At 39.8% G+C, this 138,918-nt stretch overlaps 1 protein-coding gene and 1 long non-coding RNA gene across 12 annotated transcripts; one reads left to right on the top strand and one right to left on the bottom strand.

The window, feature by feature from the left end:
* Positions 1-26,613: 26,613 nt before the first annotated feature.
* Positions 26,614-58,448, bottom strand: ZNF658 (zinc finger protein 658). Of its 11 annotated transcripts, none has more exons than XM_057498480.1 (6): positions 58,317-58,393; positions 56,050-56,107; positions 51,643-51,738; positions 50,268-50,394; positions 49,894-49,989; positions 26,614-42,821 (listed from the first exon to the last, which is right to left on the bottom strand). In XM_057498480.1, exons 4-6 carry the CDS (start codon positions 50,299-50,301, stop codon positions 39,910-39,912), a joined length of 3,042 nt encoding a protein of 1,013 aa, XP_057354463.1. In that variant the 5' UTR covers positions 50,302-50,394; positions 51,643-51,738; positions 56,050-56,107; positions 58,317-58,393; the 3' UTR covers positions 26,614-39,909. The 11 variants fall into 11 exon arrangements, 9 of the variants coding, with proteins under 9 accessions (XP_057354463.1, XP_057354466.1, XP_036760330.1 ...); XM_057498483.1 differs by having other exon boundaries at positions 51,643-51,688; positions 56,050-56,073; positions 58,317-58,381; XR_008996467.1 differs by lacking the exon at positions 51,643-51,738 and having other exon boundaries at positions 26,615-34,698; positions 35,491-42,821; positions 56,050-56,076; positions 58,317-58,404.
* Positions 58,449-58,585: 137 nt separating this feature from the next.
* On the top strand, positions 58,586-102,759 carry LOC130682967 (uncharacterized). The gene is made up of 4 exons (XR_008996468.1): positions 58,586-58,717; positions 60,613-60,736; positions 70,094-70,520; positions 102,676-102,759. It is a non-coding gene; the product is annotated as an uncharacterized LOC130682967 (long non-coding RNA).
* Positions 102,760-138,918: the final 36,159 nt, after the last annotated feature.

Genomic DNA, 138,918 nt, shown 5'->3' with positions numbered 1-138,918 from the left:
TCTGGAGATTCTTTTCTTCTCTCCCTTCTTGTTCCTCCTCCTCGATTCTTCATATGTTGGGTGTTTTGTGCTGTGCTCTTTCTAGGAGTGCTCCCATCTAGAGCAGTCCCTGTAAGATGTTCTGTAGAGGTGGTTTGTGGAAAGCAAATTCCCGCAGCTTTTGTTTGTCTGGGAATTGTTTAATCCCACCGTCATATTTGAATGATAGTCGTGCTGGATACAGTATCCTTGGTTCAAGGCCCTTCTGTTTCACTGTATTAAATATATCATGCCATTCTCTTCTGGCCTGTAGGGTTTCTGTTGAGAAATCTGATGCTAGCCTGATGGGTTTCCCTTTATAGGTGACCTTTTTCTCTCTAGCTGCCTTTAAAACTCTTTCCTTGTCCTTGTTCTTTGCCATTTTAATTATTATGTGTCTTGGTGTTGTCCTCCTTGGATCCTTTCTGTTGGGGGTTCTGTGTATTTCCATGGTCTGTTCGATTATTTCCTCCCCCAGTGTGGGGAAGTTTTCAGCAATTATTTCTTCCAAGATACTTTCCATCCCTTTTCCTCTCTCTTCTTCTTCTGGTACCCCTATAATACGGATATTGTTCCTTTTGGATTGGTCACACAGTTCTCTTAATATTGTTTCATTCCTGTAGATCCTTTGATCTCTCTCTATGTCAGCTTCTATGCGTTCCTGTTCTCTGGTTTCAATTCCATCAATGGCCTCTTGCATCCTATCCATTCTGCTTATAAACCCTTCCAGAGTTTGTTTCATTTCTGTAATCTCCTTTCTGGCATCTGTGATCTCCCTCCGGACTTCATCCCATATCTCTTGCGTATTTCTCTGCATCTCTGTCAGCATGTTTATGATTCTTATTTTGAATTCTTTGTCAGGAAGGCTGGTTAGGTCTGTCTGCTTCTCTGGTGTTGTCTCTGTGATCTTTGTCTGCCTATAGTTTTGCCTTTTCATGGTGATAGGAATAGTTTGCAGAGCTGGGACGAGTGACGGCTGGAAGAACTTCCTTTCTTGTTGGTTTGTGGCCCTCCTCTCCAGGGAGAACAGCGACCTCTAGTGGCTTTTGCTTCGTAGCTGCACACAGACAGGGCTTCTGCTTCCTGCCCTGACGGTATGGAGTTTCTCTCCGCTGTTGCTGTGGGCGTGGCCTGGCTCGGGCTGATGCTCCAAAGTGTTTGAGTCACGTTGGAGGGGGAGCAGCAGGGAGGATATTTTTCTCCATAAGGGGCCTCCTTGCTCCCTGCAGCCCAGGGGATTAGGGTGGCCAGAGATCCAGGATTCCCTACGTCTGGATTAAGTGTCCCGCCCTGCCCCTTTAAGCCTTCCAAAAAGCACCCGCCAAAACAAAACAGTGACCACACACACAAAAAATTAAAAATTAAAAAAATTAAAAAAAAAATCGCTGCTCGTTTTTCTTTATTCTCCGGCGCCAGCCTCAGGCATCTGCTCACCAGTCTTGCTGCCCTGTTTCCCTAGTATTGGGTTCCCTATCCCTTTAAGACTTCCAAAAAGTGCTCGCCAAAATAAAACAGAGAAAAAAAAATGGCCGCTCGCTTTTCTTATGTCCTCCTGTGCCAGGCCTCTGGTACCCTCTCACCGTTCTTGCTGCCCTGTTTCCCTAGAATCCAGGGCTCCATGCATGCACTGTGTCTGCGTTCTGGTCCGAATGGCGGGGGCTGGGTGTTCAACAGTCCTGGGCTCCATCTCCCTCCCACTCTGCCTATTCTTCTCCCGCCGGGAGCTGGGGGGAGGGGCGCTCGCGTCCAGCTGGGCCGGGGCTTGTATCTTACCCCCTTTACGAGGCACTGGTTTCTCGCAGGTGTGGATGTGGTCTGGATATTGTCTTGTGTTCTCTGGTCTTTATTCTAGGAAGAGTTGTCTTTGTTATATTTTCATAGATATATGTGGTTTTGGGAGGAGATTTCTGCTGCTCCACTCACGCCGCCATCTTGGCTCCACACCCTGCCTAACATTTTAAATGTTAAACATCTTGAATTTCTTATATAGTGCTAATTGTTTGACAGCTCACCTGATATCAACAGGTAACAGTACATACTGCATAGCAAGGGCATTAGACCCATTCACGTATCTCAAACTTAAGCACGTGTTACTCAAGTTATGACATCTTTATAACTAAGCATTTTACTTGTTAAATTGTAGTATAATGTTTTCCTAAAGCACAAACACCCATACTTCAATCAGTTATTGCATCAAAAAGTTAAACTTAGTACAATACTGTAGGTAGTATAATACAGAAGCTTTCCTTAACAGGAATTCTAACTAGCTTGACAGAATTTACAGGGTTTAAACATAAAAATTAAATAAGTGGGGCCCAACTCTCTTAAGCACCGCTACAACAGGTCTTACACATCACATAAAGGTTATACTCGGAGGGTGCTCTTCTCTCACCAGGGCATTTGAAAGAAAAAGCAGGCCTTTCCTTACGTGCAGTGAGCGCAGAGGCCGTGTCCCTCTAAATGCACGTGGCACACGGCCTAGACACCATCATTCCGATGTTTTCTTTGGTGAGTGGGGAAAGTGGGCTCTTTCAGGGAAGAAATCAGTGTTGGCTTTCCTCTTGATAGATGAACATACTTCATTTTTTAAAAGGATCATTTTCTCATAAGTGCTTGAATAAAGTACCTTGGTAGCTCAATTGCCCCACATCATAAACCCACAGGGAAGCTTCAGTTCACCAGCCCAACTTCTAGCATTTGATCACTTGTTCATCAGCTCCAGAGCCTGCCCTATTTGGAAGATGGTGACTACCAAAGGCTGTACTTCCCCCAGTACCCACAGAGTCTCAGTCCTTCTTCTGCACTGGAATCCAGGCTAAGGTCTTGACTTTGTAATATTTTCTCCACAATGTCATCTGCATCAACTCTGGTGTCATCAACTAGCTTAAGCTGAAATTCTACAAAATCTTGTTTCACTGGGCATCTGTTGAGTGTTTCTGAAGCTGCATCTTCTCTACCAACTGTGTCAAGATTTGGTTCAGCTATTATTTGCTCAATTTTGTCAAATGGCTCTATAGTACTTTCATGCAGCAAGCTGATCTCTGCCTTCAGGCCTCTCTGCTCTTTATATAGATTCGCTAATAGCTCACTGCCCACACATGTGCAAGCCTAAGCCTGTGAGCACTGCACGTGTGCAGTGGGCAAGCCGACCAGGGTCAGGGGAGGATCCTGGCCATGGAGCTTCAATTTCCTTACAGTCCCAATATATGGGCAGGCACTCATGGAAGGATGCTATAAGCAGGCTCAAGCACCACAACACCTGCTGCAGTGAAGCCTGCACATGAGGTTGGTGAAGTGGACCAGACCTGAAGGGAACTGCGTTTGAACTTGTGAGTCACCCTCACAGCATCACATTCCTCACCTCTGTGGGTCTCAATGGTTTCTGAAATCTCTTCCAGTTCTAAAACCCTGTTATCTGTGCACTTTATTTCCCTGCTAATATTGCATTCTGTTGACACTGATCATTGACAGCTAATGAAAAAAACCAAAAAGTTGGCCTTCAGAGATCACTTTTTAAAAAATTTTCCTCCTTCTCAGGAGCAGTTAGACAAAGAAAACAAATTGAAACCCTTTACCTCTGCCTTTCTCTGAGCAAGTGTCTCTGATACAGAATATTAGCACCAAGTTTGTCTCTTCAGTCTAAGTGTAGGTAAAACTGCAATATTTCCAAAATCTCTTGCCTGGTCTTGTGCATCTTCATATCAATAGGGGTTTCCAAGAGTGGAGAGTAGTAGTCCATTTCTATATCAATAGGTGATTACAAGGGTAGGGGGAGCGAGGGTATAACTGGACAGAAGTTTGGTGGGGTCCCTTTATGCAGCTGGGTGGTGAGAGACACTGGCAAGCAGAAGTGGATGACTGCTTGTAAGCAATAAACAGGTTTCTCCCACTTTATTTCTCCCTTTGACTGGTTTTGTTTTCAAAGGTAATTTGTCTCAGGCCAGGAGAAAGATCCCCCCCTCCCCACCCCATAGTTTCACTAAGTTACTTGATGAATTAACCCCTTGGGAGCACATTTCTTTCAGGCAAACCAAGGTCCATTAGTGCAGCAGAGTAATGCACTATTTTCAGACCAAGGTACAGCTGGAGAACTCAGCCACCCAGCAGTGTGGGTGATACTGGCATGCCAGGGACACAGTGGAAAGGAGGGAAGAAGGGAAGGCTGGGGAGAGAAGAGGACAGGTGGTGGGAGAAGTAAGTACAAGAGGAAAATTTAAGGACAAGCAAAATTTCAGGCATTCAAGAATATTTATTGGGTAGTTTTATGCACCCAGTACTGTGGTAGAGTCTGGAGAAAAGCAGAACAAGATAGACATGGACTTTGTTTCCAGGCAGTTTATAGTCTACTTAAGAAATGAGCAAGAAACAAATGATCACTTAACCACACTTGTAAGAAATGTTTAAAAAAAAAAAGTGTGCAATGCACCAAATAAGCAAAAGTTAGGAGATCAGGGTTCTCAAGTCCAGCTGAAATAGTTGATGACATAGAAACACATTCCCAGGTTCTACCAGGGAGTTTGGGGAGCTTTGACCAGCTGTTGGGAGACTGGTGTGAAAATTGTGGCTGGCTTCAGTGGTTAGCAACTAAGTCAAGGACGTCAGGGCATGTGTAGTCAAGTGCCACTCATCTCTGGGATAATCGGGGTGGAAACAGCTGGCTGGGAGTTAAGTTCACTAGTTCCTGATGACTGCAGTTGGATGTGTCCTCTGAGCTCAGCCCTGTTTCTGCCCATGGGAGACACCAGTCCTGTTGATGCCGAGGTTCTTCTTTGTGGAGTCGAAGAATGAATTTAGCAAACACTCAAGGTAGGAGAGCCAGGGAGAGACTTTTATTTGTAGATAAAATGGGAGGACAGAGCTCCTGGCTTATACTAGGAGGGGACAAGAGAGCCCAGGGTGGTGCATTCTCTAGGGGATTTGGATTTATAGGATTGAGAGACAAAGGGCTAGGGATGCACACTTGCTAAGTGGTCACAAAATCTTTATCTTTGCAGAGAGATTAAGACAATAAATTTACTGTTCTGATTTCCTCCCAGGATAGCAGCTTCCTGGTCTGGGAGCATATCAATCTGCCTGCCTCGCTCCCAAGATGGGCTAAGTTATTGTTTGTTAAAGAGTATGTTAAGAAACTTACTTTTTAACTTATTGGGTTTTAAAATGCAATCTTATCTTTAAGATGGAATCCTTCCTGTTTTTACTACTTGTTTATGACTGGGCTTGCTTGCTAAATCAATTGCCCAGGTTGCATATGATTTGATTAGGGCTGGAGGAGGAAAAGCAGCACCTGGGTAAAGTAAGAAATAAGTTGGGCTCCCCAGAAGGCCAAAGCAAATCCCACAGTGGCTTGATTCAATTGACACAATGAAGATATGGGCTATGCTGAGGCATTTTCTTATCTGGGGGAAATTCAAACATTCCAGGCCAAGTTACTCCTGGCTTTTTAGTTTTGACTAATTTCACTGAAGAATGCCTATACTCCTAGTTTGATATTTTTACCCTAGAGAATTAATGTGACTCTGACTTTGCTTAATGTTTAACACAGAGTTTTGGTAGGGGTTTCTCTGCACATTGTTATGTTGTTCTGAATGTGATTACCTTGCTTTTTTTTATTTCCCCGGAGGTCCTCACCCTACTCTGTCTAAACCCACGGTCCCTTTCTCACTGTGAAGCAGTCTGATGGCCCTGTTCCCACCCACACTCCACACACTACAGCCATACAGGCTGCTGAGAGCTGTTGGCACTACCATTTCCATCCCTTCCAGGCATTCATCCCACAATATTCATGGAGGCCAGCTCTGTGCCCGGGCTCGTGCCAGTCTGTGAAGTTACTAAAGTGCTGCAGAAGGCAAGAAGCTTACCATCCCATTGGGAGGGGCTCAGACTTTCTTGGCTCACAGCTCCCTTGGTGTTTCTGTGGTTCATTCAAAGCACCCTCAGCCAAAAGAAATTCCTGCCAGCTCCCTTTATTGGAGGTTAGGTCCAAACAATTTAGCAAGTCTTTATGTCTGGACAACTAAGTAGCTGTTTGAAGATATGCCTATAAATTAAAAGTACTACTTTTATTTCATTCTAGGGTGTGCATGCCTGTTGGGCACTATACAACCTCTCAAACTTTGGAAACAGATTGGACACCACCATCCTCATTTACTCCACAGACTATGTGGTTCTAGCTTTTTTTTTTTTTTTTTTTTTTTTTTTTTAATGAAGGGTAGTTGACAACAGCATTGCATTACATTAGTTTCAGGTGTACAACACAGCGACTCAACATTTATATACATGATATTTCTAGGTACCAGGTATCACCATACCAAGTTGTTACAATATTTTGACTATATTCCTTATGCTATACATTACATCCCGGTTACTTATTTATTTTACAATTGGAAGTGTGTTTATATATATATATATTGTGAGGGCATCTCTCATATTTATTGATCAAATAGTTGTTAACCACAACAAATCTCTGTATAGGGGGGTCAATACTCAATGCACAATCATTAATCCACCCCAAGCCCAATTTTCGTCAGTCTCCAATCTTCTGATGCATAACGAACAAATTCTTACGTAGTGAATAAGTTACATGGTGAACAGTGCAAGGGCAGTCATCACAGAAGCTTTCGGTTTTGTTAATGCATTATGAACTATACACAGTCAGTTCAAATATGAATATTCATTTGATTTTTAAACCTGATTTATATGTGGATACCACATTTCTCTATTATTATTATTTTTAATAAAATGCTGAAGTGGTAGGTAGATACGAGATAAAGGTAGAAAACAGAGTTTAGTGTTGTAAGAGAGCAAATGTAGACGATCAGGTGTGTGCCTGTAGACTATGTGTTAATCCAAGCTAGACGAGGGCAATAAACATCCATGTATGCAGAAGATTTCTCTCAGAACATGAGGGGGGAGGTTCTAAGCCTCACCTCTGCTGCTCCCCATTTTCTCACCAGATGGCCCCCTGCGACTGTGCCTGTCTTAGGTTGTTCCTCCCTTGAGGAATCTTACCCGTCTCTGGCTAACCAGTCATCTTCCGGGGCCATACAGGGAAATGTTAAGTTGGTAAGTGAGAGAGAAGCCTTATCGTTTGAAAAGGTTAGCTTTTTACTTCTTTGCATATTTATGCCCTGTGGCTTCTATGCCCAGCATTTGTCTTGAGGTGTCTTTACCACTTGGAAGAATTATGATACTCGGTAAATTCGACATGTGGCACGAGTTCTATTTAAAGGTTGTGATTAGGTAGGAAGAAGAAAAGCTACAGAAGTAGCAGGCAGAAGAAAACCTGGGAAGATTGATTATTTCTTTGACATATCTTCTTGTAGAGTAACTTCAGCATGGATAGGTTTTAAACGACTAATTAAATTGTGCACACACATTAACATAATAGGAATATAGTTACCTAACCAAAGCATACCTGTAATTACCAGCCATCTCCAGTGAAACCAAGAAAACCAGTTAGGCACCTTAGGCATTTGTGAAAACTTATCTATGATATGGTGGATATTGTCTGACTGAACTTAAACAGTCTGAGAGAATTCAGATAAAGTAGAACAACCCATTCCTGGGGACTGTTCATATCCCATATGTTCTTTTAACGATAAATAGTCTGTGGTTGTAAGATTTTGGAGTGCTACAATTTGCACTTCTCCTAATTCTTGGTTGAGTTCCAACAGTATAGATCCAGTCCAATTTTTGTTTTACTGCATGCACAGGCCAGCTTAGATATCTCCTTCTTCTTTCCCATGGCAAGTCCAGGAACTGGTGGGATGAGTGCATCTACACCTGTGACAGTGTGTGGATCGTTGTTGAAGTTTTTTTTTTTTTTTTTTCTGATCATCTTCTGTCATGAGTCTTCCCAAGAGTGCTGATGTTGGAAGTTCTTTTTCATATCGTATCTTAGTTCATTTTCAGGGTAGCCAAATTAGGCTTTGATCCTCTGTATAAACACAAACAGACCCTTGGCCTACACTTTTATATGTCCTTTATATTATTGTGTAGAACTCATTAGAGGTCACCACATAGGAACTGCATTTTTTTTTAATCATTAATCTACACTTACATGATGAATACTTTGTTTACTAGGCTCTCCCCTATACCAGATCCCCCCTATATACTCCTTTACAGTCACTGTCCATCAGCGTAGCAACCTGTTGTAGAATAACTACTTGTCTTCTCTGTGTTGTACATCCCTCCCCTTTCTCCCACCCCGCTATGGATGCTAATCTTAATACCCCCCTACTTCTGCCCCCCTTATCCCTCCCTACCCACCCATCCTCCCCAGTCCCTTTCCCTTTGGTACCTGTTAGTCCATTCTTGAGTTCTGTGATTCTGCTGCTGTTTTGTTCCTTCAGTTTTTCCTTTGTTCTTATATTCCACAGATGAGTGAAATCATTTGGTATTTCTCTTTCTCCGCTTGGCTTGTTTCACTGAGCAAAATACCCTCCAGCTCCATCCATGTTGCTGCAAATGGTTGGATTTGCCCTTTTCTTATGGCTGAGTAGTATTCCATTGTGTATATGTACCACATCTTCTTTATCCATTCATCTATCGATGGACATTTAGGTTGCTTCCAATTCTTGGCTATTGTAAATAGTGCTGCGATAAACATAGGGGTGCATTGGTCTTTCTCAAACTTGATTGCTGCATTCTTAGGGTAAATTCCTAGGAGTGCAATTCCTGGGTCAAATGGTAAGTCTGTTTTGAGCATTTTGATGTACCTCCATACTGCTTTCCACAATGGTTGAACAAGTTTACATTCCCACCAGCAGTGTAGGAGGGTTCCCCTTTCTCCACAGCCTCGCCAACATTTGTTGTTGTTTGTCTTTTGGATGGCAGCCATCCTTACTGGTGTGAGGTGATACCTCATTGTAGTTTTAATTTGCATTTCTCTGATAATTAGCGATGTGGAGCATCTTTTCATGTGTCTGTTGGCCATCTGAATTTCTTTTTTGGAGAACCGTCTGTTCAGTTCCTTTGCCCATTTTTTAATTGGGTTATTTGTTTTTTGTTTGTTGAGGCATGTGAGCTCTTTATATATTCTGGACGTCAAGCCTTTATCGGATGTGTCATTTTCAAAGATATTCTCCCATACTGTAGGGTTCCTTTTTGTTCTATTGATGGTGTCTTTTGCTGTACAGAAGCTTTTCAGCTTAATATAGTCCCACTTGTTAATTTTTGCTGTTGTTTTCCTTGCCCGGGGAGATATGTTCAAGAAGAGGTCACTCATGTTTATGTCTAAGAGGTTTGTGCCTATGTTTTCTTCCAAGAGTTTAATGGTTTCATGACTTACATTCAGGTCTTTGATCCATTTTGAGTTTACTTTTGTATATGGTGTTAGACGATGGTCCAGTTTCATTCTCCTACATGTAGCTGTCCAGTTTTGCCAGCACCATCTGTTGAAGAGACTGTCATTTCGCCATTGTATGTCCATGGCTCCTTTATCAAATATTAATTGACCATATATTGTCTGAGTTAATGTCTGGATTGTCTAGTCTGTTCCATTGGTCTGTGGCTCTGTTCTTGTGCCAGTACCAAATTGTCTTGATTACTATGGCTTTATAATAGAGCTTGAAGTTGGGGAGTGAGATCCCCCCTACTTTATTCTTCTTTCTCAGGATTGCTTTGGCTATTCGGGGTCTTTGGTGGTTCCATATGAATTTTTGAATTATTTGTTCCAGTTTATTGAAGAATGTTGCTGGTAGTTTCATAGGAATTGCATCAAATCTGCATATTGCTTTGGGCAACATGGCCATTTTGACGATATTAATTCTTCCTAGCCATGAGCATGGGATGCGTTTCCATCTGTTAGTGTCCCCTTTAATTTCTTTTAAGAGTGACTTGTAGTTTTCAGAATATAAGTCTTTCACTTCTTTGGTTAGGTTTATTCCTAGGTATTTTATTTTTTTTTGATGCAATTGTGAATGGAGTTGTTTTCCTGATTTCTCTTTCTGTTGGTTCATTGTTGGTATATAGGAAAGCCACAGATTTCTGTGTGTTGATTTGTATCCTGCAACTTTGCTGTATTCTGATATCAGTTCTAGTAGTTCTGGGGTGGAGTCTTTAGGGTTTTTTATGTACAGTATCATGTCATCTGCAAATAGTGACAGTTTGACTTCTTCTTTGCCAATCTGGATTCCTTGTATTTTTTTGTTTTGTCTGATTGCCGTGGCTAGGACCTCCAGTACTATGTTAAATAACAGTGGAGAGAGTGGGCATCCCTGTCTAGTTCCCGATCTCAGCGGAAATGCTTTCAGCTTCTCGCTATTCAATATAATGTTGGCTGTGGGTTTTTCATAGATGGCCTTTATTATGTTGAGGTACTTGCCCTCTATTCCCATTTTGCTGAGAGTTTTTATCATGAATGGATGTTGAACTTTGTCAAATGCTTTTTCAGCATCTATGGAGATGATCATGTGGTTTTTGTCTTTCTTTTTGTTGATGTGGTGGATGATATTGATGGACTTTCGAATGTTGTGCCATCCTTGCATCCCTGGGATGAATCCCACTTGGTCATGGTGTACGATGGTTTTGATGTATTTTTGAATTTGGTTTGCTAAAATTTTGTTGAATATTTTTGCGTCTACGTTCATAAGGGATATTGGTCTGTAGTTTTCTTTTTTGGTGGTGTCTTTGCCTGGTTTTGGTATTAGGGTGATGTTAGCTTCATAGAATGAGTTTGGGAGTATCCCCTCCTCTTCTATTTCTTGGAACACTTTAAGGAGAATGGGTATTATGTCTTCCCTGTATGTCTGATAAAATTCCGAGGTAAATCCATCTGGCCCGGGGATTTTGTTCTTTGGTAGTTTTTTGATTACCGCTTCAATTTCGTTGCTGGTAATTGGTCTGTTTAGATTTTCTGTTTCTTTTTGGGTCAGTCTTGGAAGGTTGTATTTTTCTAGGAAGTTGTCCATTTCTCCTAGGTTTCCCAGCTTGTTAGCATATGGGTTTTCATAGTATTCTCTAATAATTCTTTGTATTTCTGCGGGATCTGTTGTGATTTTTCCTTTCTCATTTATGATACTGTTGATTTGTGTTGACTCTCTTTTCCTCTTAATAAGTCTGGCTAGAGGCTTATCTATTTTGTTTATTTTCTCAAAGAACCAGCTCTTGGTTTCATTGATTTTTGCTATTGTTTTATTCTTCTCAATTTTATTTATTTCTTCTCTGATATTTATTATGTCCCTCCTTCTGCTGACCTTAGGCCTCATTTGTTCTTCTTTTTCCAATTTTGATAGTTGTGACATTAGACCGTTCATTTGGGATTGCTCTTCCTTTTTTAAATATGCTTGGAGTGCTATATACTTTCCTCTTAAGACTGCTTTTGCTGCGTCCCACAGAAGTTGGGGCTTAGTGTTGTTGTTGTCATTTGTTTCCATATATTGCTGGATCTCCATTTTGATTTGGTCATTGATCCATTGATTATTTAGGAGCGTGTTGTTTAGCCTCCATGTGTTTGTGAGCCTTTTTGCTTTTTTTGAACAGTTTATTTCTAGTTTAATGCCTTTGTGGTCTGAAAAGTTGGTTGGTAGGATTTCAATCTTTTGGAATTTACTGAGGCTCTTTTTGTGTCCTAGTATGTGGTCTATTCTGGAGAATGTTCCATGTGCACTTGAGAAGAACGTGTATCCTGTTGCTTTTGGATGTAGAGTTCTGTAGATGTCTATTAGGTCCATCTGTTCTAGTGTGTTGTTCAGTGCCTCTGTGTCCTTACTTATTTTCTGTCTGGTGGATCTGTCCTTTGGAGTGAGTGGTGTGTTGAAGTCTCCTAGAATGAATGCATTGCATTCTATTTCCTCCTTTAGTTCTGTTAATATTTGTTTCAGGTATGTTGGTGCTCCTGTATTGGGTGCATATATATTTATAATGGTTATATCCTCTTGATGGACTGAGCCCTTTATCATTATGTAATGTCCTTCTTTGTCTTTTGTTACTTTCTTTATTTTGAAGTCTGTTTTGTCTGATACCAGAATTGCAACACCTGCTTTCTTCTCTCTCTTGTTTGCTTGAAATATCGTTTTCCATCCCTTGACTTTAAGTCTGTGCGCGTCTTTGGGTTTGAGGTGAGTCTCTTGTAAGCAGCATATGGATGGATCTTCCTTTTTTATCCATTCTATTACTCTGTGTCTTTTGATTGGTGCATTCAGTCCATTTACATTTAGGGTGATTATTGAAAGGTATGAATTTATTGCCATTGCAGGCTTTAAGTTTGTGGTTACCAAAGGTTTAGGGTTAGCTTCTTTACTGTCTTACTGTCTAACTTAACTCGCTTGTTGAGCTATTATAAACACAATCTGATGATTCTTTATTTCTCTCCCTTCTTTTTCCTCCTCCTCCCTTCTTCATATGTTGGGTGTTTTGTTGTGTGCTCTTTTTAGGAGTGCTCCCATCTAGAGCAGTCCCTGTAGGATGCCCTGTAGAGGTGGTTTGTGGGAGGCAAATTCCCTCAACTTTTGCTTGTCTGGGAATTGTTTAATCCCTCCTTCATATTTAAATGATATTCGTGCTGGATACAGTAGTCTTGGTTCAAGGCCCTTCTGTTTCATTGCATTAAGTATATCATGCCATTCTCTTCTGGCCTGTAGGGTTTCTGTTGAGAAGTCTGATGATAGCCTGATGGGTTTTCCTTTGTAGGTAACCTTTTTTTTCTCTCTGGCTGCCTTTAATACTTTGTCCTTGTCTTTGATCTTTGCCATTTTAATTATTATGTGTCTTGGTGTTGCCCTCCTTGGATCCCTTGTCATGGGAGTTCTGTGTACCTCTCTGGTCTGACAGGCCATTTCTTCCCCTAGTTTGGGGAAATTTTCGGCAATTATTTCTTCAAAGACATTTTCTATCCCCTTTTCTCTCTCTACTTCTTCTGGAATGCCTATGATTCTTATATTATTCCTTTTAGATTGATCACTCAGCTCTCTTAAAATTCTTTCATTCCTGGAGATCCTTTTATCTCTCTCTGCATCAGCTTCTCTGCATTCCTGTTCTCTGTTTTCTAGTCCATTAATGGTCTCTTGCATCTCGTCCATTCTGTTTTGAAGTCCTTCCAGAGCTTGTTTTATTTCTGAATTCTCCTTCCTTAGTTCTTGCATATTTCTCTGCAAGTCCATCAGCATGGTTATGACTTTTGTTTTGAATTCTTTTTCAGGTAGACTGGCTAAATCTATCTCCCCAGATTCCTTCTCAGGGGAAGATGTAGCAGATGCTGAAGCTGTCTGGGTTAGTCTTGTCTGGATCATATTTTTTTGCCTTTTCATGTTGACAGGTGCTATTGACTGTCAGCTGGGAGGGCCAAAATTTTCACTTGCTACTGGCCTTTCTTTACTGGGGCAACTGCGACCCCTAGTGGCTTGTGTTGGGTAATTGCGTGTAGAGTGGGTCTTTGTGTCTTGCCTGGCCGGAAGGGAGAAATTTCCCTTTCTGTGGGCGGAATTTGTCTCAGGCTGCTTCTCTGCTTTCGCAGCGCCCGGTGGGGTAATGGATGGGGGAGCTGCTTGACTGTTTGCCTCCGTGAGGGGTCTCAGAGCTGTTGCCCAGGGGGTTAGTGCACCCGGTTTTCCCTGTAATTTCCAGCTGCTGTACTGTGACCTGGGTTGTTTCCATCAAGCTGTTAAGTCCCTGTCCCTTTAAGACTTTCAAAAAGCCCCCGCTTTTCTTTGTCACAGGGGCATCAGCTTCAGCACCCGCTCAGAGGTCTTACTCCCTGTTCCCCCAGTATCCAGGGCCCCCTGGGCATGTACTGTGTCTGCGCTCTGGCCCGGATGGCTGGGGCTGGGTGTTCGGCAGTCCTGGGCTCCGTCTCCCTCCCGCTCTGCCTGCTCTTCTCCCGCCGGGAGCTGGGGGGAGGGGCGCTCGGGTCCCGCCGGGCCGGGGCTTGTATCTTACCCCTTTCACCAGTCGCTGGGTTCTCGCTGGTGTAGCTGCAGTCTGGCCACTGTCCTGCGTCTTCTGGTCTCTCTTTTAGGGCTAGTTGTGTTTGTTGTATTTTCAAAAGTATATATGTTTTTGGGAGGAGATTCCCACTGTCCTACTCATGCCGCCATGTTGGCTCCGCCTCTGGTTCTAGCTTTTTATCACAGCTGTTGAAAACCTAGCTTTGTAAAGATTTTATGTCATTCAAAGAGAGAGGAAAATAAATGTAGTCTGATGTGACATTGTGAATTATCTCCACTCACATTCAAGATGTCAGACATCTGATCTGTTTCCCTCAAATATTTAAAATATCCTGCTGTGTCCTGTTAAGTACACTGTGGCACCCCAACGCCTAGTATATCTTGATTTAGAAATAGATCTATGCCTTAACATGTCTAAACCTGCTGCAGGCTTCTCAAGCTGGGAGCACTTAAATATGTATTCAATAATGTATAAATCATCACACACAACTGTTGTGGCAGAGGGACACTGGTCATATACCCCAGCACTCTGTCCTCAATAGGAGTGATGCTAAAGGGCTTCGGTGAGACAAATACCACTGATAGAGGATCCTTTTTTCTGAAGCACAAGTCTAGATACAGGAGTGGATGGTTGTGTAAAGATGAAGAGTCTAAATGCTGTCTGGTCCTGCTCTGGAAGTTTTGGACACATGGTCACCACCCACTCAGTGCAAGACCAACCTCCAACTCCAGGGCCACTGGCTCTGAGGCTGCAGAAATGCTCGAATTTCCCCATGCCTGCCTGCCGGCATGCCATCTACCTTAGCAAACATTAAGGAAGAACAGGAAGTATGCCCAAAATGCGACCTGGTGTCAATCTTACAAATAAAACAGCCAGTTCTTTTACTGGCAAAATCAATTTGGGAAGAGCAAAGGCACTGCCATTGGGGATAAGCCAACTGGCGGACCACAGGCAATCCCAAAGAGAGGAAGGGAAGGTCAGCTTTTACTAGATTTCAGGAGGCAATTGGGGTGGGTTGTTTGGAACAAAAGTTCACTGGAGAACAGGAGTTCAAGGTCATGGGTGTTTCTCATTGGGTGTAAGCGGTGGTCAGTGTGTTTGCTGGAGCAGGGAGGGACCTTCCCTCTTTTTCCTAAAGGCAGGAGGTAAATTTCCTATGTGAAAAGTGCTCTTAGCAACGGTAAGAATTCTTTCTGCTGGTTATTCAGGCTGCAGCCTGGTAGGGGGCCAGAGGCCCCTTTAAGGCCTCTGACTCCATTCCGAACGGGGTTTCCTCTATATTCACACTGGTCTGTGTCGGCCTTGGGACTTCTACAAAATGGGCACCCCCCTGCCAACCCACCTTCTACATGCACACTCACTTACCCGGGGATTTTCTCACTTGAGGGGTCTGGTAAATAGCTTTAGCAAGAAGTGTCTGAAAAAAGGACTTCACTCTTGAAACAGTCCAGTACATTTCAAAAATAGGTTTATTACACTGGCTCTTAAAAAGTAGAACTGAAGTTTACTCCAGTAATTAAAATGTTCCCTATTTTCATAGGGGTGTGAATACCAGGGATGGATAAATAGGCAAATTCCCCCCATATGTGGACAGATGCAGAAATGCCTGACAAAAACAGCAGAATCTAGGTGAACGATATAAGGGCATTCAATGTGAAATTATTTAAACTTTTTGGGCATGTTAAAAAATATCCATGAAAATTAAAAAAAAAAAAAGCAGTTCCTGTGTGGTGATCTCCAATAAGTTCTTCACAATGGTATAAAGGGCATATCAAAGTGTGGGCAAAGGCCTTGTTTGTGTTTATAGAGGATAAAAGCCTAATTTGGCTACTCAGAAAACGAATTAAGATACGATATGAAGAAGAACTATTCCAGAAAATGATCATCAAAAAACTTCAACAAAGATCCTGGTGCTGTTGCAGTTGTAGCTGCATTCATCCCACTGGTTTCTGGACTTGCCATTGGAATGAAGAAGGAGATATCTAAGCTGGCCTGTGCATACAGTAAAACAACAAATTTGACTGGATCTATACTGTCAGAACTCAACCAAGAATTAGGAGAAGTGCAAGTTGCAGCACTCCAAAATCTTGCGACTATAGACTATCTACTGTCAAAAGCACATATGGGATGTGAACAGTTCCCAGGAATGTGTTGTTTTAATTTGTCTGATTTTTCTCAAACTATTCAAATTCAGTTAGACAATATCCATCATATCATTGATAAGTTTTCACAAATGCCTAGGGTGCCTAACTGGTTTTCTTGGTTTCACAGGATATGGCTGGTAATTGTAGGTCTGCTTTGGTTATGTAGCTGTATTCCTATTATGTTAATGTGTGTGCACAATTTAATTAGTAATTAAAAACCTATACACGCTTATGTTACACTACAAGAAGATATGTCAAAGAAATAATCACTCTTCCCATGTTTTCTTCCGTCTGCTACTTCTATAGCTTCTCTTCTTCCTTCATAATTACAACCCCTAAGTAGAATTCGTGCCTCATATCAAAATTACCAAGTATCATAATTCTTCCAAGTGGTAAAGATACCTCAAGACAAATGCTGGGCATAGAAGCCACAGGGCATAAATCTGCAACAAAGTAAAAAGCTAATCTTTTCAAACAATATTGCTTCTCTCTCACTTACCAACTTTACATTTCCCTGTATGGCCCCGGAAAATGACTGGTAAGCCAGAGACAGGTAAGATTCCTCAAGGGAGGAACAACCTAAGACAGGCACAGTCGCAGGGGGGCCATCAGGTGAGAAATTGGGGATCAACAGAGGTGAGGCTTAGAACCTCACCACCCCTGTTTTGAGAGAAATCTTCTGCATGCATGGATGTTTTGTTGCCTTTGTCTAGCTTGGATTAATACTTAGTCTATAGGTACACACCTGATCATCTACATTTGCCCTCTTACAGCACTAAACTATGTTTTCTAGCTTTATCTTGTATCTACCTACCACTTCAGCATTTTATAAAAAAAAATAATAATAATAATGGAGAAATGTGGGATTCACATATAAATCAAGTATAAAAATCAAACGAGGCCCAGGGAGCCAACATGGCAGCGTGAGTAGGACAGTTGGAATCTCCTCCCAAAAACATATATATTTTTGGAAATACAACAAATACAACTAATCCTAAAAGGGAGACCAGAAGACACAGGACAACAGCCAGACTACATCCACAAGTGCAAGAGCCCAGCGCCTGGTGAAAGGGGTAAGATACAACCCCCAGCACGGTGGGACCCGAGCATGCCTCCCCCCAGCTCCCGGCGGGAGGGAGAGGGAGCCCAGGACTGCTAAACACCCAGCCCCAGCCACCCGCACCAGAGCGCAGACACAGTGCATGCGTGGAGGGCTGGAAACAAGGGAAAAAGGGCAGCAAGACCTCTGAGCAGGTTCTGAAGCTGATGCCACTGTGACAAAGAAAAGCGAGTGCTTTTTGAAAGTCTTAAAGGGACAGGGACGTAACAGCTGGATGGAAACAACACAGGTCACAGCCCAGTGGCTGGAAATTACAGGGTAAACCGGGCACACTAATCCCCTGGGCAACAGCTCTGAGACCCCTCATGGAGGTAAACAGCCAAACAGCCCCACCGTCCATTACCCCTCCGGGCGCAGCGAAGCAGAGAAGCAGCCTAAGGCAGACCACACCCACAGAAAGGGATATTCCTCCATACCGGCCAGGCAAGACACAAAGACCCAGTCTACACGCAATTACCCAACACAAGCCACTAGGGGTCGCAGTTGTCCCAGTAAAGAAAGGTCAGTAGCAAGTGAAAAGTTTGGCCATCCCAGCTGACAGTCAGTAGCACTGGTCAACATGAAAAGGCAAAAAAATATGATTCAGACAAGACTAACCCAGACAGCTTCGGCATCTGCTACATCTTCCCCTGAGAAGGAACCTGGGGAGATAGATTTAACCAGTCTTCCTGAAAAAGAATTCAAAACAAAAGTCATAACCATGTTGATGGACTTGCAGAGAAATATGCAAGAACTAAGGAAGGAGAATACAGAAATAAAACAAGCTCTGGAAGGACTTCAAAACAGAATGGACGAGATGCAAGAGACCATTAATGGACTAGAAAACAGAGAACAGGAACGCAGAGAAGTGGATGCAGAGAGAGATAAAAGGATCTCCAGGAATGAAAGAATTCTAAGAGAGCTGAGTGACCAATCAAAATGCAACAATATCTGCATTATAGGGGTACCAGAAGAAGAAGAGAGAGAAAAAGGTATAGAAAGTGTCTTTGAAGAAATAATTGCCGAAAACTTCCCCAAACTAGGGGAAGAAATGGCCTGTCAGACCAGAGAGGTACACAGAACTCCCATGACAAGGGATGCAAGGAGGGTAACACCAAGACACATAATTATTAAAATGGCAAAGATCAAAGACAAGGACAAAGTATTAAAGGCAGCCAGAGAGAAAAAAAGGTTACCTACAAAGGAAAACCAATCAGGCTATCATCAGACTTCTCAACAGAAGCCCTACAGGCCAGAAGAGAATGGCATGATATACTTAATGCAATGAAACAGAAGGGCCTCAAACCAAGACTACTGTATCCAGCACGAATACCATTTAAGTATGAAGGAGGGATTAAACAATTCCCAGACAAGCAAAAGTTAAGGGAATTTGCCTCCCACAAACCACCTCTACAGGGCATCCTACAGGGACTGCTCTAGATGGGAGCACTCCTAAAAAGAGCACAGAACAAAACACCCAACATATGAAGAAGGGAGGAGGAGGAATAAGAAGGGAGAGAAATAAAGAATCATCAGACCACGTTAATAATAGCTCAACAAGCAAGTTAAGTTAGACAGTAAGATAGTAAAGTAGCTAACCCTAAACGTATGGTAACCACAAACTTAAAGCCTGCAATGGCAATAAGTACATACCTTTCAATAATCACCCTAAATGTAAATGGACTGAATGCACCAATCAAAAGACACAGAGTAATAGAATGGATAAAAAAGCAAGACCCATCCATATGCTGCTTACAAGAGACTCAACTCAAACCCAAAGACATGCACAGACTTAAAGTCAAGGGATGGAAAAAGATATTTCATGTAAACAACAGAGAGAAGAAAGCAGGTGCTGCAATTCTGGCATCAGACAAAACACTTCAAAATAAAGAAAGTAAGAAAAGACAAAGAAGGACATTACATAATGATAAAGGGCTCAGTCCAACAAAAGGATATAACCATTATAAATATATATGCACCCAATACAGGAGCACCAACATACCTGAAATAAATACTAACAGAACTAAAGGGGGAAAAAGACTGTAATGCAATCATTCTAGGAGACTTCAACACACCACTCACTCCAAAGGATAGATCTACCAGGCAGAAAATAAGTAAGGACATGGAAGCACTGAACAACACAGTAGAGCAGATGGACCTAACAGACATCTACAGAACTCTACATCCAAAAGCAACAGGATACACATTCTTCTCAAGTGCACATGGAACATTCTCCAGAATAGACCACATACTAGGCCACAAAAAGAGCCTCAGAAAATCCCAAAAGATTGAAATTCTACCAACCAACTTTTCAGACCGCAAATGCATAAAACTAGAAATAAACTGTACAAAGAAAGCAAAAAGGCTCACAAACACATGGAGGCTTAACAACGCTCTCCTAACTAATCAACGGATCAATGACCAAATCAAAATGGAGATCCAGCAATATATGGAAACAAATGACAACAACAACACTAAGTCCCAACTACTGTGGGACACAGCAAAAGCAGTCTTAAGAGGAAAGTATATAGCAATCCAAGCATATTTAAAAAAGTAAGAACAATCCCAAATGAATGGTCTAATGTCTCAGTTATCAAAATTGGAAAAAGAAGAACAAATGAGGCCTAAGGTCAGCAGAAGGAGGTACATAATAAGGATCAGAGAAGAAATAAATAAAATTGAGAAGAATAAAACAATAGGAAAAATCAATGAAACCAAGAGCTGGTTCTTCGAGAAAATAAACAAAATAGATAAGCCTCTAGCCAGACTTATTAAGAGGAAAAGAGAGTCAACACAAATCAACAGTATCAGAAACGAGAAAGGAAAAATCAGGACGGACCCCGCAGAAATACAAAGAATTATTAGAGAATACTATGAAAACCTATATGCTAACAAGCTGGGAAACCTAGGAGAAATGGACAACTTCCTAGAAAAATACAACCTTCCAAGACTGACCCAGTAAGAAACAGAAAATCTAAACAGACTAATTACCAGCATCGAAATTGAAGCGGTAATCAAAAAACTACCAAAGAACAAAACCCCCGGGCCAGATGGATTTACCTCGGAATTTTATCAGACATACAGGGAAGACATAATACCCATTCTCTTAATGTTTTCCAAAAAATAGAGGAGGAGGGGATACTCCCAAACTCATTCTATGAAGCCAACATCACCCTAATACCAAAACCAGGCAAAGACCCCACCAAAAAAGAAAACTACAGACCAATATCACTGATGAACGTAGATGCAAAAATACTCAACAAAATATTAGCAAACCGAATTCAAAAGTACATCAAAAGGATCATACACCATGACCAAGTGGGATTCATCTGAGGGATGCAAGGATGGTACAACATTCGAAAGTCCATCAACATCATCCACCACATCAACAAAAAGAAAGACAAAAACCACATGATCATCTCCATAGATGCTGAGAAAGCATTTGACAAAGTTCAACATCCATTCATGATAAAAACTCTCAGCAAAATGGGAATAGAGGGCAAGTACCTCAACATAATAAAGGCCATCTATGATAAACCCACAGCCAACATTATATTGAACAGCGAGAAGCTGAAAGCATTTCCCCTGAGATCGGGAACTAGACAGGGATGCCCACTCTCCCCACTGTTATTTAACATAGTACTGGAGGTCCTAGCCACGGCTATCAGACAAAACAAAAAAATACAAGGAATCCAGATTGGTAAAGAAGAAGTTAAACTGTCACTATTTGCAGATGACATGACACTGTACATAAAAAACCCTAAAGACTCCACCCCAAAACTTCTAGAACTGATATCGGAATACAGCAAAGTTGCAGGATACAAAATCAACACACAGAAATCTGTGGCTTTCCTTTACACTAACAATGAACCAACAGAAAGAGAAATCAGGAAAACAACTCCATTCACAATTGCATCAAAAAAAATAAAATACCTAGGAATAAACCTAACCGAAGAAGTGAAAGACTTATACTCTGAAAACTACAAGTCACTCTTAAGAGAAATTAAAGGGGACACTAACAGATGGAAACTCATCCCATGCTCGTGGCTAGGAAGAATTAATATCGTCAAAATGGCCATCCTGCCCAAAGCAATATACAGATTTGATGCAATCCCTATGAAACTACCAGCAACATTCTTCAATGAACTGGAACAAATAATTCAAAAATTCATATGGAAACACCAAAGACCTGAATAGAAAAAGCAATCCTGAGAAAGAAGAATGAGGTAGGGGGGATCTCACTCCCCAACTTCAAGCTCTACTATAAAGCCATAGTAATCAAGACAATTTGGTACTGGCACAAGAACAGAGCCACAGACCAATGGAACAGACCAGAGAATCCAGACATTAATCCAGACATATATGGTCAATTAATATTTGATAAGGAGCCATGGACATACAATGGCGAAATGACAGTCTCTTGAACAGATGGTGCTGGCAAAACTGGACAGCTACATGTAGGAGAATGAAACTGGACCATTGTCTAACCCCATATACAAAAGTAAATTCAAAATGGATCAAAGACCTGAATGTAAGTCATGAAACCATTAAACTCTTGGAAGAAAACATAGGCACAAACCTCTTAGACATAAACATGAGTGACCTCTTCTTGAACATATCTCCCCGGGCAAGGAAAACAACAGCAAAAATGAACAAGTGGGACTATATTAAGCTGAAAAGCTTCTGTACAGCAAAAGACACCATCAATAGAACAAAAAGGAACCCTACAGTATGGGAGAATATACTTGAAAATGACACATCCGATAAAGGCTTGACGTCCAGAATATATAAAGAGCTCACATGCATCGACAAACAAAAAACAAATAACCCAATTAAAAAATGGGCAGAGGAACTGAACAGACAGTTCTCCAAAAAAGAAATTCAGATGGCCAACAGACACATGAAAAGATGCTCCACATCGCTAATTATCAGAGAAATGCAAATTAAAACTACAATGAGGTATCACCTCACACCAGTAAGGATGGCTGCCATCCAAAAGACAAACAACAACAAATGTTGGCGAGGCTGTGGAGAAAGGGGAACCCTCCTACACTGCTGGTGGGAATATAAGTTAGTTCAACCATTGTGGAAAGCAGTATGGAGGTACATCAAAATGCTCAAAACAGACTACCATTTGACCCAGGAATTGCACTCCTAGGAATTTACCCTAAGAATGCAGCAATCAAGTTTGAGAAAGACCAATGCACCCCTATGTTTATTGCAGCACTATTTACAATAGCCAAGAATTGGAAGCAACCTAAATGTCCATCAATATGTGAATGGATAAAGAAGATGTGGTACATATACACAATGGAATACTACTCAGCCATAAGAAAAGGGCAAATCCTACCATTTGCAGCAACATGGATGGAGCTGGAAGGTATTATGCTCAGTGAAACAAGCCAAGTGGAGAAATAGAAATACCAAATGATTTCACTCATCTGTGGAATATAAATACAAAGGAGAAACTGAAGGAACAAAACAGCAGCAGAATCATAGAACTCAAGAATGGACTAACAGGTACCAAAGGGAAAGGGACTGGGGAGGATGGGTGGGTAGGGAGGGATAAGCGGGGGAAAGAAGAAGGGGAGTATTAAGATTAGCATACATGGGGGGTGGGAGAAAGGGGAGGGATGTACAACACAGAGAAGGCAAGTAGTGATTCTACAACATTTTGCTATGCTGATGGACAGTGACTATTAAGGGGTTTATATGGGGAACCTGGTATAGGGGAGAGCATAGTAAACATAATATTCATCATGTAAGTGTAGATTAATGATACCATAAAAAAAAAAGGCAGTTCCTGTGTGGTGACCTCCAATGAGTTCTACACAAGGGTATAAAGGGCATATAAAAGTGTAGGCAAAGGGCCTGTTTGTGTTTATACAGGGGATCAAAGCCTAATTTGGCTACCCCGGAAATGAACTAAGATAAGATATGAAAAAGAACTTCCAACATCAGCACTCTCTGGAAGACTCATGCCAGAAGATGATCATCAAAAAGCCCCAACAAAGATCCACGCACTCCTACAGCTATAGATGCACTCATCCCACCGGTTCCTGGACTTGCCATGGGAATGAAGAAGGACATATCTAAGCTGGCCTGTGCATATAGTAAAACAACAAATTTGACTGGATCTATACTGTTGGAACTCAACCAAGAATTAGGAGAAGTGCAAACTGTAACGCTCCAAAATCTTACAACTACAGACTCTTTACTGTTAAAAGAACATACGGGATGTGAACAGTCCCCAGGAATGGGTTGTTTTAATTTGTCTGATTTCTGTCAGAGTGTTCAAGTTCAGTTGGACAATATCCACCATATCATAGATAAGTTTTCACAAATGCCTAAGGTGCCTAACTGGTTTTCTTCGTTTCACTGGAGATGGCTGGTAATTACAGATATGCTTTGGTTATGTAACTAAACTCCTATTATGTTAATGTGTGTGCACAATTTATTTAGTAGTTTAAAACCTATACATGCTGAAGTTACTCTACAAGAAGATGTCAAAGAAATAATCAATCTTCTCATGTTTTCTTCCGCCTGCTACTTCTATAGCTTTTCTTCTTCCTTCCTAACTACAACCCTTAAATAGAATTCGTGCCTCATATCAAATTTACTGAGTATCATAATTCTTCCAAGTGGTAAAGATACCTCAAGACAAATGCTGGGCATAGAAGCCACAGGGCATAAATATGCAAAGAAGTAAAAAGCTAACCTTTTCAAACAATAAGGCTTCTCTCTCACTTACCAACTTTACATTTCCCTGTATGGCCCCGGAAGATGACTGGTTAGCCAGAGACGGGTAAGATTCCTCAAGGGAGGAACAACCTAAGACAGGCACAGTCGCAGGGGGGCCATCAGGTGAGAAATTGGGGATCAACAGAGGTGAGGCTTAGAACCTCATCCCCCCTGTTCTGAGAGAAATCTTCTGCATCCATGGGTGTTTTATTGCCCTTGTCTAGCTTGGATTAACACATAGTCTACAGGCACACACCTGATCATCTACATTTGCTCTCTTACAACACTAAACTATGTTTTCTACCTTTATCTTGCATCTACCTACCACTTCAGCATTTTATTAAAAATAATAATAATTAAGAGAGAAATGTGGTATCCACATATAAATCAAGTATAAAAATCAAATGAGTATTCATATTTGAACTGACTGTTTATAGTTCATAATGCATGAGCAAAACCAAAATTTCTGTGATGACTGCCCTTGTCCTGTTCACCATGTAACTTATTCACTATGTAAGAATTTGTTCTCCATGTAAAAACTTGTTCGGTATGCTTCAGAAGATTGGAGACTGACGAAAATTCGGCTTAGGGTGGATTAAGGATTGTGCATTGAGCATTGACTCCCCTATACAGAATTTTATTGATGTTAACAACCATTTGATCAATAAATATGACAGATGCCCTCACACACATACAAAAAAAAGTACACACTTCCAATTGTGAAATAAATAAGTACCCGGGTTGTAATGTATAGCATAAGGAATATATTCAAAATATTGTCACAACTTGGTATGGTGATAGCTGGTACCTAGAATTATCATGTATATAAATGTTGAATCACTGTGTTGTACACCTGAAACTAATGTAATACTGTGTGTCAACTACCCTTCAATAAAAAATAATTGTCTACAAAAGAAATAAAAATAAAAATAAAATAAAATAAAATGTTAGGCAACCATAAGGCACTTTAACATAAGAGCTATGTTAACTAACTAAATAATATCTGCTGGTTTTAGGGGTCAAAATTCAGAGCAACAGGAAGAAAACTGTGATATGATCAGAAATAGAGGCCTTTTCTGTGTTAAGACTGACCTGAAATTGAGTGTTATTCCAAGGAGGTAGTGGATAAAAAGACCTGGGGCAGCTGCTGCTTGACATCACTGACATGGGTCTGTGGTTTTCTATCTCAGTCCCGCACGATCAGATACTGTGTTTTCCTCTTTACTATATCAGAAGTTAGTTGTTTTGAGGCAAGAATAGACCATCTGATCTGTGTCCAGTTCAACAGCACAACAGATAAACCAAACCTTAAACATTTCTCTGGTGACAGTTCCAATTTTATTGAATCACTCAGTCACTGAAGAAAAATGTAGTTTTATGGAACCAGTACTTCCCAGTTCTTTCAAAATGATGTCCAAGAAACATAATATATTAGAATAGAATTACTTTGGTCTGGGTATTTTCATGTTGGCCAAATAAGGGAAAAAATATATTATTAAGAAAACACTTTTATATCCAAACAGGAGGTTTGGAAAAATTTTAATAGTTCATGTTAGCGTTTTGGATTGAGTATCCCAAATTAATCCAATACTACTATGACAAATGGATTCTGAGATTTTTAAAAAGATGACACCCCATTTTAGAATATTTTGAATGTTCAGAGATAGGGTTTCCTGAGTCATTAATTATACTTCATTTTTTAAGATTTGTGTTAAAAAAGATCAAACTGAACATTTTAGTCTAACCAAGGAAAATGTTATCTTAAGTGGTAAAGACTTGCTGTCTGTGAATAATAGGAAGTGAACTGATAACATTCACTGTATATTGTGAGGAAAAAAACAATTTTTTCACAGAGGTATGAAGATATTGTTTAGAGATATATTTATGACATTTAAAAAACCTACTTTTCTGTCTTCAAAATATTATTTCTAGGCTATATATATATTTTGGTGCTTGTGCAAATGCTTTTGCAGTTTTGAAAATGATAAAAACTGGATTGTAAGTGAGGTTCCCTGAGGACATCCTCCAGATGTGTAAAAGGCGCTCTGATCAGGGTAACGTGGGTCTTACTCACCCTTAGCTGCCCTAAGGCCTCACATCTCTATACAAGACTGGCTGTCAGTATTTAAAATGATATAGAGTTATTTTTTAAAAACAAAATAGGAAGAGATTTTGAAAAACAAAAATCATGCCTTGATAACTTTAGCAGCCACCAGATACATCTTAATATATGGTAGGAAATCAAACATTTTAATAAACAGAACCAATGACTGGGAAGAAAAAATAAAGAAAACCAATGATTAGGAAGGAAAAAAATAATGGCTATGTCCTCTGTCATCAGTGAAAGTCCGGATTTGTTATACTCTGTTTTGTGTTCCAGGGGTAGAGTTTTAAATCTACAGACAACACAGTCTGCATTTACAAATGTCTCTGATCATTTTATGTATATAACAAAGAAAATTCTGCTGAAATTCATTGACCAAATCCCATGCAGAAGAAGACATTTATGATATATTCCATTTTTCTGGAAATACATCTTAATTTGGGGGATCACCTTCCTATTATGCATTTATTTGATCCTTTGAAAGTTAATGTTGTGGGTAATCATGTAAATGTTTATGGAAAAACTATTGAAGTGATTCCATTAGTATTCTGTTCAAATACTTGGAGAGTAACCTTCATATTTATATATTTCTTTGTTCTACTATACAACTGTAAATCCAGGAAATGTGTTCTTTTACAAAAACTAATTTTTTATTGTAAAGTATTTGTGACAATGCAAAGGTGAATCTTATACATGTTCAATAAAAATCGTATTTTAAAAGTAAAAAAAAAAACAAAAAAACCCACGTTAAATTTACTATCTTACCCATTTTTTTTTATTAAGGTATCATTGATATACACTCTTATGAAGGTTTCACATGAACAACATTGTGGTTACTACATCCACCCATATTATCAAATCCATCTTACACATTTTTATGGTTCAGTAGTGTTAAGTATATTCACTCTCCTGTGATCTCTGGGACTTTGTCATCTTGCAGCACTACAAGTCTATACCATTAAGCAATAATCCCCTCTGCCTCTAACCCTTGGTAACTACCTTTCTACTTTCTGCTTCTATGATTGTGATTATTTTAGGTATTTCACATCAGTGGAATAATACAGTATTTGTCCTTTTGTGCCTGGCTTGATTCATTAGCATAATATCCTCTATGTTCATCCATGTTGTAGCATGTGGCCAGGCTCCTTCTTTTCTAAGGTTGAATAGTACTCCACTGTATGTCTGTATCATATTTTCTTTATCTGTTCATCTGTCCAGAGACATGTTACTTCTATCTTTTGGCTATTGTGAATAATGTTGCCATGACCATGACACTACTTTATGTTCTTTTGGCTATTTACCCAGAATTAGAATTGCTAGATGGCATGGTAATTTTATTTCTAATTATCTGGGGAACCTCTATACTGTTTCCTGTATGGCTGCACCATTTAACATTCCCACCACAGTACACAAGGGTTCCAAGATTTCCCACATACCTGTGAACATACTATTTTCTGTTCTTTTCATAGTGGCCATCCTGATATATATGAGGTGGTAGGTATGTGGTTTTGGTTTGTATTTTCCTAATGATGAGTGATACTGAGCACCTTCTCAGATACTTACTGGGCCATTTGAATATCTTCTTTGGAGAAATGTCTATCAAATCCTTTGCCTATTTTTTAAATTGGATTACCTTGTTGTTGAGTTGTAGAAGCTCCTTATATATGCCTTATATATCCTTAAAACATTTAGCAAATCCCAAAAAGTGGAGAGACAGGTGAAAACATAGAATCACAGCTCTCTGCAAGCAAAAGTAGATTCTGGAGCCTCACAGAAACAATTCAAGTATAATTGACTAATTGCTGAAAAGTAAATTAGAACAAGCTTGAGAGATTAAAACCTCTAGGCAGCTGTAGGGGAACCTACACCCTTTCATAAGTTTTAACTGCACTTTTTATGAGTTGTACTTCTATTTTATGAAGTAAGAGAAAATCTAAATAGACTGATTACTAGTAAGAAGAATGAATCAGTAATTAAAATCCTGTCCACAAACAAAAGTTCAGGACTAGATGGCTTCACTGGTAAATTTTATTAAACATTCCAAGAATTAATGCCAATATTTTTTAAATTCTTCCAAAAAGCAGAAGAGGGAGAATACTTCCAAATTCATTTTATGATGCCAGCATTACACTGATAACAATCTCAGACAAGGACACCACAAGAAAACTACAAGTCAGTAATCCCTGATGAACACAGCTACAAAAGCCCTCTATAAATTGTAGCAAACCAAATTCAACAGTACAGTAAAAAGAATCATATATCATGATCAAGTGGGATTTTTCCAGTGATGCAAGAATAGTTCAACATCTACAAATCAATCACTGTGATAAATTATGTTAATAAAATAAAGGATAAAAATTATATAATCATCTCAACAGATGCGGAAAATATACTTGACAAAATTCAACATCTGCTTATGATAAAAACTCTCAACAAAGTGGGTATACAGGGCATGATCCTCAATAAGTAAAACCATATATAACTAGCCCACTGCTAACCTCTTACTCACTGGTGAATAGTTGAAAGCTTGAAAGCTTTTCCTTTAAGATCAGGACATGATGCCCACTTGAACTGCTTTTATCCAACATACTGTTGGAAGTTCTACTTACCAGAGCAAATAGGCAAGACAAAAAAATAAAAGGCATCCAAACTGGAAAGGAAGAGTAAAACTCACTATTTGCATATGATATATATATATATGCAAAACCCTAAAGACTCCACCAAAAACATGTTAGAATTAATAAATGAATTAAGTAAAATTGCAGAAAAAGAACCAATACATGAAAATCTGTGGTATTTCTATACATAGTAAGCTATCAGAAAGAGAAATTAAGAAAACAATCCTATTTACAACTGCATCAAAAAGAATAAAATACCAAGGAATAAATTTGACCGAGGAGGTAAAAGACCTGTATGGTGAAAAGTATAATGCACTGATGAAATAAACTGGAGGAGACACAAATAAATGCAGTTAATTTCATGCTCATAGATTGGAAGAATTCATATTCTTAAAATATCCATAATTTTTTGGTGAGGTCTGCCTGGTTTTGGTATTAGGGTGATGCTGGCTTCATATAATGAATTTGTGAGTATTCATTCCCTCCTCTTCTATTTTTTGGAAAACTTTAAGGAGAATGAGTATTATGTCTTCTCTGTATGTCTGATAAAATTCTGCAGTAAATCCATCTGGCCTGGAGGTTTTGCTCTTGGGTAGTTTTTTGATTACCAGTTTTTAATTGGTCTGTTTAGATTTTCTGATTCTTCCTTGGTCAGTCTTGGAAGGTTGTATTTTTCTAGGAAGTTGTCCATTTCTTCTAGGTTTTCCAGCTTGTTAGCATATAGGTTTTCATAGTATTCTCTAATAATTCTTTGTGTTTCTGTGGGGTCCGTCGTGGTTTTTCCTTGTTTTGGATTGTGTTGATGTGTGTTGATTCTCTTTTTCTCTTAATAAGTCTTAATAAGTCTTTTTCTCTTAATAATATCTATTTTATTAATTTTCTCAAAGAACCAATTCTTGGTTTCATTGATTTTTCTATTGTTTTATTCTTCTGAATTTTATTAATTTCTTCTCTGATCTTTATTATGTCCCTCCTTCTGCTGACTTTATGCCTCATTTGTTCTTCTTTTTCCAATTTCAATAATTGTGAATTTAGACTATTCATTTGGAATTGTTCTTCCTTCTTTAAATAAGCTTTGATTGCTATATACTTTCCTCTTAGAACTGCTTTTGCTGTGTCCCACAGAAGTTGGGGCTTTGTGCTGTTGTTGTCATTTTTCTCCATATATTGCTTGATCTCTATTTTAATTTGGTCACTGATCCATTGATTATTTAGGAGCATGTTGTTAAGCCTCCATGTGTTTGTGAGCTTTTTTGCATCCTTTTACAGTTTATTTCTAGTTTTATACCTTTGTGGTCTGAGAAGTTGGTTGGTAGAATTTCAATCTTTTTGAATTTACTGAGGCTCTTTTTGTGGCGTAGTATGTGGTCTATTCTGGAAAATGTTCCATGTGCACTTGAGAAGGATGTGTATCCTGCTGCTTTTGGGTGTAAAGTTCTATAGATGTCTATTAGGTCCATCTGTTCTAGTGTGTTGTTCAGTGCCTCTGTATTCTTACTTATTTTCTGTCTGGTGGATCTATCCTTTGGAGTGAGTGGTGTGTTGAAGTCCCCCAAAATGAATGCATTACATTCTATTTCCTCCTTTAATTCTGTTAGTATTTGTTTCACATATGTTGATGCTCCTGTATTGGGTGCATATATGTTTATAATGGTTATATCCTCTTGTTGGACTGACCCCTTTATCATTATGTAATGCCCTTCTTTATCTCTTGTTACTTCTTTGTTTTGATGTTTATTTTGTCTGATACTAGTACTGCAACACCTTCTTTTTTCTCCTTGTTTGCTTGAAATATCTTTTTCCATCCCTTGACTTTTAGTCTGTGCATGTCTTTGAGTTTGAGGTGAGTCTCTTGTAAGCAGCATATAGATGGGATTTGCTTTTTTATCCATTCTGTTACTCTGTGTCTTTTGATTGGTGCATTCAGTCCATTTACATTTAGGGTGATTATTGAAAGATATGTACTTATTGCATTGCAGGCTTCAGATTCATGGTTACCAAAGGTTGAAGTGTAGCTTCTTTACTATCTGTTAAATTTAACTCGCTTATTGAGCTATTATAAACACAGTCTGATGATTCTTTCTTTCTCTTCCTTCTTATTCCTCCTCCTCCATTCTTTATATGTTATGTGTTTTATTCTGTGCTCTTTTGTGTTTACTTTGACTGCTTTTATGAGTAGTTGATTTTATTTTTTGCCTTTAGTTAGTATTTGGTTGGTTTGCTTTCTTTGCTATGATTTTATTTTCTCTGGTGACATCTATTTATTTAGTCTTAGGAGTGCTTCCATCTAGAGCAGTCCCTGTAAAATACCCTGTAGAGGTGGTTTGTGGGAGGCAAATTCCCTCAACTTTTGCTTGTCTGGGAATTGTTCAATCCCTCCTTCATATTTAAATGATAATCGTGCTGGATACAGTATCCTTGGTTCACGGCCCTTCTGTTTCATTGCATTAAATTTATCATGCCATTCTCTTCTGGCCTGTAAGGTTTCTGTTGAGAAGTCTGATGATAGCCTGATGGGTTTTCCTTTGTAGGTGACCTTTTTTCTCTCTCTGGCTGCCTTTAATACTCTGTCCTTGTCCTTGATCTTCACCATTTTAATTATTATGTGTCTTGGTGTCCTCCTTGGGTCCCTTCTTTTGGGAGTTCTGTGGACTTCCATGGTTTGAGAGACTATTTCCTGCCTCATTTTGGGGAAGTTTTCTGCAATTATTTCTTCAAATACAGGTTCTGACCCTTTTTCTCTCTCTTCTTCTGGTACCCCTATAATGCCGATATTGTTCTGTTTGGATTGGTCACACAGTTCTCTTAATACTCTTTCATTCCTGGAGATCCTTTTATCTCTCTCTGCCTCAGCTTCTCTGTTCCTGTTCTCTGATTTCTACTTCATTAACGGCTCCTTACACCTCATCCAGTCTACTCTTAAGTCCTTCCAGAGATTGTTTTATTTCTGTATTCTCCCTCCCAACTTTATCCGTTAGCTCTTGCATTTTTCTATGCAGCTTCATCAGCATGGTTATGACCTTTATTTTGAATTATTTTTCAGGAAGATTGATTAAATCTATCTCCCCAGGCTCCTTCTCAGGGGTTGTCTGGGTTATTCTTGTCTGGATCAAATTCTTCTGACTTTTTATGGTGATAGAGGTAGTCGTGGGCAGTTGGCGCATGTGTCAGCTGGGAGAACAAAGTCCCTTCCCACTTGTTGGTTGCCCTCCTCTCCTGCGAGAATGGCAACCCCTAGTTGTCTTGTGCTGGGCAGCTGCATGCTGATGCGGCCTCTGAGTCTGGCCCGGGTGTCTGCAGAGGAGGCTCTGGGCTGTTGCTGTGGGTATGGCCACTCTCAGGCTGCTCCCCTGCTATTGTGGAGCTACGACAGAGGGGGAATAGATGGGAGGCTGTTTACCGCCGTGAGGGGCCTCAGAGCTGCGCTGCCTCCCAGAGGGTCAGGGTGCCCAGAGTTCCCCGGATTTCCCAGCTGCTGAGTGTGCTGGGATGCTTCCGTCCAGCTGTGAGGCCCCTGTCCCTTTTAGACTTTCAAAAAAGCACTCGCTTTTCTTTTGTCCCAGAGGCACCGGCCGTGGGGACCCACTCGCAGATTTTACTATTCTGTTTCCCTGATATCCAGCACACCATGCACTGTGTCTGCACTCCCGGTGTGAATGACGAGGGCTGTGTATTTAGCAGTCCTGGGCTCCCTCTCCCTCCCTGGTCTCCTTTCCTCCCACTAGGGAGCTGGGATGGGGGTGGCGCTCGGGTCCTGCTCGGCCATGGCTTTTATTTTACCCCCTTTGTGAGGTGCTGAGTTCTCGCAGATGTAGATGTAGCCTGGCTGTTGTACTGTATCTTCTGGTCTCTCTTTTAGGAAAAGTTGTACTTGCTGTATTTTCAAAAATATATATGGTTTTGGGAGATTTCCGCTGCCCTACTCACGCCGCCATCTTGGCTCCTCCTCATCACTCAAATTAAAACTACAGTAGGCTAAGATCTCTGTGTTCATTTTTGAATTCTCACTAGTCCAATTTCTGGCCTTATGAAAGCCCTTTAGTAAATATTTACTTACTTAATAAAATGAATGGGTCATAATCTAATGATTATGACTATAACTGAGTGAGTCCAATGTATTTATATTTTTACTAATATCATCAAGTAAATATCGAGGAATCCCAAACTCTTGGAGTTCTTTAAAAGAATGAACAAGGGTGTCTGTGACAAGATTGGTATGAAATTACAAATCAATTACAAGAATACTGGAAAGTTTACAAATATTTGAAAATTAAACAATACTTCTGAACAACTAGTGGGTCAAAATAAATCAAAAGAGAATTGAAAAATACCTTGGAGAAAATTAAAATAGATACACAACATAATAAAATTTATGAGATACAGCAAAAACAGTTATAAGAGGGAAGTTCATAAACACCTACATTAAGAAAAAAAGATCTCAAATAAGAGATCTAACTGTACATGTTATGGAACTAGGTGAACTGAGACTGTTTGCTAGTCTAATACTAAGCTAGATGGCTATATAAACCCAACATACTTAATGTATTTCATTTCTTCATTACTTTAAATGCTAGAATAATTTTTTGGAGAAAGTTATTCAAGTCTGTCTCCTTTTCTTGAAACTGAAATTTATATTACTGAAAAATTAAAATAGCCAGTCACCATATAAAGGTCTGAGTTTTCAGAAAAACATTTCGTGAACAGAGCCAGTATTCTTTTGGATATATATGGAAAAGACCAAGCACAGGTGTCAGCCACAGCTGAACCCCGGGCACAAACTATAGCTGTAGGACTTGGTCTGTGGGTAAAATTGTTAACATTTCCAGAATATCTTACTTGGCTTTGATGCATTTGCATAACCTCAGGGATGGAGAGAAGTTCATCTCCATGTCAATGAGGGCGTGTCTGTACTTGAGAGGTTAAGGGGAGTGGCTTGCTTGCTTGTTCTGGAGCAGGGGAGAGAGACATGCTGGACTGGTTTGTAAGCAATAAATGGGTTTTAAACTTTTTTCCTCCCTTTGACTTATTTCAGTCTTAAGACGTATTTTGCCCCAGGATTTCCTCTCCCTGGAGTTACAGGTCTTACCCTTTCCATTCCTGCCTCCTCTGGCTTGGTTCCATCTTGTTTCTTACAGTGACCCACATCTTCTGATAAAAGGAAGGAATCCTGGTGGACACTGACTTGTGCAGGAACACCCAGGGGGCTCTATCCCTAGAGATCACCTCTGAATATGGGTTTGCCCCTCTAGACACTGAGAATCACATCTTTCTCCCCAAAGCTTTTTTGTTTCTGAACCTCATCAAACATGGTCCGTTTTTTTCTGATCCGATATATTGCTCAGTGAAGAGTTACAGATACATACAGGGTCTGGTAGTATAATCGAAAAAGATTGATTTTCTAGGGTGTCCATATTTTCTATGCGATAGTAGAGGCATTAGTAAATCTTCCTCCATTCACCTACATACAGAGTGGAGACAGTCTAGTTTTTAAAGACTATGGTTTACTACTTTCTCACACAATAAGTAGATATTTTTAGTGCTTGCAAAGAGATCTCAGCAATGTTGCGCCCACCCTACTGTTCAATGAAAACAGACTTTTGAAAAATGTTACACATAAAGCAACCACACTGAATTCCACAGGTGTATCGGAGACCATTAGACTTTCTGAAGCAGTGATAGGATGGTCAAAGATGGCAGGGTGGTGGAAGTGTAGCCCCACACCGTCCACTCCCGTCAGCCTGAGCCTGGGAAGGCCCACTGCCAGCGGATGAGAATTCTCTCCTTGGTATGGAGACTGTCCAACCACCGGGAGGTCATCACTGCTGGGTGTGAACACATGGGCAAGTCTCCCATCCTTTACCAACTGTCTGTGAAAGAAGCTGTATGTACATCTCCCTCGACAGGAAGTGATGCAGAAGAGACAGTTTCCCAGTGTGAGGTATTGGTGGCAGAGAAGCTCTTCATTCTTCAGAGCACTTTATATACTAACAGTTTGTGATAGTTGTGTAGGTGATGCTGATAGAAAAGGATTTCTGTAACTTGGTGTAAATCCGAGGAGAGGAATTCTCGGGGCCAAAATACTTCTGAAAACTGAAATCAGCCAAAGGGAGAAATAAAGTTTAAAATCCGTTTATTGCTTACAAACTGCAGCCCCATGCTGTCTCTCTCCTCTGCTCCAGAAGCAGCAAGGAAGCAAGCAAGCCCCTCCCCTTAGTCTCTCAGGTTCAGACATGCCCTACACTGCTCAGGTAATTACCCAATGACATGGAGATGAACTTCTCTCCACCCCTGAGGATATGCAAATGCAGCAAAGCCAGGAGAGATATTCTGGAAATATTACAATTTTACCTACAGGCCACCCCTCCAGAAATCTTGCCTTACAATCTACTCATTCCCATTTTTGTGCAATAGTCCCTGGGCAAGAAAACAGGAGGACTGTGACCAGACTAATGACATATCAATAGCGACAGCAACAAAATCATAATCCTCAAGCCAGAGGATTCAGCAAGGTTCAAACTCTTATGCAGATTAAGTCCATAGCTAGTCCATTCCATAGGCAGGCAGTTCAGAGCAATCATCATGTGGCAGATGCAGCCAGGGAGCGTATCCAGGCCACAAGGACTGTCAGAGAAAATAACCTTAAGGGTGATAATATATATGTTTTAATGACACCAGCATAGGCAAATCTTGTCCATCAGGTAGGATACATGCAAGACAGTGGTCTTGTGATAAAGCAGTGGCAGGAGTGGGATCTCGTCCTGGTCTAGTATACCACACTTTCACTCCCCTCCCTGTGGGAGTTACATGAGGGTCAATATATAGGGCTATGGGAGGTACATGCACTGGGCATAAAGATAAAACTTTCCTGCAAGATGCTCTTACCTCCTGGACGTTTTGGGTACACTACTGTGACCTTTGGGGGCCATTCAGCTGTTATTCCAGGAATACACAGGAGGACAGCTTCTAGACCTTTCCCCCAAGGTGCCAGAAGGGCCAGCCATCACTGCTCCATGTGTCAAAATGTCCAGGGTCAGGTCCATTCAACAGTGTTTCCAGGGCTTAATGCAGTAGGGGCTGGCAGCAGGATGTTGCTCCCCTGGCCATATCTTGGCTTCAATAAATTCTTTGGTTTGGATGTACAATTGTACAGGAGAGGCAGCAAGGTGTGTGAGCATATCCACAGGGCTAAGAGCTCCTTTATGTGACTTCTCATTCAAATGCCGCAGCACTGTCCATAGGCAAACTGACCAACCCCTTAGGCTACTGCTGTCTGATGTCAGGCCAGAATTCAATAAATTGTTGTACCTCTCTATCATGCCTGTCCCGGTAGGATTATATGGTACATGAAATTTCCACTTTATTCCTAATTGCTGAACCCATTCTTGTAACGCATGGCCAGTAAAGTAGGGCCTTGATTGCTCTCAGTCACCTCCGTCCAGCCATAGGCTGCAGAGATGCTCCAGGCCCCTCTTGGTGGTTTGCTGACCTGCATAACATGCAGGAAAACCAAGCAATAGTCCAGTAGCAATGTCCACACAAGTCATGGCATACTGTTATCCTTCTGATATGGGCAGAGGTCCAATATAGTCTATTTGCCACCTGACAAGGGGTATTAGTCCCCTTACTATTGTCCTATGTTGTTGTGGGACTCGGTGTTAAGTCCCTCTTAGAGCACCCTCTTAGGCACTCCTTCCAGGCTCTACTGACTTCCTCAAAGGTCAATGGCAAGCCCCAGCAATGGGCTACAGCCCACATTCTTTCACCCCACGTACAACAAACACTGGTGTAGCCATTGGGCCACATCAGAGGCAGGCTTTCCTTCTGGCCAGCGCACCAGGGCTAATGTGTCTCCTTCACAATTCCCTGGGGATGCCAAAGGCAAATGGCCTCTCACATGATATACAGTAACAGTCTTAGTTTGACCAGAGGTCCGTAAGTCTTGCCACAACTCTTGCCGCCAAAGGGGCTGGTGACTAACCATCCAGTTGGCATGATACCATGTCAGTAGCCACAGGGTCAAGCCCCAATAGATGGCACAGCTGTTAGTGCAGACAACTATGGGGGAAGTCTCCTGGGTGGTCACAAGCCATACTGTCCTCAACTCAGCTCACTGACTGCAATCCATATTGTCTCAGTGTTAGGATGGAAAGCCACAGCCCTCCACTTTGGGGGCCACCCACAACTAGAGGCATCTGAGTACCAAGCATCTTCAGGTATAGGGGCTTTTCCCTCCTCATAAGGGGTCTGGGCTACCAATGAGTCAAAAGCAAGTTATTCCTGCTTTCCAGTGGTATAGGTCACTGGCCCCAATAAACATTGGAATTCTCCACTTAAGGGGCTAGTAAAGAGGGCACTGCGCTGCTGTAAATATGCGCCCCACTTGGCCAGTGTATGTGTTTGTGCCATGCCACTCCGTGGCCTTTGGGTCCACTCCCGCATCCACCCTGTGATGGGAGATATGGTTATTACCTTGGTCAGAGCTATTCCGGTGATGGGCTCCGTAGCCAGCACAGTGTGGTACACAGCAGCCAGTTGCTTCTCTATCAGGGTGTACCGGGCCTCTGCTCCTTTCCATAGTTGTGACCAGAATCCATTAGGTTGGCATGTCTGTTCAGGCTGCTGCCAAAGACTCCATCCATAGCCATCTTCATTTACATGAACATCTAGCTCACGGGGCCTTGATGAGTCCATTACACTCAAGGCCTGTATGGCCTTGACTGCCCGCTTGGCAGCAGTAAAAGCAGCTGCACATGCCTCATCCCAGTCCCACCTGATGCCCTTTCGTACCAACTGGTATAAGGGCTTCAGAATTTGTGCCAAGTGCGGGATACTCTCCAGTAGCCCCAAAGACCCCAAAACTCTTGTAATACTGCCACAGTGGTGGGGTGGGGAAAGCCTGGACCTTGTCTATAACTGCTTCAAGAACAACTTTAGTTTTATTCGACCAGAAAACCTGCAAGAATTTCACAGACAAAGCAGGTCCCTGAATCTTGGTGCTGTTCACAGCCCATCCTTTTTCCTGTAGAAGCTGCAACAGTTTAGGAACTGCCCTTCTAAATCTGAAAGAGAATCAGATGTGAGCATAATGTCATCAATGTAGTGATACAACCACATTGCGGTTTCTTCCATGTGGACAAGATGCGGGCTACAAGTCCATGACAGATGGTGGGACTTTGGAGGTATCGCTGTGAAAGGACAGTGAATGTCCACTGCTGGCCTTCCTATGTGAAGGCAAACTGTTCCTGGCTTTACTGTGCTATGTCCATAGAGAAGAAAGCATTAGCAAGGTCTAGTACATAATGATATGTTCCCAGCTCTTGGCTGAGGGTGTCCAGAATGTCTGCTATAGAGGGGACAGCAGCATGCAAAGGGGGTGTGACTTTATTCAATTCCCTGTAGTCTACAGTCACCCACCAGGATCCATCTGGCTTTCTCTCTGGCCACACTGGGGAATTAAAAGGACTATGAGTGGGCTTTATCATGCCCACCCTCTCCAACTCCTGTAGTTTTTCCAATTTCCTTGTGCTCCCAGGCAATTTATACTTAGTATTTGTCACCCGCAGAGGTACAGGCAGAGCTGAAGATGGGTGCTTAGCATGTCCCCTCAGAACTGCCTTTACCACACGTACCCTTAGTCTGAACTCACCTGCAGTGGTCTGTAACCATAATATCTACCCCCAAAATATATTCAGGAATGGGAGAAATGTACACAGTATAGTCCTTTGGGAGTTAAACGCCTTAACCCCTATGAGATTTGGGCTTTCTTCTCTCTAAATGTCTTACCCTGATAGCCATGTATCTAAGTTGGGGTCCCGGTAAAATGATCAGGGTTGCCATGAATCAAAGAACACTCAGCTCCTGTGTTCCACCAGCACCAGGACACATTGTACATTCACAGGGGACCAATGAATTGCTAATTCTACATGTGGCCTCTGGTCCCCACCATGTCACCCAAGGTGGGTACTTTGACCACTCTCCCAGTTGAACCATGATGCCCAATCATCCTCCCGTGGCGGTGAGGGCTCAGGCAAATCCTGAGTACTGTCTCCCATGAAGTTCTGCAGGGACACAGGCCAGGTATGAGGCCTTGACTCTGGTTTCCATGTCCTGGACCTCAGGGGCTGGAACTGCTACTCTGGCTTTAATTGGTGCCACAGTTCTAAAAAGATTCTATTGGGCTGCCCATGGGGTTTTTCTTTCACTAACCAGGCCTTTACCAAATCAACCCATATCAGGGTCCTTGAGACCTTCACGGGTCTCTTTGTACTTCTTTCAGTCGTGGTCTGTACTTCCCTCCGTGTCCTTATTGTTTCAATCTCCCCCAGATCTGCTAAAATATGAGTAGCCTCACTTATGGGTTGCCCTAGGTGGGGGGCAAGAGTAGTCACTAGGGACCCAAAGAGAGACGTGGGAGCTTATGCCACACCAGGTTCCACATTCCTACAGTAAACAACACCTCACCAGGGCCCTAGAGTCCATATTATAGAGGATATTTTTCATACCCAATTCCTGCACTACCTATTGGAGCTCTGCATATGTTTTTTGACTACTGGGAAAATATGGTAAATCACCCTGATTAGGCCAAACTACCCTGATGGCAGCTGTCAGCCATTCCAGGTGTGTCTGATTCCCTGAAGCATGATGGGCATTTTGTAACCAATGCTGGAGGGAAGCCATTCTACTCATCTCAGTACCCGACATAACAATGTTTTCCACCCACATATCCCAGAGACGTACATGTCATGTAGGCAGAGATTCCGATGTCCTCTGTCAATACCAGACGTTCACGTCATCCAACTCATCCTGGGCATATGGGCAGAGCATGGAATGCTGCACAACCTGGGGAGGTGGCTGCTCCTCCCACTGAGGAGCCCACGGTTATTTCATTTTTATTTTCTTAATTACAGCTGGGTGGGCCTTTAAAACAGGAGAAGATGGCACCTCTGGCACTGGTGAAGATCTACTAATGGAAAATTGTTTTACCCAGCTACTCAGATTCCAGCTTCTTTCATCGGGTACACTACCACGTTCAAAACACAGCCCCCAAGTCTGCCCTGGAAATCTCTCCATTCCAGGAAATGCAGAATAGGAGGAATATATGGCAACTTTTTAAGGCCAGACTTGGCTTAAATGTAATAGCATCATATTCCATAACCAGCCCCAGTTGGGTGAGGTACAGATTGGGAAATTTAGACAAACTATGTGTCTAATAGAAAAGGAAATTGTTAGGGGAAACAATTTGCCAGTCTCTGTGACATGAGATTTTCCACTGTGGCATTAGGCAATATGGTGTGAGTTCCTTTAGGACTTTCCAAATTCATTATATGCAAGAGTTTTCACTCTGGTGTGCATTCTGGTGTGATGTACTCTAAGAGCTGCCTTACGGACAAAGGTTTTCTTGCACTCACTACATTCATAAGGTTTCTCCCCTGTGTGAATTCTCTGATGTACTCTGAGAGTTGAATTTTGGGCAAAAGCTTTTCCACATTCATTACACTCATAGGGTTTCTCTCCTGTGTGAATTCTCTGGTGTGCACTGAGGTGTGACTTCTGAGAAAAAGTTTTCCCACATTCATTACATTCATAGGATTTTACACCTGTGTGAATTCTTTGATGTACTCTGAGGGTTGAATTGTGGGCAAAAGGTTTCCCACATATATTACATTCATAGGGTTTCTCCCCTGTGTGAGTTCTCTGATGTGCCATAACATAAGATTTCTGGGAAAAAGTTTTCCCACATTCATTACATTCATAGGGTTTCTCCCCTGTGCGAGTCCTCAGATGTGCTCTGAGGTGTGATGTCTTGGAGAAAGTTTTTCCACATTCATTACATTCATAGGGTCTTTCCCCCGTGTGAGTTCTCTGATGTGCCCTGAGAGCTGAATTATCAGCAAAAGTTTTCCCACATTTATTACATTCATAAGGTTTTTCTCCTGTGTGAATTCTCTGATGTGCACTAAGGTGTGTCCTTTGGGAGAAAGTTTTTCCACATTCATTACATTTGTAGGGTTTCTCTCCTGTGTGAATTCTTTGATGGACTGTAAGGGCTGCCTTATAGACAAAAGTTTTCTGACATCCACTACATTCATAAGGCTTTTCCCCTTTATGAATTCTCTCATGTCCACTGAGGTATGATTTCTGGGAGAAGGTTTTCCCACATTCACTGCATTCATAGGGTTTCTCCCCTGTGTGAATTCTCTGGTGTGTACTGAGGTGTGTCTTCTGGGAAAAAGTTTTCCCACATTCATTACATTCATAGAGTTTCTCTCTTGTATGAATTTTCTGATGTGCTCTGAGGGCTGAATTATGGGCAAAAGTTTTTTCACACTGATGGCATTCATAGGGTTTCTCCCCTGTGTGAGTTCTCTGATGTACTCTGAGGGCTGAGTTATGGGCAAAAGTTTTCGCACAGTCATTACATTCATAAGGTTTCTCCCCTGTGTGAGTTCTCTGATGTGCTCTGAGGGCTGAGTTATGGGCGAAAGACCTACCACAGTCATTACATTCATAGGGTTTCTCCCCTGTATGAATTCTCTGATGTGCTTTGAGAACAGATACATGGGCAAAAGACCTACCACACTCACTACACTCATAGGGTTTTTCGCCTGTGTGAATTCTCTGATGTGCTCTGAGGGTTGAATTATCAGCAAAAGTTTTCCCACATTCATTACATCCATAGGGCTTCTCGCCTGTGTGAATTCTCTGATGTGCACTTAGGTGTGCCCTGTGGGAGAAAGACTTCCCACATTCAATACATCCATAGGGTTTTTTGCTTGTGTGAATTGTCCGATGTGCACTGAGTTGTGATGTCTTGGAGAAAGCTCTCCCACATTCTATACACTCAAAGCATTTCTCTCCTTTTTGAGTTCTCTGATGTTCTTTGAGATATGCCATCTCAGAGAATGTTTTCCCATATTCAATACTTTGAAAGGGTTTCATCTGTGTGTGTGTTTTCAAGTGTAAGATGAAGGCAGATTTCTTGTAAGATTTCCCAAATCCACTGTTATCATAAGGTTTCTCCTTTGTGTGAACTGTCAGATGTTCAACAAGGTCTGGCTTGTGACAGGAAGTTTTCCCACATTCATTACGTCCATAGAGACTGACACCCGTATCAGTTCTAGGATAAAAAAGGTATGAATCTGAACAAAAAGAATTCCCACATTTCTCACATTTGTAACATTTCACTCCTGAGTGCATCCTCTGATGAGGATTCTGGTAAAAGCATGTCCTGCATTCATTACACTCAAATGACTTCTCTCCTGTGTCACTTTGCTGATATACATTGGGAGCTAAGTTTTGATGAAGGGACTTCCCGTATTTACCACATTGGTAGAGTTTCTCTTCTGTGTGAGTTCTCTGATGCATTATAATGTCTGATTTTTGATAGAAGGCACTTGTACATCCACTGTACACACAGAATTTATCACCAGTTTGTGTCTTCTGATGTATTATATGGGCTGAGCTCTGGCTCAAGTTTTCTTCACATTTATTGCTTGCAAAAGTTTCCTGTCCTGTAATGGTTCTCTGAGCTTTGGTGAGGGGTGAATTCCTGCTGCAGTTATTCTCATTTTCATTACATTCATGGTGTGTCATAGTCATTTGAACTTTACTGTATTTCACAACGGTTTTGCCACAAGATTTCCCACATTCACTAAGAGGAAAGCATTTCTCCCTTGTGCCAGTTCTTGTGCAGTTAAATACAGTTGCTTTATCACAGTTTTTCCTAAATTCATCATCTGTACAGGATTCCTCTCTTGTCACAGAACTCTTAGCTGTGACACAGTCTGAGTTATCAAGGAAAACATTTCCATATTCATTACATTCAAAAGATTGCTTCAGAGTTTGAAATTTCTGATGATCTTCCTTATAATTGAGAGTTTTCATATTTTTGTTATATTCACAAGTATGAATTTTCTCATGCTTAGTATCAAGCTGTATCTTTTCACATATATTCATATAATCAATCTTCTTTCTTGAATAAATTCTGTCACTAATAATCAATTCAGAAACAACTGGCACATTCATTCCAAGTGAATCACATGTACAGGGCATTTTTCCTAAAAATTCTGGAGTCATGTTCAGATTAAATATTTTTTCTAAAACTTTCTGCCTTTCTTTACTCAGTGTTTTGTTATCAATGAATATTACTTGCCACAGAGGTTTCTCTTGCTTTTCCTGGTTCTGCTGAATGTGGACATCAACTTTGTAGTATCCTAAAATGAGAAAAATTGAAAACATTAATTTCGTATTTTGTATGCAGAGGAGCTTATAGCCACGTTTTGTTATGTATTGTATTCTACTGTTTCTGGTCACATCTCTCATCTCCAAAAATTAGTAACTCATGCACACAGATACAAAGACATTCTCTCTTTCCTCACCCAGGTTGTTTTTAAAAAACAGGTATTATTTCTAACACTGGCCAAGATGGAGTAGCCCCATTATTCCCAGTCTTCCCTCTTACAATTAAAAAACCCTGGTTCAGAATTAATTAATTAAAATAAAATAAACAAATGAAGATGCTTATAAATGGAAAGAAGGTGGATTATGGGACTTAATAAATGACATGGCACAGAATACCATGGCTTTTCTTTCTGCTTCCCACATTTCTTACATGAGGTGCTAGAGTGCTGGAGAAGGCTGCAATCCAAAACCAAAAATGGGCACATATAAGAAGAGCTCCAAGAAAAGCCTGTTCTTTTAGCCAAAGGTCTGAGAAAAAGGTGGTCTAACATAGCAGAAAAAAATTTTGACAATACTCACCCTACTCAAGCCAAACAAAAATGAAACCCTCTTTCCTGCACGTGGTTCTAGCAAGGCTGCACCAGGAATAAAACACCCACCACCCCAAACATAAAGGATGTGTTCACTCCTGAAAAATTTTTCTCCAGAACCCAAATCAAGAGCTCATAGGAAAGTTTATGAAAAATCCTCAGAAAGTTCCAGTCATAAGATATTCTTGGTGATGGTAACAGCAGCCACAAACAAATTTCTGCCTGGAAACATATTCTTACCTACTTTATGGAATCCTTAAGTGCAAAAGCAACAAGTCTGTTGTTTTAGGGCACTGGTGGTAACTCATAGTAGGTAGGGAAGGAAAGAAGGGAAAGGGAAGGTGCAGAAATATGAAAAGAGGCAGGAATACACAGCAGGCTCAATATTACAGCTAGAAGAATGAAGTACCACTTGGAATAACTACACCCTCAAAACCCAAGGACACAGTATATTAAAAAAGTTGAATTCACATTATTTTCAAATGCACATGAAGCATTCATCAGGACAAGACCACACTGTAGGCTGTAAGAAAAATCTTTACAAATAAACAAGAACAGAAATTATGTAAATATGATCTTGAGCCACTGAGAAATTATACTAGAAATCACTAATACAAAGTTATCTGGAGAAATACAAAATATTTGCAAATTAATATACTCCTAAGTAACCCATCAATCAAAGAGGAAACCTCACAGAAAATTAAGATATTTCGAGAAAACAAAAACTGTTTAAAACATAAATTTATGAGATGACGCTAAATCAGTACTCAGAAATAAGTTTATAGCTTAAGAATTTTATATTAAAAAAGAAAGACCTCCAGATGCCTAACTTCTACTTCAAGAATCCAAAGGAGTTAAATCTAAAGAAAGCAAAATGGAGAAAATAATACTTAACGACACTGATTGGGGCAAGCATCTAGTAATGTACATAATTATTAAGTCACTATGTTGTATATCTGAAACCAACTTAATATTGTATATCAATTTTATTCCAATAAAAAATATGCCACTATAAAAAAATAGCAAAAAACCCCCAATGAAATTGAAAATGGAAAACAACAGAGAAAAATCAATCAAACCAAAGCTTAATCCTCTGCATGGTTTTTTTTTTAATGTTTAAAACCTACAGAGGAAAAAAGAGAAGATACACATTATCATTATCAGAAAGAAATCTGGGAGGGGACATATTGTTTGTCCCTCCCTGCTTCTGACCCGGAGATAAGGAAGGAGACACGATGAGATGTCGAAGACCTGAAAGGGCCAGCCAGGGGACTCGAGGCTTAACAGTGCAAGAGTTGTGCTGAGAGGGCACCCTTTGTATTTACTGAGCAAATATATGTTAACAATAGAATTCTGTGTGGGGGACTTAATACACAATCACTAACTAACTCTAAACTTAATCCTCGGCAGTCTCCAGTCTTCTGGGGCGCAACGTCTTACAAGGTATTGAAACAATAGCAAGGGCAATTAGGCCACAGAAACTGTTTTGGTCTTGTTTGTTCTGTTCTTGATCACATATCAGGAATTACAGGAAAAATAAGTCATGTATGATTATAATTTGATTTCTATACTTGATTAATATATTAATCCCACAACATATATACTTACATGACAGACAGTAAAGAGATAATAAGAGAGTATTAGGAAAAATTCTATAGTCATAAATTTGACAATTTACATGAAATGGACACATTTCCTGGAGGGGGGAACAAAAACTACCAAACTCACTCAAGATTTTACTCAAGAAGGAAGACATAACCCAAACAGATCAGCACCTACTTAAGAAATTGAATTATGTGCTCAAAGAATATGTAGCTCCAAAATTAGCTCCAGGACAAGACAGTATTAACTAGTGAATTGTACCACACACATAAAGAAGAAATGTTACCAATTTTACATAATCTCTTCCAGAAAGTACAAGAAAATAAATTTACAGACCAATAGGCTTCCTTAGATGTGAAACTCCTCAAAAATTTAGCAGCAAAAAGAACACAGCATTATATAAAAATAAATGATAAACTAGGGTAGAGATTCATCTCAAGAATGCAAGCTATTACAATATTCAAAAGCCAATAAATGTAATCCATGATATAGTCATCTAAAGAATTAAAACTACACAATCACATCAATTAAAGCAAAAAATATTTCACAAAATTTGCAAACCATTCATTAACCTAATAAAGGGAATCTACAAGAAGTCTACAGCTAACATCATACTTAAGAATGAGAGACTGACTGCTTTAAATCTAAAACTGGAAAAAGACAAGGATGTCTATGGGAAAGGCAGTATATACAGAAAAGACAAGTAATGATTCTGTAGCATCTTACTACACTGATGGACAGTGACTGTAATGGGGTATGTGGGGGGGACTTGATGATAGTGGGAGTCTAGTAACCATAATGTTGTTCAAGTAACTGTATATTAACAATATAATAATAAAAAAAAAAAGACAAGGGTGTCTACTCTGAGCACTTCTACTCAAAACTGTATTGGAAGTTCCAACCAGTGTGGTAAACCAAGAATAAAAATGAAAAGATCCAGAGTAAGCCTACACAGAAAATCATAGAAAAGGTCAAAAAAGCTCCCTGAACTAGTGTTTTCAGCAAGGGCAAAATACAAAGGCAATATACAAATCATATATAACAATGGATCAATGGAAATTTGGAATCAGATAAACAATTTATCTTAGCATTGAAAAAACAAAAAAACTGGTATGCTAAAAACTGCTAATGAAAGAAATCAAAGAAATTCTAAATAAATGGACAGGTATGCTCTTTATGGATTAGAAGATTCAATCCACTTCCAGGTGAAAAGCCAGCATACTTCTTTGTAAATACCAAAAAGCTCATTTTAAAATTCATTTCAACATAAAGTAAGTGGACCCACACTACCAGATCTCAAGGCTTAATTAATATATTACAGTAATAAAGTTAATGTGGTATCACCATAAACACAGATATGTATATAGATGCCACAGAAGTATAGTCTTACATATATAGCACATGCATACAAAAATATGCACATGTATATACACATTTATACACATGTACATATATAGCCATATACAAAAATACATTCATCCATTTTCTAAGAATGATGCAAATGCTACTCAATAAATAATATTTTTAATAAATGGTGGTAGAATAACTTGACTCCACTTTTTAAAAATTTAAACTTGACACATACCTCACACTTGCTATAAAAATTATTAAGAAGTGGACCACAATGTGTAAATGTGCAATTTGGAATTTTCTAGGAGAAAACAGGAATAAACCTGTGTTAATTTCAGTTTTGATGATCCTCTACAGCACATCATAGCATGATCCTCAAGAGAAAATCAATGAATTGGACCTTACCAAAACTAATGTTCAATGTTAGCTGGCCACTTCTGAATCCATGCCAACAGAAGAAACAGGGTAGAGCCTTCCTTCTGCCTAGTGAGGACAGAAGTCCAGGTTCCCTATGCCTCCTCTGACACCCTTGGGAGCTGGAGTAGACTGCCACGTTAACTCTGGGCAGGGGTGAGAGATCAGGCTCCCTACCAGCCTTCTGCTAACACTAACCACCCTGTATACCACATCCTGTATGACACACAGGGGCCAGTGTCCCTAACTCATCTTCACTGTTCTTTGAATCTTTCAGAATTTTATGTTTGACACATATTAAGATATATATACATTGTATTATATATATTTACATTGTCCATACATTAATTACACATTTATATATATATATATGTACATTTTAAGCTGTACTTAGTGGTACAGCAAAAAGGAATACATTCACTTCATCTTTCCCATGGTTAATGCTTTTTATATCTTATTAATTCCTTCCCTAAGCAGGGTCATGAACATATTCTCCTTATCATCATAAAGAATATTTCTAGTTTTGCTTGATAATCAGGGCATTAAGCCACCTGAATCTGATTTTTTGTTTTGATCCTTAAGGTTACGATTCTTTCCCCACTATTCTGTGAGGAGAGTACCACCTGTCAATGACCAAATATCTATAGTGTTTTTTCTTGAGCTTTCTTTTCTGTTTCACTAATTTATTAACCTATTCCACCCCCAGCCCTATAGCACTTAACTATTTAGAGCTTTATGTAAAGCCATGCCATCTGGTAGAGCAAGTCCTCCCCCACTGCTCTTCTTTGTCAATGGGTTTAGTTTGGTATTGCATTAAATTGTTACAAATACATCCCCTTTTGAATTTATTATATGAGTACTTTTCTTCTGTCATTTTTACAGTTATCTAATGTTTTGATCATTGTTTTTATTTGAGAAACATTCTACAGTTTGCTTTCCAGTTTATTATTTTTTAATTTCACTTCTAAATTTTGCTTTTATTAGCATATTTTTGTTGATTTTGCTTAATTTATTAATATAAATATGAGATTACAAATTTACCTCTGTTAACTGTTTTTAGCTATACACTAAGGTTTCTAATATGTACATTTATTTTTATTATTTTATAAATATCATTCAACTTTGGATTTGATTTCCTTTCTTTTACACATTATTTATACACTGTTTAAAGGTGATAACATTTCCATGAAAATTTCCACTTTACTAATTTATCAAACTATGTTGAGAGAGTGTGGTGATTCTGATTTACTGGGTTTATTGGTATTTTTTTGTAGACTAACACTATATTTTCAAACTGTATTTTCACTATCTTACGACTATTCCATGGGAAAATGAAAGGCTTGTTCTTTGATTTCAGCAAACACAAATACGTGGTTTTCTTTTAATAAAAATATCCCTACAAGCATATTTACTTAATGTCGAGAGTATCTACATTTAATCAGATGAACTATATTATGATATCCTCCTAATCTTAAGAAATTTAAAATTCTTGTAATTCCATTATTTTCTGTTTTATGATCACTGATTTCATATTGTTTGATGAAGCCATTCAAATGCTTAAAGATATACTTTAACCTATGCTCTTGAGCTAGTGGGTCCTCTTTTAAGGTAATACACTTATTGCCTATATTCAAACCTGTATGATATACAGAACATGAAACCTTATTTTATTTTTATTGACTTAATGACTTTATTACTCTTTTACTACAATCTTTCTAAGATACTTATTTAGGGATATCTTTTTTAGCCTAGCAATATGATCCAATCATTTACATGTAGTGACTGGGAGATATGCTTGATCTAAATTATATCAGTCTTTGTACTATGCTATCTGTTTAAATGGCTTAACAAAAACTTACAGTAAATACACTTAGATGATTTTTACTCTTCTGTTTTAGGAATCATATTGTAACTATAGTTTTTGAAACTCCTAGAATTCTTTACTAGCTTACACAAAGGCCAATAAACACATTAAAAGATACTTGACTTCATTAGTGATCAGTGAAGTTACTATGGGCTGAATTTTGTCTCCCCTCAAATTCATATATGAAGCCCTAATCCCCCATGTAACTACATTTGCAGATAAGGCCCTTCGGGAGGTAATTAAGGCTAAGTGAGGTCATAAGGATGGTGTCATCCTTCTACAGGACTTGTGCCCTTATAGAACTATGGGAGACATCAAAGCTCTTTCTCTCTCCATACATGCACAGAGGAAATGCCATGTGGTGAACAGGGAGAAAGAAGTCACCCACAAGTCAGGAAGAGGCAGGAAGTGCCAGAAATCAACCCTGCTGGCATCGTCATCTCGGACTTCCAGCCAAGCTGTGAGAAATTTCTGTTGTTTAAGCCACACTAGCTATGGAATTTTGTTATGCAGGGCCAGATGACTAATACATCTCCATGATATGCTACTTCAGTCTACAAGGATGACTAGAACAAAAAGTAAGATAATAACAAGTGCTAGTGAAGATGTGGAGACATCAGAATCCTCATATGCTATTGTTGGGTAATGCAAAATGGTACAGTACAGCCACTTTGGAAAACAGTCTGATAAGCCACACACACAATTACCATATAACTCAGCAATTCCACTCCTAATTATAAACTCAAGAGAAATAGAAGCATGTCTACGGAAAACTTGTTATCAATGTTTATGTAAGCATTACTCAGTAACAGCCAAATGGTGGAATCCCAAATGTCTACTGACTGATCAAGGGACAAACAAATGTGGTGCATTCACATGATGAGTTATTTTGCCATTAGGAGGATGAAGTACTAATGCATGCTACATGTAACCCTAAGTGACAGAAACCAGTCACAAAAGACCACATAGTGAGTGACTCCATTTATATAAAATGTCCAGAATGGCAAATATAGAGGGAAGAAAGTAGATTAGTGGTTGCTAAAGATGGAGGGGACACAGGGATGGCGAAGTGATAGCTAAAGAGTTTCTTTTTGAGGTGACAAAAGCTGGTGACACATTATCTGTGAGTATATTAAAAGCCACTGAATTGTACACTTTTAATGGGTAAATTCTATGGTGTGGAATTTTCCCAATAAAATGATTTAAAAGGAAACACACATGCAAAAGTATTCCGTACTAAGGTCTAACTACCCCAGGTGTTTCCCTCTGTCAGTGCTCACCCACCTGGGTGCCTCTGGTGTAGGAATTCTTCCTCTAAGGACCAGGGCTCTTCTCCTTGCTCCAACTTGAAGATCACCTCAGGTTTAGTAATGCAATACCCTATAAAAGTAACAATCGAGGTATGTATAGACCAGACCCATGGATTTTTTGGTTTCCAAAGGTGGAGAAAGATACAGCAACAAGAGCAGTAAAATAAAGGTGCTCATGTGAAGTTTTCCATGGGAAAGTAATGGCACAAACATGAGATCTAAAGATTTCAGTTACCTTGACCTCTTGGAAGTCTGAACAGCAATCATGTCTATAATGGGTCCACATGTTCTGAGCATTTTAAAATATGAATTGTAACCTAGGTGGAGTCATTGGGAAGGTTTGCTCACCCACTGAGACAAGGTGGCTGTAGTTCTCCAGCATGACATCTCTGTATAGGGTCCTCTGCGCAGGGCCCAGGGCCTGCCACTCCTCCTGGGTGAGCTCCACAGTCACATCTTTGAATGACACTGACCCCTGTAACAGAATATTTTGTTCAAAAGTTCAGAAGTATGTGATAAAATGCATCTGAGAACTACTACATTTCGTGTATACTCTTATGGCTCTAAGGAAATGGTTATAAAGGATGCCCATTCTTGACCTAATTTTGTCTTTAACTTTGGAGTTACTTGAGTAGTTAAAAAGGTTTTTAACTTATCATAATTCATCATTTATGTATATTCATGTATTAAAGGTTTTTAAGACAGAAAAATTCAATATAAAGAAGATGTTTACAATTCTTCTTACCCTGGGTATCTTGAGTTCTAGAGAATGCTAGAATGTTCATTCCCTCACTAGACAATGTAGTTACAAATAATGGGAGCCAAGAAGATACACGTAAGCTATAGAGATATACATGATTAAACTTATGTAAAATAAGTGCAAAAAGATATATAAATCTAAAGCTCAGGAAGGGGGAAGAACTTCCAAGGAGTTGAAATCAGAGCGCAGCGTGTGAGAACCCCACCTACACAGAAGTAACAGCAGTGAGTATGAGGATAAAAACACAGTCACAGAGCAGGGGCAGCCAATTTGGCAATGACTTTCCCATGCAGCTGCCCAGTCTAGCTTATGAGCAGCTTTCTGAATACTGATGCCAAACACAAACATTGGGAAACAAAAGGAAAAAATCATGTTACAAGTCTTAGTGAGATAGATCTGTTCATGCTGGTACTGAAGGATCTAAAACACAATGGTTTCAGAATATGGATGGGAGGTTTAGGATGAAGATGAGCATTTAAGAGTTATTAGTAATTTGGGTGATAACTGAACTTAGCAGAGGCAGAGAGCATCTTAAGCAGAGGGACTGAGAAAAGACAAGTACCAAAACTAGCATCCAAAGAACCATAAATATTAAAGAGGCAGGAAGAGCAGGGCCACAGAACCAGAGAAGGCACTTTCTAAAAAGTAACAATACGATCAGGAGAGGGTAGTTCTGGCAACTGAGAAAAGGGAAAGTTTCCAAAACAAAAGGTTCCAAAGGAGCTGGAGGAGAGGAAATGGGGAGCTGTTGTTTAACAGGAATAAAGTTTCAGTTCTGAAAAATCATTATATTCCAGAGATCTGCTGTGATTAATAACACTGTACTGGACACATAAAAATTAGGAGGTTAGATCTCAAGTTAACTGTTCTTATCACAATTAAAAATTGATGAAAGGCAAGTAGACTGAGAGAGAAGACAGAAACAAGTTTTTTCCAGTTACATACAATTATTTGTTCACTCACATCTTCAGTATTAGTACCTCCTCTGTGTGAAGTTCAGTGCCAACAGCTGGTAATAAATGAAAAAAGGAACAGGAACACCTCTCATGAAATTTTAGTCTAAAAAAATTTAAGAAAATTTAACTATTTTTCTAAAACTAAAGAAATGAGAGAGAAAAGTGACATTGCTTTCATTTTTGCCAATCTCTTTAATATCTGGCTTAATAAAAGTCACTTGGATAAAAAAAAGTAAGCTAACAAGTGATGTGAGTGAAAATGGTGAATCAAGGGCCCAATGCTCCTTCCTCCACATGAGCAACAAAAAGCCCAGCAAGAACTGTAGATGCTAACAAAGGCAATCTGTGGGGTTTTTACACAAGGAAAATAGCTGAGTCACAGTAGGAACAGTGACATTGTGTGTTTTTAACTTAACTGTTCCCCCCCCACGACACACACAACTCTGCAGTAATGTGAGAATCAACGGTCTGCAGCCAGCAGCTTGCCAGCCACTGGAATGGCAAAACTGGACTGGGGTCTCTCACAGCCTCATTCCCAGAAAACTGTCTTTATGTGGCCTGTTTGGTGATTCCCTGAAAGAACCCACTTACAAGGATACTTTTATTTGAACTAACCCAGAGTTCATGTGTGAAAGCCTCATCCTCATGCATTTGTTTAACTTAGAGGCCTCCTGAGGTGCTGGGTAACAGCTGAGGCAAACAATGGCTTCATCAAGAAGCTTAAAAGGGGATTCTCAAGATGGTGGCACAAGAAAGGTGGCAGAAATCTCCTCCCAAAACAATATACATTTTGAATATACAGCAAATACAACTATTCGTAAAAGAGAGACCAGAAGATACAGTACAATAGCCAGGCTACATCTACATCTGTGAGAACTCAACATCTCATGGAAAAGGGTAAGATACAAAGCCATGACTGGGGGGGACCGAGCACTCCCCGCACCCCAGCTCTCCAGTGGGAGGAAAAGAATCAGAGTGTGGAGGGAGTGGAAGCACAGGACTGCTAAATAACCAGCCCTAGTAATGTGCAGTGGGAGCACAGACACACATTGCATAGTGTACTAGATATTAGAGGAATGGAAAAGCAAAATCCAAGACTAAGACTGCCAACAGGTTACCACAGCTGGCTGCCCTGGGACAAAAGGAAAGTGGGGGCTTAAAAGTCTTAAAGGGACAAGGGTTTAACAGGTGGACAAAATCATCCTGGCACACTCAGCCCAGCAGGCTGGGAACTTTAAGGAACTTCAGGGGCCCTAACATCCTGGGCGGCAACACAGCTCTGAAGCCCCTTATGGTGATAAGCAGCCTGCAGTTCATTTCCCCCTGCCAGCACTGCAAGCAAACGGGCTGACCCGCCATTGCTGTGGAACAGCCAGGGAGCAGCCCTGTTCACAGCAACCACACAGAGTCTTCTCCCTGCACGTGGCTAATCAGGCCAGACCCAGTGGTTACCCCATGTGTCGGGGACCGACACAGGCAGGGGAGACTGGCACAGAGTTCAGGAAGCACAAAGGGGCTCCGTTCTTGCGGCAGAACACACGCTGCTCGCTTGCGACCCCTGCCAATACCATAGGCCATCCCCAGGGCCGCCCTGCCCACAGGAGCTTAGGGAATTGACCCAGAGGTTTTCCCCTGGGCACTGTTGACCAGCACAGACAAAGGAGATGGGCGCAGAGTCCGGGAGGCACGAACGGGCTCTGTTCTGGCCGAAAACACGCGCTGCTGGCCAGCAACCCCTGCCAGTGCCCTAGGCCATCCTGAGGGCTGCCCCGCCCACAGCAGCTCAGAGAATTAACCCAGAGGCTGCTCCCTGTATACAGTTGACTGGCACAGGCAGCGGAGACGGGCAAGGCGACCAGCAAACAGGAAGGGACTTTGTTCTCCCAGCTGACACACACATTACTCGCCAAGGACCACTCCCATCGCCATGAAAAGGCAGAAGAACCTTGTTCAGTCCAAAATCCCTCAAACACCAGAGAGAGGGCCTGGAGAGACTGAAATCACCAATCTTCCTGAAAAAGAGTTCAAAATAACTCATAAGCATGCTGATAGAGCTAAAAACATGCAAGAGTTAAGGGATAAATTCCGGAGGGAGATAACAGAAATGAAACAAACAATGGAAGGACTTAAGAGCAGACTGGATGAGGTGCAAGAGACCTATTAATGGAATAGAAATCAGAGAACAGGAATACAGAGAAGCTGAGGCAGAGAGAGATAAAAGGATCTCCAGGAATGAAAGAATATTAAGAGAACTGTGTGACCAATCCAAATGGAACAATATTTATATTATAGGGGTACCAGAAGAAGAAGAAGAGAGAAAAAGGAATAGAAAGTGTCTTGGAAGGAATAATTGCTGAAAATGTCCCAAATCTGGGGAAGGAAATAGTCTCTCAGACCACAGAAGTCCACAGATCTCTCAACACAAGAGACCCAAGGGGACAACACCAAAACATATAATAATTAAAATGGCAAAGATCAAAGACAAGGACAGAGTATTAAAAGCAGCCAGACAGAAAAAAAATCACCTACCAACAAGAGCATATAACCATTATAAATAACTGCACCCAACACAGGAGCACAGACATATGTAGAACAAATACTAACAGAATTAAAGGAGGAAATAGAATGCAATGTATTCATTTTAGGAGACTTCAACACACCACTCACTCCAAAGGACAGATAAATCTGACAGAAAATAAGGAAGGACACAGAGGCACTGAACAACACACTAGAACAGATGGACCTAACAAATATCCACAGAACTCTACACCCAAAAGCAGCAGGATACACATTCTTCTCAAGTGCACATGGAACATTTTCCAGACTAGACCACATACTAGGCCACAAAAAGAGCCTCAGTAAATTAAAAAAGACTGAAATTCTACCAACCAACTTCTCAGATCACAAAGGTATAAAACTACAAACAAACTGTACAAAGAAAACAAAAAGGCACACAAACACATGGAAGCTTAACAACATGCTCCTAAATAATCAATAGATCAGTGACCAAATTAAAACAGAGATCAAGCCGTATATGGAGACAAATGAAAACAACAGCACAATGCCCCAACTTCTGTGAAGACAGTTTTAAGAGGAAAGTATATAGCAATCCAGGCACATTTAAAGAAGGAAGAACAATCCCAAATGATAGTCTAAAGTCACAATTATTGAAACTGGAAAAAGAAGAATAAATGAGGCCCAAAGTCAGCAGAAGGAGGGACATAATAAAGACCAGAGTAGAAATAAATAAAATTGAGAAGAATAAAACAATAGAAAAAACTAGTGAAACCAAGAGCTGGTTCTTTGAGAAAATAAACAAAATAGATAAACACTTAGCCAGACTTATTAAGAGAAAAAGACAATCTACACACATAAACAGAATCAGAAATGAGAAGGGAAAAAAATCACTACAGACCCCACAGAAATACAAAGAATATTAGAGAATACTATGAAAATCTATATGCTAACAAACTGGATAACCTAGAAGAAATCGACAACTTTCTAGAAAAATACAACCTTCCAAGGCTGACCAAGGTAGAAATAGAAAATCTAAACAGACCAATTACCAGCAATGAAATTGAATCAGTAATCAAAAAACTACCCAAGAACAAAAACCCCAGGCCAGATGGATTCACCACTGAATTTTATCAGACATTTAGAGAAGACATAATATCCATTCTCCTCAAAGTTTTCCAAAAAATAGAAGAGGAGGAAATACTTCCAAACTCATTCTATGAAGCCAGCATTACTCTACAACCCATTTGAGTTTCTGAAAAATAGTATCAACCAAGTTCATTATGCCTTCTTATTTATTTATTTTATTTTGGTATCATTAATCTACAATTACATGAGGAACATTATGTTTACTAGACTCCTCCTATCACCAAGTTCCCCCCATGTACCGCATTACAGTCACTGTCCATCAGCATAGTAAGTTGTAGAATCTCATTATGCCTTCTTTTACCGAAGAACTAGTAGAAGCAACATGCTATATTATTTTAGAACTAGTAGAAACAACATAACATTCTAATATTATTCTATATTAGCAAAAAACTATTAACTAAATCACCTACTTGAAGAACAAAGATTATTTTTTATCTTAAATTGTCTTTACATTCTATGAGGAATCAATCTGCTTTATCTTCCCACCAGCGTCAACCTTTAAAGAAGTACTATCTGACACTCTGTTGTGGCTATCAAAACCTCAGCACTCAATCTGGAGCTCCGATCAGTAATAGCAGAGTATCTGCATATATCCATATGCCACCTTTGCTCTGCTATTCATCCTTATTTCCGAAGCTTCTCTGAATGCATCTGATATATTTCTATTTGTACTTTTCCATGCTGACATATAGACACTTAAGCCCTAACAAAATCCACTGTAAAACAAATACATCATTAAAAACGAACTCACCTCGGCTATGTTCATTTTCTGCTGCTCCTAGAAGAATGTAAAAAAACTGAAGGTTTATCTGGGAAGGAAAGAGAAATAGGGTCATGAGAAACCTGGTCTGCCTTACAACTCCTATGTTCATTTACCTAAAAATTTTACATCCGCTGGAGAAAATTTTCCCCTATGGGAGAATATCTCTGATATTTGTGAGAAGGGATGGGAAGGACCAGCCCACACAAAGGTTGTAACACCTAAAAGAGTGCATCTCTGACATGGCTGTGTGGGTTTAATCTGCCATTTTCACTGAGTAAGGTAAATTGCTCTTTGTTGATGAATTAACAATTTATGTTCTCTTCTAATAACAACAAAAAAACAACAAGAGGACTGCAAAACAATTTAGGTACATTAGAGGTGAAACCTTTTACTTTCATTAAAACTAGTGCTGTCAGAAATTACTCAGACAGGATTGCAGTCAGTCTTTACACCTAGAGCTTCCAGAGAAAACTCTGAAATAAAGATGGGATGCCTTATGCAAGAAATACATTTTTAAGTTTTTTTTCTAAATTGATTAGTTTCTAGAAAACATCTTTTGATAAAATGCTTACAGTACTTAACCTGTGCTATGCAATTAGCACTGTGCTTAGTTCTTGCCTCTACAAAAATCATTCCATTTCAGGCCCAAGAGTTTTGGGTCTCCAGAAGTGTCCAAAATAGAAAATGCCGCTTGTACTATCATTTTGTTATTTGCTGTGTTCAGGAAAGAAGGAGCATCAGCAGAACTCTAAATGCCACATGTGGTGATGGACATGGCCTGAGCACAGCTCAGAATCTGGAGTGAGAGAATAAAGAAAATGGGATGCTGTTTAGGATTTTGTCAGCTCTGGCTGCTTTCACTTTCCTTGGACATCATGTTCTTACCGGCATCCAGTGAAGTGGTTTTTCCTGTGCAGCCTGAGTCGCCCATTCCTCTCAACCCCAGGTTACCACCCTCTGCAAATGGGTCCAGTGCATACTGTCAGTCTGTGATGACGTCCAGGTCTGGTGACATCACCAAGTCATGCTATACACGGATAAAGAACTGCTTCTGGTAGAGATCAGGCCTGCTCCTTTCTACAACCTTCTGCATCTGCTCTGAAGCTCTGGTTGAGTGGTCTGTCTGAAGGGCCATTCTTACAAGCGGCAGTTGTTCCTGAAGCTACCTCGTTACTATCTTAGAATAATTACTTTTCTACAGAGGGGCTGGATCTTGGACCTCAGCAATAAATTCATGTTATTTGAAACCATCATCTCATACTCTAAACCTGGTTCTTCTGAAATCCACTAGAAATGTACTACTCTGTACTGTACCAATTAACTGCATGCAGCTAAGAGACTAGTAGTGTGACTAGTCAAAGTAACATTTTTGGGCAGTGAGTTAAATTCAGTACAATTAACATCACCTTTTTCTTTTTACTGTTGCTACTAAAAAAATTTAAATTTGGTTTGCATTATCTTTCTATGGGCCAGCTCTGCATTAGTTATGAGACTGTGATTTTGAGGACAAAGTAGCCTAAGAGTGCAGGAGGGTTCCAGAGTTTATAGAAGTATTCATCCATAAATGCCAGTCTGTATTTAACTCGAAGTGAGACCCTGTCCACATTCACATCACAGTCATTTCTCTGGAAATCTGGGGATTACTCTGGTAAGAGCTCCAAAGCTTGCAACTCTGGGTTTGGGGCAGGGCAGGTGATAGGGAGTAAAATCTCTTTGTATTTGCATCCTACCCGCCTCATCCAGCAGCTTGCGCCCTGGGGTATATTATTCCGCCCCCGGAAAATTCCTTTCATTTAAAAAAATTGCATGTTTATAGCAGGTAGGCATATTGTCAGCATTAAATGCAATACCAAACGAAGGAACCAAAGTGTCTTCTGACTGCAGCCGCTTACACAGCGATTACTAGAACTTAACAAAATGTTCTGCAGATGACACCTTAGTTCTGAGAAAAACTGCAGTTTTTAACTGCATACTGCTGTTAGCGACCTCGTGGTTATCGTGATGGTCACAAAGGCGCCCTCCCCTGCCGCCGCCCTCACCGAACACCTTCTCCCGACGAGGACTCGGCCCCACCTGCGCCCCCAGAGCTGACGGGCCCGACCGGACCGCTCACGCGGGGGCCTGGGGAGGGGAGGGCACGCCTGGAGGTTCTCGGGACTTCCGGCTCCCGTCCCCACCCTCCCTCCCCCCGGCACAAGCCGGCCCGACCTGGCAGGGCCCCAGGCCGCGCGGAGCACGGTCCCCGGCGCCCTCACCCGGGCGCGCAGCCCCAGCCGCCGCATACACCCAAAGACGCCCAGACGATACCGTTTCAGACCGGAGAGAAAGTGGGACTGCCGTGCACATGCGCAGAGCGAGCTCCGAGGACCCGTTTCCACAGTGCCGCGCGGCGGGCTCGCACATTCTAGACTACATTTCCCATGAAATAGTAAGACCAACGGAAGTAACCTTTGAAGCGTTTCCGCTTCGTTTGACGAAGTTGGAAGACTTGACGGTTGGACGTGACCTCGAAGGCTTTTCTCCAAGAGGACCCAGAGATTAAGGCTTGATTTCAACTCTATGACAAAACATGTTGCAAGGTGTGGTTCTCAGTATGATCCTGATTGGAAATAACAATAGCTGCAAGAGACAGCTGGGAAACGTGAATATGAACTAGGTATTAGAAATAGTAAGAAAAATTATTTATTTTGCTTAGTTTGACAATATACAAATAGGAAATGTTTAGTTTTTAAAGATACATTCTTCTGTATTTACAATTATGAATCATGTATTTTTAATTTACTTTTTAAGAGTTAAGCAAAACAATTAGAAAAATGACAAAAATCATTACTATATGTAATATGTGTATATAATGCTCATTTAACTACTTTTGCCATTCTGAGTGAATTTCTTTTGATACACATTAAAGACATGGGCATGGGGTTGGACAGTTGGTGGAGGGAGGTTAAGGAGAGTTTATTGCCCCATAAGTGTACCTTTTAAAGTCATGTTGCCAAGATTAGTAAAGGTACACACAGTTATCTATTATGAATACAGCTGTGAAATAGAACAAATATCAGAAAATGAAACAAGCGTTGCCACAAATGAGTCACATTTTGGCTCTGAGGATGTGGGAGACAGCCACCTGTTAAAATGACACAATAATACATGAAAATATGTGTACACACACCAAAAATTATTCTTATATCGATTTTGCATTTCCATTAGTAAACCCTCCTTGAAATCCAACATATGTATACATCGGACTCTGACAAATGAGAGACACAAAGACAAAATAATGATTTGTTTTCAGTAGACTTTTCTAGAGCAGTTTTAGGTGTACAAAATAATCTAGCAGAAAGCATAAAGAGTTTCCATATACCCACCTCTTACCAACCCCCCCGCCCGACAGTTTCCTCTATTAGTAACATCTTACATTAGCTTGGTGCATTTTAAAATCCATAGTTTGCATTAGCAGTCACTTTTTGTGTTGTTCAGTTCTCTGGATTTTCTCTATGCATTTCCCAGATGCATAATTTGATCCAGTGTAATATCCATCATCACATTATCATACAGAAGAGTTTCACCGCCCTAAAAAAATCTCCTGTGCTTTGTTGGGGAGCATAATCCCCCTGAGAAGGAAGAATAATTTATTCTTCCTTCTCAGGATTGCTTTGGCTATTCGGGATCTTTTGTGGTTCCATATGAATTTTAGAACTATTTGCTCTAGTACCCAACATCATTTTAAACTGATGTGTTTGACTATATTTGATTGAATAGAAAAAAATAACATTCAAAAATTGTATTTATGTTCATTAAAAAAGAAGGAAATTACCTATCAAAATGAATTAAAATGATGAATGTTGTTAGGTGCTGAAAATATATTTGGTATATATTTTTATTTTGATGAGAAGGAAACCATGTACAGGTGTTTAAAAATGAAAATGTGGCTAAAGTAGGAATGTGCAATCATCCTCGGAAGGCAGTCATTTGCCAATGTCTAGGGCTTGTATTTTCTCTATGAAAATGTTTTCTTTTGCTTTTAATCAAGGAGGCATTGAGTATACTGAGGCATAGTAAAAAGACTTAAAGAGTATTATGGGAAGCTTGTGACTCTGAATCCTAATACTGTAGAACCATGATTTCTTTCAAATTCATGGTAACAATACTTCATAATTAAACTCTATTAATTAAAGAAGAAATCTCATTCCACCTGTAGTAATTAAATATATGAAGTATTTCATTTTAATCTACCTAAAAAAATCCTGTGTTATCCAATAAGTGTGTTGTAAGATATTTTTAAATTATGCACTAACCATATCCTTTGCTTTCTTAACAACTTACAAATGAGCATTTTAAAGAGATGAATATAACTGACAAATGAGCTACTTCTCTTTATTAAGACATAATTAAAGTTAATTTGAAAAAGAAACTTTAGCATTTTGCAATGACAATTCAAGGTAACTGATGGTCAATGTAACAGAAAAAAACATTTCTGTAAGAGATGCCTGTATATGGTGCTAATTTATTCTGACATAATTGAATAATTTCTTACTCTTTCTTTTCCCCCAGCTTTATTGAGATACAATCTGATGGAATCCGGACCTGAGTACGGTCTTTCAAATAAGCCCGCCCACCATCTCAGAGGGACCTAGGTGTCATCTTCCCTAGGCTACAAGCATTCTCCAGAGGACAGGTCAGCAAGCCACAAGGCCACTTTTCCCCTGACCCCTCCCCTCAAAGAGCCCGCCGAAGCCCTGGCCATAAAAAGCCTCTTGACCTATTAGAGACTCTCTTTCCTTTGCTCTGCTGGCCAGCACAGAGGGGTCCCTCTCAGGTTGGCAGTAAACCTGCTTGGACTATTGTGTTCGCATCCCCTCTCTTCTATCACATTAACATATAAACTTTGTAAGTTTAGGTATACAATATGATGATTGACATATGCATATATGTCAATGTTAGCACACCCATCAGCTCGCAGACTCACCATTTCTCACTTGTGGTGAGAACTTGTAGGATTCACTACCTGAGCAAACTGCGAGTACACAGCAGATTATCCGTAGAGTTGCCATGCTGTACGCTAGATCCCCAGATCTCATTCGTCTTCTGACTGGAAGTTTACACCATTCCCCATTTCCTCATTCCCTAACCGGACCCTGGCAGCCATCAATCTCCTGTGTTTCTGTGAGTTCATTTTTTTCTAGATTTCACATATAAACGATATCATGTCTCTTTCTCCACCTGGCTCATTTCACTGAGCATAATGTCCCCAAGGTCTCTTCATGTTGTTACATGTTTCTTTCTTTTTTCTTTCCTTTTTATTATTATTAATATTATTATTATTTTTTGGTATGGTTAATATACAATTACTTGAACAATATTATGGTTACTAGACTCCCTCTACTATCAAGTCCCCACCACATAACCCATTAGAGTCACTGTCCATCAGCATAGTAAGATGCTATAGAATCACTACTTGTCTTCTCTGTATATACTGCCTTTCCTGTGTGCACCCCTCTACATTATGTGTGCTAATCATAATGCCCCTTTTTCCCCTTATCCCTCCCTTGCCACCCATCCTCCCCAGTCCCTTTCCATTTGGCAACTGTTAGTATATTCTTGGGTTCTATGAGTCTGCTGCTGTTTTGTTCCTTCAGTTTTTTTCTCTTTGTTCTTATACTTCACCGATGAGTGAAATCATTCAATACTTGTCTTTCTCCGCCTGGCTTATTTCACTGAGCATAATACCCTCTAGCTCCATCCATGTTGTTGCAAATGGTAGGATTTGTTTTCTTCTTATGGCTGAATAATATTCCATTGTGTATATGTACCACATCTTCTTTATCCATTCATCTACTGATGGACACTTAGGTTGCTTGCATTTCTTGGCTACTGTAAATAGTGCTGTGATAAACATAGGGGTGCATATGTCTTTTTCAAACTGGGCTGCTGTGTTCTTAGGGTAAATTCCTAGAAGTGGAGTTCCTGGGTCAAATGGTATTTCTATTTTGAGTTTTTTTTTTTTTTTTTAAATAATTATTTTTTATTGAAGGGTAGTTGACGCACAGTATTACATTACATTAGTTTCAAGTGTACAACACAGTGGTAGAACATTTATATACATAATTCTAGGTTCCAGCTATCACCCTACCAAGCTGTTACAATATCTTGACTATATTCCTTATGCTATACATTACATCCCAGTTACTTATTTATTTTACCATTGGAAGTCTGTCCTTTTTTTTTTTTTTTTTTTTTTGTGAGGGCATCTCTCATATTTATTGATCAAATGGTTGTTAACGACAATAAAATACTGTATAGGGGAGTCAATGCTCAATGCACAATCATTAATACACCCCAAGCCTAATTTTCGTCAGTCTCCAATCTTCTGAGGCATAACAAACAAGTTCTTACATGTAGAACAAATTCTTACATAATGAATAAGTTACATAGTGAACAGTACAAGGGCAGTCATCACAGAAACTTTCGGTTTTGCTCATGCATTATGAACTATAAACAGTCAGTTCAAATATGAATACTCATTTGGTTTTTATACTTGATTTATATGTGGATACCACATTTCTCTCTTTATTATTATTATTTTTAATAAAATGCTGAAGTGGTAGGTAGATACAAGATAAAGGTAGAAAACATAGTTTAGTGTTGTAAGAGAGCAAATGTAGATGATCAGGTGTGTGCCTGTAGACTATGTGTTAATCCAAGCTAGACCAGGGCAATAAAACATCCACGTATGCAGAAGATTTCTCTCAGAACAGGGGGGGTGATGTTCTAAGCCTCACCTCTGTTGATCCCCAATTTCTCACCTGATGGCCCCCCTGCGACTGTGCCTGTCTTAGGTTGTTCCTCCCTTGAGGAATCTTACCCGTCTCTGGCTAACCAGTCATCTTCCGGGGCCATACAGGGAAATGTGAAGTTGGTAAGTGAGAGGGAAGCCTTATTGTTTGAAAAGGTTAGCTTTTTACTTCTTTGCATATTTATGCCCTGTGGCTTCTATGCCCAGCATTTGTCTTGAGGTATCTTTACCACTTGGAGGAGTTATGATACTCGGTAAATTTGATATGAGGCACGAATTCTATTTAAGGGTTGTAATTAAGAAGGAAGAAGAAAAGCTATAGAAGTAGCAGGTGGAAGAAAACATGGGAAGATTGATTATTTCTTTGACATATCTTCTTGTAGAGTAACATCAGCCTATATAGGTTTTAAGCTACTACTTAAATTGCGCACACACATTAACATAATAGGAGTATAGTTACATAACCAAAGCATATCTGTAATTACCAGCCATCTCCAGTGAAACCAAGAAAACCATTAAGGCACCTTAGGCATTTGTGAAAACTTATCTATGATATGGTGGATATTGTCCAACTGAACTTGAACAGTCTGAGAGAAATCAGACAAATTAAAACAACCCATTCCTGGGGACTGTTCACATGCCATATGTTCTTTTAACAGTAAATAGTCTGTAGTTGTAAGAGTTTGGAGCGCTACAATTTGCACTTCTCCTAATTCTTGGTTGAGTTCCAACAGTATAGATCCAGTCAAATTTGTTGTTTTACTGTATGCACAGGCCAGCTTAGATATCTCCTTCCTCATTCCCATGGCAAGTCCAGGAGCTGGTGGGATGAGTGCATCTACAGCTGTAGCAGTGCGTGGATCTTTGTTGGGGTTTTTTGATGATCATCTTCTGGCATGAGTCTTCCAGAGAGTGCTGATGTTGGAAGTTCTTTTTCATATCGTATCTTAGTTCATTTTCGGGGTAGCCCAATTAGGCTTTGATCCTCTGTATAAACACAAACAGACCCTTTGCCTACAGTTTTATATGCCCTTTATACCCTTGTGTAGAACTCGATGGAGGTTACCACACAGGAACTGCCCTTTTTTTTTTTTTTTTTTTGCTTTGTTTTTGGTATCACTAATCTACACTTACATGATGAATATTATGTTAACTAGGCTCTCCCCTATACCAGGTCTCCCTTATAAACCCCTTTACAGTCACTGTCCATCAGCATAGCAAAATGTTGTAGAATCACTACTTGCCTTCTCTGTGTTGTACAGCCCTCCCTTTTCTCCTACCCCCCCATGCATGTTAATCTTAATACCCCCCTACTTCTCCCCCCCTTATCCCTCCCTACCCACCCATCCTCCCCAGTCCCTTTCCCTTTGGTACCTGTTAGTCCATTCTTGAGTTCTGTGATTCTGCTGCTGTTTTGTTCCTTCAGTTTTTCCTTTGTTCTTATATTCCACAGATAAGTGAAATCATTTGGTATTTCTCTTTCTCCGCTTGGCTTGTTTCACTGAGCATAATACCCTCCAGCTCCATCCATGTTGCTGCAAATGATTGGATTTGCCCTTTTCTTACGGCTGAGTAGTATTCCATTGTGTATATGTACCACATCTTCTTTATCCATTCATCTATCGATGGACATTTAGGTTGCTTCCAATTCTTGGCTATTGTAAATAGTGCTGCAATAAACATAGGGGTGCATCTGTCTTTCTCAAACTTGATTGCTGCGTTCTTAGGGTAAATTCCTAGGAGTGCAATTCCTGGGTCAAATGGTAAGTCTGTTTTGAGCATTTTGATATACCTCCATACTGCTTTCCACAATGGTTGAACTAACTTACATTCCCACCAGCAGTGTAGGAGGGTTCCCCTTTCTCCACATCCTCGCCAACATTTGTTGTTGTTTATCTTTTGGATGGCAGCCATCCTTACTGGTGTGAGGTGATACCTCATTGTAGTTTTAATTTGCATCTCTCTGATAATTAGCGATGTGGAGCATCTTTTCATGTGTCTGTTGGCCATCTGTATTTCTTTTTTGGAGAACTGTCTGTTCAGTTCCTCTGCCCATTTTTTAATTGGGTTATTTGTTTTTTGTTTGTTGAGGCGTGTGAGCTCCTTATATATTCTGGACGTCAAGCCTTTATCGGATGTGTCATTTTCAAATATATTCTCCCATACTGTAGGGATCCTTCTTGTTCTATTGATGGTGTCTTTTGCTGTACAGAAGCTTTTCAGCTTAATATAGTCCCACTTACTCATTTTTGCTGTTGTTTTCCTTGCCCGGGGAGATATGTTCAAGAAGAGGTCACTCATGTTTATGTCTAAGAGGTTTTCGCCTATGTTTTCTTCCAAGAGTTTAATGGTTTCATGGCTTACATTCAGGTCTTTGATCCATTTTGAGTTTACTTTTGTATATGGGGTTAGACAATGGTCCAGTTTCATTCTCCTACATGTAGCTGTCCAGTTTTGCCAGCACCACCTGTTGAAGAGACTGTCATTTCGCCATTGTATGTCCATGGCTCCTTTATGAAATATTAATTGACCATATATGTCTGGGTTAATGTCTGGATTCTCTAGTCCGTTCCATTGGTCTGTGGCTCTGCTCTTGTGCCAGTACCAAATTGTCTTGATTACTATGGCTTTATAGTAGAGCTTGAAGTTGGGGAGTGAGATCCCCCCTACTTTATTCTTCTTTCTCAGGATTGCTTTGGCTATTCTGGGTCTTTGGTGTTTCCATATGAATTTTTGAATTATTTGTTCCAGTTCATTGAAGAATGTTGCTGGTAGTTTCATAGGGATTGCATCAAATCTGTATATTGCTTTGGGCAGGATGGCCATTTTAACGATTTTTTCCTGATTTCTCTTTCTGTTGGTTCATTGTTAGTGTATAGGAGCACCACAGATTTCTGTGTGTTGATTTTGTATCCTGCAACTTTGCTGTATTCCGATATCAGTTCTAGTAGTTTTGGGGTGGAGTCTTTAGGGTTTTTTATGTACAGTATCATGTCATCTGCAAATAGTGACAGTTTAACTTCTTCTTTACCAATCTGGATTCCTTGTATTTCTTTATTTTGTCTGATTGCCGTGGCTAGGACCTCCAGTACTATGTTAAATAACAGTGCAGAGAGTGGGCATCCCTGTCTAGTTCCCGATCTCAGAGGAAATGCTTTCAGCTTCTCGCTGTTCAATATAATGTTGGCTGTGGGTTTATCATAGATGGCCTTTATTATGTTGAGGTACTTGCCCTCTATTCCCATTTTGCTGAGAGTTTTTATCATGAATGGATGTTGAACTTTGTCAAATGCTTTTTCAGCATCTATGGAGATGATCATGTGGTTTTTGTCTTTCTTTTTGTTGATGTGGTGGATGATGTTGATGGACTTTCGAATGTTGTACCATCCTTGCATCCCTGGGATGAATCCCACTTGGTCATGGTATGATCCTTTTGATGTATTTTTGAATTCGGTTTGCTAATATTTTGTTGAGTATTTTTGCATCTACGTTCATCAGGGATATTGGTCTGTAGTTTTCTTTTTTGGTGGGGTCTTTGCCTGGTTTTGGTATTAGGGTGATGTTAGCTTCATAGAATGAGTTTGGGAGTATCCCCTCCTCCTCTATTTTTTGGAAAACTTTAAGGAGAATGGGTATTATGTCTTCCCTGTATGTCTGATTAAATTCCGAGGTAAATCCATCTGGCCCGGGGGTTTTGTTCTTTGGTAGTTTTTTGATTACCGCTTCAATTTCGTTGCTGGTAATTGGTCTGTTTAGATTTTCTGTTTCTTCCTGGGTCAATCTTGGAAGGTTATATTTTTCTAGGAAGTTGTCCATTTCTCCTAGGTTTCCCAGCTTGTTAGCATATAGGTTTTCATAGTATTCTCCAATATTTCTTTGCATTTCCGTGGGGTCCGTCGTGATTTTTCCTTTCTCGTTTCTGATACTGTTGATTTGTGTTGACTCTCTTTTCTTCTTAATAAGTCTGGCTAGAGGCTTATCTATTTTGTTTATTTTCTCGAAGAACCAGCTCTTGGTTTCATTGATTTTTGCTATTGTTTTATTCTTCTCAATTTTATTTATTTCTTCTCTGATCTTTATTATGTCCCTCCTTCTGCTGACCTTAGGCCTCATCTGTTCTTCTTTTTCCAATTTCGATAATTGTCACATGAGACCATTCATTTGGGATTGTTCTTCCTTTTTTAAATATGCTTGGATGGCTATATACTTTCCTCTTAAGACTGCTTTTGCTGTGTCCCACAGAAGTTGGGGCTTAGTGTTGTTGTTGTCATTTGTTTCCATATATTGCTGGATCTCCATTTTGATTTGGTCATTGATCCATTGATTATTTAGGAGCGTGTTGTTAAGCCTCCATGTGTTTGTGAGCCTCTTTGCTTTCTTTGTACAGTTTATTTCTAGTTTTATGCCTTTGTGGTCTGAAAAGTTGGTTGGTAGGATTTCAATCTTTTGGAATTTTCTGAGGCTCTTTTTGTGGCCTAGTATGTGGTCTATTCTGGAGAATGTTCCATGTGCACTTGAGAAGAATGTGTATCCCGCTGCTTTTGGATGTAGAGTTCTATAGATGTCTATTAGGTCCATCTGCTCTACTGTGTTGTTCAGTGCCTCCGTGTCCTTACTTATTTTCTGCCCAGTGGATCTATCCTTTGGGGTGAGTGGTGTGTTGAAGTCTCCTAGAATGAATGCATTGCAGTCTATATCCCCCTTTAGTTCTGTTAGTATTTGTTTCACATATGCTGGTGCTCCTGTGTTGGGTGCATATATATTTAGAATGGTTATATCCTCTTGTTTGACTGAGCCCTTTATCATTATGTAGTGTCCTTCTTTATCTCTTGTTACTTTCTTTGTTTTGAAGTCTATTTTGTCTGATATTAGTACTGCAACCCCTGCTTTCTTCTCTCTGCTGTTTGCCTGAAATATGTTTTTCCATCCCTTGACTTTTAGTCTGTGCATGTCTTTGGGTTTGAGGTGAGTTTCTTGTAAGCAGCATATAGATGGGTCTTGCTTTTTTATCCATTTTATTACTCTGTATCTTTTGATTGGTGCATTAAGTCCATTTACATTTAGGGTGACTATTGAAAGATATGTACTTATTGCCGTTGCAGGCTTTAGATTCGTGGTTACCAAAGGTTCAAGGTTAGCCTCTTTAGTATCTTACTGCCTAACTTAGCCCGCTTATTGAGCTGTTATATACATTGTCTGGAGATTCTTTTCTTCTCTCCCTTCTTATTCCTCCTCCTCCATTTATGTGTTGGTTGTTTTATTCTGTGCTGTTTCGTGTTTCCTTTAACTGCTTTTAGTGGGTAGTTGATTTTATGTTACCTGTACTTTTAATAAACCTTTGGAAGCTCTTTGAAACATAGCATCTTACTAGTAAATGTGTGACAAAATTACATATTCAGGTATTTTAAGTCAAATACTTCCATGTTTCACGGCATTATTCAATGAATTTTGTTGTGGGTGGGTTGGCTAGACCTATGAATTAGCATTTCTATTTTTAACCTCTTAGAGTGCCTATTCCAATGATTTGCACATAGCAGAAGTTAATAAGAAAATGAATATGGAAATAAAAAAGTCAGTTGTAATATAACGCAATTAATGGAATCATCATATCCTGAGGGCTGATTTTCTAGATGTGCAGGGAAGCTGCATTCAGGACAGTGCCGTGTTCTCACTGTGTTTTCTTATAAGAACGTCCTTTTCACCAACATAATGGGAGAGGAGAGGAGCTCGAATAGTCACAACCTGAGAAAATCCTTGTCCTGTGACAGAAAGGGTTTCCTGAGTTGTCAAATGGGGATAGTACTAGCGGAGGTCTGAGATGATTCCTGTACTCATGTGTATTGAGAATAAGAATTTACACTATGGCTTCCCGGCCGGGGGTGGGAGGGGGGGAAGGGTGGGAAGCGGGGGAGAGGGCAGGGGGCTCCCGGCCCGTGGGGGGCGGGGAGGAGAAAGGCACCCGGGGGCCGGGTGCTGATTCCGGCTGCTTAAGGAGAGTTACTCTTTCTTCTGAGCGCAGAATGGGAGTGGCCGGGGGCCGCACGGGCCCTCAGGCAGCGGGACGCAGCTGGTAGGGGGCCAGGCTCCTGTGGGCCCCACCGCCAGGGGGCAAGGTCGGCGCCCCCTCTCCGCGCCCCTCGAGACCGCATTTGCCGAACAGTCGGAACGTCCCGGGAGAGCAGCGCCGGGCCCCGGGCGGGGGTGCGCGGCCCGCCCACCGGCTCTGCCAGCGACTCGGCTGTGGGTGCGCGCGTTCGGTCACGCGCCCAGGAAAGCGCACGACGCGCTGTAGGCGCGAGCCCCGCCCACAGTGCCGCGCTCCAGGCCGGTCCCTCGGGGAGATGGGGCTCCCTCCAAGCACACCGTGCTCCCCCCAGTCACGCAGGCCGGAGGAAAACAAAATAAAGAACTGTTATAAGGCAGCCAAGATAAAAAGAAGAAAAGAACAGGCGAAGGAGCGCAAACAACAGAAAAGCAGGCAGAGCGGCGCTGAAGGCCCAAAGGAGGGTGAGCAGGAAAAACACGAAATCCTCAAATTCATATTGTGAGGGGCGCAGGGCGGGCCGTTCCCAGCGCATGCGCACTGTCCCGGTGAGACAGGGACGGTGGGTGTAGTCAGAGTAGGGTGAGGACCTCCGAGAGAAGCAGGGCAAAATATTTACTGTCAGAGCAATATAACAATGGGCAAAGTAGTCCCCATTGAAACTCTGTTAATCATTATGCAAAGTCAAAGTCACACTAATTCTCTAGGGAAAGATACCTAAGAATATAGACATCTTCAGTGAGATCAGTTAAAAGTCAAAAGGCCAAGAGCAACTTGGCCTGGAATGTTTGAGTGTTCTGCAAGGGTTATCAGCATAACCCGTGACCCCACTGTCAGCCCTAGCAATCAGACTATGATCCAGCCCACCTTGAGGACAGGGCAGGTGATGCAAGTCCACACCCCTAAGTTTTTTTCATGTTCTCGAAAAATCCTCAACTGCCTATAAAACTCCCTAGACCAAGAGAGCACCACTATGGGCTCTCTTGTCCCCTCCTGGCATAAGCCAGGAGATCTATTCTCTCACTTTATTTCTAAATAAAAGCCTGCACCTTGCTCTCCTACCTTGAGTGTTTGTGAAGCTCATTCTTCGGCTTCGTGAACAAGAATCCCGGCATCATCTTTTGGGGCTCGTCTGGGATAACTTCAGAGGTGAGTATCGGCATCCAAGCCTGCCTTTTCTCTCTCTGTCCTTACAGAAGGAAGCTGTCTGTGGCACACAAAATTGGGGGTTTGTCAGCCGCTTAAATGGGACTAGGCTGGCTGTCGATCTCGAAGTCTCAAGCGACAGGTTCCCCTGCGTCTCCCTCAGTGGATCCCCTGTCTCCCTTGGAAGCCAAGAATGTCACCTGAGTGGGGGCCGGGATTCCCTTTCAGAGACCTCTCCTTGGATGCAAGGGATTGAAGAAAGCCGTGGGCAACTGCGAGAGTCTAGGCTGAGGCTACACTTCAGCGGCTTCTCAGACCCCGACAGCCCAACTGGGTATCCGTGAGGAGTGTCTCTCTCTCTGTCTCTGACTTCTAGCCTGCTTCTTCAGGCAGCTTTGGCCTCAGTGTGGCAGGGGGTGTTCCTAACTCCCACCTAACTTCATCAATTTCAAGGAACCTGATGCTCACCACCGCAAGGTAAGAGACCTACGCTCCGCTCTTATTCTTGACTAAATGCTGTACTTTTTATCTCATAAAAATTTGTCTGGGCACCCGTTCGCCACTTAAAAGACAATTAGCGTCGGCTACCAGTCTTAAGTCTCGGTTGAAAGGTTTCTGGGTGTCTGCCGCTCCTTGATGCCCCGCCTCTGGACTGACGGGAATGTCGGGGAGTGACTGAGCCAATTTCCTACTTTCCTATCCTAATCTGCGGACTCCTAGGGCAGACCGGACTAGTAGACAGTGGTCCCGAGATCTCGGCTCCAGCCGACTGATCCCATAGTGCTGAGTGAACCTCTGGCTAGGCTGCTGCCTAAGCGAGAGTCGCAGATAACCCCCGACCTCTTGTTTCACAGATCAGATTTGTTATAGTAGGTGACTAGCTAAATCCCAGGCAGTGGCATAAACTGGTGTTTGAGTATAGACACACACCCCCTCCATAACTGTACATGTAAATGAACATGTAATAGATTAATCTCTAGTCTATTAATCTTCTTTCCTTAGAGGCAGTCGTCCTGAGGCTAGGCATTTCCTTTTCTGCAGCCCCAGGAAAGCAAAACAAGCTTGTGACTTAAATCAGGGCTCTGGCAGCAAGAAGTCACACAGTCCCTGCACTTACTTATAAGACAAGCAGGGAGCGCTCAAAGACAGCCTGTGCAGAGAAACTAGAGTCTGGATCAGGACTCCCAGAAAGCATGAAGTAAGAGCATACTGGTGAAGTCCCCACTAGATCCAGAGCTCTAAAGCAACTCTTGCTTAGTGTGGGAAGGTAAGAGGGAAATCAAGGCAAGATACAGGCCACGCTGGTAAAGAGTGGTTAAATCCAGTAGGCCTAGCAGAGGAAGTGACTGACCACTGTCACCTAAGCTCCAAGGCGAGGGAACGCCCTCACAGAGAAAAGGCCGACCAGGTGTCCCGCACCTATGTTTCTCTTTTCCAAGTGAGACCTTCCTCTTCAAGTTTAAAGCCAGACAAGCCTCTGGCATACATTCTAAAAAACTGGGAGCAATTTTGATCCCCAGAACCTGAAGAAAGTGCCTTATCTTCTTCACACAAGCCTAGGCTCAATACAAAGTCTCTAATTAGAGAGGCTTGGCCCCTAAGAGAAATACATAATAAAGTTATACAGCTAAATTTATTTTAAATGCAAGAAGGAAAATAGTCAAAAGTCCTGTAAACTACTACAAAATGGGACTAGTTTTCTAAATTTTTTTGGTGAAAATCTATTCTACTTATTGAGTTCAACATTATCTTCAAAAATTGAGAGGTTTTTAAACTAGACTCCCTGAAATGGAAGAAATTTTTCTTCTGCAATACAGCCTAGCTTTAAATGACTTGTGCTAGAATTGTACTTGCATTTCATTTACAGCCCCCTAGATGCACACAGTCCCTATCAGTTCAGAGCCTTCATCAGCCCTGTCTAGGGCCATCTAAACCTTAACCCAGTGATGTAAACTGTCTGCTCTTAGAGTGTATTCTTAAAAACTGAGATACTTTTAGTCAAATAAGCTAAGAAGAAAGGCAATTAGATATCAGTAACTCAAATCTCTGTATCAGTTTATCTGTTTGTGTATATATTCTTTTATGAAAAGTGTTGCTAACTGTAGTCATTATGTCTCAATCTGTATGTTTGTGTGTCTAAGCATGTAAATGAAAGATTTTTCTACCTCCGGATGGTATTAATAAAATTGATTTAAAGACAAGCACTTGTGAAAATTGGGCATTCTAAAACTTCCAGAAAATTCTAATAAAAAATATTAAGCATTAATGCTAATTTAAGTTGAACTGAAACAGACATGTCCTTATAGTTATCAGCTGCCTAAGTTTACCTAAAGTCATTTAAGTTAATGTTATCTGCTAAATCTTTCAAGAATAAAATGCTTAGAGGCTTGACTTTATCAAATATTCAGTAAAAATTTTGTAAGTAATCTAGCATAGTTGTTAGGAATGAGTAAACTAAATATGTGTAGCAAGTAAACACCTTAATAATTGTGTTACAGTATGTATACCTACCTACAGCCTGAGAATTTTTGTGATTACCTAAAACCTTAAAGTTTTGCTAAGTTGAAGATAAACTTTTGTGCTTAGTGAGAGATTGTGCTGTATGTTAGGCTGCACGCATCAGGGGAAGGGGTGAGCCTGATGGACAAACTCAGGCCTCCCCAAACAAGGTGAAGAGACCAACAGGTTCCAGTCCGCCCACATTCCAGAGCCTAATCAGATAACCCTCCCAACTAGAGCCCTTCCCCCAAGCTAAAGGATTATTGGTAACCTTCCAGTACCTGGCTAAAGGCCAATAAGAGACCCCCACGTACCCTAGATGAGCCAATCCGCACGCCAATGTACACCTTCGCCCTCCCTCCTCCTGCTTTCTTTAAAAACTTGCTGCCTGCCCTGCTGGGTGTGACTTCCCTGGCCTGTGTTTCAGACCACGGAACATCACCCGGAGGTGGCATTCAAATAAACTACCTGGCCCTTTGTTGCCTCTCTTTGCCTACTTACTTCAGTCGAAATTTATTGAAATTTATCTTACACTGTAAAGCTCATAGTTACAGAAATTATAAAATGTGTTCATAAATTTGTCAAAGAATGCTAGTGTAACAGTTTACAATAGCCTGCTTCTCAGTGTTCACTAAAAATTAAGGTACCTAATAGTTTTCAGTTCTAATTAAAACTACATTTTTGCATGTTAAAGAATGTGTCTTTTGATAAAAGAAAGTAACTTTGTTCTGAAGTACAGTTGTTTATTTAGAGAGAGAACTCTAAATGTTAGAAAAATGTAGAAAGTTTGTGGAAAAATGTAATATAGTCATGTTATATAAAATTAAAGCAAATGCGTCTCTATCAAGTACACAGCAAAATTAGCATTTTGTTTTCAGTTAAAAAGACAAAGATTTCTTAACTGTAGTCTGCTCTTAATATTGAAAGATTGCAAAAAGTTCTCTAATTGTTTTATCAAAGCAGTTTCTCATGCTTAAAGTCTAAGTGAATTAACAGAGTATTTAAGAAAATGAGATCTTACTATTAAAAAGACTAAAAGCTAAACTTTGCTAACTGTGTAACCTTCTTTATTTGCCTTTGAAGTATTTATTGTTATTCTAGTTAAATAGATAAGTATTGCTTCATAGCAACCTATAATCCTATTTAAGCAAGTGCCAAAAAAAAAAAAATCAAATACAAAAAGGTGCTTTTACCTCTAGTTAACTCTGATATTTTCCAGAGAGCCCCTAGAACATGTAAGAAGACTTTTTTCTCATTGGAGAAAGTATTTAGCTAATTTAGCTTATTTATCTAATATATAATTACCTGCTTAATTACCTAGAAAGCACTGTCAAAGAGAATAATGCTAAACTTTGCTATTAAATGTTTCGTGTTACAAAAATATCCAAATTTTCTTATGTCAACTATCTTACAGTAAGCTCTCATCAGATCTTTAACCATTGTCATTTGTAAGTCTTTTGTCATTTGTAGCCACTGTTTTATTACTCCTAAGCTAGTAAAGAACTAAATTTCAACAAAACAGGCATTAATTACATAAGATTAAATAAACTAAGGAAAATGATTTTGTAGTTGTTTCAAATGTTGCTGATAAAGTGTTTTAACGTTTTTCTCTTAAGCTGACAACAGTTTATTAAATGACTAATCTTTATAAGCAGAATTAAAACTTATCTTTCTCTCTACCTGATCCCTCCAGAATTTAAAAACTCTCAGTGACTATTTTTATATTTCATAGCAGTATGTTTATTTGCATAAGTTCAATAAAAACCTGCTTTCCTAGTAAGAAAACCAATTAAAAACACAAGTTATACTACCAAAACTTTAACTAGAATGTCATACCTGAGAGACATGTGCATAAACTCAGATATAAACAACTTTAAGAAACTAAAATTAACTTTATAGAGGCAACAAAGCCCCTTGGAAGAACTAGCCTAGTACCTTGCTTACAGAGTTCCCAGCAGCCTTACCAGGTGAGTAAAGAAAATCACTTCCTGGCAAATGCAGAAACCTCAAAAATGTCTTAAAAACCTCAAGAAGAGAAAAATTTGCCCAAATCTACAGTTACTGCAGGCAAAACCTAATACCAAATCTAGCTTAGCTTTCTGGCCTTGAGAGGCCTTTAAAAGTTCAATCTGAAATTCCTTACAAAAAGTTCCAACAAAGCACATTTAAAAGAACCTATGTAATCAATTGCTCTTCTTACTATACTTATGCAAATAATAAAACCAAGTGTTAATTGTTTTCTTAACCTAGTTACTTCTAATACAAATGAAGGTGATTTTAGAGAAAAGTATTATTTCAATAATGCAGCCTTATCCATACTAAATTTTAATACTAGACATTGGGACATAAACTAGATCCAGAATTCTAACTCCTTCAGAATATCTAGCTGTAATTTTCCAAATATTTTAGTTTTCTCCTATCATTTCAATTAAAGTTTTACTATTTCTAGTTCTCATATTCAACCATGCATTCTTAATCTCATCAAGTTTATCCTTCCATAATAGAAAATCCAACTCCAAATACTGCTACTTAACCTAATAACACAATTTGTTCTATCTTGCCTAAAAGCCACAAAACTGCAAATAGTAATAGAAATAAAACCTAGAATAGAAGCACCAATCTTCCGAGGCCCTCTCAACTGACCACTGATAGAGACCTAACTGCACCCCTTACTGCGTCCCTTCTCAGCATGAAGCAGCCAGAGCAGTCGTCACCCCCTTTCTGTAGAGGGGGGAATAAGACAAGAACGGTGGGTGTAGTCAGAGTAGGGTGAGGACCTCCGAGAGAAGCAGGGCAAAATATTTACTGTCAGAGCAATATAACAATGGGCAAAGTAGTCCCCATTGAAACTCTGTTAATCATTATGCAAAGTCAAAGTCACACTAATTCTCTAGGGAAAGATACCTAAGAATATAGACATCTTCAGTGAGATCAGTTAAAAGTCAAAAGGCCAAGAGCAACTTGGCCTGGAATGTTTGAGTGTTCTGCAAGGGTTATCAGCATAACCCGTGACCCCACTGTCAGCCCTAGCAATCAGACTATGATCCAGCCCACCTTGAGGACAGGGCAGGTGATGCAAGTCCACACCCCTAAGTTTTTTTCATGTTCTTGAAAAATCCTCAACTGCCTATAAAACCCCCTAGACAACACACCACTATGGGCTCTCTTGTCCCCTCCTGGCATAAGCCAGGAGCTCTATTCTCTCACTTTATTTCTAAATAAAAGCCTGTATCTTGCTCTCCTGCCTTGCGTGTTTGTGAAGCTCATTCTTCTGCTTCGTAAACAAGAACCCCAGCAACACCGGCACTGAGGGGCCCTCGGCACGTCCAGGACTGGCTCCTCTAGGCTTCCAGGGGACAACAGGCCAGGACCACAGAGGGAGCCAACCCAAGGCGCACCCCCAGGGAAGGAGCGGGAATACAGGTGGGGGCTCCTCGTGGCACTTGCTGGGCCCTCCCCTGGCCCTGGACTGAGACCCACTGAGGTGGGGGATGGGGGTGGGGGGGTGCAGGAGCCCAGAGGCCGTGCCTGCTGGGCGGTGGCAGGGGACAGGGTCTGGGGATCGTGGGGCATCCTGGAAACGGCCGCCCAAAGGGATGTGTTGCAACTAAAGAATAGTCCACATAAAAAGGTAGAGTGCGCCAGCCTACACACAAGGCAAAAGCACAATGAAGATTTGATAAAATCCCAGTCCCAGCAGGAAGCTTTAATACCCCTCTCTCAGAATCTGACCAGCCAAGAAAGAAACAGACATTCAGGATTCAAATAAAAATTAACACGTGTATGTATGTATTATACATTCTTTTTTTATGACAACAGAAATTCCCCCAAATTTCTTAATATTCTTGATACCCAGGAGTTTTTCATAAGTTGTGAAAAGTGGAGTTCTTACAGATAATGCTACCTGATCTGGAAATTAAGAAGTGAAAACATTAATCCATTTGGAAATTTGAACACTTTAAAAAATGATTCTCAGATCAAAAGCCATAAAACTTATGAATGACAAGTTACCCAGAAATCAATAAAATGAGTATACTTCATCTTAAAACCTTTGAGATGGAGTTAAAGTCATAGAGGAAAGTTTATAGATGTGTACATGATTACTTTCATTTTGGGCAAGAAAGTTTGAAATAAACAAGTTATGCATTTACTATAAGGAGGCAAAAAAATGAGAATAAGATTAAATTAAAAATGATAAAAATTGAAATTAAAGTCAAATAAAAAAGTTGAACTAATAATAGTAAAAGCTGGTTATTTTCAAAATATATTTAGGAAAGACAAGCTCCTGGCAAGCCTGCCTTTTAGACAAAGTGAGAGGAAATGAAGATAATCAAATTTAAGAAGCATGAGAAAGAAGATGAAGGGAATTGTAAAACTGCACAACTTGTCAGTTCATTTGAAAATATGGATAAAATTAATGGCTTTGTATAAATATTCACCCACAAAGTGAGAATAAGCCTGAATAGGTGGATAACCACAGAATCCTATGAAGAGGGTCTGAAGATCATGCTGAAAAAAGGTGGAAAGCTGCCAAAGCCAGTTTTTTCAAGTGATTTTACCAACTGTCCAAGAAACGTGTAATCCCTACTGTAAATCCAGGGAGAGAAAATCCCGGGGCAAAATACCTCTAAAAACCAAAATCAGTCAAAGGGAGAAATAAAGTTTAAAACCCACTTATTGCTTACAAACTGCAGTCCAGCGCAGTCTCTCTCTGCTCCAGAAGACCCAACACAAGCAAGGCAGCCCCTCCCTTTAACCTCTCAGGTTCAGACACGCCCTCAGTTAGCCGGTAATTACCATTGACACGGAGATGAACTTCTCTCCACCCATAGCTAGGCGAGATAATCTGGAAATATTACAATTTTACCCACACGTACTTACACAAACTGTTCTACAACAGAGAATGAGAAAGACAAATTATGGATCATTTATGGACCCTCCACTAAGTTCAAAGAAAGACGTCCCATCACCCCAGACTGTAGCCATTCCTTCCTTAGGAGAACAGGTGCAAACCTGCTGCATGAAGTGCTAGCAGATGGAACCCAGCAATACACTCAGACACACACTGTGGGCAAGCAGGGTTTATTCCAATATCACAGAGATGCTTCCTCATTGAGAGATCCATCGACACAATTCATTACATCCAATACACCAAAGAAGCAAAACCATGTGGTTTTATCATTATACACCAAAGTGCACCTGGTAAAACCCAACAGATTTTGTAATAAAAAACTCGATGTAAACGAAAATAGAAAAGAACTTTAAAAAATATAATGAAGGGTATTTTCTAGAAACCAACAACAAATAGGATGGTAACAGATGAAATACTGAGGGCATTAAAGGCAGAGACAATTTTAAAATGCCTATCATGTAACATTGCTTCATTTCAATCAAAGCAATATAGCAAGACAATCGAGCTTATAAATATTGCCAAAGAAAAGCCAAACTAGCATTTTTTATGGCTAAAATTTAACTTAATTTTTCCAGCTTTATTAAGGTATAATTGGTATCTTTAAAAAACTGCATATATTTAATGTATACAGCTCGGTGAGTTTGGACATATGTATGTAGTCCTGTTACCATCACAACAATCCAGGTGTTATTTATCACCCCAAGTCGTTAAAAAAAAAAAAAGAGTTTACACTATTGCTGTTAGAGCCGTGAGACAGATACTTGGAAGTTAAGAAAGGTTGCATGGAACAATGAATAGAAATGAAAAGGCAGAGCCTTGAAACCTATCAAAAGACAAAAAGCCAAAGGACATAAATGCTGCCCATTTGTAGTCATCACTCCCTTTTGAATACCAGGCATCTATTTTTCTGTCTTTTAAAAAGATTTATTATGTTTATTTAAATTAAGAAAAAAACGGTTCACTCATTTCTCCCACCTCCACAATTGGCAACCACCATTCCATTCTCTGTATCTATAAGCTTGTTTTGTTGTTGTTGTTTCTTTGTTTTTCCTTTAGATTCCAATTGTAAGAGAGATCCTATGCTATTGGTCTTTCTCTGACTTATTTCACTTAACATAATGCCCTTGAGATCCATCCATGTTGTCCCAATGGCAAGATTTAATTTTTTAATGGTTGAATATTTATTTATATATACATAAATGCCACTTTATATATAATAAATATATATAATTAAAAATATAAGAATATCACATCTTATTTATCCACTCATCTACTGATGGACACTTAGGTTGTTTTCTTATGTTAGCTTTTGAAAATAAAGCTGCAGTGAAGATGGATGGAGGTGCATATATCATTGTGAGTTAGTGTTTATGTTTTCTTCAGATAAATACCCAGAAGTAGAATTGCTGGATCATATGATATTTCTACTTTTAATTTTTTTGGAATCTCCATCCTGTTTTCCATAGTGGCTGCACCAATTTACAAAACAGTGCACAAGAGTTTCCTTTTCCCCACATCCTCACCAACACTTGTTTTTTTCTTTTCTTTTTGATAACAGCCATTCTAACAGGTATGAGGTTACATCTCATTGTGGTGACCTGCATTTCCCTAATGATTAATGATGCTGAGCATCTTTTAATGTGTCTGTTGGTCATCTGTATATATATCTTATTTGGAAAAATGTCTACTCAAATCTTCAGCTCATTATTAGATCAGTTGTTTTCTTGTTATTGAGTTGTATGAGTTATGTATATATTTTAGATATTAGTTCCTTATCAGATATGTGATTTGCAAGTATTTTCTCCCATTCAGTAGGTTGCCTTTTTCATTTTGTTGATGGTGTCCTTTGCTGAGTTGAGCATTTTAGCTTCATGTGGCCCCACTTATTTTTTCTTTTCTTGCTTTTGCTTTTGGTGTCAGATTTGAAAATATCATCATCATGGTAGTTCTACTTTAAATTTTTTGGGACTCTCTATCCTGTTTTCCACAGTGGCTGCACCAATTTACAGTCCCACCAACTGTGCCCAAGGGTTTCTTTTTGATACTAGCCTTACCACCTATGTTTTCTTCTACAAGTTTTATGGTTTCAGGTCTTGTGTTCAAGTCTTTAACCCATTTCGAGTTCATTTTTTTGTATAGTGTAAAGTAATAATTCAGTTTCCTTTTTGTGCATGTGGCTAACCACTTTTCCCAACACCATTTATTTAATAGACTCCCCTTTCCCCATTCTATAGCTTGGATCCTTTGTTATAAATTAATTGACCATATATATGCATGGGCTTATTTCTAGGTTCATTATTCTGTTCCATTGAACTATATGCTTTTCTTCATGCCACTACCATACTCTTTTAATTACTATAGTTACATATTTATTAAGATAGTTTGAAATCAGAGAGTGGTGATACCTCCAGTTTTACTCTTCTTTCTCCAGATTGCTTTGGCTATTTGGAATATTTTGTGGATCCATACAAATTTTAGGGGTCCTATTTATATGAAAAATGCTATTGGAATGTTGATAGGGATTGCTTTAAATCTGATATTGTTTTGTATAATATGGACCCCTTAACAATATTAATTCTTCCAATCTATGAGCACAGATATTTTGTTGATACAAGTGGTGAGAGTGGGCATCCTTGTCCTGTTCCTGATCTTAGAGGAAAAGCTTCGGTTCTTCATAGTTGAGTATGATGTTATCTGTGGGCTTGTCATATATGGTCCTTATTATGTTGATGGGACTTCCCTCTGTACCTGCTTTGTTGAGACTTTTTATCACAAATGAATGTTGAATTTTGTCAAATGATTTTTCCTCCTTTACTGAGATTATCACATGATTTTTATCCTTCATTTTGTTAATATGGTATAACACAACTTATCTCTGAATGTTGAAACATCTTCCATCTCTGGAATAAATTCCACTTGATCATGGTGTACAATAATTTTAATGTATTGTTGGATTTGGTTTGCTAATGTTTACTTGAGAATTTTTTCATCTCTTTTCATCATGGAAATTTGCCTGTAATTTTATTTTCTTGTGAGGTCATTGTCTGGCTATTTAGTTTTGGTAACAGAGTAATGCTGACCTCATAAAATGAGTTTGGAAGATTTTGAGAAGGATTGGTATTAATTTTTCCTTGAATGTTTGGTAGAGTCACCAGTGAAGCCAACTGGTTCTGTACTTTTGTCTGTTGGAATGTTTTTGATTACTGAACCAATCTCCTTACTAGTAATCAGTCTGTTCAGATTTTCTATCATGAGCTTATCATGATTCAGGTTGTATGTTTCTTGTAGGTTGTATGTTTCTAGAAATTCATCCATTTCTTCTAGGCTGTCTAACTTTTTGACATATGACTATTTATAATAATCTCTTGTGACCATCTGTATTTTTGTGGTGTCACTTGTACCTCCTCTTTCATTTCTGATTTTCTTTCTTTGACTCCCATCTTGGGGGGTCTAGCTAGAGGTTTGTCAATTTTGCTTATCTTTTGAAAGAACCAGCTCTTAGTTTACATAATATTTTCAATTGATTTTTAATTGCTATTTTGTTTATTTATGATCTAATCTTAGTTACTTCCTTCCTTTTACTAACTTTAGGCTTTGTTTATTCTTCTTTTTTTAGTTCCCTCAGGTATGAAGTTTGAGATTTTCTTGTTTCTTGAGGTAGGCATTTATCACTATTAACTTCCCTCTTAGAATTGCTTTTGCAGTATACCATAAATTTTGGAATTTGGCATTTCCATTTTTGTTTGTCTCAAAGGTATTTTTTGATTTCTCTTTTGATTTCTTATTTGGCCCATTGGCTGTTCAGTAGCATGTTGCTTAATCTCCATATATTTGTGAATTTTCAGTTTCTTTGTGTGATTAATTTTTATTTTCATACCATGTGGTCAGAAATGATGCTTGACATGGTTTCAGTCCTCTTAAATTTAAGATTTGTTTTGTGGTCTAACATATGATCTTGGAAAATGTTACATGTGCCCTTGAGAAGACTGTATATTTTGTTGCTGTTGGATGGAATGTTCTCTAAATATCTGTTAAGTCCTTATGGCTAAATATGTAATTTAAGGTTGATGTTTCCTTATTGATTTTCTGTATGGAAGATCTATCCATTGATGCAAGTGAGATGTGAAAGTCCTTACTATTGTTGTCTTGCTGTCTATTTCTTTTTTCAGGTATGTTAAAATTTGCCTCATGTATTTAGATGTTCCTATACTGAAAGCATCATTTGTAAATTTTATATTTACAAATGTTATATCTTCTTGTTGGATTGACCCTTTTAGCATTATGCAATGCCCATCTTTGTCTCTTATTACATCTTTGTTTTAAAGTCTGTCTTATCTGATATAGGCATAGCTGGTCCAGCTTTCTTTTGGTTTGCATTTGCATGGAATATCTTTTTCCATCCCTTTACTTTCAGTCTGTGTGTATCCTTACATCTCTCATAAAGCAGCATATAGATGGGTCCTTTTTTGTTTTGTTTTTTTAATCCATTCAGTCACTCTATGTCTTTTTATTGGAAAATTTAGTCCGTTTGCATTTAAAGTAATTATCAGTACGTATGTACTTATTGCCATTTTGTTAATTGTTTTCTAGCTGTTCTGTGGTCCTTTCCTTTCATCTCTTGCTTTCTTCCTTTGTGGTTTGGTGATATACCATAGTGGTATTTTTTTGCTCTCTGATTACCTTTAGGTTTACATAAACAACTTGTATCTGTAACAGTCTATTTTAAGTTGATAACAGTTTGAGTTTGATTTCATTCTAAAGCTCCATATTTTTACACTCCCGTCACATTTTATGCTCTCGATTTTACATTTTGCATCTTTTATCTTATGTTTCCCTTAACTAATTATTGTAGTCACAGTTACTTCTATTACTTTTTTAGCTTTCATATTCACTTTATAAATGATGTATCTACTACCTTTTCTATATATTTATCTTTCCAATGAGATTTATTCTTTTAAATATGTTCTTGTGACTAATTGCACCCTTTCTTTTTTAGTTTAAAGAAGTCCCTTTAACATTTCTTGTAAGGTGTGTTTAGTGGTGATGAACATTTTAAACTTATGCTTGTTTGGAAAAGTCTCTCTCTTTCCTTCAATTCTGAATGATAACTTTGTCAGGCAAAGTATTCTTGGTTGGAGTTTTTATTTTTGTTTTGTTTTCTTTCAGCATGTTGAATATATAATGTCACTCCATGCTGGCCTGCAAAATTTCTGCTGAAAAACCTGCTGATACTCTTATAGGGGTTCCCTTGTATGTAACAAATTGTTGTTTATGTTGTTACTTTTAAGATTTGCTCCTTGTCTTTAACTTTTTACAGTTTAATTATGGGTCTTTGTGTAAATTTCTTGGGGTTCATCCCTTTTGGAACTGTGTGGGATTCCTGGATCTGTATTTCCTTCCTTGGTTTAGGACAGTTTCCAACCATTATTTCTTCAAATAGATTTCTGCTCCTTTCTTTCTTTTTTCTCCTTCTGAGAGCCTATAATGTGAATGTTAGTCCTTAATGTTTCCTGTAAGTCCCTTACATTATCTTTACCTTTTTTTTCATTTTTTTCTTTGTTTCACTTGAGCATGGCATACTAATACTTTTTTATATTTTTCTATAATTGGAGGCAGATGAAACATTTCCAGCAGATCATGATCTCCAGGTACATATAAAATACATACTAAATGTTGAAGTGCCTGAGGTAATATCCTAATTTTTCCAGTTGCTCATTGTGTGAACTTGGTCAAGTTTCTTAATCTTTCTGTGCTTCAGCATTTTTTATTTTTGCAAAATGGGAGTAATGTAATATCCACTTTATAAAATAATTATGAGAACTAAATGACAATATATGTTATAAACCTGAAACTATTTACTATGGTTACTGCTCAGTAAATATTGCCACTTTTCTTTATTAATATTTGGCATCCTTCAACAGGAAGAACATTCTGTTGAGTTATTTTCAGTCTTTCCAGTTGTAGATAAATATAAATATAAACAGGTATCCTCACCAACAAGTGAATTAAATGTACCTTTAGAGGCAGCGACAAGCTTAGGAGCCCTAAGGTAAGGCAGTGAGTGCCTTTCATGTATCTCACAGATGAATGAGCAGGACAGTGGTGTTCATCACCAGTAAATATGCCTTATGAGAAATGTTAAAGGGGCTCCTTTTAACTGACAAGAAAGGGTGCTGCTAGTAACAAGAACACATTTGAAAGAATAAATCTCACTAGAAAGGTAAATATATAGAAAAGATAGTAGAAAAATCACTTATAGATAAGAACACACATTTACATGTATATGCAAATTCCAACTGCCTCTCAAGATATGAGAAACACTCTTCATTTGCTGTATTAATTACTTCATCTCATTAAATGTATGTGTAATTCATCTCAGATTAAGACTCAGTGTATACTTCAAGTTTTTAAAAACATTTTTGGGGTTTAAAAATCCAAGGAAACATACATTTCTAAGTGCCATGCATACACTACCTCAGTTCACAATTTTCTGGGCACCTAACCCATCCATCAAGGCAAGAAAACAAAGTTTTCAAAAACAATAAAGAATGAAAAATCAGAAGTAAAATTACCACTATTCACAGGTGACAAATTGTTTAAATAGAAAAGCCCTAAGGAATTCACTAAAAATCTAGAACTAAAAAATTAGTTTAGCAAAATTTCAGTTTAAAAGGTCAATGTACAAAATCCAACTGTATTTCTGAATACTGAGAATAATTAGGAAATGCAAAAAAATTTCCAATAGCCTTATAAACCAAACCAAGCAAACAAACAAAATACCCTAAGTGGGGGAACAAAAAATGGACAACAGATAGATGATTAAAACTAGAATATATTGTAGCAATACATTAAAGAAAACATAAATAAGTGAATTATGCATGCCACAGTCATGGATTGGATAACTTGAAATTGTTGGGATATCATTCTTTAAAAGCTGGTCCATAGAGTCAATGCAATCCCTATCTCAATCTCAGCTGATTGCTTTGTACACATTCAAAGGACCTAAAATAAATGAAACAATTTTGAGAAAGAATAAACTACCTGATTTTGTGATCTCTTCTAGAGCTGTAATAAAGGCAGTGTAACATAGACATGAGGATAAAGAAGCAGAAGTTAGTGTCCAGGGAGACCCATATATATATATATATATATATGGTTAATTGATTTTAAAGGCACCGAAGTCATTTGAAAGTGAAAGTAAAGTCTTCAGTAACTAAAGTAGCCATTTGGAGAAAAAAATTAGTTTGGCTTCTAACTCAGATACATACAAATATTAAGATGAAATATAAATTATAGGCATAAATATAAAAAAAAATTTCTGGAGGAAATTATGAGAGAATAGGTTTGCAATCTAGATATAGGCAAGGATTTCTTACAACTCACAGCATTAACACTAAAATCCATAAATTCAACTTTGTCAAAATTAAAAACTTTCATTTTTTAAAGATACAATTAAAAGATGAAATGCTAAGCACATACTTGGAGGAAATAGTCACAAAACATATATCTAATAAGTGAATTTATACAGAATATCTAAATAACTCTTACAACTCAACCATAAAAACCCAATTTAAAAGCCAAATAAACATAGGCAAAGATCTGGCCAGAGAGTTAAAAATATACAACATCCAAATGACCAAAGATCACATGAAAGAATATTGAACATTATTTATCAACATGGAAATACACATTAAAATTACAGTAAGATACCACTCCACACCCATTATAATATATTTAAAAAAGGCTGTCAATACTGAATGTTGATTAGGATTGGCAGCAAATGGAAGAAGTCCTTAAAACTGCTGGCAAGAATGCAAAATGGTACAGCCTTGGGAAAACTGCTGAGAGAGCAACAGTAAGAAGAGATTTTGAGTTCCAAGTTGATTAACTCTGAAGATAAATTCATGGCTTATTACTAATCTTTTGAGAGGTTATCTAACATTTAGAGCAATGAAAATTAAAATATGAAACAACAGAAACACCATGCAACTCAGTAATTTTATTTCTAGTTTTTAAGCCCAGAGAAATGAAAATATATCCGCTCAAGGACTTGTACAAAAATTTCCATGGTTGCTTTATTTACAACAGAAAAAAAAGGACTGGAACATTTATCACTAGAAGAATGGGTAAACAGTGTGGCATACTGGCACAATGATTTGGTGATAGCAAACTACCAATGCAAGTAACAATTGGATGGGTCTCAGAAACATTATGTTGTGTAAGAGAATTCAGATGCAAAAGAATATATACTATGTGTAAGATAAATTCCAACTGAAATAAGCAGGTGAAGAGAGGCAACAAAGAGCCAGGTAGTTTATTTGAGTGCAACTCCTGGGTGAAGTTCCACGGTCTGGCTATCACAGGCTGGGGAAGTCACAACCGGTCAGGGAGGTGGGGGCTTATAAGGGGTTAGGAGGGGGAAGAGTGGGCAAGCTATCCTAGGGGGCGTGGAGAGGTATGATTGGCTAAAGGTAGCATAATAGATAACTAGAAACTTTTTTCCTTCTAAGAGGGAGGAGGCTGACATCTGGATCTTAGTTGGCACATCAGAAGGATGGAAATCAGGAAGAGCTGTCCCCTTTCCATATAAGGCATGGACCTTGGGGTCTGTTCTGTTCTCCTTTTATGGCATCTCTCTGTTCTGTTTGCATGTCCTTGTTTTTCCTTCCTCCAGCCTAACATTCCAGCCTTTTGCTCATAATGGGCAATGACTCAATCTGGCTACTTCTGGCTAACAAGGAGCATTGTGGGGGTTTGGGGCTGGTATTATGCTGAAGGAGGGGGTTCAGTGGGAAGAGGTGAAGTAACATCTGGTTGGTGGCGACCCGGGGTCATCTGGTTTAGCTGCTGTTGGAGGAACCTGAGGACACAAGGGGCAACTAAGAGTAAACCACAAACTGTTATTAAGGGGCCCAGTAGGGGCATTAGCCAGGCCATTATGGGGGACTGGAATTCTGGATCAAGTTTACATCTCAATGACTAGTATTAGGATTTAGTATAGATAAGACTGCATTATTGAAACAATACTTTTCTCTAAAATCACCCTCATTTTTATTAGAAGTAGCCAGATTAAGAAAATAATTAACAGTTGGCTTGATTATTTGCATAAGTGCAGCAAGTAGAGCAATTGATTACATAGGCTCTTTTAAATATGCTTTGCTGGAACTTTTTATAAGGAATTTCAGATTGGACTTTTAAAGGCTTCTTGAGGCCAGAAAGCCAAGCCAGACTTGCCATCAGGTTGTGCCTGCAGTACCTGTAGATTTGGGTGAATTCCTCTCTTCTTGAGGTTCTCAAGACATTCCTGAGGTTCTTGCACTTGCCAGGAAGTGACCTTCTTTACTCACCTGGTAAGGCTGCTGGGAACTCTGTAAGCAAGGTACCAGGCCAGTTCTTCTAAGGGGCTTTGTTGGCTTTATAAAGTCAATCTTAGTTTCTTAAAGCTGTCTGTTCATATCTGAGTTTACACACGTGTCTCACGGGTATGACATTCCAGTCAAAGCATTGGTAGTATAACTTGTGTTTTTAATTAGTCTTCTTACAAGGAAAGCAGATTCTTATTGAACTTGTGCAAATAAACATATTGCCATGAAATATAAAAATAGTCACTGAGAGTTTTTAAATTCTGGAAGGATCAGGTATAGAGAAAGATAAAGTTTCAATTCTGCTTATAAAGGCAGTCATTTACTAAACTGTTGTCAGCTTAAGAGAAAAAGCTTAAAACACTTTATCAACATTTGAAACAAAAAGTTACAAAATCATCTTCTTTAGTTTACTTAATCTTATGTAACTAATACCTGTTCTGCTGAAATCTAATTTCTTACTAGTTTAGGAGTAATAAACAATAAGTAGAAATGACAAAAGATTGATAAATGACAATGGTTAAAGATCTGATGAGAGCTTACTGTAAGACAGTTGTCATAAGGAAATTTTGATATTTCTGTAATACGAAACATTCAGTAACAAAGTTTAGCATCATTCTTTTTGACAGTGCTTTTTAGGTAAATATATATCAGATAAATAAGCCAAATTAGCTAAATATTTTCTCCAATGAGAAAATGTTCCTCTGACATGTTCCAGGTTGCCCTCTGGAAAACATCAGAGTTAACTAGAGGTAAAAGTACCTTTTTGAATTTGATTTTGGGAAGTTGTCAGAAGAAAGTTTCTTTGGCACTTGCTTAAATAGGATTATAGGTTGCTATGAAACAATACTTATCTATTTAACTAGAATGACAACAAAGTACTTCAAAGGCAAATAAAGAAGGTTACACAGTTGTTAGCAAAGTTTAGCTTTTAGTCTTTTTAATATTAAGATCTCATTTTCTTAAATACTCTGACAACTCACTGAGACTCTAAGCATGAGAAACTGCTTTGATAAAAGAGAACCTTTTGCAATCTTTCAATATTAAGAGCAGACTAACAGTTAAGAAAACTGTTTTTGTAACTGAAAACAAAATTCTAATTTTGCTATGTACTTGATACCAAGACTCACTTGCTTTAATTTTATATAGCATGACCATATTAAACTCTTCTACAAACTTCTTTTTACATTTAGAGTTCTCCCTCTAAATAAACAGCTGTACTTTAGAACAAAGTTACTTTCTTTAATCAAGACACATTCTTTAGTATGCAGAAATGTTTTCCTTATTACTTTAAGTAGTTTTAATTAGAACTTTAAACTATTAGGTACTTTAATTTTTAGTGAACACTGAGAGGCAGGCTATTGTAAACTGTTACACTAGCATTGTTTGGATTGACAAATTTATGAACATAGTTTATAATTCCTGGAACCGTTTGCTTTACAGCATAATCTTTAAGCACAAAATGTTTAACTTAGGAAAATTTTAAGGTTTTAGGTTACCACAAAGATTTTTAGGCTGTAGATAGGTATACACACTGTAACACACAATTAAAAAGGTGTTATCTTGCCACACTTATTTAGTTCACTCATTCGTAAGAACTATGCAAGATTACTTACAGGACCTTTACTGAATATTAGACAAAGCTAAGCCTTTCAGCATTTTATTCTTAAAAGATTTAGCAGATAACATCAACTTAAATGATCTTAGGTAAACTTAGGCAGCTGATAACAACAAGGACATGCCCACCTCAGCCAAACCCAAATTAACATTAATGCTTAACATTTTTTATCAGATTTTCTGGAAGTTTTAGAATGCCCAATTTTCACAAGCGCTTGATTTTAAATCAATTTTTATTAATACCACCCGGAGGTAGGAAAATATTTTTCATTTACACACCTAGACACACAAACATACAAACTGAGACACAACGACTACAGTCAGCAACACCTCCCACACAAAAGCATATACACAGACAGACAAACTGATATAAAGACTTGAGTCATTGATATTCAATTGCCTTCCCTCTCCTCAGCTTCCTGTCCGTGGCTTCCAGAACCACGGGGTGGGAGAAGCATGTTCTGGTGGGGGAAGAGGGTGGTGAAGGCGGAAGGAGAGGGGGAGGGGGTGGTGCAGCCACTGGAAGAGGAGAGCAGGACAACGGCATGGTTGAGAATGCAGGACTTTAAGATGGCGGCGACACTTGTGAAGACAAAGGAGTTAAAGATGGTGGCAGAGAGGGGGGGAGGGGATTGTGAGCTGAGGAGGCGGGCGACTGAGGTCTTCTGGCGGATCTGAAAAGGAAGAAGGACTGAGCAGAGTAAGATGCTGACAATCTTTAACTGGAGATCAGGCCAGGAGAACCTGAGTCATTGAACACTTAACATAAAGGTCTGGGCGGGAGTGCAAAGTCCAAAAAGCCTGTACATATGGGATTTCACTCTACTCTCTGCTCCAGTGGCAATAATTGATCAAGGTGGTGAGGAGGCTAAAATTGAAAGTTCCCTCAGGGGGCCAGTGAGATTGATTGTCCAGGGGATACTGAGGCCCGGCCTCAGAGCAAAGAAAGACTAGCTTCCATTTGTGAACTTCCCGGGACAAATATAGAGTAGCCAAATTAGAAATGAGACACCGCAGTGGGGTCTGAGCCTCTTCTTTTGAGGGTTGGTTCCCCATGTCTGTGTCACCCTCCCAACTAATCCTGCTGAGAGGAGCACCCAGCATCCCAAGCGCACCAAGTCAGGGGAGATGGCCTGGGAGCCTGGGTGAGGGATGTCTCCCCCACCGCAGGGCCAGGGGTGGGTCGGATGCCCGCAGAGGGTAGGCCAAATGCCCAGGGGCTGGATGCCCCACCTGGACATAGCTATGATTTCTAACGGACCAGGTGAAATGGAGTTAGGAAGGGAAACAGACCGGGGGAAACTAAGGGACTCACCAGAAAATAGTCGATGCAGCGGAGAGCAGGCTGAGGTCCTGGGTCAGGGAAGGAGGGGGCGGGGCCACTGGTGGCTGGTCAGGGCCCCATGCTCACACTTCTTCCCAGGTTTCGGCACCAAATGTAAGATAAATTCCAATAAATTCCAACTGAAATAAGCAGGCGAAGAGAGGCAACAAAGAGCCAGGTAGTTTATTTGAGTGCAACTCCTGGGTGATGTTCTGCAGTCTGGCTATCACAGGCCGGGGAAGTCACACCCAGTCAGGGAGGTGGGGGCTTATAAGGTGTTAGGAGGGGAAGGAGTGGGCAAGCTATCCTAGGGGGCGTGGAGAGGTATGATTGGCTAAAGGTGACATAATAAACAACTAGAAACTTTTTTCCTTCTAAGAGGGAGGAGGCTGACATCCGGGTCTTAGTTGGCACATCAGAAGGATGGAATTCAGGAAGAGCTGTCCCCTTTCCATATAAGGCACGGACCTTGGGGTCTGGTCTGTTCTCCTTTTATGGTATCTCTCTGTTCTGTTTGCATGTCCTTGTTTTTCCTTCCTCCAGCCTAACACTATGCTGTTTTATTTATACAAGACCTTAGAATAGCCAGCCCCAAGCTGTGACTATAAAAATCAGAGCAGTGGCTTCTGGGTCTGGGGATGCAGAGGACAGACTGGGAAGATGAATGAGAATATCCCATATCTTGATTGGGGTGATAGGTGCCAGGTATATATCTTTGCCCCAGTTCTTTGATCTTTATATAAAATCTTTTTATTTTATTTTGTGTGAATCATGTGGAATAAAGTAATAAAAAACATGTTATGTAGAAAACAGAAAAGAGGTAAAAAACACCACACCATTGTGAGCTTATCACAGATGATCATTTTAACATATTTTTCTGTTAAATCTATGTGATGAATATCTATTGCTTTCTCACTTTAGGGGAATAAAGAGTGTTAAAAATTGTGAATGGTTCCCATAAAAAATTCCTGTTTTCTAGATCATGCAATCAGGTTGTTCAGTCTCTGAGTACTGAGTGCTCTGCACCCACTTTTCAGTCAGACCAGTGACCAGCTATCTGGATTTCCTTCCAGCCTTTTGGGGAAGAGTAAAGAGGCCAGAAGTAGGGGAGTATTGTTTGTTCTTCATAACTTTGTCCTTCTTTCTTATATCTCTAAAACCAGTAAACAAAAATCAAACAAAAAATCCCCCAAACAAAAATCACCAAACCCAAAACAAAAATCACCAAAGATACTTATATCAACTCTCTGGTAAATATAAGAACTCATGCCTCCCTATTGTTGCCATAACTGCAGTCTTTCTGTTACAAGTGTTTCCAAAGACACCTGTCCTGTTTTCACGCTCACACACAGGCAATCCTGCCACCCTTCCAATTCTTTGCTTTGCTCACATTGGGAAAAGTAACACTCCTCAATAAACAAAAGAAAACTGTTTCTATGAAGGTTAAAGATATTCTCTTTATACTTAGGAGGAAAAATATTGTAGATATGCTTTGGCTTGCTGACTAGAGGCCCCCGGGGATGGCTCATTCATTAACTTTGTTGACAGCAAGAACAAAAGGCTGGGCTCTGAGTTGATTTGCTCTGAAGATAAATTCATAGCTTGTCATTGATCTTTTGAGTGAGGTTATATAAAATTAAGACCAATGAAAATTAACTATGGAACTTCAGAAACACCAAATGACAGCTTATCAAAATGTGCGTACATATTTGTGAAAAAAAGTCCACCCTGTGCTGACATATGCAATTCCTAGGGGTCAAGTTTGTTCTCGGGCCTTGTCTGGGCCACAGCAAAGAATTGAAGGGCACACAATAGAGAAGCAGAGTGAAAGTTTTATTTGAACACTGAAAGGGAGATTCTGGACAGAGTCAAGATTGACAAAGGCCCCAGATTTTTAGGGGGAAGAGTCTATTTATCACAACCTAGCTGTGAGGCACTTCGTTGATTGACAGGGTGAGTCCTTTGATTGACAGTTCTTGTTCTATACCCATTCCTCTTGGTGCACATGTCTTTTTCCAGAATGCACACAGAAATGCCCAATGAGGGGTGGGGGAGAAGAAGGGGGCGAAACTGCAATTTTATTTTAATGAGATTATGAGGTGTGGTTTTGGTGATTCTTAGTTTTGTTCCATTAGGCCTGCTTGGGACCTGTTGGGACCATTTGGCCTGGTCCTGATAGGAAGTTATCTCCCTGCAAAGCCTTTGTTTTCTTCACTGGGACCCCTACCTGGGCAGTTTGGGCAGTTTTTTTCCTTGAACGTTGTCTTCCCCTTCCCTGGTTGCTCACGTCTCTCCTACCTAACACAATAAGTATAATGTCAGGCCTTACAAGGCTTGGAAGGGATTTGAAATCTAATATTAAAATGAAAACTGCCTAGCTTAATTTCTATTCAAGAATCATTTATAGAAAGCATCTGCATTTTGAAGCTTTTAGACTATGTAAATAGACTTCTTTTCTGCTCTTAACTCTAGATAAGCATCCTTAGTGCTGAAGAATACACATTTGCACATATTGAGTGTTAAGTGCTCTTTTTTCCTGCTTTGTGCTCTGTATTTCAGCCTGGTAGCTTTGCCTAGGGGAATGGTATCGTTGTGGACATGGCTGCTGATGTAAGAGAAAGGATTTAGACGAGCTTGAGACAGGCTCTGAATGATGGATTCTCCGGGTGGATAAGCAGAGGCACAGGAGGGTACCACTGTGATAACAGCCTCAGTGCTTTGAAATGAGACCCATACGATGCCTAATTTACCAGTGCTGTGCTAAAGAATGTATTTTATTTCATCAGATTTTGCAACATCATATTCTCAACCTGTAACTATTTTCAGTATTTGAAACATACAGTCCATTTCATTTCTTTCTTCCTTTCTTTTTATTCCATTTAGCAAAGCTTTCTCTTTTGGAAGACACATTTCCCTTTTCATGATATTTAATACATAAATACACTGTGAAATTCTTTTATGCATAGCTATACATTCTTTCCCTCAGAGCAAATTACCTTTCTCAGCCAGTGACACCACAGGAAAATATCCTTTGGGGGTATCCCTGGTTGTGTTCCACTGTTGATGTCTCACTTGACACCTTGATTGGCCTTCCAATCTCATATACCCTCCTGGCAGGTCTTCACTCAAACTATTTATACACTTTCAAATTTTCTTTCTCATCTCATGGAGCAGTCAATAATACAAGAAGAACTATTTTTAAGTCATAAAACTTTGAAAACAATTATGTCAACAAGGACTTCATTCTTTAGTTTTAATTATAGTACTTATGAAAAACATAAGACCTATTTAAATGCTTTTGTGTTGCTTACTTATGTTTTTTGAGGGTAAGTTACAATCTTATGCAACATAAAATGAAATATAACTCATAAACAATGTGTTTCATAATAGTCCCTGTAACTCTGGGGTGGGGGGCGGTGGGAATCTTTCTCCCAGGCAAGGGCAAATTACCTTTGAAACTGAAATCAAAGGGAGAAATACAGTGGAGAAACCCATTTAGTGTTTACAAGCAGTCATCCACTTCTGCTCGCCCATGACTCTCACAACCCAGCTGCAAAAAAGAGACTCCACCAAACTCTCAGGCCCAGATATACCCTCACTCCCCACACCCTTGTAATCACCTAGTGATACAGAGTTGGACAACTTCTCTCCACCCTTAGAAACACCTAATGGGTATGGAGATGCACAAGGCCAGGGGAGATGTTCTGGAAATATTGCAATTTTATGCACATCAAAGAAGAATTAGGACCTTTAAATTAATAAATAATACATCACAGTTATTCAGAAATACCAAAGAATCTGTAATTATCTAATAAAGACATATAGCACCACTGTTCACAAGGGCATTTTCTTGGGCAGAAAAATTGTGGTGCAAATTTTGGATATTATAAGAAAATTTCAAGGCTTGCAGTCAGGTAAGTAAATTAATGGTGTCTGAAAATACTCACATCCTAATTCCCAGGATCTGTGACTAAGTTAGGTTTCATAGAAAAGGAAAATTAAGGTAGCAGATGGAAATAAGTTTGCTAATCCACTGACCTTAAGAATGGAGAGAAGATCCTGCATTTTCCCGATGGGCCCAGGGTAGTCTCAAGGGTCCTTAATGTGGAAGGAGACAGAAGAGGTGGGATAATGGACTGTTAGAAAGACAGACTTGAGGGGCGGAGCCAACATGGCGGCGTGAGTAGGACAGTGGGAATCTCCTCCCAAAAACATATATACTTTTGAAAATACAACAAACACAACTAGCCCTAAAAGAGAGACCAGAAGACGCAGGACAGTGGCCAGACTGCAGCTACACCAGCGAGAACCCAGCGCCTCGCGAAGGGGGTAAGATACAAGCCCCGGCCCTGCGGGACGCGAGCGCCCCTCCCCCCAGCTCCCGGCGGGAGAACAATAGGCAGAGCGGGAGGGAGACGGAGCCCAGGACTGCCGAACACCCAGCCCCAGCCATCCGGGCCAGAGCGCAGACACAGTATATGCCCAGGGGGCCCTGGATACTGGGAGAACAGGGGGTAGACCTCAGAGCGGGTGCTGAAGCTGATGCCCCTGTGACAAAGAAAAGCGGGGGCTTTTTTGAAAGTCTTAAAGGGACAGGGACTTAACAGCTTGACGGAAACAACCCAGGTCACAGTACAGCAGCTGGAAATTACAGGGAAAACCGGGTGCACTAACCCCCTGGGCAACAGCTCTGAGACCCCTCACGGAGGCAAACAGTCAAGCAGCCCCCCCATCCATCACCCCACCGGGCGCTGCGAAAGCAGAGAAGCAGCCTGAGACAAATTCCGCCCACAGAAAGGGAAATTTCTCCCTTCCGGCCAGGCAAGACACAAAGACCCACTCTACACGCAATTACCCAACACAAGCCACTAGGGGTCGCAGTTGCCCCAGTAAAGAAAGGCCAGTAGTAAGTGAAAATTTTGGCCCTCCCAGCTGACAGTCAATAGCACCTGTCAACATGAAAAGGCAAAAAAATATGATTCAGACAAGACTAACCCAGACAGCTTCGGCATCTGCTACATCTTCCCCTGAGAAGGAATCTGGGGAGATAGATTTAGCCAGTCTACCTGAAAAAGAATTCAAAACAAAAGTCATAACCATGCTGATGGACTTGCAGAGAAATATGCAAGAACTAAGGAAGGAGAATTCAGAAATAAAACAAGCTCTGGAAGGACTTCAAAACAGAATGGACGAGATGCAAGAGACCATTAATGGACTAGAAAACAGAGAACAGGAACGCAGAGAAGCTGATGCAGAGAGAGATAAAAGGATCTCCAGGAATGAAAGAATTTTAAGAGAGCTGAGTGATCAATATAAAAGAAATAATTTAAGAATCATAGGCATTCCAGAAGAAGTAGAGAGAGAAAAGGGGATAGAAAATGTCTTTGAAGAAATAATTGCTGAAAATTTCCCCAAACTAGGGGAAGAAATGGCCTCTCAGACCACAGAGGTACACAGAACTCCCATGACAAGGGATCCAAGGAGGGCAACACCAAGACACATAATAATTAAAATGGCAAAGATCAAAGACAAGGACAAAGTATTACAAGCAGCCAGAGAGAAAAAAAAGGTTACCTACAAAGGAAAACCCATCAGGCTATCATCAGACTTCTCAACAGAAACCCTACAGGCCAGAAGAGAATGGCATGATATACTTAATGCAATGAAACAGAAGGGCCTCGAACCAAGACTACTGTATCCAGCACGAATATCATTTAAATATGAAGGAGGGATTAAACAATTCCCAGACAAGCAAAAGTTGAGGGAATTTGCCTCCCACAAACCACCTCTACAGGGCATCCTACAGGGACTGCTCTAGATGGGAGCACTCCTAAAAAGAGCACACAACAAAACACCCAACATATGAAGAAGGGAGGAGGAGGAAAAAGAAGGGAGAGAAATAAAGAATCATCAGATTGTGTTTATAATAGCTCAACAAGCGAGTTAAGTTAGACAGTAAGACAGTAAAGAAGCTAACCCTAAACCTTTGGTAACCACAAACTTAAAGCCTGCAATGGCAATAAATTCATACCTTTCAATAATCACCCTAAATGTAAATGGACTGAATGCACCAATCAAAAGACACAGAGTAATAGAATGGATAAAAAAGCAAGATCCATCCATATGCTGCTTACAAGAGACTCACCTCAAACCCAAAGACGCGCACAGACTTAAAGTCAAGGGATGGAAAAAGATATTTCAAGCAAACAACAGAGAGAAGAAAGCAGGTGTTGCAATTCTGGTATCAGACAAAACAGACTTCAAAATAAAGAAAGTAACAAAAGACAAAGAAGGACATTACATAATGATAAAGGGCTCAGTCCATCAAGAGGATATAACCATTATAAATATATATGCACCCAATACAGGAGCACCAACATACCTGAAACAAATATTAACAGAACTAAAGGAGGAAATAGAATGCAATGCATTCATTCTAGGAGACTTCAACACACCACTCACTCCAAAGGACAGATCCACCAGACAGAAAATAAGTAAGGACACAGAGGCACTGAACAACACACTAGAACAGATGGACCTAATAGACATCTACAGAACTCTACATCCAAAAGCAACAGGATACACGTTCTTCTCAAGTGCACATGGAACATTCTCCAGAATAGACCACATACTAGGACACAAAAAGAGCCTCAGTAAATTCCAAAAGATTGAAATCCTACCAACCAACTTTTCAGACCACAAAGGCATTAAACTAGAAATAAACTGTTCAAAGAAAGCAAAAAGGCTCACAAACACATGGAGGCTAAACAACACGCTCCTAAATAATCAATGGATCAATGACCAAATCAAAATGGAGATCCAGCAATATATGGAAACAAATGACAACAACAACACTAAGCCCCAACTTCTGTGGGACGCAGCAAAAGCAGTCTTAAGAGGAAAGTATATAGCACTCCAAGCATATTTAAAAAAGGAAGAGCAATCCCAAATGAACGGTCTAATGTCACAACTATCAAAATTGGAAAAAGAAGAACAAATGAGGCCTAAGGTCAGCAGAAGGAGGGACATAATAAAGATCAGAGAAGAAATAAATAAAATTGAGAAGAATAAAACAATAGCAAAAATCAATGAAACCAAGAGCTGGTTCTTCGAGAAAATAAACAAAATAGATAAGCCTCTAGCCAGACTTATTAAGAGGAAAAGAGAGTCAACACAAATCAACAGTATCAGAAATGAGAAAGGAAAAATCACAACAGATCCCGCAGAAATACAAAGAATTATTAGAGACTACTATGAAAACCTATATGCTAACAAGCTGGGAAACCTAGGAGAAATGGACAACTTCCTAGAAAAATACAACCTTCCAAGACTGACCCAAAAAGAAACAGAAAATCTAAACAGACCAATTACCAGCAACGAAATTGAAGCGGTAATCAAAAAACTACCAAAGAACAAAACCCCCGGGCCAGATGGATTTACCTCAGAATTTTATCAGACATACAGGGAAGACATAATACCCATTCTCCTTAAAGTTTTCCAAGAAATAGAAGAGGAGGGGATACTCCCAAACTCATTCTATGAAGCTAACATCACCCTAATACCAAAACCAGGCAAAGACACCACCAAAAAAGAAAGCTATAGACCAATATCCCTGATGAACGTAGACGCAAAAATACTCAACAAAATTTTAGCAAACCGAATTCAAAAATACATCAAAACCATCGTACACCATGACCAAGTGGGATTCATCCCAGGGATGCAAGGATGGCACAACATTCGAAAGTCCATCAATATCATCCACCACATCAACAAAAAGAAAGACAAAAACCACATGATCATCTCCATAGATGCTGAAAAAGCATTTGACAAAGTTCAACATCCATTCATGATAAAAACTCTCAGCAAAATGGGAATAGAGGGCAAGTACCTCAACATAATAAAGGCCATCTATGAAAAACCCACAGCCAACATTATATTGAATAGCGAGAAGCTGAAAGCATTTCCGCTGAGATCGGGAACTAGACAGGGATGCCCACTCTCCCCACTGTTATTTAACATTGTACTAGAGGTCCTAGCCACGGCAATCAGACAAAACAAAAAAATACAAGGAATCCAGATTGGCAAAGAAGAAGTCAAACTGTCACTATTTGCAGATGACATGATACTGTACATAAAAAACCCTAAAGACTCCACCCCAGAACTACTAGAACTGATATCGGAATACAGCAAAGTTGCAGGATACAAATCAACACACAGAAATCTGTGGCTTTCCTATATACCAACAATGAACCAACAGAAAGAGAAATCAGGAAAACAACTCCATTCACAATTGCATCAAAAAAAATAAAATACCTAGGAATAAACCTAACCAAAGAAGTGAAAGACTTATATTCTGAAAACTACAAGTCACTCTTAAAAGAAATTAAAGGGGACACTAACAGATGGAAACGCATCCCATGCTCATGGCTAGGAAGAATTAATATCGTCAAAATGGCCATCCTGCCCAAAGCAATATACAGATTTGATGCAATCCCTATGAAACTACCAGCAACATTCTTCAATGAACTGGATCAAATAATTCAAAAATTCATATGGAACCACCAAGGACCCCGAATAGCCAAAGCAATCCTGAGAAAGAAGAATAAAGTAGGGGGGATCTCACTCCCCAACTTCAAGCTCTATTATAAAGCCATAGTAATCAAGACAATTTGGTACTGGCACAAGAACAGAGCCACAGACCAATGGAACAGACTAGAGAATCCAGACATTAACTCAGACATATATGGTCAATTAATATTTGATAAAGGAGCCATGGACATACAATGGCGAAATGACAGTCTCTTCAACAGATGGTGCTGGCAAAACTGGACAGCTACATGTAGGAGAATGAAACTGGACCATCGTCTAACCCCATATACAAAAGTAAACTCAAAATGGATCAAAGACCTGAATGTAAGTCATGAAACCATTAAACTCTTGGAAGAAAACATAGGCACAAACCTCTTAGACATAAACATGAGTGACCTCTTCTTGAACATATCTCCCCGGGCAAGGAAAACAACAGCAAAAATGAACAAGTGGGACTATATTAAGCTGAAAAGCTTCTGTACAGCAAAAGACACCATCAATAGAACAAAAAGAAACCCTACAGTATGGGAGAATATCTTTGAAAATGACACATCCGATAAAGGCTTGACGTCCAGAATATATAAAGAGCTCACACGCCTCAACAAACAAAAAACAAATAACCCAATTAAAAAATGGGCAAAGGAACTGAACAGACGGTTCTCCAAAAAAGAAATACAGATGGCCAACAGACACATGAAAAGATGCTCCACATCGCTAATTATCAGAGAAATGCAAATTAAAACTACAATGAGGTATCACCTCACACCAGTAAGGATGGCTGCCATCCAAAAGACAAACAACAACAAATGTTGGCGAGGCTGTGGAGAAAGGGGAACCCTCCTACACTGCTGGTGGGAATGTAAACTTGTTCAACCATTGTGGAAAGCAGTATGGAGGTACATCAAAATGCTCAAAACAGACTTACCATTTGACCCAGGAATTGCACTCCTAGGAATTTACCCTAAGAATGCAGCAATCAAGTATGAGAAAGATCAGTGCACCCCTATGTTTATCGCAGCACTATTTACAATAGCCAAGAATTGGAAGCAACCTAAATGTCCATCGATAGATGAATGGATAAAGAAGATGTGGTACATATACACAATGGAATACTACTCAGCCATAAGAAAAGGGCAAATCCAACCATTTGCAGCAACATGGATGGAGCTGGAGGGTATTTTGCTCAGTGAAACAAGCCAAGCAGAGAAAGAGAAATACCAAATGATTTCACTCATCTGTGGAATATAAGAACAAAGGAAAAACTGAAGGAACAAAACAGCAGCAGAATCACAGAACTCAAGAATGGACTAACAGGTACCAAAGGGAAAGGGACTGGGGAGGATGGGTGGGTAGGGAGGGATAAGGGGGGGAGAAGTAGGGGGGTATTAAGATTAGCATCCATAGCGGGGTGGGAGAAAGGGGAGGGCTGTACAACACAGAGAAGACAAGTAGTGATTCTACAACAGGTTGCTACGCTGATGGACAGTGACTGTAAAGGAGTATATAGGGGGGACCTGGTATAGGGGAGAGCCTAGTAAACAAAGTATTCGTAAGTATTCGTCTTGTAAGTGTAGATTAATGATTAAAAAAAAAAAAATGCAGTTCCTATGTGGTGACCTCTAATGAGTTCTACACAATAATATAAAGGACATATAAAAGTGTAGGCAAAGGGTCTGTTTGTGTTTATACAGAGGATCAAAGCCTAATTTGGCTACCCCGAAAATGAACTAAGAAACGATATGAAAGAGAACTTCCAACATCAGCACTCTCGGGAAGACTCATGCCAGAAGATGATCATCAAAAAACCCCAACAAAGATCCACGCACTGCTACAGCTGTAGATGCACTCATCCCACCAGCTCCTGGACTTGCCATGGGAATGAAGGAGATATCTAAGCTGGCCTGTGCATACAGTAAAACAACAAATTTGACTGGATCTATACTGTTGGAACTCAACCAAGAATTAGGAGAAATGCAAATTGTAGCGCTCCAAAATCTTACAACTACAGACTATTTACTGTTAAAAGAACATATGGGATGTGAACAGTGCCCAGGAATGGGTTGTTTTAATTTGTCTGATTTTTCTCAAACTATTCAAATTCAGTTAGATAATAACCATCATATCATTGATAAGTTTTCACAAATGCCTAGGGTGCCTAACTGGTTTTCTTGGTTTCACTGGAGATGGCTGGTAATTACAGGTATGCTTTGGTTATGTAACTATACTCCTATTATGTTAATGTGTGTGTGCAATTTAAGTAGTAGCTTAAAATATATACATGCTGAAGTTACTCTACAAGAAGATATGTCAAAGAAATAATCAATCTTCCCATGTTTTCTCCCGCCTGCTACTTCTATAGCTTTTCTTCTTCCTTCCTAATTACAACGAATTCTTAAATAGAATTCGTGCCTCATATCAAATTTACCGAGTATCATAACTCCTCCAAGTGGTAAAGATACCTCAAGACAAATGCTGGGCATAGAAGCCACAGGGCATAAATATGCAAAGAAATAAAAAGCTAACCATTTCAAACAATAAGGCTTCTCTCTCACTTACCAACTTAACATTTCCCTGTGTGGCCCCGGAAGATGACTGGTTAGCCAGAGACGGGTAAGATTCCTCAAGGGAGGAACAACCTAAGACAGGCACAGTCGCTGGGGGGTCATCAGGTGAGAAATTGGGGATCAACAGAGGTGAGGCTTAGAACCTCACCCCCCCTGTTCTGAGAGAAATCTTCTGCATATGTGGATGTTTTATTGCCCTTGTCTAGCTTGGATTAACACATAGTCTACAGGCACACACCTGATCATCTACATTTGCTCTCTTACAACACTAAACTATGTTTTCTACCTTTATGTTGTATCTACCTACCACTTCAGCATCTTATTAAAAATAATAAAGAGAGAAATGTGGTATCCACATATAAATCAAGTATAAAAATCAAATGTGTATTCATATTTGAACTGACTGTTTATAGTTCATAATGCATGAGCAAAACCAAAAGTTTCTGTGATGACTGCCCTTGTACTGTTCACCATGTAACTTATTCACTATGTAAGAATTTGTTCTCCATGTAAGAACTTGTTCGTTATGCTTCAGAAGATTGGAGACTGACGAAAATTAGGCTTGGGGTGGATTAATGATTGTGCATTGAGCATTGACTCCCCTATACAGAATTTTATTGTTGTTAACAACCATTTGATCAATAAAAATGAGAGATGCCCTAACAACAACAACCAAGAAAAAGTACACACTTCCAATTGTAAAATAAATAAGCAACCGGGATGTAATGTATAGCATAAGGAATATAGTCAAAATATTGTAACAACTTGGTATGGTGATAGCTGGTACTTAGAATTATCATGTATATAAATGTTGAATCACTGTGTTGTACACCTGAAACTAATGTAATGTAATACTGTGTGTCAACTACCCTTCAATAAAAAATAATTTTCTAAAAAAAAAAAAAAAAAAAAAAAAAAAAAAGAAAGACAGACTTGAGCAGCCAGGGAGGGGGAAGAAAAGGCTCAAAGGAAAAACCACCCATACTCTGCCCAGGTAGGGGTCTCATGTGAAGACAACAAAGATTTTACAGGGAGATAACTTCCTATCAGGACCAGGTCAAACTGGTCCCAGCCAGGTCCCAACGTGGACACAATCCAACAGAATCCAAAGAACTCCCCAAATCACACCTTGTCATGGGAAAGGACATGCCCACTGAGAGGGATGACTCTACAGATGGACCTGTCAATCACATGACCCCACCTTGTCAGTCACAGAGGCACCTCCCAGGCAGATTGCTACATAAAGGACTCCTGCCTAAAAGTTCTGGGCCTTTGTCTCCCTTGACTCTGGCCTGCTCCTCCCTTGGAGTGTATTCAATTAACACTTTCCCTCTGCTTCTCTGTTGTGCATCTGCCTTCCAATTCTTGTTGCACAGGGGACAAGGACCAAGGAGAGCAAGCTCAGCCTGGTAACAGGACTTGAGGACTTGAACCCCTGCAGCTGGCTTTGGAGATAAAGGGGACCAGGACACAAGGGGTGCAGTTGGCCTCTAAGGGTAAAGCAAGGAAACAGATTCTTCTCCTGAGCCTCCAAAGAGGAACATAGCTGAGAGACACCTTGATTTTTAGTCCAGAGACATGCATGTTGGATTTCTGATTTAATGAACTATAGGATAATATATTTGTGTTGATTTAAGCCATTACATTTGTGGTGATTATTTATAGTAGCAACAGAAAACTTACATAGGCAGAAAGAAGAAATAAACTTTAATTGGGGTATTATTAAGTAACATTTATTCAATAGCCAAATTTGTGTGTTCTACAGATACTTGATCTGAATACAACAGAGAATTTAGAACCTAACTTTGATGTTTTGCTTTGCATATAAGAAAGATGTTCAAAGGTTTAAAGATGATCAGTAGGTAAGTAACTTGTTTTCAATTCATTTATTTTAAAGATGGTTTTCTCTTTCAACATTCAGTTGCCAAAACATTTCAATTGCATTCTTTATGAGGTATTGAATATCTGAGCATAAAACTCTAAAGATGGCAGCATTAGAAAAAGTGTGACAGGGTCTGGGCAAGGGTGACTTGGTTCGTCAAACTTTGGCCATATGAAAAGTTTATGAAATTATTCAGACCAAATTCCACTTAGCTAACCATGTGACAAGAGAAAGCAAGGAAGGTTACATTTTATACATGTTTTTAACATTCAAGTTCATATTTTCTCAGGGGATTTATCTAACAATGTAGCTTTTGTAAGATAAATTCTAGCCAAAATAAGCAGGCAACAAGAGGCAACAAAGGGCCAGGCATTTTATTTGAGCGCAATTCCCAGGCGAGGTTCACCAGTCTGCAGGGATGCAGGCTGGGGAAGTTGCGTGCAACCAGACAGGCGGGGAGTTTTTAAAGAAGGTAGGGGGAGGCAGAGCTTAGATTTACAGCGGTGCAAGGATTGGCTAGCCTAAGGCACATTTTTCAGGTTGGGAGGGGGCAGCAGCCGGGGACTTTGGCACATCATCAGTGTCCGACGTGCTCACCCCTCCCTCTGGTGCCTCCAACCTTACAGCTTTGTTTCATCAAATTCTAGCTACTCCTTGAAAATCACTTTTGTGCAGAAAAATGTTTTATATTATATGATTGGACTCTCATTTTTCTCCAGTGGGCTGCCAGTAGGATGGTGCTGAGGTTCTGCACAGCATCATGAGGCATGCCATGCCATCCGGAATCATTGGTGATATTGAAAGAAAATAGACCGTGCAATTAAGCCATACCCCAAACAGGATTGTGTTGCCTAATTACTGAGTCATTGCAAAAAATACAGCCCTGAAGTCAAATGTTCATGTGGTCTTTGGACCATACCTCAGTGATCCAGTGGATAATTCAAGTCACCCATCTTAAATTCTTCTGGTAATAATTTCATTCCCAACACTGCTAACTGCTGTGTGGTCCCACCATTGCACACTCTCAGCTCCTCACTCTCAATGCGTGACCCACCCCCCATCCCTGGGCTCTGGCCATTAATCTGCAAGATGACCTTCCAGTTGCTTTTCAAAGCAGACTGATTGATCTAGTCTTGTTCTTATCAAGCCTTCATCTTCTTCTGTCCCTTCTCCTAACCTTACTCATAAAAGCCCAATGTCATTAGAAACGTCAAGCTCTTCTCTTGGAGGCCAGGGAGGGCAGGGGGCTAAGGAGAGATTGCGGATGAGTGTTTAAAGTTTCAAACCTTTCCATTTTTCTCAGCTGTATACATATGCCTCTTTATATAGGGCCTGCTCTAAGTCAGACAATGTGAAAAAAAAATACTCTAAAGACTTATGCTGCATTTTCATTGGCAAATGGAGAGAAACACATCTTGTAATTTAAATTGAAGCAGACAGTGAAGTCAAACCAGTGTATTTTATGTTCATTCTGGAGAAAAAATAAGTGTGATATTTTTTTTGTTTGGTTATTTTGGAGGGAAAAAGGTGTTATTTGCTTCCTTATTTGTGACAAAAGACAATTTGAAAAGCATCAGAACTTAACCAACCTTGGCTTTATCCAAAGTAAAAGTCTTCATATCCTGTGGCCATAAAAGAAGTTCTATAATCAGAACATCTTTGTGAAAGCTATTTACTCTGAAACAGCATCTTGGGCTATATTATAAACTGTGGTAGAGGAATAGTGGTACTGCCGTGCCTCAGTCCATTACACCCCATGTTTCTGAGTCACACATATTTTCTGTAGCATTTTGAAAAAGTTTTCTGAAGAACTGACAGGCAAGCCATCTCTGCTGAGCTTGCAAATGCATCTGTGATGGTTGTGACTACAATTGGCGTTGTGTTTATTGAGTGAACACGTTGTCTGAGCCAGTCTTGGTAGTATTAAAAACTTGGATGGCTTTCAGTGTAGTCAGAAGTTGATTTACCAAGAACAAAATGGTAGGTCTCTGATCATATGTGGATAATCTGAGATGCTTAATAACAAAATAATAAAGACATCTGTGAGTGTTTTCCTGCTCTGGTGAGTGAGGTTAATTCCTTCTTTTGCAACACCCTCCTTCAAAAGGGGTGTGTCCCACTGCGTGAAAGGGGACCTTTCCCTTGAATTGCTGCTGTTACCTGAGGTATTTTTTTTTTAAAGAAATTGGGGTCATTTGTGTATTATTTCCTGCTTCATAGGACACCAGATTGGTTGCTAGATATCAAAGTTTGCAAGGCTTGACTGAACTCTAGATAAAAAACAAACAAACCAATTTTAAGAGGAGAGGGCTACATTCAGAATGCTCTTGGGGTAGTAATTCTCATGCTAAGCTTACTGGTGGGTGATTTTAGGCCTGGGAATGAGAGAACTATTTCTGCTGAAGATGGTACAGTCATCTGTGACACTGTTGGGAAGGGCTCACCAAAGCCCACCTGGCCACCGAGTCAGAGGCTGCCCTTCGCAAGGGGACGGCAGCTTACAGCTGTGGCACACGGAGCTGTTTTACAGGTGAGGCTCCAGGAATGAAAAGTCACAGTTCACTGAAAAATATTTATTGGCTAGAAAAACAAAACACTGTATTCATAGGATCAGATAGTGTTAAGCAATACAGGAGAAAACACAACCAGTTATAAACATAGTAAGGAATGCTGTGGGTGCTATGTTTTGAAATGGGGTAAAGAAAATGCTAGCTATGGAGGGATACTTTGAGAAAAGATCATGGGGGAACATCCCTGGGGACAGTACAGAGGAAATGCAGCAGGCTCTGCATAGAGGACCACGCCAGCATCCCACACTCCAGTCAAGACAAAGGGCAACAAACCGCAGTGGAATTTGCCTCTGAAAATTATCAGGGTGTATTATCACTTGAACTAGATGTATTTAATTTTTTTTTGTCTTTTTTAGCAAATTACCATTTTGTGATGATTCTCACTTTAAATAGAAAATGAAACGAGTACAGAGAAATGACAGTCATTTATCTTCCTGCCACAGGGACTTAACCACTGTTAACATTTTGACATATTTTTAAGTGTTTTAAAAAATAGACATATACTTTAAAATTACATAAGTCACGTATTAAAGTATCATCTTTTTAAAAATAAATATATTGCAAATAAACCCATGTTCATTTGACCTAATTCCAATCTTTTTCCTCCCAGGCGCAAATCCTCATTATTAGTTTGGTGTCTGCATATTCTTTTTCAAATTGATATGCACCTATACACACACAGACATGCAGTATTATCATTTTATGTGTGTTTTGACTTTGCATAAGTGGTAACATACTATATACCTTATTCTATGCCTTCTTCTCACCCTAAAAAGTGTATCATCATGCTCTTCTCATGCAGGATGGAGTCACTATACTGGTATACTGTGCAGTATTCCATTTTCAAGTGTTTGTGGGTGCAAGTGCATGTATGTGTGTGTGTGTGTGCATGAGCATACTATTTTGTGCTCTGGCCTCATCCAATTGAGTTACAACATGAAATACCTTTCCTTTCCCCACATTGCTTCAAACCTGTTAGTGGAATCTCCTCTTCTCATCATTGAGTATTGCCCACACAGCTCATAATTTGCTGCCCAATTTTACACATTAAAATTCAGTTTAAAACTTCAGTGTAGTATTAAATTTGATTATCACTCTTTTCCCACATTCAGCACGAGCCTGCCCCGAGCCCCTGCTGCCTGACATGGGCAGGTGCCCTCTTCCATCTTCAGGCCCTGGTTTTCCCCTCCTGTGGCCTCCCAGTTCTTGCCATCAGCAGAGTCCCCCACCAACCCCTTGGGCTGCAATCCTCTCTCTGTCACCCTCAGCACTCTCATGTGAGATACTGAAATAGTTCTCAGGTCTGTCTTGCCTTTCCCCTCCTATTTCCTCTCATGCTCATAATGGTGCATAAACAAGCCAGTCACCCTGGTGCCCAGGGACTGAATGCCAGCCACCCCTCATGCAGACACTCGGCTGTCTAGGATCAACCCCTCAAGTCATCCCCTTCCTTGGCTGGGATGGATGAGTGACCTCTTGCCAAGAGCACAGTGTTCTCTGTGACTCCGAAGACTCTACCCTCCAGCCAGCTGTCTCCTCATAGAAACTGGGGAAGAGGGGCATGGGCTGGGAGTGATGGGTGTGAGGCAGAGGACATGGGTCTTCTCACCTCTGAGTCAGGCTCCTTTATACAGGAGATGCCCAGCCAAGGGCAGCCTTCACTTTCTGTGGTTTCCTGCTGTGGGCCCTGGTGCCGGTTCAGAGGCGGCAGGAAAATGATCCATTCCCCTGTAAAGAGTATTTAGTCATTTTTTTGTTACTCTAAGTAGTGCTGCACAGATTGCCCTGGTATACAATTCATTGTGCATGTATAACATTGTAGAAACTAAAGAGCAGACCGAATGCATTTGATTTAAAAGATACTGTCAAATACTATCCGGGGTGGCTCTACTATTTGCTCTCACCAACATCTTGAAAGAATTCTTTTATTAACAACTTCAATGATATTTAACTTTGTCAGATTTGCTATTTTTGCCAGTCTGAGTGGTAAAAAGTGATGTCTTTGAGGCTTATAACTTGCATTTCTTTAAGTGCCAATGATTCTAGGAATCCTTTCCTATTTATCAGTCATCTGCCTGTGCTGTGGTCTCCTTTTTTCTTTTCTTTTTTCTTTTCCTTTTTCACTGACCTGTTGGAGTTCTTTAAACATTTTGGATATTTGTCAGTTATCTATATTGAAAATGTTTTTTTTAACAAGTTTTAAAAACATTATTCCTGGTATCTTGTACAAGAGAGTTAGTTTTAAATACCCATCTTCTCTTTTATGATTTGTGCTTTTTGTGCCTTAATAAGAAATCCTTTTCTATCCTGGGGTAATAAGGCGATTATATTCTCTTTTATTTTCTTGGATAGAATTCAAATTTTCTTTCTTCACATTTATTTATATTTTCCACTTGTAAATTGTTGCATGTGAACTGTATGAGGTTCAGATCTAGCTTTATATATGCCACATGGAAAGCCAGTTGCTCCACAGCCATCCATTAGATAGTGCACTCAAGATTTCCCTCAATATTTTTTGATGTAATCTTTCAATCTAACAATGCATATATATTGCATGTGGTTGTTTCTAGTTCTCTAATTAATTTCACTGACAGGCTTGTCTGTTTCTGTGCCAGCAATGACAACAAGCCCATTGGCAAGCCCTTATTTATGCTGAAATAAATCTGTCAAAATAGGCTTCAAACATTAGACTTAATAAGACAGTTTTAGAAGATTTCTTAGTAGAGCCAGAAATAAGTCAAGCCTACTTTTATGCCATGGAACATGTTGCATAAGAGATCTTAATGAAAGGAAAAAGCAAAATTCTCAGTATTTATGGGTTATATGAAATCCAAGAAAATGATCTTCAAAAGACAATATGGCATTCACCCAGTTTGCTGGATGCAAGATCTGTACATATGAATCAATGTTTTTATAGTAAGCCTAAGAATAAATATAATAATGTACATTATCTGTAAAAATAGCTAAGTCAATGGACTGAAACAACTTTCTCATTATGTTTTGGAGGCTCAACAGTTTGGAGATATAAAATATCTCCAAATTAATTTTATATCCAATTCAATTCCTTCATAAAATATTAGTATCATAAAAGGACAGTAAAAGAAAATTATATTTAGTATATATTATATAAATTATATAATTTAGCAAATAATATAGTAAATATAAACAGTAAATAATACTAAATGTTAATACATTTATAATTACAAATAATATAATTTGGTAAATAATAAAATTATAGGTTACCAATATATACTAAAAAATTCAAATTTTCAAATCAAATGCAAAATGTATTTACTAAGAATCAGCATATTATAAAGGCAGATCTGTTATTTTAAAGGAATATTTAGGGAGTATTGAAAACTACCTTTGAAACCACTATCCATTTTGAGCTAGATTTATGTGTAATTTTATAGATGTAAATACATTGGTTTCAGAAGCATAGAAATATGAAATTGAATCATAATTACTTAATTTGGCCACCATTAAAAACTGAGTGATTAATAATAATTTTTTTCTAGCTATGTAACCAAATAGTTGCTCCATATCAAATCAGCCTGGTAAATGAACAATGGTTATCTACTCAAAATCCCATCAACCCTAGTGATTATTATACATCATCTAGATCACTGAATATGAGTACCAAGTACACTCTGGTATATGCTGCTTCTAGATATATAAGCTGCACATTGTGTTGGAATTTTTTAGGTTAAAATCACAAACCTTAGGCTGGTGTCAGGTTTCTTTGGCATATTTTCTTGAAAAGTTATACAAAATCAGAAAAACAGAAATATTTATCTGACTTCAAGTTCAGTTGTCAAAAAGTGGCATTTCCCAGTTACTATTTCTCTTGGTAACAAAGAGCTTTATACATATTATCTTTTAGTCATATTTCCCTTACTTACTATTTTAGTATCAAGTATCAGGTTTTCCAAGGTAAACGAATACCTGAGAGATACATTTTCATTGAAAATTTAAAAAAGAAGACTGCATTACCGTTTGGGTCCTATCAGTCTTATTAACTCTAGTATTCACCTGTTTATCTTGCTGGATTCAGCCTACCACCAACCATATACAAAGAATGGGTAAAACAGTTTAACTTTTCCCAGGCGAATACTGACAGAATAATTTTGTTAACTTTCTGGAAGTAATCTATTCCTGGGCATACACAGAAGTAGTAAAACGTAAGAAACATAAAAATTGCCAAGATACTAACAAAGCCATTTCTAACTATACCTGCAATGTTATCCAAAATTTCCACAGACTATTTTTTTAACTAAGTGCCTAAAAGTTAATGTTAAAAAAATCAGTTACTATCTGAGAAGAGTATCCATTTTAGCTGTGATCTGCCACTGACGCCTGACTGCAGTTCAGGGAATGCCCTTCAACAGTTACCCTATAGTGAGCTGACGGGGAGAAGCAAGACAAGGAAGGGCACCTTAGGGTGGGGGGCAGGGGCAGTGGGAAGGCTGAGGACATCAGGACAGGGTGAAATCGAGCCAAAGTATGAAAAGGAATAGAGCGTGTGGAGAAAACCCTGAGCACCATTCTCCATGGAGACAGTGCTGATGTCCATCCTAAGGACACACACGGCGCACAGCCCAGCAGGCAGCTGTGGATGGTCTGCCTGCAGGGGAGTTTAGGTAGGTGTACACACATGCACACAATAGATATATACATATGTTAAATAAAAGAAATACAGGCCCCATTGGAGGTCACTTCTATGCCAAACCAACAAACTGGGACTAAAGGCCCAAACTCATCGGCAGTTTCAGCCTCTCCCAGGAGTGGAATTTTAAACCAATCATTGGCAGTTTCAGCCTCTCCCAGGAGTGGAATTTTAAACCAATCAGTTTGGAAATCCTAATCACTAGTGAGGTCATCTGCAGACGGTCTCCTGCCCCTTCTAAAGGAGGGTGACTTTACCTAAAACAATACCTCATCTCTTCTTTTACTGATAACTGTTTGCCCCACCCTCCTGTCTCTAAAAACCTTCCAATTTGTGAACCTCCTTGGAGCATCTCTCCACTTGTTAGGTGGGATGCTGCCCAATTCATGATCCATTTAATAACACCAAATACATCTTCACATTTACATGGTTGAATTTTGTTTTTTTACATGTGTGTGTAATTAATTGGGATGATTCTAGACTTTGCATTTAATTCAGACAATGTAAGAGTGGACATCATCAGCACATTAAAACACATACAAGAATTTCATCAAAACACCTTTTTTCCCAGCATCTTTTTTAATTGTAGTTGATGAACATTATATTGCTTTCAGATGTACAACAGTGATTCAATAATTATATACATTACTAGATGCTTGGCATGGGAAGTGTTATGTGCTACCATAGTAAGATATTACAATATTATTTGTTATTTCTGTTATACCTCTGTTCCTATGACTAATGTATTTTACAATTTACATTTTTTACCTCTTTATCCCCTTCACCTATTTCTTACTTCCTCTCCGTCCCCTTCCCTATGATAACCAACAGCCTGTTGTCAATATTTGGGGGTCTATTTCTTTTTTGTTGGTTTTGTTTTTTAGATTCCACATATAAGTGAAATCATACAGTATTTGTCTTTCTCTGCCTGGCTTATTTCACTTTCTGTGATACCCTCTAGGTATTCATCCTCTTTACCCACATTCATCTTTTTATTTTTTTATTTTTTTTATTTTGGTATCATTAATCTACAATTACATGAAGAACATTATGTTTACTAGGCTCTCCCCTTCACCAAGCCCCCCCCCACATACCCATTCACAGTCACTGTCCATCTGTGTAGTAAGATGCTGTAAAATCACTACTGGTCTTCTTTGTGTTGCACAGCCCTTCCCGTGCCCCACACACACTATACATGCTAATCATAATGCCCTCTTTCTTTTTCCCTGCCCTTATCCCTCCCTTCCCACTTGTCCTCCCCAGTCCCTTTCCCTTTGGTAACTGTTAGTCCATTCTTGGGTTCTGTGAGTCTGCTGCTGTTTTGTTCCTTCAGTTTTCCTTTGTTCTTATACGCCACATATGAGTGAAATCATTTGGTACTTGTCTTTCTCCTCCTGGCTTATTTCATTGAGCATAATACCCTTTAGCTCCATCCATGTTGTTGCAAATGGTAGGATCTGTTTTTTTCTTATGGCTGAGTAATATTCCATTGTGTATATTTACCACATCTTCTTTATCCATTCATCTACTGATGGACATTTAGGTTGCTTCCATTTCTTGGCTATTGTAAATAGTGCAGCGATAAACACAGGGGTGCATCTGTCTTTTTCAAACTGGAGTGCTGCATTCTTAGGGTAAATTCCTATAAGTGGAATTCCTGGGTCAAATTCTATTTCTATTTTGAGCATTCTGAGCAACCTCCATACTGCTTTCCACAATGGTCGAACTAATTTACATTCCCACCAGTAGTGTAGGAGGGTTCCCCTTTCTCCACAACCTCGCCAACATATGTTGTTGTTTGTCTTTTCGATGATGGCGATCCTTACTGGTGTGAGGTGATATCTCATTGTGGTTCTAATTTGCATTTCTCTGTTTATTAGCGATGTGGAGCATCTTTCCATGTGCCTGCTGGCCATCTGGATTTCTTCTTTAGAGAACTGTCTATTCAGCTCCTCTGCCCATTTTTTTAATTGGATTATTTGCTTTTTCTTTATTGAGGTGTGTGAGCTCTTTATATATTTTGGATGTCAATCCTTTATTGGATCTGTCATTTATGAATATATTCTCCCATACTGTAGGATACCTTTTTGTTCTATTGATGGTGTCCATTGCTGTACAGAAGGTTTTTAGCTTGATATAGTCCCACTTGTTCATTTTTGCCTTTCTTTCCCTTGCCTGGGGAGATATGTTCATGAAGAAGTCACTCATGTTTATGTCCATGAGATTTTTGCCTATGTTTTTTTATAAGAGTTCTATGGTTTCATGACTTACATTCAGGTCTTTGATCCATTTCGAATTTACTTTTGTGTATGGGGTTAGACAGTGATCCAGTTTCATTCTCTTACATGTAGCTATCCAGTTTTGCCAGCACCAACTATTGAAGAGGCTGTCAGTTCCCCATTGTATGTCCATGGCTCCTTTATCATATATTAATTGGCCATATATGTTTGGGTTAATGTCTGGAGTCTCTATTCTGTTCCACTGGTCTGTGGCGCTGTTCTTGTGCCAGTACCAAATTGTCTTGATTACTGTGGCTTTGTAGTAGAGCTTGAAGTTGGGGAGCGAGATCGCCCCCACTTTATTCTTCCTTCTCAGGATTGCTTTGGCTATTTGGGGTCTTTGGTGGTTCCATATGAATTTTTGAACTATTTGTTCCAGTTCATTGAAGAATGCTGTTGGTTATTTGATAGGGATTGCATCAAATCTGAATATTGCTTTGGGCAGGATGGCCATTTTGATTATATTAATTCTTCCTAGTCAGGAGCATGGTATGAGTTTCCATTTGTTAGTGACCTCTTTAATTTCTCTTAAGAGTGTCTTGTAGTTTTCAGGGTATAGGTATTTCACTTCTTTGTTAGGTTTATTCCTAGGTATTTTATTCTTTTTGATCCTATTGTGAATGGAATAGTTTTCCTGATTTCTCTTTCTATTAGTTCATTGTAAGTATATAGGAAAGCTACAGATTTCTGTGTGTTAATTTTGTACCCTGCAACTTAGTTTTGGAGTGGAGTCTTTAGGGTTTTTTATGTACAATATCATGTCATCTGCAAATAGTGACAGTTTGACTTCTTCTTTACCAATCTGGATTCCTTGTATTTCTTTGTTTGGTCTGATTGCCGTGGATAGAACCTCCAGTACTATGTTGAAAAACAGTGGGGATAGTGGGCATCCCTGTCTTGTTCCTGATCTCAGAGGAAAAGCTTTCAGCCTCTCACTGTTCAGTATGATGTTAGCTGTGGGTTTATCATATATGGCCTTTATTATGTTGAGGTACTTGCCTTCTATTCCCATTTTGTTGAGAGTTTTTATCATGAATGGATGTTCAATTTTGTCGAATGCTTTTTCACCATCTATGGAGATGATCATGTGGTTTTTGTCCTTCTTTTTGTTTATGTGGTGGATGATGTTGATGGATTTTCATATATTGTACCATCCTTGCATCCCTGGGATGAATCCCACTTGGTCGTGGTGTATGATCCTCTTGATGCATTTTTGAATTCGGTTTGCTAATATTTTGTTGAGTATTTTTGCATCTACGTTCATCAGGGATATTGGTCTGTAGTTGTCTTTTTTGGGGGGGTCTTTGCCTGGTTTTGGTATTAGGGTGATGTTGGCTTCATAGAATGAGTTTGGGAGTATTCCCTCCTCTTCTATTTTTTGGAAAACTTTAAGGAGAATGGGTATTATGTCTTCTCTGTATGTCTGATAAAATTCTGAGGTAAATCCATCTGGCCTGGGGGTTTTGTTCTTGGGTAGTTTTTTGATTACTGATTCAATTTCGTTGCTCATACTTGGTCTGTTTAGATTTTCTATTTCTTTCTGGGTCAGTCTTGGAAGGTTGTATTTTTCTAGGAAGTTGTCCATTTCTCCTAGGTTTTCCAGCTTGTTAGCATATAGGTTTTCATAGTATTCTCTAATAATTCATTGTATTTCTGTGGGGTCCCTCGTGATTTTTCCTTTCTCGTTTCTGATTCTGTTGATGTGTGTTGACTCTCTTTTTCCCTTAATAAGTCTGGCTAGAGGCTTACCTATTTTGTTTATTTTCTCAAAGAACCAGCTCTTGGTTTCATGATTTTGTCTATTGTTTTATTCTTCTCAATTTTATTTATTTCTTCTCTGATCTTTATTATGTCCCTCTGTCTGCTGACCTTAGGTCTCATTTGTTCTTCTTCTTCCAATTTCGATAATTGTGACATTAGACTATTCATTTGGGATTGTTCTTCCTTCTTTAAATATGCCTGGATTGCTATATACTTTCCTCTTAAGACTGCTTTTGCTGCGTCCCACGGAAGTTGGGGCTTTGTGTTGTTGTTGTCATTTGTTTCCATATATTGCTGGATCTCCCTTTTAATTTGGTCATTGATACATTGATTATTTAGGAGCATGTTGTTAAGCCTCCATGTGTTTATAAGCCCTTTTGCTTTCTTTGTACAATTTATTTCTAGTTTTATTGATACCGTTGTGGTCTGAAAAGTTGGTTGGTAGGATTTCAATCTTTTGGAATTTACTGAGGCTCTTTTTGTGGCCTAGTATGTGGTCTATTGTGGAGAATGTTCCATGTGCACTTGAGAAGAATGTGTATCCTGTTGCTTTTGGATGTAAAGTTCTATAGATGTCTATTAGGTCCATCTGTTCTAGTGTGTTGTTCAGTGCCTCTGTGTCCTTACTTATTTACTGTCTGGTGGATCTGTCCTTTGGCGTGAGTGTTGTGTTAAAGTGTCCCAAAATTAATGCACTGCATTCTATTTCCTACTTCAATTCTGTTAGTATTTGTTTCACATATATTGGTGGTCCTGTATTGGGTGCATATATGTTTATAATGGTTATATCCTCTTGTTGGAATGACCCCTTTATCATTATGTAATGTCCTTCTTTATCTCTTGTTACTTTCTTTGTTTGGAAGTCTATTTTGTCTGATACTAGTATTGCAACACTTGCTTTTTTCTCTGTTTGCATGAAATATCTTTTTCCATCCCTTGACTTTTAGTCTGTGCATGTCTTTGGGTTTGAGGTGAGTCTCTTGTAGGCAGCATATGGATGGGTCTTGCTTTTTTATCCATTCTATTACTCTGTGTCTTTTGATTGGTGCATTCAGTCCATTTACATTTAGGGTGATTATTGAAAGATATGTACTTATTGCCATTGCAGGCTTTAGATTTGTGGTTACCAAAGGTTCAAGGTTAGCTTGTTTACTACCTTACTGTCTAACTTAACTTGCTTATTGAGCTATTATAAACAGTCTGATGATTATTTCTCTCCCTTCTTATTCCTCCTCCTCCATTCTTCATATGTTGGGTGTTTTGTTCTGTGCTCTTTTTAGGAGTGCTCCCATTTAGAGCAGTCCCTGTAAGATGCCCTGTAGAGGTGGTTTGTGGGAGGCAAATTCCCTCAACTTTTGGTTGTCTGGGAATTGTTTAATCCCTCCTTCATATTTAAATGATAGTCGTGCTGCTTACAGTATCCTTGGTTCAAGGCCCTTCTGTTTAATTGCATTAAATATATCATGCCATTGTCTTCTGGCCTGTAAGGTTTCTGTTGAGATGTCTGATGATAGCCTGATGGGTTTTCCTTTGTAGGTGACCTTTTTTCTCTCTCTGGCTGCCTTTAATACTCTGTCCTTGTCCTTGTTCTTTGCCATTTTAATTATTATGTGTCTTGGTGTTGTCCTCTTTGGGTCCCGTCTCTCGGGAGTTCTGTGTATCTCCGTAGTCTGAGCAATTATTTCCTCCCCTAGTTTGGGGAAGTTCTCAGCAATTATTTCTTCAAAGACACTTTCTATCCCTTTTTATCTCTCTTCTTCCTCTGGTACCCCTATAATGCGTATATTGTTCCTTTTGGATTGGTCACACAGTTCTCTTAATATTGTTTCATTCTTGGAGATCCTTTTATCTCTCTCTATGTCAGCTTCTATGCGTTCCTGTTCTCTGGTTTCTATTCCATCAATGGCCTCTTGCATCTTATCCATTCTGCTTATAAATCCTTCCAGAGTTTGTTTCACTTCTGTATTTTCCTTCCTGGCATCTGTAATCTCCCTCCGGACTTCATCCCTTAGCTCTTGCATATTTCTCTGCAGCTCTGTCAGCATGTTTATGATTTTTATTTTTAATTCTTTTTCAGGGAGACTGGTTAGGTCTGTCTCTGAAGATCCTCTCTCAGGTGTTGTCTGAACTATCTTGGAGTGGACTAAATTTTTTTGCCTTTTCATGGTGATAGCGGTGGCTGTAGGCAGGTTGCGGGTGTGTCAGCTGGGAGAAGAAAGTCCTTTCCTGCTTGCTGGATGCCTTGCCCTTCTCCACTGCCTGTGTTGGTTACCCGCACTCCTGGAGCAGCCACCGCATTAGTCCCCTAAGCTGCTGTGGGTGGTGTCTCCATCAGAGCAGCGCAGAGCCCTGCGGGGAGTGGCAGGCACACCAGGTGCGCTCCTTTGTGATAGCGGCGCCCCTGCCGGGCAGCTGTGTACCAGCAGCGGCCTTTGGGTCTGGCCCGGGCAGCTGTGCGTTGGGCTGGGATTCCGGTTGGCTGCTGGGAGCATGCCTGCTCTCCCTGGCTCCGCTGCAGGTGTGTGCGGGGTTCTCCTGCGCGGGCCTCTACCGGGCTCCTCTGGCTCCACTGCCACCGGTGCGCGTGAACCCCACCTGGGTTGTTCGGTTGCCACCACTGCGGGCTTGCAGAAGCCTCTCCTGGTCCCCTCTGGCACCATTGGCACACGCGATCTGCTCCTGGTCCCTTCCAGTGTCACCGCCCCTGGCACATGCTGCCACTCTCCTGCTACTGGGCCGGTGTGTCGGGCTCTGCGCCAGTTGGAGGAATGACTGGCAGGCTGCTTAGTGCCATGAGGGGCTTCAGAGCTGCGCTGCCTACCCGTGGTTTAGGGCACGTAAGTTTCCCCGGGATTCCCAGCTGCTGGCTAAGTGTCCCAGGATGACTTCATCCAGCTACGGGGTCCCCGGGATTCCCAGCTGCTGACTAAGTGTCCCAGGATGACTTCGTCCAGACTTGCAGATATCACTCGCTTTTCTTTTGTTTCAGGGGTGCCGGTTGCGGGGACCTGCCCACAGGTTTTGCTTTTCCTTTTCTCTAATATCCAGCACCCCATGCACCTTGTGTCTGCACTCTGGGTGTGGATTTCTAGAGCTGGTTGTTTAGCAGTCCTAGGCTTTCACTCCCTCCCCATTCTGACTCCTTTCTTCCTGCCGGGTTCTGGGGTGGGGGAGCATTCAGGTCCCACCTGGCCACGGCTTGTGCCTTACCCCCTTCGTGTGATGTTGAGTTCTCGCAGATGTAGATGTATCCTGGCTGTTGTACTGCATCCACTGGTGTCTCTTTTAGGAATAGTTGTATTTATTATATTTTCATAAATATATGTTTTGGGGAGGAGATTTCCTCTGAACTACTCATACCGCCATATTCCTGTGATCCTAAACTCCCACATTCACCTTTTGATGGGCACTTGGGTTTCTATTTGCTATTGTAAATAATGCTGCACTGAATATAGGTGTACATATTTCTTTTCAAAATAGTGATTTTGTTTTCTTCAGGTAACTTCCCAGAAGTGGAATAGCTCGGTCATATGGTGTTTCTGTTTTTACTCCTTTGAGGAAACTCCATACTGCTTCCCACCATGGCTGGACCAATGTACTTGCCCACCAACAGTGTAGGATTCCCTTTTTTCCATATCCTTGCCAACTCTTGTTATTTCTTGTCTTTTGGATAGTGGCCATCCTGACTGGTGTGAGGTGATTTCTCATTGTGGGTTTGATTTGCATTTGCCTGATGATTAGTGATGTGGAGCATCTTTTCACTATCTTGTCAGCCATCAGTATGTCTTTTTTGGAAAAATGTCTAGTCAGGTCCTCTGCCCATTTTTAAACTGGATTATTTGTTTGTTTTGTTTTGTTTTTTTGGTGTTGAGTTGTATGAGTTCTTAATATATTTTGGATACTGGCCCCTAAGCAGATATACCATTTGCAATATTCTACCATACAGTAGGTTGACTTTTTGTTTTGTTGAGGGTTTCCTTTGCTGTCTGTGCAGAAGCTTTTTAGTTTGAGATAGTTCCATCATCAAAACTCCTTTATTGGAAATCAGTGATGCACATGAAGCCCAGATAAAGTAGATGACATTCTATGGATACAGAAGATGTGTACACATACACAATGGAGTATTAGTCAGCCATAAGAAGAAAACAAATCCTACCATTTGCAACAACATGGATGGAGCTAGAGGATATTATGCTCAGTGAAATAAGCCAAGTGGAGAAAGACAAATACCAAATGATTTCACTCATCTGTGGAGTATAACAACAAACCAAAAACTGAAGGAACAAAACAGCAGCAGACTCACAGAACCCAAGTATGTACTAACAGTTACCAAAGGAAAAAGGTCTGAGGAGGATGCGTAGGGAGGGAAAAGGGGATTAAGGGGCATTATGATTAGTAGACATAATGTAGGGGGGGCACGGGGAAAGCAGTATAACACAGAGAAGACAAGTAGTGACTCTATAGTATCTTACTACGCTGATGGACAGTGACTGTAATGGGGTGTGTGGTGGGGACTTGATGATAGAGGGAATGTAGTAACCACAATGTTGTTCATGTGAAACCTTAGCATAAGATTGTATATCAATGATTCCTTAATAAAAACAAAAAGATGACATTCTGCTTCCTGCAGCCCTGGGGAAGGGCACCTGATTGTGGTGTCACATATGGCAATTGTGCTTTATGAAGGATATAAAATAATGCATGAGGAGAGGTCACTCCAAACTATGTTGAAGAGGATGCTGTTGATGTCCAAACCCACCTGTGGCCACTAGCTGCTAAACATTCTGGAAAATAGGACAACTTCCCCACTCCAGGCCTTGTCTCAAGGACCAGGGCTTCCTCCAGCCTTTGCCACAGGAGCACCCTTCTCACTGTGGGAAGTGGCCAGGTCAGGGGACCTTTGGAGGGATGTTCCTCATGGTCTTCAGAGGGTCCCACAGGCAGGGGAACCTCAGTTGCCTGCAGGGGTGACTCTCTCACTGATGAGCTTCACTTGTCTGATGACTTGTTTCATGTCCTGTGTCTCTTCCCTGCTCCCACAGTTGGGTTTCCAGGAGTCACCCCTCAAGTAAACTATAGGCACCCAATTCCTGTCTTAAGGTCTTTTCTTGGTAAAAGCTAAACAAAGACATACCAAATCATAATAGAGGAAAACTGAATTAAATATCCGGGTTTAAAAGTTAACACTAACATGAACTCAAGTAGCCTCTAAAACTTTGTAACCACTAACAGGTGGCAGTTCCTCTTCATTCTCCATATTTTCTGAGTCTCACAGTGGCAGATAATGCAGAAAGCTTATTTGGCAGGACCCAAACTATCCTGTTACAAGGTACTGAGGAGGAACCGATAAAACAACAACAACAAAATGCTGGTCACAAACACCGCAGCCCCTCTCCTACCATTTCCCCTTCAAGAGGACTGCTTGTGCTTTGGGAAGACAGTGGTTCTTAAGGCACAAGCCTGCCACTCCCCGGTTTGCTGGCAAAGTAATAAACTATTCTTTCCTTTCCTCAAAACCTTGTCATTATGTTTTGTGATTTGACTTTGGCGTCAAGAACTGGTATTCAGTAACAATGGGTTGTTTTTAAAAATTGAGAATGAAAATTGAAGTAGAAAAATCACCAACAATATCATGTTCAAATATTTGAAGTTTTTGAGGAAGAAGGACTTGACTGCATATTCATGACCCTTTCAAGAAAAGATAATAGCAAAGGTGAGTGTTTGTGAATGTGCACATACCTCTGTATGTTTGCATGCTTGTAGGTACTTCAGAATGGTGAATATTGGCTCAAGAAGGGAACACACACTAATAATCAAATGTACTGCACTGTCTTGCTAGAAAATGACTTCTCTCCAAGGCTGGTTTCTGCCAGTGTTACCAGTGGAGGAGTTACTATTCTTCCTGGGATTGGATCTTGGTAGTGACGAGAAACGAAGTGAGCAGAGAAGAGTACAGAACAAACATCAAAGCTGTTAGTGAGGAGTGAGAAGGAAAGAAAAAGACTCCTATTAAACTGCAGGGTTTATAAGCGCAAAAATGGAGAAATTTACATGATTGGCAGAGGCTTGTTGCTACGGCCAAGCTGGGTTCAAAAGAAAAAACTCCCTTATTTTTCAGCTGAATTTTTCAGGTGTGCAGGGTGTGGCTTCTTGTTTACTGTGAAGCCTTAGCCCAGGTCCCTCCTGACTGCAACTTACCAGGGCCTTGAACTGTCTGTGCTTGGCTCCTGGGAACACCTGCCTCGCCATGTTGAACCCAGAATAAAAAAGAAGCAACTATTAAAAATTCAGTATAAGAAAGAAGAAATGTATAATTCCATTTTTACCTTCTTCAATAAGGCAAACTTATGAACAAGATTAGTTGATGCTAATGTAAACTTAAAAAAAAGGACATTTCTTACAGATAAAATTTTAGGGAGCTGTTTCTCTTTTCAGTTTTTGTCTCTTTTTACCAGGGAATAGGGTGAAAAAGAAACTTATTATTCATATCATCTCTATCTAAAATAGAGAACATATTGGATTTGAGTCAAACATACTGGCCTATGTGACTTCTGGGGGAAAATGCCAGGTGAGCAAGAATTAAAAAAAAAATTCATAAAATATTCAAATTGAAAATTATATACATATATATATATATATGTTTTTTAATATGGTATTTAAAAAATTTCCCCATGTATCTTAAAATATTCCCATTCAGGAAAAAATATCCTGTCATGAGGGAGCATTTAAAATAAACTGAAAGCTTATATAGTATGAAAGATCATTGATAATGCTGTAGAAATGAATGAGTTTTATCTGGATGAGTAATAAACTTGATACATGTTTGAATGCACTCATACTTTAGGTTTTGAGAACTTAGCTTTCATGAGTTATTTTTTGTTTTTGTTCACTTAATATTAGATAAAACATTTTAAATTGTTTAATTTCCCCATATGAGCATTCCCATTTAGTTGAGACTAAGCAGCTCATTAACAAATACGTTATTTAATGTCCCCCTGTGGGCTATAACATCTATATTCAGCTGGTTACAAGTCCCACAAACAAAATGTGTTTTTGTGCTATTAGTTTTGGTTAATAAAATCATCTTGCTGAAACATGGTGATTTATGGGATTTTTTGATAACAGCTTTATTGAGATAGGTAATTCACATTTTGTACAATTTACCTCTTTAAAGTGTCCAATCAATAGCCTATGGTATATAAACAAAGTTAGGCAACCATCACCCAATCAATTTTAGAACATTTATATCCTTTTAAAAAGAATATATGCCCATAAGTAACTACTCCCAATTTTTCCCCAGTCTTCAGCCCCAGCTCTAGGCAGACACTAATCTCTGTCTATTGGAGTTACCTATTCTGGACATTTCATATAAAAGGAATCATAACATAAGTGTAATATGGTCTTTTCTGACTGGCCTCATTAGTATGATTTATTCAGTGTTCATATATCTTTTAGCATGTTTCAATACTTCATTTTTTTGCTGATAAATAATATGTTGTCATATAGATATATCTTGGTTATCCCCTCATCATTTGATGGACATTTGGGTTATAAGAATTTCTGGAAATTATGATATTTTTGGCTATAATGAATAATGCTTTTATGAGTTCTGTGTACAAGCTTTTGCAAGAATGTACATTGTCATTGTTTTTTGGCATATATTGAGCAATGAAATTGTTGGATCATGTGGTAACTGTATTCATAATCTTTCCAAGGCCTGACTGTATTCAGGTAGATGTAGTTCCTTCTACTCCTAGTTTATTGAGGATTTTTTTTGATATGGTTAATGTACGTTAATGTTCAATTACTTGAACATTATGGTTACTAGACTTGCCCTATTATTAAGTCCCTCCCCACATACCCCATTACAGTCACTGTCCATCAGCGTAGTAAGATGCTGTAGAATCATTACTTGTTTTCTCTGTATATACTGCCTTTCCCGTGTTCACCCCCCCGCCTCTATATTATGTGTGCTAATCGTGATGCCCCCTTTTCCCCCTTATCCCTCCCTTCCCTCCCATCCTCCCCAGTCCCTTTCCCTTTGGTAACTATTAGTCCATTCTTGGGTTCTGTGAGTCTGCTGCTGTTTTGTTCCTTCAGTTATTTCTTTGTTGTTATACTCCACAGATGAGTGAAATCATTTGGTAGTTCTCTTTCTCCGCTTGGCTTATCTCACTGAGCATAATGTCCTCCAGCTCCATCCATGTTGTTGCAAATGGTAGGATTTGTTTTCTTCATATGGCTGAATAATATTCATTGTGTATATGTACCACATCTGCTTTATCCATTCATCTACTGATGGACACTTAGGTTGCTTCCATTTCTTGGCTATTGTAAATAGTGCTGCGATAAACATAGGGGTGCATATGTCTTTTTCAAACTGGGCTGCTGCATTCTTAGGGTAAATTCCTAGGAGTGGGATTCCTGGGTCAAATGGTATTCCTTTTTTAGTTTTTTGAGGAACCTTCATACTGCTTTCCACAATGGTTGAACTAGTTTACATTCCCACCAGCAGTGTAGGAGGGTTCCCTTTTCTCCACATCCTGGCCAACATTTGTTGTTTGTCTTTTGGATGTTGGCCATCCTAATTGGTGTGAGGTGATATCTCATTGTGGTTTTAATTTGCATTTCTCTGATGATTAGCAATGTGGAGCATCTTTTCATGTGTATGTTGGCCATCTGAATTTCTTTGGAGAAGTGTGTGTTTAGCTCCTTTGCCCATTTTTTAATTGGCTTACTTGCTTTTTGTTTGTTGAGGTGTGTGAGCTCTTTATATAATTTGGATGTCAACCCCTTATCAGATATGTCATTTATGAATATATTCTCCCATATTGTAGGATGTCTTTTTGTTCTACTGATGGTATCCTTTGCTGTACAGAAGCTTTTTAGTTTGATATAGTCCCACTTGTTCATTTTTGCTTTTGTTTCCCTTGCCCGGGGAGATATGTTCATGAGGAAGTTGCTCATGTTTATGTCCAGGAGATTTTGCCTATATTTTTTCTAAGAGTTGTATGGTTTCATGACTTACATTCAGGTCTTTGATCCATTTTGAGTTTACTTTTGTGTACAGGGTTAGCCAGTAATCCAGTTTCATTCTCTTATATGTAGCTGTCCAGTTTTGCCAACACCAGCTGTTGAAGAGGCTGTCATTTCCCCATTGTAAATCCATGGCTCCTTTATTGTGTATTAATTGACCATATATGCTTGGGTTTATATCTGGACTCTCTATTCTGTTCTACTGGTCTATGGGTCTGTTCTTGTGCCAGTGTTTATTGAGGATTTTATCATAAAAAGCTATTGAATTTTGTTCAGTGTTTTTTTTTTTCCTGCATCAGTTAAGATGATCCTATGGCTTTTGCTCTTTATTATGTTGATATAGTTGATTGGTTTTTAGGTGTTCAACCTACCTTACAGTCTTGGGATAAATCCCAATTGGTCATGTATGATCCTTTTTATATGTTGCTTGATTCACTTTGCTAGATTTTGTTAAGGATTTTTATGTTTATATTCATAAGAGTTATTGGCCTGTTGTTTTCCTTTACTGGGATTTATTTGTCTGGTTTGCTGTTCACTTTTGTTACAACTGTGCTTGTTATATTGAAGATGAGATATAATGATATGTTGCAGTCCTAACTCATTGAGGGTATAATTAGTTAAGATGAGGTCATACTGGAGTAGAATGGACCCTTACTCCAGTAAGACTGTTGTACTTGTGAGAAGAGGAGAGATTCATGAGAAGATGGCCAAGTGATGAGATAGAGGTGGGAATGAAGCATCTGTCAGCCAAGGAGTGATAAGCATTGCTGATAAACACCAGAACCTAGCCGCAGTAAGAGAGGACTACCTTCTACAAGTTTTAGAGAAAGTAGATCTCTGCCACATTATTATTTCATGCTTGACTCCAAACTGTTTGAGCATAGGTGTGTTTTGTTGCTTTAAGTTGTGTAGTTTGGGGTAATTTGTTACAGCTGTCCTAGGAAATTAATATACTTGTATGTTACATTTTACTTTTCTCTTAGTGCTTTAAATGTTTTCTTTTTGATTCTGGCTTTCAGCAGGGCAATTGTGAGTTTCTGTGTGGGTATTTTTTTGCATTTATCCCACGTGGAGTTTGTTTTCTTGGAAGTATAAGTTTCGGTTTTCTATCAAATTTGGGAAGATTCAGCCATTTCTTTGAATATTTGTTCTGCTCCTTTCTCTTGCTGTTCTGCTTCTAGTACTTTCATTACACATTCCATAATAGTGCCTCATACTTCTGTGTGATCAGTCTTTTCCCTTCATTCTTTCATCTCTGTGTTTTTTAGATTCCATAATCTGTACTGATCTGTCTTCAAGTTTAATCATTCTTTTGACAGTTTAAACCTACTTTTGGACTTCACTGGTGAAGTTTTATTTTGGCTATTAACTCCAGAATCTCCATTTGGTTCTTTTCTGTAATTTCTACTCTGTAGTGATATTCCCTATAGGACAAAACATTGTCCTTATACCTTCCTTTACTTCTTCACGCATAGATTTCTTTAATTCTTTGAACATATTTATGATTTATAATGGCTGCTCTGAAGGATTTCCTTTTAAATCCAGTATCTGAATCCCCTCACAGGTAGTTTCTGATGGCTATTTCTTGCTGTTTCTCATATAACAATCACACATTTCTGTTTCTGTATTTTCCCTCTGCCTCTCCAAGTATGAGATCTCAGCCATATCGGTAAGCTGGGACAAGAGTGCCTGGGACACCACGATCTCAGTCTACCATGCCTGAGAGAGACTTTCTCCTCTATAAGTAGGGGGCAGGTGAAGGAAGAGAGCCCCAAGCTTCTCAGCCACTCTTGCCAGAAATTCAGCCTCTGCAACTCAGAGGTGGAGGTGTAAGTGGGAAATGAAGGGAGTACATTGTGGCTTGAAAAACACAGCCTCTCACTGTTCTTACCAAGATGGAGTAGCTTTTCTTCAGCAAATATTTCTTCATTTGCTTAGGACAATCTCTTGGAACTTTAAATGCTTATGTTTTAATCATAAACATTGGTTATTTTTATTTCACTGGCAATAGGTCTGTGAAGCCCTTCACACCACCATCTGGAAGTGGAACTCCTTCCAGGAAAGATTTTAAGTGTCACTAGAATATGACTTTTACAAAGATCTTTGTTCACAATTTATCTGAAGCACATACAACAATATGGCACATAGATCCTTTAAATAACCATGTGTTATTTAAGAAAGACAGAAAGGCAGAGGAGGGAGAAGAGACAGTGAAGAGAAGGGAAGGGAAAGGTGATGGAAAAGAGGGGAAAAATACTTTTATTTATGTTTGGGCAGCTCCTGGAAAACAAATCAGGAGAATCATATTGTGTTTGGAGTCCAACCAAATGGAACAGATTGAGATTTAGTGTTCCTTTTTTAATTAACAAATAATGCAGACTCAGTAGACTTTTTATTTTGTATGTGTGTGTTTCAATGAGAAATTTAAACTAAATCTTACTCACATATTAATATATAATAAAATACAGAAATATAAACAATTTTTGTAACTATGTTAAGAACCATGACTAATGTGCTTTTGAAAAGTTTAGTTGGTTGATGTCTTAATGATTGTTGTGGTAACAAGAGAATCACTGTCACTGTTTATTCATATCATACTACTCACATAGACAAGAACAGTTCAATTTAAAAAGCTCCATATTATTATTACTAAAATATTTTTTATACTTGATGAATAATGTTTTCCCACTGCAGCTTTTTACATAATGAACTGCTGGCATGTGCAGTTTCCCCCTCTCAGGGGCTTCTCTGTTCGATCCTGGTAGGCACATCCTGCCTTCCGGGGAAGTAGTTCAGTTTGCAAACTCTCATATTTGACATTTTGGCTTTTTTGACATGCTAAACTGTTCACCCTCTGTTAGGCTGACATCTAAAGGCCTGCCAGTCCTGAGCTGCACCACTGCTAGGAAGCCATGTGCTTCTGTGCCTGTTGGCCTAAACAGGTTTTAAAAGCCATTGAGAAAGAGGTTTAAAGGCAGCTGAGGCTGAGTGTTCAAAATGAAGCTTTACTGAAATAACAGGAAGTGGACACTGATGAAAATATTGCTACGTAAACTTCTTAAGATCAAATACATGCTGAACTAGATTTGTACCAAAACTCCACCTTTAATTTGAGAAGGTTTCAAATACCCTTTGTTTTCTCAAATGGGAGCATTTAAAAATATGGAAAGGTAACCAGTTGAACCATTGAAGAAAAATAGCTGAACTTTTGAGTAACTGTCAAAAATGTAAAATTTGACTAAATTCACTGTTTTAAACTGAACTGTTCAAGCCAGTTTAAGTGTTGCAGTTGTTCCATGCTCACATGATTCCTGTCCTGAGCTGGCATAAGTTGAATGTCAAACCCAGCACAAAAGTATTCAGGCTCCCCAATTAAACTGGCCCACTGGTTATTAACAGTCACATGATTACCTGGGATTGGACATCTGGTGACCTTCAACACAAAGAGACCTTCTCAGACCATTTCTGAGCAATCCCAAACCCATAAACACTTTCAGCCTCTGAAATCCCAGCTACCACAAGTTTGCAGGCTCATTTCCTTCTTTTGCAAGAATAACATCCATCAAGATGGAGAGATCCAAGAGCAACTCAAAGTCAAATGACTGAAAGATATTTTCAAGGAAGCCTGCAACCATGTGCAGAAAAATAAAGGGTAAGTTGCCTTCAATGGGTTCAAAGTTGAGAAAGTCCTTCAGTATTAATTTGAAGAAATAATGTATTTTCAAAGCCTGACATGATGCAGTTTTTGAAAGTGAGGGAGTTATTTCCAGGAAATGAAAGACTTGCTGTATGTTTTAAAACTTTTCTGCTATTAACACAATTGTGCACTAAAATGATGGCATTACACACTTAACCAAGGCGATGGCTAGTTGTTCACTTACCCATTCAGGAGAGGCAGCAATTTGTGATGTCTGAAGACAAGCCACAGATATTTGTAAATATTTACATAAAATTCTGTATTTCCCATAGTGAAAAGAAAAAAAGGGAATAGTCATTCACACCTAACATAGTCCTTTCTGAATATGTTAAAAGCAAATGTAAAGGTTCAATACCCAGTCTTAAGGAGAAATATAAGTACAATAAATTTAATTTATTAAATTAATTAAGCAAAATTAATCTTTCAAGTTTTACATGCTTTAATGTCAGGTTTTCCTTCAATTAGATAATCTCTACTGAAATCTGCCACTATTATTTCTCATTTTCAAGTAACATATCCTATGATCCACAACTGGATCATGGAGTGTGAATTACTAAATGTATTAATACTTTTTTTTTTTTTTAAATAATTATTTTTTATTGAAGGGTAGTTGACGCACAGTATTACATTACATTAGTTTCAAGTGTACAACACAGTGGTAGAACATTTATATACATAATTCTAGGTTCCAGCTATCACCCTACCAAGCTGTTACAGTATCTTGACTATATTCCTTATGCTATACATTACATCCCGGTTACTTATTTATTTTACAATTGGAAGTCTGTCCTTTTTTTTTTTTTTTTTTTTTTTTTGTGAGGGCATCTCTCATATTTATTGATCAAATGGTTGTTAACGACAATAAAATTCTGTATAGGGGAGTCAATGCTCAATGCACAATCATTAATCCACCCCAAGCCTAATTTTCGTCAGTCTCCAATCCTCTGAGGCACAACAAACAAGTTCCTACATGTAGAACAAATTCCTACACAATAAATAAGTTACATAGTGAACAGTACAAGAGGAGTCATCACAGAAACCTTCGGTTTTGCTCATGCATTATGAACTATAAACAGTCAGTTCAAATATGAATACTCATTTGGTTTTTATACTTGATTTATATGTGGATACCACATTTCTCTCTTTATTATCATTTTTAATAAAATGCTGAAGTGGTAGGTAGATACAAGATAAAGGTAGAAATCATAGTTTAGTGTTGTAAGAGAGCAAATGTAGATGATCAGGTGTGTGCCTGTAGACTATGTGCTAATCCAAGCTAGACCAGGGCAATAAGACATCCACGTATGCAGAAGATTTCTCTCAGAACAGGGGGGGTGAGGTTCTAAGCCTCACCTCTGTTGATCCCCAATTTCTCACCTGATGGCCCCCCTGCGACTGTGCCTGTCTTAGGTTGTTCCTCCCTTGAGGAATCTTACCCGTCTCTGGCTAACCAGTCATCTTCCGGGGCCATACAGGGAAATGTGAAGTTGGTAAGTGAGAGGGAAGCCTTATTGTTTGAAAAGGTTAGCTTTTTACTTCTTTGCATATTTATGCCCTGTGGCTTCTATGCCCAGCATTTGTCTTGAGGTATCTTTACCACTTGGAGGAGTTATGATACTCGGTAAATTTGATATGAGGCACGAATTCCATTTAAGGGTTGTAATTAGGAAGGAAGAAGAAAAGCTATAGAAGTAGCAGATGGAAGAAAACATGGGAAGATTGATTATTTCTTTGACATATCTTCTTGTAGAGTAACTTCAGCATATATAGGTTTTAAGCTACTACTTAAATTGCGCACACACATTAACATAATAGGAGTATAGTTACATAACCAAAGCATACCTGTAATTACCAGCCATCTCCAGTGAAACCAAGAAAACCATTAAGGCACCCTAGGCATTTGTGAAAACTTATCTATGATATGGTGGATATTGTCCAACTGAACTTGAACAGTCTGAGAGAAATCAGACAAATTAAAACAACCCATTCCTGGGGACTGTTCACATGCCATATGTTCTCTTAACAGTAAATAGTCTGTAGTTGTAAGACCTTGGAGCGCTACAATTTGCACCTCTCCAAATTCTTGGTTGAGTTCCCACAGTATAGATCCAGTCAAATTTGTTGTTCCACTGTATGCACAGGCCAGCTTAGATATCTCCTTCCTCATTCCCATGGCAAGTCCAGGAACTGGTGGGATGAGTGCATCCACAGCTGTAGCAGTGCGTGGATCTTTGTTGGGGTTTTTTGATGATCATCTTCTGGCATGAGTCTTCCAGAGAGTGCAGATGTTGGAAGTTCTTTTTCATATCGTATCTTAGTTCATTTTTGGGGTAGCCCAATTAGGCTTTGATCCTCTGTATAAACACAAACAGACCCTTTGCCTACACTTTTATATGCCCTTTATACCCTTGTGTAGAACTCATTGGAGGTTACCACACAGGAACTGCCCAATTTTTTTTTTTTGCTTTGTTTTTGGTATCACTAATCTACACTTACATGACGAATATTATGTTTACTAGGCTCTCCCCTATACCAGGTCTCCCCTATAAACCCCTTTACAGTCACTGTCCATCAGCATAGCAAAATGTTGTAGAATCACTACTTGCCTTCTCTGTGTTGTACAGCCCTCCCTTTTCTCCTACCCCCCCATGTATGTTAATCTTAATACCCCCCTACTTCTCCCCCCCTTATCCCTCCCTACCCACCCATCCTCCCCAGTCCCTTTCCCTTTGGTACCTGTTAGTCCATTCTTGAGTTCTGTGATTCTGCTGCTGTTTTGTTCCTTCAGTTTTTCCTTTGTTCTTATATTCCACAGATAAGTGAAATCATTTGGTATTTCTCTTTCTCCGCTTGGCTTGTTTCACTGAGCATAATACCCTCCAGCTCCATCCATGTTGCTGCAAATGATTGGATTTGCCCTTTTCTTATGGCTGAGTAGTATTCCATTGTGTATATGTACCACATCTTCTTTATCCATTCATCTATTGATGGACATTTAGGTTGCTTCCAATTCTTGGCTATTGTAAATAGTGCTGCGATAAACATAGGGGTGCATTGGTCTTTCTCAAACTTGATTGCTGCATTCTTAGGGTAAATTCCTAGGAGTGCAATTCCTGGGTCAAATGGTAAGTCTGTTTTGAGCATTTTGATGTACCTCCATACTGCTTTCCACAATGGTTGAACTAGTTTACATTCCCACCAGCAGTGTAGGAGGGTTCCCCTTTCTCCACAGCCTCGCCAACATTTGTTGTTGTTTGTCTTTTGGATGGCAGCCATCCTTACTGGTGTGAGGTGATACCTCATTGTAGTTTTAATTTGCATTTCTCTGATAATTAGCGATGTGGAGCATCTTTTCATGTGTCTGTTGGCCATCTGTATTTCTTTTTTGGAGAACTGTCTGTTCAGTTCCTCTGCCCATTTTTTAATTGGGTTATTTGTTTTTTGTTTGTTGAGGCGTGTGAGCTCCTTATATATTCTGGACGTCAAGCCTTTATCGGATGTGTCATTTTCAAATATATTCTCCCATACTGTAGGGATCCTTCTTGTTCTATTGATGGTGTCTTTTGCTGTACAGAAGCTTTTCAGCTTAATATAGTCCCACTTACTCATTTTTGCTGTTGTTTTCCTTGCCCGGGGAGATATGTTCAAGAAGAGGTCACTCATGTTTATGTCTAAGAGGTTTTCGCCTATGTTTTCTTCCAAGAGTTTAATGGTTTCATGGCTTACATTCAGGTCTTTGATCCATTTTGAGTTTACTTTTGTATATGGGGTTAGACAATGGTCCAGTTTCATTCTCCTACATGTAGCTGTCCAGTTTTGCCAGCACCACCTGTTGAAGAGACTGTCATTTCGCCATTGTATGTCCATGGCTCCTTTATCAAATATTAATTGACCATATATGTCTGGGTTAATGTCTGGATTCTCTAGTCTGTTCCATTGGTCTGTGGCTCTGCTCTTGTGCCAGTACCAAATTGTCTTGATTACTATGGCTTTATAGTAGAGCTTGAAGTTGGGGAGTGAGATCCCCCCTACTTTATTCTTCTTTCTCAGGATTGCTTTGGCTATTCGGGGTCTTTGTTGTTTCCATATGAATTTTTGAATTATTTGTTCCAGTTCATTGAAGAATGTTGCTGGTAGTTTCATAGGGATTGCATCAAATCTGTATATTGCTTTGGGCAGGATGGCCATTTTGACGATATTAATTCTTCCTAGCCACGAGCATGGGATGAGTTTCCATCTGTTAGTGTCCCCTTTAATTTCTCTTAAGAGTGACTTGTAGTTTTCAGAGTATAAGTCTTTCACTTCTTCGGTTAGGTTTATTCCTAGGTATTTTATTTTTTTTGATGCAATTGTGAATGGAGTTGTTTTCCTGATTTCTCTTTCTGTTGGTTCATTGTTAGTGTAAAGGAAAGCCACAGATTTCTGTGTGTTGATTTTGTATCCTGCAACTTTGCTGTATTCCGATATCAGTTCTAGAAGTTTTGGGGTGGAGTCTTTAGGGTTTTTTATGTACAGTGTCATGTCATCTGCAAATAGTGACAGTTTAACTTCTTCTTTACCAATCTGGATTCCTTGTATTTCTTTATTTTGTCTGATTGCCGTGGCTAGGACCTCCAGTACTATGTTAAATAACAGTGGAGAGAGTGGGCATCCCTGTCTAGTTCCCGATCTCAGAATAAATGCTTTCAGCATCTCGCTGTTCAATATAATGTTGGCTGTGGGTTTATCATAGATGGCCTTTATTATGTTGAGGTACTTGCCCTCTATTCCCATTTTGCTGAGAGTTTTTAACATGAATGGATGTTGAACTTTGTCAAATGCTTTTTCAGCATCTATGGAGATGATCATGTGGTTTTTGTCTTTCTTTTTGTTGATGTGGTGGATGATGTTGATGGACTTACGAATGTTGTACCATCCTTGCATCCCTGGGATGAATCCCACTTGGTCATGGTGTATGATCCTTTTGATGTATTTTTGAATTCGGTTTGCTAATATTTTGTTGAGTATTTTTGCATCTACGTTCATCAGGGATATTGGTCTGTAGTTTTCTTTTTTGGTGGGGTCTTTGCCTGGTTTTGGTATTAGGGTGATGTTAGCTTCATAGAATGAGTTTGGGAGTATCCCCTCCTCCTCTATTTTTTGGAAAACTCTAAGGAGAATGGGTATTATGTCTTCCCTGTATGTCTGATAAAATTCCGAGGTAAATCCATCTGGCCCGGGGGTTTTGTTCTTTGGTAGTTTTTTGATTACCGCTTCAATTTCGTTGCTGGTAATTGGTCTGTTTAGATTTTCTGTTTCTTCCTGGGTCAATCTTGGAAGGTTATATTTTTCTAGGAAGTTGACCATTTCTCCTAGGTTTCCCAGCTTGTTAGCATATAGGTTTTCATAGTATTCTCCAATAATTCTTTGCATTTCCGTGGGGTCCGTCGTGATTTTTCCTTTCTCGTTTCTGATACTGTTGATTTGTGTTGACTCTCTTTTCTTCTTAATAAGTCTGGCTAGAGGCTTATCTATTTTGTTTATTTTCTCGAAGAACCAGCTCTTGGTTTCATTGATTTTTGCTATTGTTTTATTCTTCTCAATTTTATTTATTTCTTCTCTGATCTTTATTATGTCCCTCCTTCTGCTGACCTTAGGCCTCATCTGTTCTTCTTTTTCCAATTTCGATAATTGTGACATTAGACCATTCATTTGGGATTGCTCTTCCTTTTTTAAATATGCTTGGATTGCTATATACTTTCCTCTTAAGACTGCTTTTGCTGTGTCCCATAGAAGTTGGGGCTTAGTGTTGTTGTTGTCATTTGTTTCCATATATTGCTGGATCTCCATTTTGATTTGGTCATTGATCCATTGATTATTTAGGAGCGTGTTGTTAAGCCTCCATGTGTTTGTGAGCCTCTTTGCTTTCTTTGTACAGTTTATTTCTAGTTTTATGCCTTTGTGGTCTGAAAAGTTGGTTGGTAGGATTTCAATCTTTTGGAATTTTCTGAGGCTCTTTTTGTGACCTAGTATGTGGTCTATTCTGGAGAATGTTCCATGTGCACTTGAGAAGAATGTATATTCTGTTGCTTTTGGATGTAGAGTTCTATAGATGTCTATTAGGTCCATCTGCTCTACTGTGTTGTTCAGTGCTTCCGTGTCCTTACTTATTTTCTGCCCGGTGGATCTATCCTTTGGGGTGAGTGGTGTGTTGAAGTCTCCTAGAATGAATGCATTGCAGTCTATATCCCCCTTTAGTTCTGTTAGTATTTGTTTCACATATGCTGGTGCTCCTGTGTTGGGTGCATATATATTTAGAATGGTTATATCCTCTTGTTTGACTGAGCCCTTTATCATTATGTAGTGTCCTTCTTTATCTCTTGTTACTTTCTTTGTTTTGAAGTCTATTTTGTCTGATATTAGTACTGCAACCCCTGCTTTCTTCTCACTGTTGTTTGCTTGAAATATGTTTTTCCATCCCTTGACTTTTAGTCTGTACATGTCTTTGGGTTTGAGGTGAGTTTCTTGTAAGCAGCATATAGATGGGTCTTGCTTTTTTATCCATTCTGTTACTCTGTGTCTTTTGATTGGTGCATTCAACCCATTAACATTTAGGGTGACTATTGAAAGATATGTACTTATTGCCATTGCAGGCTTTAAATTCGTGGTTACCAAAGGTTCAAGGTTAGCCTCTTTAGTATCTTACTGCGTAACTTAGCTCGCTTATTGAGCTGTTATATACACTATCTGGAGATTCTTTTCTTCTCTCCCTTCTTGTTCCTCCTCCTCGATTCTTCATATGTTGGGTGTTTTGTGCTGTGCTCTTTCTAGGAGTGCTCCCATCTAGAGCAGTCCCTGTAAGATGTTCTGTAGAGGTGGTTTGTGTAAAGCAAATTCCCTGAGCTTTTGTTTGTCTGGGTATTGTTTAATCCCACCGTCATATTTGAATGATAGTCGTGCTGGATACAGTATCCTTGGTTCAAGGCCCTTCTGTTTCATTGTATTAAATATATCATGCCATTCTCTTCTGGCCTGTAGGGTTTCTGTTGAGAAATCTGACGTTAGCCTGATGGGTTTCCCTTTATAGGTGACCTTTTTCTCTCTAGCTGCCTTTAACACTCTTTCCTTGTCCTTGATCTTTACCATTTTAATTATTATGTGTCTTGGTGTTGCCCTTCTTGGATCCTTTCTGTTGGGGGTTCTGTGTATTTCCGTGGTCTGTTCGATTACTTCCTCCCCCAGTGTGGGGAAGTTTTCAGCAATTATTTCTTCTAAGATACTTTCCATCTCTTTTCCTCTCTCTTCTTCTTCTGGGACCCCTATAATACGGATATTGTTCCTTTTGGATTGGTCACACAGTTCTCTTAATATTGTTTCATTCCTGGAGATCCTTTTGTCTCTCTCTATGTCAGCTTCTATGCGTTCCTGTTCTCTGATTTCAATTCCATCAATGGCCTCTTGCATTCTATCCATTCTGCTTATAAACCCTTCCAGAGTTTGTTTCATTTCTGCGATCTCCTTTCTGGCATCTGTGATCTCCTTCCGGACTTCATCCCATTTCTCTTGCGTATTTCTCTGCATCTCTGTCAGCATGTTTATGATTCTTATTTTGAATTCTTTTTCAGGGAGACTGGTTAGGTCTGTCTCCTTCTCTGGTGTTGTCTCTGTGATCTTTGTCTGCCTGTAGCTTTGCCTTTTCATGGTGATAGGAATAGTCTGCAGAACTGGGACGAGTGACGGCTGGAAGGACTTCCTTTCTTGTTGGTTTGTGGCCCTCCTCTCCTGGGAGAACAGCGGCCTCTAGTGGCTTGTGCTGCGCAGCTGGGCGCAGACAGGGCTTCTGCTTCCTGCCCGGCTGCTATGGAGTTAATCTCCGCTGTTGCTGCGGGCGTGGCCTGGCTCGGGCAGCTACTCCAAAATGGTGGAGTCGCGTTGGAGCAGGAGCGCCTGGGAGGCTATTTATCTCCGTAAGGGGCCTCCCTGCTCCCTGCAGCCCAGGGGTTAGGGTGCCCAGAGATCCCGGATTCCCTACCTCTGGATTAAGTGACCCGCCCTGCCCCTTTAAGACTTCCAAAAAGCACCCGCCAAAACAAAACAACGCCCACCAAAAAAAAAAGAAAAAAAAATTTTTTTTAATTAAAAAAAAAAAAAAAGTTTTTAATTAAAAAAAAAAAAAAGGTGGTCGTTCGTTTTTCTTTATTCTGCGGTGCCAGCCTCAGGCCTCTGCTCACCGGTCTTTCTGCCCTGTTTCCCTAGTATTGGGGTCCCTATCCCTTTAAGACTTCCAAAAAGCGCTCGCCAAAACAAAACAGCAAAAAAGCAAAAAAAATGGTCGCGCGCTTTTCTTATGCCCTCTGTCGCCCAGCCTCCAGTGCCCGCTCACTGTTCTTGCTGCCCTGTTTTCCTAGTATCGAGCGCCCTGCACTCTGGCCCGGATGGCTGGGGCTGGGTGCTCGGCAGTCCTGGGCTCCGTCTCCCTCCCGCTCTGCCTGCTCTTCTCCCGTCGGGACCTGGGGGGGTGGGCGCTCGGGTCCCGCCGGGCCGGGGCTTGTATCTTACCCCCTTCGCGAGGCGCTGGGTTCTCTCAGGTGCGGATGTGGTCTGGATATTGTCCTGTGTCCTCTGGTCTTTATTCTAGGAAGGGTTGTCTTTGTTATATTTTCATAGATATATGTTGTTTTGGGAGGAGATTTCCGCTGCTCTACTCACGCCGCCACCTTCTGCCCCTCTAAATGTATTAATACTTTATATAGAAAAATCACTAGATGATATGGAGCCTTACATTCTTCAAACAGGGCTCATGAGTCTTATATTCCCATATCCTGAACAGAAATCTAGTATATTCTTTCTGGGCTCTGATTTTATTTTTCACTGAAAGATACAAAAAAATAATTTAATATATAAAAGGTTTTACGTTTTACATCTTATGCTTCCCCTTTACTTCATAAAATGTCTTATTTCATAATTTAGCAACTTTTTACAATTGGATATCCCAATGATAAAATTAGCACACTCATCTTACTCTCCATTCCCATTTCACAAGCCTCTTTATGTGTATAATTACTAAAATTTTGTATTAATTATTTGTATTACTATTTATAATTCGTTAGTTGCTTTAATATTAAGTAATATTTTAAAATATTTCTCTTCCACCAATTTCTCTTAAATTTCAGACACTCCAAAATTCTATTAAATACCTAATATTAAGTTATGATAGCTGTTAACAATTTTCAAGACTATTGTCAAAACTATGTAAATATGTATGTTATATTCTCTTTGACAAATAATGTATTCCCATTTTGTCAGTATATTGGTTCTGTAAGTCAGAAGCTGTAGAATATCAACCACTGTACCCAAGCGCTGTGCTAGGAGCACATTTCTTTCTCTGCGGAAACGAGGACCTAAGACTTATGTCACTTGTACCAAAGGACCGAACTTTCGCTGGGGCTGCGGTGGAGCTCTCGGTGTCGATGGTGCAGAGGAGGCCCCAGCCACGGATCTCCTCCTCGGAGGTGAGGCTGACTTTGCTGCCCATGTAAGGGGTGCGCCGCCCCGGGCCGCTCGCGGAGAGGCAGACCCCACCCCGCTGTCGCCGCCCCCAAGCCCGCTCGCGCCGTCGGCGCCGGCTGCCGCAGCCTCGGGCCCAGCATGGCGGCGTCGGCGCTCCGCTCCCGCCCAGCCTCCTTCCTCGCAGCCGCGGCACGGGGCATGTTGGGCCGGGGAGGCCGCCGTAATGCCGCGAGTCTATGTGACAAAATCAGCTCCCAGCTGTGGCGCAGAGCGCCAGGCCTGCAGGTGGCCCTCAGACACCTGACCGTCCTTCCCGTCACCGTCCCGTACCATCTTTCCTTTCCCTCTCCCTTTCTGCAAGTGTTAGGGCTGCATCCCGTTTAGCAGTTTAGTTCTTTCCCGTATGAAGATGCGTATCTTTCAGTACAGGGGTATTTTTCCTATCATTTTTTGGTGACTTCCCACCCGATACCCACACATGCCACCATCACTACCATTGTTTCATCCTTCCCAGTGTCTGAAACGCCTGTCAGGTCAGAGTTTGGACGTTCTCACCTCCAAGTCGCTTGCAGTTTCTTTTCTTCTTCTTTTTTTTTTGTCTCTTCTTTTGAGTTGCAGCCCAGATTTATTTTTTATGTCCTAGATTTTTGTATCAATTCCTTTCTCTTAACAGTATGTCTTCGTTTTTGCAGATGGAGTGTTTTCTCTCCTGTAAGTTTACTCTCATGTTAACGGAACTCTATTTCTTCAAGGTCTATTTCTCTGTTTACTTCAGTTTTTCTCTTTGATGCTACTGATTTCTGCCTGTATCAGCTGATCGCTAATCTGTGATCTGTTTATGTTTAAGAACAGAGGATTAAATGGACTTCAGGTCGTCGGACTTACTTGTGAACAGGTCTGTCAGAATCCGAATACTGACTTTAAGCTGGTGGGGATGTAGCTCCCACCTGCCAGAAAGGAGGACTTTGCTTCAGGCGGCAACATTCACACCCAAGTTCATTGATGACTTCATTCACAATCCCTGTGGGTGATTGCTGGTCAGGTAATTCTGCGTGGGGGGCAGACCAGGATAGCGGAGGGGTGCAGCCCGTCTTCCCTTCTACAGGGACAGACTTCATTGCTCCCCCTGCTGCCAGGCAGCTTCCTTTTCCCACCATTGTGCCACATCCTGTCCGCGCTATTGTTTCTGGGGTCTCTGGAAGCTGCTCCGGGTTTGGTACCTCTTCCAGTGGGAGCTCTCACACTACTGCACTGATAAAGACATAACATAACTTCTCTGGTGTTCCTGCTCCAAATGCATAACTGAATATAATTATAAGAAAACATCAAACTAAAATCAAAGGGCATTCTATAAATTAGCTGGTGTGGATAAAATTAGAGTTTCTGTGGCCAGGATTCTCACCTGGCTGTGGTTGACTAGCTCACTGCACACCTGTGGGCAATTCATGGCTGTTGAGTCTATAAAAAGAGCTCCGCCCAGTGCTCTGGGCGGGCCGTGGTGGCACAGCTGCAAGGCTGCAGGAGAGCAGAGGACAGAGGCCCAGAGGATGGCTGTGTGGGACGACTGTGCAGAGAAGCCCAGAGGATGGCTGTGTGGGATGACTGTGCAGAGAGGCTCAGAGGATGGCTGTGTGGGACAACTGTGCAGAGAGACCCAGAGGATGGCTGTGCAGGGTGGCTGTGCAGACAGAGGGGCCCAGAGGCAGAGACTGGCTTGCTGCATGCAGACTTGCTCTGAGTGAATGGGATTTTAGTGACTGACCTGCCACTGTGAGAATAAAGCTGGGTATAACCCTTTCAGCACGAGAACATTTTGCTGTCTTTTTCTTTGGTCACGCTGAATCCATAGCAGACTTGCCCAGGGCTGAAACCCATTGGCAAGACACTGGCCAGAATTCATCAAATCTGAAAATGTCTTGAAAGACAAGAACTGAGAGACTCTCCTGTTTTAAAATGCATTAAAGAAATATGACAGTGTCTTGGGAATGGTTTTCAGCCCTGGGCTGAAGTTCACTATGGATTCAGTGAGACCAAAAAATGGCAATGGAACATTTCTGGGGTGAAAGGGTGTATACCCAATTTTATTCCCATGGTGGCAGGTCAATCACTAGAATCCTATCCACTCAGAGCGGGCCTGCATGCAGCAAGCCGGTCTCTGCCTCTGGGCCTCTCGGCCCCCACAGCTATCAGTCTGTCCTCGGTGCTGCTACCACTCCAGCTTCTGCTCTCCTGCAGCTGTGCAGCCGTGCGGCCGTGCCACCGTGTAGAGTCAGTAACAACTTATTGCCCACACATGTGTAGTGAGTTAGCCGATTAGGGCCAGGTGAAAATCCTGGCCATAGGAACCTTCACTTTATCCACAGATAGCATCAAATTCTGAATCAGAAAAAATATTAGCTATAGAAGATGTTATCAGGACAAAGGGTATTTGAGTGTAGACTTTGCATTAGATAATAGCATATCAGTGTCCAGATTTCTTGATTTTTGCAAATGTATGATTTTCGAGGAGAATGTTCTGTTCTTAGAAAAGGTACAAAAATTATTTAGGGGTAAAAGGACATGTCATTTATAACATAAGATTGAGGAGAATAAAAACATCCAAAAAATCAAAGACTTGATGAATCTGGT

This window comes from Manis pentadactyla, chromosome 3, assembly GCF_030020395.1.
Source record: "Manis pentadactyla isolate mManPen7 chromosome 3, mManPen7.hap1, whole genome shotgun sequence".
Taxonomy (NCBI): Eukaryota; Metazoa; Chordata; class Mammalia; order Pholidota; family Manidae; genus Manis; species Manis pentadactyla.
Note: the sequence above shows the minus strand (reverse complement) of the source record. Positions and strands in the feature narration are given on the sequence as shown.

Bases quoted from the DNA above. Each gene is read 5' to 3' on its own strand.
- ZNF658 (XM_036904435.2), bottom strand. From the start codon at position 58,343: ATGCGGCGGCTGGGGCTGCGCGCCCGG. The intron at 56,077-58,316 runs GTGAGGGCGCCG...ACATTCTTCTAG, and splicing joins GGCTGGGGCTGCGCGCCCGG to GAGCAGCAGAAAATGAACAT. The intron at 50,395-56,049 runs GTGAGTTCGTTT...ATTCTGTTACAG, and splicing joins AGAAAATGAACATAGCCGAG to GGGTCAGTGTCATTCAAAGA.